This window comes from Schistocerca cancellata, chromosome 4, assembly GCF_023864275.1.
Source record: "Schistocerca cancellata isolate TAMUIC-IGC-003103 chromosome 4, iqSchCanc2.1, whole genome shotgun sequence".
NCBI classification, from domain to species: Eukaryota; Metazoa; Arthropoda; class Insecta; order Orthoptera; family Acrididae; genus Schistocerca; species Schistocerca cancellata.
The window spans coordinates 195,551,040-195,695,218 of NC_064629.1; positions in this window are offsets into that span (position 1 = coordinate 195,551,040).

A 144,179-nucleotide genomic window follows, 5' to 3' on the forward strand; every position below is an offset into this window, starting at 1 on the left:
CTGGTATCTATTGTCCTGTCTGTTTCGTCTGTCATTCTCAAAATTACCGCTATAACGTCCGTTCCGATCACTATCCCTTTTCTCTGAAAATCTATCATAATTACTGTTACTGAAAAAATTACAGGTAGTCCCGTCGTCATTGTCGTACTCGAGTTCTTGTAGCAAAGTCTTAAAAGTCTCAATGTCGTCTTTACATCTTCCGGCTAAAGCAATTTGTCTTATGGATTGTGGCAGCTTGGTTAAACAAATGCGAATTAATTCAGTCGGGCTATAAGGATTGGAAAGGAACTGATTCTTTCGAATCATGTCTTCAAAATATTCCGCTGGCGTGCGGAATTCAGACTGTTCGAAATTACGCTGCATGATAAGACTGTGTTTGACTCTGTCTTGCGTGTTTTCGGACCAATATGCCGATAGAAATGCATGATAAAAATCATTCAGATTATTACAATCTCTAATGAGTGCGCGCATCCGCGTCGCCGGTTCGTTTTCTAAATATCCACACATAAATTCCAGTTTGTGACTTAGTGGCCAATTTGGTGGGAGTGCGTACATAAATTGATCTAACCATGCACATGGATGTATGTCATTCTTAGAATTGCGGAAGATCTTAAATTTCCGAACAGTCAGAAAGTGTTTATAGTCAAAGTTTTCGCCTCGTGGCGACAAAGACCTACCGCGTCTGTCCCAGTCCCAATGTCGATTATTGTCAAGTTCGCGCGCCTGGCGCTCTCTTGTTGCATCCCGTAAATGAAAGAAATTATTTTCTTCAAACCCCTCTGGTATCTGTGATTCTAAATTTCTTTTGCCGTCTTTTCCTACGATTTCGCCTTCAATTTGTTTGACTTGCTTTTTTAATGCCTCAAATTCCCTTTTCACGCGTTCATTAAATTTTCCCTGATTTTCAACATGTTTATTTATGCTCTGGTACTCTTCGGTTTCTGAAAATGGCAATGGAGCTGTGTCATCTGAATCTCTGTCCCCATTTAAACTAAGATTTGTCAATTTATCTGAAATCTCCTCCACTCTTTCCGATAAGTCACCAATTTGTTCTTTCTGTTTATTTACGTCTTCCGTAAGTGTCACGACTCGCGTTTCAGTATTAACGCATTTAATAGTTAACTGTTCATACTGTTGTGTTAGGTTATTTAATCTGTCATTTGGTACGGATTCCTCGATTCTCGCAAATATTTCTTCCTTATCTTTTGCACGTTGTAAATTTAACTCTGAAAATTTCTGTACTATCACGCGATCTCTTACTTCCTGTTCTCTATCCTGTTCCTTTTGTCTAATCTCTACTGCAATTAATCTATTATTGTGAGCATTCAAAATCGGTTGTATTTCTTCTCTAATTTCTTTCTTTAATTCATCTTTCATATTTTTGAAACATGTCCCTATTCGTGAGTCTAACCGTGTTTCCATTGTTTCCATCTCTGTTTCTAAACGTGTTGCCACTGTTTTTAATTCAGATCCTAACCGTGTTTCCATTGTTTCCATCTCTGTTTTAATTGTTCCTATTTGTGTTCCCATATCTGTTTTTAGTTCAGATCGTAAAGTTCCCATCTCTGTTTTAAATTCAGATCGTATCTGTGATCCCACTGTTTTTAATTCAGATCCCAAATTTAATATTACACCCATCAACTGCTCCATACTAAATGGTTCAAAATTCTTTTCGCCCCTAACATTTCCCGCAAAACTAACTTCCTTCTGCATAGCCATAAAGCTATCTGTGTTCGATACTATTTCAGAATCTTCTATCGTTAATCTCGTATTCTGTGAATTTTCTGATTGAGAAAAATTTTGAAATGGTTCCGGACTATTTTCCCGACTTATTACATTGTTTTCCACTTCATTATTCATCACACTGTTCTCCTGTGTTGGCGAGTTCGCCATGTTAACAATTTCGTCATTCTCACTATTCATCATTTTTGCCTTTTTCATTGATCGCGTAATCATTTACAAAACATACAAAACTCGTCACTGTACGAAAATTACACACAATGCCTCCTTATGTCCAACAATACCATTCACTCGAAATGTTTCCCTCAAACACGATTGACGAACAATTGAAATAATTGCACAAAAGCGTCAAACGCGTATACAAGACAACAAATCAAATTTTAAAAAAAGAAAATACCATTAGAAGAATGACAATTACCAAATCTACACATGCAAAATAGACTACAATTACTAAACTACAAATTACTACAACAATGCTATGGTCTACTATTTTTACAATCAGGAGATTTCCAAGGGACGATCCGAAGCAGCGGTCGCCACGTGCATGGGGGCTTAGTTAAATAAAAATGCAATAATGCAAATATTTTTAGTAGCTGTATGTCCGATTACGCAAGTCTCGTAAACGGCTGGCCCTGACTAGTTTTTGTACGCAATCTGACTGCATGTAACAACCACAAAGAATGAAATGAACATTTCAGTTAATACAATTAATTAATTAAGTCCGCAGCAACTATAAAACCTACGAAACAACAAGCTCAAGTGTAGCTGTTCTGTATGTGGTAGTATGACTCAACGCAGATCTGGCACGGTTCTTCTTCAACAAGACAAGAATTTTTAAATATCATTTATACTGACGTGATAAAAGAAAATTAGAAATACTATAATTGTGCAAGAAACCCAGAATTAGACTCTAATACAAGAACACACGCCAGATGCTTTGTTGACTGAACCTGTAATGAAGCATTATTCAGGACACACAAATAACAAGAAAATAAAGAACAGTAGTTAGTTACCTTAATTTATATTGACGAAAAGCACTCAGATCATTACAATATCTCCATTGGAACAACATCTGCTATCTCTCCCATCAAATAACTGCATAAACATGGAACAACACTCTCGACTACCGCATCTCACTCTGACTTCACGACAAGCAGTGTCCACCACAACTTCTCGGTAAGCACTGCCTGCCGCTACGTCTCAATAAGCACTGACAGTGGAGGCGGCGGAACAATACTCTCTAGCGCGGTGGCTCAGTGTAGCCACCTTTCAACCACCCGTATGACAACCATTGGCAGAGTAGTAATAATTACAGGGAAAGATCACCTGTCCGCGGTAATGACTATCACAGAGACAATCAGAGAAACAGACAATATGGGAACCAAAATAATTATTACCAAGGGAGACAGAATAACTTTAGACGCAACGGTCCAGCGTGCAGTTACGACTCAGGGAGAAATTCTCCACCACGTGACCGACAAGAAAGAAACTATGGAATCTATCGACATGACGACAGACGATATGATCGTAACGACAGACCTGAACTGCATCAGAACTGGCGGGATTTAAACAGGGCAGGGCCCTCTCGTCACGGTGAATTTGTAGAAGTTAGGTCTCCAAATCCCAATAACGACGCACCAACAAAGAGACAATAGGCAATGACTCATACCACTGGCAGCCACAAAACATACTTATGAAACTGACGATGCAGCTGCCATAGCTAGTAATTACGTAAAAATGGAAGACATTAGGGACATCTTACTCCAGGAACACGACGTAAAACATAACAACATTGCATATCCTGTGATTCACATTACTATAAATGACGTAAAATTTACGGCAGTACTTGACTCTGGCAGTCCCATTTCAGTAATTAGTGAAACAGCTTTTAGCAAATGCAACAAATCGAACGATTGCCCCACACTTCCATTACGTAAGATTAAATTACAAGGTGCAATCTTTGGAAAAAGTGTAGATGTACGCCAACAAACCAATTTAGAATTCTTTTGCCAAAGCCACAGCTTCTCTATGAACTTTCTTATTGTTCCATTATTGTCGACGGAAATTATGCTTGGAGTAGACTTTTTGAATGAATAAAAAGCAATCTTAAGCTTTCATGATGCTGAAATAAGTTTAGAGAAAGAAGGTAAGTCAATAGCTTTGAAATTTGAAGACTGGCTCTCAAACCATGATGAGGAAATTAATCGGCTTTACCTTCTGTTAGACACCAGTTCAGAATTTTCTACGGAACTAGACACTAACAATCACTCTGCAAGTACTGACAGGGATGATACCGACGGCATATTTGAAACTAATGAGTTAATTCAGAATAAAATTCAAACAATTGAGAATTGTAATGACACTGATAGGCAGGACCTTTTTGAGATTTTACAAGCACATTCCACAGTTTTTACTCACAAAACAGGAACAATCAAGGGATTTCAATACCAAGTTCGTGTTCGTGAGCATACTAAATTTTGTGTTAGACCATACGTAATTCCAGCACATTATAGACACCGTGATAGAACAGAAATACAATCTATGCTTGACGAGGGCATTATTGAGCCTACAGTAAGCTCATACAACAATCCGTTACATGTTGCTGAGAAGAAAAATGGATCGATCAGGCTTGTCTTAGATTCGAGACAAATCAATACTATCATTATTCCTGAAACAGACAGGCCGCAAACGTTAGAAGAACTTCTTCAAAATTTTAATGATGTAAAAGTGTTGTCTTCCATTGATCTCAGATCCAGCTTTTATCAGATCGAACTTCATCCAGAATGTAGAAAATACACAGCTTTTCTTTGTTTCGGCGTTTTTTATCAGTTTCGGAAACTTCCTTTTGGTTTGAACATTTATTCGCGGGCTAAATTCTATATTACCTGAGTTCTTAAAACGTCACATCACCTTATATGTGGACGATATTCTGATAGCAGAAGCCTCATGGGAACAACACAATCGCATCCTCAACAGTTTGTTACGTATTTTTGCAGAATCTGGAATTACAGTTAACTTATAAAAGTCTGAATTCGGTAGGTCAAATGTGAAGTTTTTGGGGCATATTATTTCTTCTGAAGGCATTCAGCCGGATCCTGAAAAGTTAGAAGCAATCAGAGCCATTCCAGTTCCATCCACAAAAAAACAAGTCCGCAGTTTTCTAGGTCTCGTAAATTTTTACCGTCGTTTTCTGAATATGCAAATTCTTGTTACACCAAAACTTTGTTCTCTCACTGGAAAAAATACTATTTGGAACTGGGACGAACAAGCACAGTTGGAATTCAATTCTTTGAAAGAATCGCTACTTAATGCGCCAATACTAGCTCATCCAGATCTGTCACAAGATTTCTGCCTTAGCACGGATTCTTCTAAAGTCGGTCTTGGTGCCCATTTATTTCAAGAAGCCACAGAAAATGACACTACTGTTCAGAAAACTATTGCTTTTGCTCGCCGAGTGCTAACAAAATCTGAAAAAAATTATTCCGTTACTGAATTAGAAGCTTTAGCTATCGTTTGGGCATTTAATAAATTCCGTTTCTTTCTTTCTGGCAAGCACGTAAAAGTATACAGTGATCATCGTGCATTACAATTTCTTATGTCTTCAAAATTAAACCATGACAGGTTAAAACGTTGGGCATTGTTTCTGCAAGAATTCCGCTTCACAATAGTCTACATTCCCGGCAAGGAGAACATTGTTGCGGACGCGCTGTCACGCGCACCGGCTGGGCTTGAGAAAAGTAACACAGAAGGCAACCTCGAGAAAAATTTCAGTATTCTTTACATTCAGAAAGTCGCCTTTGAAAACTTCATCACCATATCTTTAAAGGACATTGCTCATGAACAAGATAAAGATCCGATTTGGAAAGACATCAAAAGTAAATGGCATGAAAAGCTGCACACTCAGATTCGGCATTATTATCTGGTTAGAAACAACATACTGTTCAAACGCTGCACAGTTGATGACAAGCTATGGGTACTCTGTATTCCTGACGATTTTGTTAATAAGCTCATTTGGTACATTCATTTCAGCTACGTACATTTTGGCCCACGAAAATGTTATCATATTCTTCGAACGACTTGTTATTTTAACCATATGGAAAAGCGAATTCGAAGAGTCTTGTCTATTTGTAAACTTTGTCAAAAGGCGAAACCATCTACTATCTCCCATCGTGCTCCGCTGTTTCCTATTATGCCTTCTAAATTAAAAGAATTTGCTGCTGTTGATCTCTTGGGACCGCTTGTCAGAACATCTAATGGATTTGCGTACGTTCTAGTCGCTGTTGAACTTACTTCAAAATTTGTTTCTTTCACTCCGTTACGTAAAGCCACTGGACGGTCTGTATCCAACGCCTTTGTTAAAAATTTCTTACGTGAAGTTGGCCATGTTGCTAAAATCATTTCAGATAACGGACCGCAATTCAGATCTGCTGTTTGGTCACGTAACGACTATAAGGCTCACATACTTAGAACATTTACCAGTACTGCTAATGAGATTGTAATGCAACATTTTGGTTTACTTGAAAATACATTCTGGATTTAAAGTATTTTCTGTGAGATACCAGATGACACAGTGGTTAGTTTATGTCACAGCTACACGATTTTATCACGACGCAATGAGTGACAATTTACAATGTTGCTTTTGCAGTGTTTCTGTTTTATATCTGCACAGTTTTTTTTAATTCTTCTGTAAAGTGAGACATGTTTAGGGTGGTGACTTCTGTGCTATGGCTACAAGGAGACAGCCTTTTTCGTAGGACAACAATACTTTACAGCACAATACTTTCCTCATCACGGTAATAAGCGTAATAACTAAGATATCTATACGCAAAGCATTTCACTTTTGTTTATCATGAGGTAAGTACATTGGCTTCTGCAGAACTTAGTTTTCGGAGGACGATAACTACGACACTTCCACAGAGATTATCTTACAGCAAGAAGCACATTTAGCGCTACAGGACACGTATTTGAGTGATTAATTTTGTACTTAAATCATTTATTTTTAATGATATTTGAAGTACAATGATACAAAGGTTTTCCGTAATACATTTAATTCCATTCTTGTAATCTGTAACACCTGAGGGTATAATTACATTGATCCTCAGGGGGGTACACGCTTACAATGTGTACCATGCGTGTGGCAAGCACAAGGAGCCCTAGCTAATGTGGTATTTACTTATACAACTTTACACATCGGTACCATATTTCTCCAACACAGAATTACACAGCTCCCTGATTATTTAACAGAGAAACAAACATTTTTTTACTACATCAGTGGCACATGTTTACGCAATTATACAGTTGGGTAACTTCACACTTACGAAATTGTATTTTGTCTGTACTTTGTGAACTCTCCATATTTTTTCAGACCCATTGTGATATTATGAGAGCTTTGAATGATATATTTGGTATGGGATCACGATTATTAAAGTACGTCTGAGGCAGATGACACTTTTGACATGAGCAGAGAATTTTTTTAGGTTTTGAAACTATTGGAGGAAGCTACGACGATTTTGAGATTTGACTGAGGTGTTATGATTTTATTATTACGATGACGATGTGTATTATGCTGCTGAGGTATGTTTATGATTAATAGGCTGATGCTATATGAGTTATTTAATTATGCTACGTATCTCTTATGATGAAATATTTAAGAAGTGTCGACGAATATGTATATGTATAATGAGGTAAGGAATAATTAGTGGTTAGGGACTCTGGTTTGTGAATAAGGATGTTGGAAACCAAGAATCGTACTTTAAGAGTTATGAAATGTATGTAAATGCGTGAATGTATTACAATGCCGACGAAAATTTTTTGGACACCGTTATATTGATAAGATGTTTCTACACATTTGCAACGCAAATTCTCGACCCATGAAATTTTGTATATGAGACTGTCACTGTAGTGGAAACTGCTGTCGTAAATATTTCCATAAGGAAGTTAAGTGACCACCTGCACGTAATGCGTCGTGGGCACCCAGCTGTGTCAGACGCCGGGAGAACAAGTCATTAGTGAGTGACTCGTCGGAGGCACAGGTAGAAAAAAAGAAAGGGGAGGCCATTGTCCTCGCTATTGACATTTCCTTGTTGAAAGCATACTGTGGAGCTCATAATTTATGATATTTACTAAAATGCCTAATGAAATGATTAGAAACATTTTACATCTATTGTCTTTGTAGTTGAGAGATTGCTCATTTTGTTTAATATCTGGTTTCCAGCTGTGTTGCAGCATTAGTTTTATAAAATAAACTTAGATGCATTTGCTAATGTGAACACTTTCTGTCAACAGATCTACTAATAATTATTTTATGATCCACATTCTTCGAAAAAGGAGCTCTTGGAAGGGAAAGAACAATAAGAAGGGACTGATAACAATAACTGCATATATAATTTTCTTTTCAAGTACTTGGTAATTTTTTGTAGAATTAGTTTTTGTGGTGCACCACTTTAATTACATAGACATTAAGATGTGAATATACATTTCCCTTATCTGCATTGTTGTTTTAACTATAATATTTTTTTATGCTTGAGCTATGTCATGTTTAGATATAAGTTATTTCTGCTGCTGTTTGCCAGGCATAGTGCTACTAAATTTCACATTGTTTTACTCTGATAAGCTAGTTTTACTACTGATTTATTTTTCTTGTTGCTGCACATTGGCTCATATTAGTTGTAATGTTGCATTGCTTGGTAATTTAGATTTACTGTAGCTTGCTTTGCAGTTTTCCATTTTTTTTGTCATTGCTGTTTGTGTTAATTGTTTTGTGCTACTGCATTGCCTCGTCCCTTAGTTTAGCATCTGAGCTCAGTAGATTTAAATTAGCTTAAGAGGGGGTAGACTATATAAGAAACTAACTATGAAGAATTGGAAGAAATGCATTGAGAAGCTATAAGAAAATGGTGTGGCCAAAAAAAGAATTTTGAAAGAGGATATGAACAAAAAAGTAGAGTTTAGGGATAACAGGTTTAGGTAGGATTTTCTTGGAAATAAATGTTGAGGTAAGATAATGGTAAATAAATAATGAGGTAAGAAATGTGTAAACAGAATACAGAAAGCATGCTTGGATAGAATTTTTTGGCTGGAGCAAATGTCGAAATAAGACGAAAGATCTATGGAATGAAGTTTTGGGTTGGACTGCAGTACCAAATGTTACACTGAAAACGAACCCTGTCCTTTCCTTTTGTGTTATTCCACTATGTGTTTGTGTACTCTTGTGTATTTGTTTTCTTCCTGTCTCTGTGTAGTTTCATAGGATTTTTTTCTCTAATAATACTAGGTTACATTCACTATGATGAGGAATACTGTTATCCTCATATATAATTGGCATTAATAATATGTTATTTACCTTGTAAATATGCTTAGACCTTATTTATTCTGTTTTGTTTTAATGCTCATGTGTAAAGTTGATGTTTCGAAAGTTAATTTAATCTTTTATGTATGTACTCATGTCATAATTCCTGTAACACTGATGTATATGTTTATTTCTATTGTTTTGTATAGCCTGTATTACTACAAATGTTATCTGTATTATTACGTTTTTAATTATGTATTTTGCACCTTTGTCATTGTATTCTTATGTTATAAAATTGTAATTGACAGCAGTTCATCAAATTAAGTAACTTGTAAGTTCCATTTCACTGCACACATTTCTGTTGATCATAGTAATGCACAATATGTGAGAAGTTGGGACTGTTAGTATTTGCACGTGTGTTAATAATTCAGCAAGGGACTGGATAACAGCATTGCTGGTTCTAAGGACAATTCCAAAAACTTTGTGAGTGCACAAGGGGTGGTTATGGACTTGCTATATTCTCCGCAAGACACTTCGATGGTGATTGTGCACCTGCACAGTCGCAACAGATGGCTGCTGGCCATCTCTACACGGACTACAGTGGGTCTGCATCTTTGATGACCCACCAATACCATTATTTCTACAAGGACTACAGTGGGTCTACACCTTTGCTGACTCACCAGTACCATTATCTCTACCAGGACTACAGTGGGTCTGCATCTTTGATGACCCACCAATACCATTATTTCTACCAGGACTACAGCGGGTCTACTCTGTGATGACCTACCTACGAATATTCTTCAAAACGTCGAATGACTCTGCTGTGGGTTTGCTCTGTTGTGGCCCATTACCTGTCAGCAAGTCAAGAGTCAGCACTGTCTTTCCGTTGGAAGGACAACACTACTTCTTCAAGACTGCATGGAAATCCACTACTTCTGTGTGCAATTTCTTTTACTAATGAGACTTTGTGAAAAAAAAACTGTAATTACTATTACGATGAATGATCAGGGCTGTCTTTATGGACTGTGAGAAAATTTTAGCTATTGACCAACATTGTATTAATACGTGTGTGCATTTGATTTCTTTGTTATTGTAATTGTGAAAAAAATTTTAACAAATATGTATTGGCCAGTGCCCAAAACAATTTGAAATTTTTTTTGTGGGGAGCATGGGGGCTATGTAAGTAGGCTGTTTAGGTTTTCTTAGCGCTCTGTATGAAAATCACTGGCTGTGCTGTGCGCAGTCTGTGGCTGGTTGGCATTGTTGTAATACTCGCCATTGTAGCGTTGGGCAGCTGGATGTTAACAGTGCGTAGCGTTGCGCAGTTGGAGTTGAGCCGCCAGCAGTGGTGGATGTGGGGAGAGAAATGGCGGAGTTTTGAAATTTGTAAAAATGGATGTCATGAACTACTGTATATATTATGACTTTTGATGAATATTAAGGTAAATACATTGTCTGTTCTCTACTAAAATCTTTCATTTGCTAACTATGCCTACTAGTAGTTAGTGCCTTCAGTAGTTTGAATCTTTTATTTAGCTGGTAGTAGTGGCACTCGCTGTATTGCAGTAGTTCGAGTAAGCAAGATTTTTGTGAGGTAAGTGATTTGTGAAAGGTATAGGTTAATGTTAGTCAGGGCCATTCTTTTGTAGGGATTTTTGAAAGTCAGATTGCATTGCGCTAAAATATTGTGTGTCAGTTTAAGCAGAGTCTTGTATAAATTATTCAAAGGGGACGTTTCAGGGTACACAAACACATAGCGGGATAACACAAAAAGAATGGACAGGGTTCGTCTTCAGTGTAACATTTGGTACTGCAGTCCAACCCAAAACTTCATTCCCCAGATCTTTCATCTTATTTCAACCTTTGCTTCCACCAAAAAAAAATACCATCCAAGCATGCTTTCTGTATTTTTCTCGTATAACCTCTCAGTGCATTTCTTCAAATTCATCGCAACTCATTCTCTTATATGCTACCCCCTCTTAAGCTAACTTAAATCTACTGAGCTCAGATGCTAAACTAAGGGACTAGTCAATGCAGCAGCACAAAATAATTAACACAAACATCAATGACAAAAAATTCAAATTGACAAAGTAAGCAACAATATTACAACTAATATGCAATGAGCAACAAACAAGAAAAATAAATCAGTAATAAGCTGGCTTAGCAGAGTAACACAAAGCCAAATTCAGTAACACTATGCCTGGCAAACAGCAGTAACTTATACCTAAACATGACATAGCTCAAGCAGAAAAAATAGTACACTAAAGACAACAATGCAGATAAGGGAAACGTCTATTCACATCTTAATGTCTATGTAATTAAAGTGGTGCACCGCAACTTATTCTACGAAACATATTACCAAGTAGTTGAAAAGAAAATTATGTATGCAAGTCCTGTGAAGGGAAATGTCTTTTTGTGCTCCTTCGTTTTTTTTATTAAGTTATTGTTTACTGGATCTGTAGGCATAAAATATCTATATTAGTACATTCACAAAATTTTATTTTAACCAATGCTGCAGTGCAGCTAGAAACTAGATATAAAAGAAAATGAGCAAATATGTACAAAGGACGGCATGAAACATCATTCATTAGCCATATGGCATTTCATAAGGCAGTAAAAATTCTCTCAATTCTCGAGAAAGACGCTTGTCATAATCAAGTGTGCAGATGTAAGAATGTTTCCAAGTAATGAGCGTGTCGTATTTGCGGTGCTTTCTACAACGGAATGTCAATAGCGAGGATAATGGCCTCCCCTTTTTTTTCTACCTGTGCCTCTGGAATGGCACACCCTAATGGCTCTTTCTCCAGGCGTCTGACACAGCTGGGTGCCCACGACGCATTACGTGCAAGTGGTCCGTTAACTTTCTTACGGAAATATTTACAACAGCAGTTTCCGCTACAGTGACAGTCTCATATAAAAATATTTCACAGGTCAAGAATTTGCATTACAAAGCTGTAGAAACAAAATCCTGTTGATATAACAGTGTCCAAAAATTTTCGTCGGCATTGTAATACATTCACTCATTTACATACATTTCATAACTCTTAAAGTACGATTCTTGGTTTCCAACAACCTTTTTCACAAACCAGAGTCCCTGAACACTACTCATTGTTCCTTACCTTATTCGTTGACACTTCTTCAGTATTTCATCATAACATACGTAGCATAATCAAATAACTCATATAGCATCAGCTTATTGATCATAAACATACCGCAACAGTATAATACACAAAGTCATCGTAATAATAAAATCATAACACCTCAGTCAACTCTCAAAATCGTCGTAGCTTCCTCCAATAATTTCAAAACCTAAAAAAATTCTCTGCTCATGTCAAAAGTGTCATCTGCCTCAAACGTACTATAAAAATCATACTGTGCTGTAACGTATTGTTGTACTACGAAAAAGATTGTCTCATTGTAGCTATACCACAAAAGTTACTACTAAAACATGTTTTACTTTCCAGAATAATACAGAAAAACTGTGCAGATATGAAACAGAAACACCGCAAAAGCAACATTGTAAATTATCACTCATTAGTAGCATCGTGATAAAGTCGTGTAGCTGTCACATAAACTAACCACTGTGTCATCTGGTATCTCACTGAAAGTACTTTAAATCCAGAATGTATTTTCAAGTAAACCAAAATGTTGCATTAAAATCTCATTAGCAGTACTGGTAAATGTTCTAAGTATGTGAGCCTTATAGTAGTTACGTAATCGTGCAACTAACAAGCAAGAATGCACACACACAATAACACTGTGTCGTCTGTTCACAATAACAATGCATTCGTAATTTCTGTTTAAATAAGTTCTCTTGGTTCTTGACTGGATATTTAACTTCAAACATTGTTCCATGGTGACAGTTTCTAAGTGTGACAATGCATACTAGAAATGTAAAGTGAAAAGTTATATGGCAAAGACAAAGTTAAAAGGCAGATTATCTTCCAATAAATGGTTTTACATGTAAAATGTGGTGTAACCCTTTGCTCTTCGCAGTATGCAGAGTTCCAACTTTAACGCAATTATCATGTGGTATACGTCGGTAAAGAATACTGGAATTTTTCTCAAGGTTAGCGTCTATGTTATTTTTCTCTGAGCCAGCTGGCACACGTGGCTGCCTGCGGTGCGGGTCATTGTCTGTTTCTTAGTTGGCGCGCGTCGTTACTGGGATTAGGAGACCTAGCTTCTACAAATTCACGTTGTCGAAAGTGCCCTGCTCTATTTGAATCCCGCCAGTTCTGATAAAATTCAGGTCTGTCGCTATGATTATATCGTCTGTCGTCATTCGGTAGATACTACAGTTTCTTTCTTGTCGGTTAAGTGGTGGAGAATTTCTCCCTGAATTATCACTGCACGGTGGACCGTTGCGTCTGAAGTTATTCTGTCTCCTGTGATAATAATAGTTCTGGTTGCCAAATTGTCTGTTTCTATGATTGTCTCCGTCATATTCATTACTACGGAAATGCGATCTTTCTCTGTAACTATTACTCTGCCAGTGGTTGTCGTATGGGTGGTGTCTGTTTTGTTCACGATTTGTATTGTGAGAATAGCCTTGTCGTGTCCAGTTATTATTTCTTTCATCGCGGAATTGCGACGGATGTGACCTGTAGTAATCGTTTTCCTGTTTTCGCATCCCGCGGCTGTCTGTGTCAATTTCTAATTCTTGTAAGAGTCCCTGAAAAGCTTCCATGGCGTCTTTGCAACGTCCTGCCAAAATAATATGTCGTAAATGTTCAGGCAGCTTGATTAAGCAAATGTGGATGAGTTCTGAGGGGCTGTATGGGTTTGAAAGGTACTGATTCTTGTGTAACATGTCTTCAAAATATTTCACAAGACTGGAAAATTCAGATTGTTCGGAATGTTTCATCATTATGATGCTATGTTTTACTCGGTCTTGTGTAGCTTGAGACCAATATGCTGAGAGGAAGGCATGGTAAAATTCTCCTTCACTGTGGCAATCGTGAATGACCGATCGCATTCTTACAGCTGGTTCATTCTCTAAATAGCCACACATAAATTCTAATCTGTGCTCTAATGGCCAGTTGGGAGGTAAACAATGAGAGAATTGATGGAGCCACACTTGTGGATGAATGTCGTTGGCAGAATTCTTAAATATTTTGAATTTACGTGTAGTAATGAACAGCTTATAGTCGAAATCATCATGTCGCTGAGTCGCACATCGGTCATTGTTATGTCGTTTCGGCGGTTCCATTTCAAAATTGGATGCACCTTGCCAATTTCTTTCATAATTTCAGAAGTGCCCTGTGTTATTATTTTGTGGCTGTTCCGTATTTCTATGTCCCTCTTCCCGTATTGGAAGGCGAGTGTCCTCTGAAATATGTAATTCTTGTACTACCGGCGTCAACTGATCTTGTACTTCCCGGATTTCTCTTTTGTACTGTGTATTGATTTGATTTTGATTTTGTTTGAATTTTTTAATTTGTTCATACTCTTCTGTGTCAGTAAAGACTACCGGTTTTGTGTCATTCAGATTATCATCTACCTTCGTAGATAAATTACTTAGCTGATCCGAAAGTTCAACTACTTTCTCTGATAATGAACTAATTTCCTCTATGTGTCTTTCTGAACCAATTTTCAGAATATCTACTGTGTCCTTTAAGTTTTCTTGAGTTTTTGCAAGTTTCGTAACCGAATCGGTAGATGCAACTGAGTCAATTTTAGCCCACAAGGTCTCATGATTTTCATGAACAATGGTTTGCAGTTCTTTTATGGCTGCTTCGTGATTCTGTAATGCATTTTCATGCCGCGAAAAAATAGGTTGAAAATGCTCACAAATTTGTGTTTTTACGTCATTACAGACTTTTTGACATTTCGATTCAATGTTATGTAACTCAGTAGTTAAATCTTCACGTGTTTGTTCAAGTGTGGTGTCTAACTTTTGAGGCTTTTGCTGTGTTTGTCTCTGATTTTGTTCCATTGTGTTTAACTTTTGAAGATTTTGTTCCATTGTGTCTATCTTTTGAAGATTTTGTCCCATTTGTTGCATTAATTGTAATAACAATGCCTTAGTGTCTGGAATCTGTTGATCTACGCTTTTCGGCAGTGCATTTGCACCGGCAACATTCACATTTTGACAAGCAGAAAATGTGTCTTGACTTATTTGAGAAAACGGTGAGGACGCAAAACCTGAATCTACAGTATTTGCAAAATTGTGTTCTGTCATTCCCGATTCCTGAGGCGAGCTGTTGCCGAGCGATCGACCGATAATGCTTCCCTGTTCACTAATTGTTTCACTGCCTTCGCCATTGTTTGCCGCCCGCTCCATTTCCCTATGCACAGTTACCAAATTACTATGTTGAACATTAGTTAATTCATTATATGGTGGCGCTAACACACTACTTTCGTCTTCACTGTCATTTCTCAGTTTACTTTGGAGCCTAGTATTACGTTCTTCACACGCCATTATTGTCACAATATTTCACACAACACAGAAAAACGCAATTTGAAGAGCAAAAATAGGGGAATACATTAACATAGCACTGAAAATAATATCTAGTTAATTGCAAGCGCAGCTGCGAAATACTCGGTGCAAATCTACATGCATGCCACAACCGTTTTACTGTACAACAATGAAAGACTGCAACTACAAAGGAGATTCTCAATACAATTACACACTAGCAATAAACAAAATCTACACTAATTACACAAACTACAAGAAAAAATCAGAAGATTCCAGTGAGGTATCCTCAGCTAAGGGTCGACATATGAAACGTCCCCTTAGAAAAATTTATACAAGGCTGTGCTTAAACTGACACAATATTTTTAGCGCAACGGAATCTGACTTTAAAAAAATACCTACAAAAGAATGGCCCTGACTAACATTAACCTGTACCTTTCACAAATCACTTACCTAACAAAATCTTCGTTACTCGAACTACTGCAATACAGCGAGCGCCACTACTGTCAGCTAAATAAAAGATTCAAACTACTGAAGGCACTAACTACTGATAGCCATAGTTAGCAAATGAAAGATTTTGATAGAGAACAAACAATGTATTTGCCTTAATATCATCAAAAGTCATAATATATGTAATTTCAAAACTCCGCCATCTCTCTCCTCACATCCACCACTGCTGGCGGCTCACCTCTAACTGCCCAACGCTACGCGCTGTTCACATCCAGCTGCCGCTGCCCAACGCTACGCGCTGTTCACATCCAGCTGCCGCTGCCCAACGCTATAAAGGCAGACAACAATGCAAACTAGCCAAAGACTGCACACATCACAGCCAGTGATTTTCATACAGAGCGCTACGTGGCGTTACCAATAAGAAAACCTAAACAGCCTACTTACACATATTTGCTTTTTTCCCATATTTGCGTTTTCCCATATTTGCGTTTTCACCCTATTTGCATTTTTCCCATATTTGCGTTTTTCCCATATTTGCGTTTTTCGCATATCTGCGTTTTTCCCATATGTGTGATTTTGCCATATGTGCGTTTTTCCCATATGTGCGTTTTTCCCATATGTGCGTTTTTCCCATATCTGCGTTTTTCGCATATCTGCGTTTTTCCCATATGTGCGTTGTGCCCATATGTGCGTTGTGCCCATATGTGCGTCTTTCCCATATGTGCGCCTTTCCCATATCTGCGTTTTTGCCACATCTGCGTTTTTCCCATATCTGCGTTTTTCCCGTATCTGCGTTTTTCCCGTATCTGCGTTTTTCCCGTATCTACGTTTTTCCCGTATCTGCGTTTTCCGCATATTAGCGTTTTTCCCATATGTGCTTTTTTCCCATATGTGCGTTTTTCCCATATGTGCGTTTTTCCCGTATCTGCGTTTTTGCTGTATTTGGGTTTTGCCATTTTGGGGTTTTGCCATTTTTGAGTATTTGCCATATTTGCGTTTTTTTCGTATTTGCGTTTTTCCAATATTTGCTTTTTTCTCATAATTGCTTTTTTTCCATATTTGCGTTTTCCCATATTTGCGTTTATCCTATATTTGAGTTTTTTCCATATTTGCGTTTTACCAATATTTGCCTTTATTGCATATCTGTTTTTTGAAAATCTGCGTTTTTCCCATATGTGCGTTTTTCCCATATTTGCGTATTTCCAATATCTGCGTACTTCCCATATCAGCGTTCTTCCAATACATGCGTTTTTCCCATACCTGCGTTTTTCCAATATCTGAGTTTTTCCCATACGTGCGTTTTTCCAATATCTGCGTCTTTCCCATATCTGCCTTTTTCCCATATCTGCGTTTTTCCAATATCTGTGTTTTCCCCATATCTGCGTTTTTCTTAGATTTGTGTTTTTCCCATATCTGCGTTTTTTCCCATATTTGCATTTTTCCCATATTTGCGTTTTTCCCATATTTGCGTTTTTCCCATATTTGCGTTTTTCCCATATGTGAGTTTTTCCCATCTTTGCGTTTTTACCATAGTTGCGTTTCTCCCATATTTGCGTTGTTCCCGTATTTCGGTCCCACATTTGCTTTTTTTATCGCATTTGCGATTTTCCCGCATTTGCATTATTCCTGCATTTGCGTTTTTCCCGCATTTTCGGTTTTCCCGCATTTGCGTTTTTCCCACATTTGCGTTTTCCCACATTTGCGTTTTTCCCACATTTGCGTTTTTCCCACATTTGCGTTTTCCCGACATTCGCGTTTTTCGCACATTTGCGTTTTTCCCATATTTGCGTTTTTCGCATATCTGCGTTTTTCCCATAAGTGCGTTTTTCCCATAAGTGCGTTTTTCCCATATGTGCGTTTTTCCCATATCGGCGTTTTTCCCATATCTGCGTTTTTCCCATACGTGCGATTTTCCCATATGTGCGTTTTTCCCATATGTGCGTTTTTCCCTTATGTGCGTTTTTCCCATATGTGCGTTTTTCCCATATGTACGATTTTCCCATATGTGCGTTTTTCCCATATGTGCGTTGTTCCCATATTTGCGTTTTTCCCATACCTGCTTTTTCCCATATCTGCCTTTTTCCCATAACTGCGTTTTTCCCATACCTGCGTTTTTCCCATACCTGCGTTTTTCCCATACCTGCGTTTTTCCCATATTTGCCTTTTACCCATATTTTTTATTTTTCCCATATTTTTTGTTTTTCCCATATTTGCGTTTTTCCCATATTTGCTTTTTTCCCATATTTGCCTATTTGCCATATTTGCGTTTTCCCCATATTTACGTTTTTCCTATATTTGCATTATTCCCATGTCTGCGTTTTTCCCATATCTGCATTCTTCTCATATCTCTATTTTTCCCATATCTCCGTTTTCCCCATATCTCCGTTTTTACCATACCTGCGTTATTCCCATACCTACGTTTTTCCCATATTTGCTTTTTTCCAATATGTAAGTTTTTCCCATATTTGCGTTTTTCCCATATTTGCGTTTTTCCCATATTTGCGTTTTTCCCATATTTGCGTATTTCCCATAATTGCGTTTTCCGCATATCCTCATTTTTCCCATGTGTTCATTTTTGCCATCTCTGTGTTTCACCCATATTTGCGTTTCACCCATATTTGCGTTTTTCACATATTTGCGTTTTTCCTACTATTTACTTTTTTCCCCTGTTTGCCTTTTTCCCATAATTGCGTTTTTCCCATATTTGCGTTTTTCCCATATGTGCGTTTTTCCCATATGTGCGTTTTTCCTATATGTGCGTTTTTCCCATATCTGTGTTTTCCCCATATCTGCGTTTTTCTTAGATTTGTGTTTTTCCCATATCTGCGTTTTTTCCATATTTGCGTTTTTCCCATATTTGCGCTTTTCCCATATTTGCGTTTTTCCCATATTTGCGTTTTTCACGTATCTGCGTTTTTCCCATATTTGCGTTTTTCCCATATGTGCGTTTTTCCCATATGTGCGTTTTTCCCATATGTGCGTTTTTCCCATATCTGCGTTTTCCCCATATCTACGTTTTTCTTATATTTGCGTTTTTCCCATATCTGCCTTTTTCCCATATTTGCGTTTTTGCCATATTTGCGTTTTTGCCATATTTGCGTTTTTGCCATATTTGCGTTTGTCCCATATTTGCGTTTGTTCCATTTTTGCGTTTGTCCCATTTTTGCGTTTGTCCCATTTTTGTATTTTTCCCATAATTCGTGCACCTTTGGTGCTTCAGATTATGTCCTACCAACCGATTATTTCCTTTTGTCAAGTTGTGCCAAAAGTTTACCTTCTCCCACATTTGCGTCTTTCCCACATTTGCATCTTTCCTACATTTGCGGTTTTCCCACATTTGCGTCTCTCCCACATTTGCGTCTTTCCCACATTTGCGTCTTTCCCATATTTGCGTTTTCCGCATATCCTCGTTTTCCCATATGTGCATTTTTGCCATATTTGCGTCTCACCCATATTTGCGTTTTTCACGTATTTGCGTTTTTCCCATATTTGCGTTTTTCCCATATTTGCGTTTTTCCCATATTTGTGTTTTTCCCATATTTGCGTTTTTCCAATATTAGCGTTATATTTGCGTTTTTCCCATATTTGCGTTTTTCCCATATGTGAGTTTTTCCCATCTTTGCGTTTTTCCCATAGTTGCGTTTTTCCCATATTTGCTTTTTTCCCGTATTTCGGTTCCATATTTGCTTTTTTTATCGCATTTGCGATTTTCCCGCATTTGCATTATTCCTGCATTTGCGTTTTTCCCGCATTTTCGGTTTTCCCGCATTAGCGTTTTTCCCGCATTTGCGTTTTCCCACATTTGCGTTTTTCCCACAGTTGCGTTTTCCCGACATTCGCGTTTTTCGCACATTTGCGTTATTCCCATATTTGCGTTTTTCGCATATCTGCGTTTTTCCCATAAGTGCGTTTTTCCCATAAGTGCGTTTTTCCCATATGTGCGTTTTTCCCATATCTGCGTTTTTCCCATATCTGCGTTTTTCCCATACGTGCGTTTTTCCCATATGTGCGTTTTTCCCATATGTGCGTTTTTCCCTTATGTGCGTTTTTCCCATATGTGCGTTTTTCCCATATGTATGATTTTCCCATATGTGCGTTTTTCCCATATGTGCGTTGTTCCCATATTTGCGTTTTTCCCATACCTGCTTTTTCCCATATCTGCCTTTTTCCCATAACTGCGTTTTTCCCATACCTGCGTTTTTCCCATACCTGCGTTTTTCCCATACCTGCGTTTTTCCCATACCTGCGTTTTTCCCATATTTGCTTTTTTCCCATATGTAAGTTTTTCCCATATTTGCGTTTTTCCCATATTTGCGTTTTTCCCATATTTGCGTATTTCCCATAATTGCGTTTTCCGCATATCCTCATTTTTCCCATGTGTTCATTTTTGCCATCTCTGTGTTTCACCCATATTTGCGTTTCACCCATATTTGCGTTTTTCACATATTTGCGTTTTTCCTACTATTTACTTTTTTCCCCTGTTTGCCTTTTTCCCATAATTGCGTTTTTCCCATATTTGCGTTTTTCCCATATGTGCGTTTTTCCCATATGTGCGTTTTTCCTATATGTGCGTTTTTCCCATATCTGTGTTTTCCCCATATCTGCGTTTTTCTTAGATTTGTGTTTTTCCCATATCTGCGTTTTTTCCATATTTGCGTTTTTCCCATATTTGCGTTTTTCCCATATTTGCGATTTTTTCGCGTATCTGCGTTTTTCCCATATTTGCGTTTTTCCCATATGTGCGTTTTTCCCATATGTGCGTTTTTCCCATATGTGCGTTTTTCCCATATCTGCGTTTTCCCCATATCTACGTTTTTCTTATATTTGCGTTTTTCCCATATCTGCGTTTTTCCATATTTGCGTTTTTGACATATTTGCGTTTTTGCCATATTTGCGTTTGTCCCATATTTGCGTTTGTCCCATTTTTGCGTTTGTTCCATTTTTGCGTTTGTCCCATTTTTGTGTTTTCCCATAATTCGTGCACCTTTGGTGCTTCAGATTATGTCCTACCAACCGATTATTTCCTTTTGTCAATTTGTGCCAAAAGTTTACCTTCTCCCACATTTGCCTCCTTCCCACATTTGCATCTTTCCTACATTTGCGGTTTTCCCACATTTGCGTCTTTCCCACATTTGCGTCTTTCTCACATTTGCGTCTTTCCCATATTTGCGTTTTCCGCATATCCTCGTTTTCCCATATGTGCGTTTTTCCCATTTGTGCATTTTTGCCATATTTGCGTTTCACCCATATTTGCGTTTTTCACGTATTTGCGTTTTTCCCATATTTGCGTTTTTCCCATATTTGCGTTTTTCCCATATTTGTGTTTTTCCCATATTTGCATTTTTCCCATATTTGCGTTTTTCCCATATTTGCGTTTTCCGCATATCCTCATTTTTCCCATGTGTTCATTTTTGCCATCTTTGCGTTTCACCCAGATTTGCGTTTCACCCATATTTGCGTTTTTCCCATATTTGCGTTTTTCCTACTATTTACTTTTTTCCCCTGTTTGCTTTTATCCCATAATTGCGTTTTTCCCATATTTGCGTTGTTCCCATATTTGCGTTGTTCCCATAGCTGCGTTTTGCCCGTAGTTGCATTTTTCCATTTTTGCATTTTTCCCATATTTGCGTTTTTCGCGTATCTGCGTTTTTCCCATATTTGCATTTTTACCATATGTGCGTTTTTCCCATATGTGCGTTTTTCCCAAATGTGCGTTTTTCCTATATGTGCTTTTTTCCTATATGTGCGTTTTTCCCATATCTGCGTTTTCCCCATATCTGCGTTTTTCTTATATTTGCGTTTTTCCCATATCTGCATTTTCCCTTATTTGCGTTTTTCACGTATTTGCGTTTTTCCCATATTTGCGTTTTTCACGTATCTGCGTTTTTCCCATATGTGCGTTTTTTCCATATGTGCATTTTTCCCATATGTGCGTTTTTCCCATATGTGCGTTTTTCCCATATCTGCGTTTTCCCCGTATCTGCGTTTCTCTTATATTTGCGTTTTTCCCATATCTGCGTTTTCCCATATTTGCGTTTTTCCCATATTTTCGTTTTTCCCATATTTGCGTTTTTCCCATATTTGCGTTTTCCCATATTTGCGTTTTTCCCATATTTGCGTTTTTGCCATATTTGCGTTTTTGCCGTATTGTGTTTTTGCCATATTTGCGTTTTGTAGTGTTGCTCTTGGGGGACGAAAATAAAAAGAATTGTTACTTTTTTCTTTAATGTCGAAAAAGTGAATATTTTGGTGGGCCACTTGGCAACAGAATCAGGGATTGACTACACTATTATAATAACATACGTTGAGCAATAAATACCTGAATAAGAGCAGCATATTGATATATATTTGAGATCGTTCAGAAGAAACATTATAATGTCTGTGCATTTTTTATAGTTGCGATGTAGTCATACCCGGATCAACACTAAGGGACCAGAAGATTTATGGACTTTAAAAGAAATGCAACACTACACAATTAAAAAAAAAATTGGCTCAGAATAATAGGAAAACGATAATGTTCCTTCTGCCTCATGCTGCGTTGGGCCCAACAGCGTGATCGTAAATTCTGGTGATGAACTAACACAAATTAATTATCAATTGATTGAATGAGGAGATGGAAATAATCAAGGTTAATTTACTAAAATAAGCACACTTACATGTAATACACTTTTTTTTAATGATACGTAACTTTTCATATTAAATTACAATAGATGACTATTGTGGTTAAATACTTTATACATAACAGTCAAAATGTCCTCTTGATGCTGTCTGCTCGTAATCAGTTACCAGAAACTACATGCTTTCTGATTGAAAAAAAATAACATTTAGCATTTTCACTCAATATTTTCACATAGAACATAAAATACAGTTGCGGAACGCAGCAAGTCCGCGTCCGCCTCTCATGGAATACAAACAGTAAAAGGTGAGGCGCCAAAAGCCTCATTTGTCTTGAAACAACAGAATTCTTTTTTATACCATTAATCGATACATGTACATAGAGATTTACAGGCACCGCGCAAGAACGGCAAATATAAAGAGTAATAGATTCTGTCGCTGCTATGCGAAGGTTCATTTCTTTTACTTTACAATTGTTCGATAACTTTAGGCCATCAGGCGTTTACTATTGAGCGTATATTAATGTTTGTGAGGCGAAAATTACTAATATTACACCGCCACCCATGAGGAGGGAAGGAATACCGAAGGTATTACTTTCATCCTCATGCCCAATGGAATATTTGTAATTTTCGGGTGTAACATACAGGTTATTAAAAGTTTCATTTCACATTCATTCCATAATAAAAGAATTAACGTTTCAATTTGTAATTACTGACGGTGGATCATTGTGAATTTGTTCTGTTATTCTATCAGTGTTGGCATGGATTCAGTCTTTCTTGATGATTCTTAAAATTAAGGCTATAAGCACACATATTTACAAAATTTATAAGGAAATAGAGTCACACTTCATTTTTCATCATTGCAAAAGTAATTTGACTATCACAACTGGTACACAACTTTCTGTTTTGACTGTATTCATTATATTGTCATCGTCTTGTCGATTGATTGCCTTGTCCGTTGTCGCACTTAATTATACATTTATTTTCGTCGCACATGCACTATTTATGATAGACTTGGATTGTAGAGCGGCCACTGGTGATGGCTTCGACAAGGAAGTCCGTATCTTTCACTTTCAGGGCTCGAGTGTGGCTCTCCGAATTATTTCACATATGAAACAGATAAAATATCGTATATTAGAATAGCTTACAAAACTAATCTTATATACATGTGGGATGGGATATAGGAGGATGGGATCCTTTGACGTATTTTCGTGTGCTTATTTTCATTCGTATCGTGACCTCTCGTTAAAGTTTACATTTCAACAGTGTTCAGAGGTGACCTTGTGACTTGTCTATTTGCACAATCAGTCATTATAATAATTACGCTAACTTCTCTATCTTAGAGTCTCTCAGAAGGTTTATGATACATACAAAAATGTTTTCAGTACCGGGTGTGAATGTTTTTGCTACAGAATGTAGCGCATAGCAACTACTGTTGGCGGTCGAACGTTCACATTATTTCGTCACATGGTGGCTGTCCGCCTCCACTGTTGCGAGCAATCTTGAAATTCAGTCTGTGCGCGCGCACGTGACCGAAGCTTTCTTGCAGAGCGTTGATTTCGCGCTTGAGGTGCCGTGCGTCGCTTTTGTTCGGCGGATCGTGGCTTTGTGCTTTTTAGATTGCTGGAGGGAGCTTCTGCCACCAAAACTGCCTCACATCACTTCCTGTCCACTATCCAATTACGGATTCACAGGTAAGTGGTAGCTACCGCTTCAACTGCATGTGTGGAATGACACTGATTATTACACACTGCACACATCAATGAATTTTTCACACATATGGTGCAGTAGAATACTGCCACTGAAAATCGTCGAACTGTAAAACTTCACTTTTACTGTGGTGAGCGTCTGCGTGAACGGGGTATTAAAAGAAATTCTCGCTTCATAACATCCCACGGTGTTTACAAGTTGATTTACATACTAATATTTACAAGAGTTCATTTAAATCGAGAAATAATCTAATTTACCACTTTGAATCAGAACAATTGTTTCTTAATTAGTCTTTTTTTTTTTATTTATGCCTGCGGTCACAGGTAGGCTATTATAAGACCTTTTTCTTTGACCAAATTCATTCCAATCTCCTTTACAAATTAATTTCATTCATAGTAATCTTTATCACGCTTGCTTATTCATTTTGTAGGCCCAATAAATTTTTTTAGTGCTCATCTTATTTAGTGACTTGTGGGGGGAGCTTCATTTATGTCAAAGTTTTTCTCGTATGTGCTTGTCTTTAAAGAAAGTTCCAGGACAGGTTTGAAAATAGCAATTCCGCCTCGGGATTTCGTGTGGAAATACAAACAGCCGAAAAAGAAAAATGGGCAAAGCGGACCTACTCGCGGATCGTCGACTGAATTTAAATTACTCCTCTACCGGGTCGAAAATTTAATTTACATTGCGCATTACAAAAGCAATTTGCGCGTCGCGAACCTACTCATTTTTATATGTAGTGCCTCACTTCCTAAGCACACGTGCATCTTTACAAGTTGATCCTGAGGAGTGGATAGGGTCAAGGATCTTAAAGGATTTGCACTTAGGAAAGGGATTCAATAATCACATAGAAAACAATAAATATTGCAGTGCGCACTTAAAATAAAATCTATCACTTCAAGCATTTATATCAAATATGTATCTTGCAGCAGCTTGCTTACTACTCTTTGCTGATTTCTTAGACTAAGCCAAGATTATGCATTACGCAATTGGGTATTAATTATCATTTGTATATATATAAGCCTCTCACTAGAGTGTTGTTATTTGCTGCTGTCGCGACCTGTGAAGCTTGGGCGAGATTCTTATTCTATTTGCTGCTAGCTTGTGAATTTGCAGTATCGCTAATGCTCAATAGTACCGTGAAGTTGGCATAATAAATCATGTTACTCATATGTTCTTTTACTCAGCTTGTTTATAGTCTGAACTCATCTTACTTTGCGTTATATAATAAACTTCCTTTTTATTCCATCACGCTTTTACTTAAGGTTAACGTCAGGCCTTTTTTAGAACAATTGCACTGCGTTATCAATCTGTTCATGCTTAATCCTAGGTATCTGTTTACTTCAAAGAGATGTTATTTCATCGCTGGCACAGCACTGTGCTGGAAGTTACAAGTTAAATTAACCGACTGTTTTGCGCTAACAGGTGGTGCCTTATTTACGTCACATTTGAAAACAGGGAATAACCTCATGGAATCGAATCTCTTCACATAACTTTCCTCTTTTGTCTGGACGTTTAAGTATTTCCTTTTAAAACAGGTCATTAATTTGTCCTCGATTAAATTTCACTTACTAATAATGAGCACATATAATCATCATTTTCATATTACTATTTAGCGAGAGAAGTGCATTATTCGCTCCTTCCTGCTCATTCTCAAATTACTGTTTAGCGAGAGAAATGCATTATTCGCTCCTTCCTCTTTCCTCATTGTGGTACCTCGGGGCTAATTAATACCTCTCGAGTACATCATTTTTCTTGCATACTAACTTATAACTAAAACTGAAAATCGCCTCGAGGACATGTCCTCCTGTTTACATAAAGATTATTAATGTAAATACTTGTCTACAACTTATTCTGTATTTTATTTTCCAGACGCGTTGTTTTAATACATAAGGTTTCCTTTTAGCACCGGTTAACGTCCATAGTCAGTTCAGTTCCGTTCTTGTTACTCATTGGTTAATCCTGATCTCCAATACCTTAGAATTTTCTTACAGCTTAAATTAACTTAATTCCTGGCGTTATAAAATTTTCTTAAATCATGATGGTGGAACAATCCTTAGATTTTATTCGTGGCAGGGTCAGATAACAAATAGCTACCAATGTGTGGTTTCCTCATTATCACAAAGGGACCTTCATAAATGTGTTGCCACTTACGATTCTTCTTTAACAACAGGGATGGTTTAAAGTGAGTCCTGACTAATACCTTTTCTCCTTCTTTGAAATCTATAACTCTGTTTACCTTCTTATCAAATGCCTTTTTTCGGAGGTTAGCATACGTTGTCAATGATATGAGAGCTTGCCTGATTTTTGCGTCTAGGTCCAATTCGTTGTCTTGTAACTTTGGAAGGGGGTCTATCCATTCATTCCTTTCTTTTGATCTTGACATTAACTCATGTGGCGTGAATCCGGTCGACAGATGAGGAAGGTGGTTTACAATCTGTTCGAAAGGTGTTACGAAGTCTACCCACTTAGATTGCTTATTCGGAATGTACGTCCTTATAAATCTGTTAAATTCTTTGAAGATTCTTTCTGTCGGATTCGATTGCGGTCGAAACAGGGATATCAAAATTTGTTTGATTCCATGGCGAGCAAGAAATGCACGCCACGGGCGTGCATTATCAGACAAGGTTGATTCTGGAACCCCGAATCGTGGGAAATAATCACTTTCAATGCGACGAATTATTGGATTTGTACAAGAAGATTTCACTGCGTACAGTCTAATGTGCTTAGAAAAATTGTCCAGGATTGCTACTAGGTATTTAGCGCCTCCCCTACCGGTGGGTAGTGGACCTGCCAAATCAGTACTAAGAAGCTGGTTTGGCCTTTCAGCAATTATTGGATTTAGTGGGATTGAAGTGGAAATGTTTAAGGATTTTGCCTTTTGACAGATGACACAGTTTCTCAATAATTTATGGATTCTCTAGTGTAGATTCGGAACATAACAGTAAGTCGAGATTTTACTTTTACATTTTTCTGGTCCGTAGTGACCCCATGAAATGTGAGTGTACCACAGAAGATGTTCAATGAAATTTCGAGGGATGTAAACACACCACCTCTCAGATGACTCAGACGTCTTATGAAATAGCACTTGGTTATGAACTTTATAAAACTTGGACAACTTGTGGGCTGGATTTTCGTGAAGAATTTGTCTAACTTTTTTCCATTTTGGATCTGTATTTTGAAGAATCTGAATCTGCCTACATAACTGAAGAAAATACTTTCTGTGAATTGGATCTTTCATTAACAAAACTTTATAATTAGACATTTGTTCCACCATTTCGCTGGTTTCTGGTAAGCCCTCAGGTGAGCGAGAAAGTGCGTCTGCTATAACATTATCTTTACCTTTTATACACTCCTGCAAATGGAAAAAAGAACACATTGACACCGGTGTGTCAGACCCACCATACTTGCTCCGGACACTGCGAGAGGGCTGTACAAGCAATGATCACACGCACGGCATAGCGGACACACCAGGAATCGCGGTGCTGGCCGTCGAATGGCACTAGCTGCGCAGCATTTGTGCACCGCCGCCGTCAGTGTCAGCCAGTTTGCCGTGGCATACGGAGCTCCATCGCAGTCTTTAACACTGGTAGCATGCCGCGACAGCGTGGACGTGAACCGTATGTGCAGTTGACGGACTTTGAGCGAGGGCTTATAGTGGGCATGCCGGAGGCCGGGTGGACGTACCGCCGAATTGCTCAACACGTGGGGCGTGAGGTCTCCACAGTACATCGATGTTGCCGCCAGTGGTCGGCGGAAGGTGCACGTGCCCGTCGACCTGGGACCGGACCGCAGCGACGCACGGATGCACGCCAAGACCGTAGGATCCTACGCAGTGCCGTAGGGGACCGCACCGCCACTTCCCAGCAAATTAGGGACACTGTTGCTCCTGGGGTATCGGCGAGGACCATTCGCAACCGTCTCCATGAAGCTGGGCTACGGTCCCGCACACCGTTAGGCCGTCTTCCGCTCACGCCCCAACATCGTGCAGCCCGCCTCCAGTGGTGTCGCGACAGGCGTGAATGGAGGGACGAATGGAGACGTGTCGTCTTCAGCGATGAGAGTCGCTTCTGCCTTGGTGCCAATGATGGTCGTATGCGTGTTTGGCGCCGTGCAGGTGAGCGCCACAATCAGGACTGCATACGACCGAGGCACACAGGGCCAACACCCGGCATCATGGTGTGGGGAGCGATCTCCTACACTGGCCGTACACCACTGGTGATCGTCGAGGGGACACTGAATAGTGCACGGTACATCCAAACCGTCATCGAACCCATCGTTCTACCATTCCTAGACCGGCAAGGGAACTTGCTGTTCCAACAGGACAATGCACGTCCGCATGTATCCCGTGCCACCCAACGTGCTCTAGAAGGTGTAAGTCAACTACCCTGGCCAGCAAGATCTCCGGATCTGTCCCCCATTGAGCATGTTTGGGACTGGATGAAGCGTCGTCTCACGCGGTCTGCACGTCCAGCACGAACGCTGGTCCAACTGAGGCGCCAGGTGGAAATGGCATGGCAAGCCGTTCCACAGGACTACATCCAGCATCTCTACGATCGTCTCCATGGGAGAATAGCAGCCTGTATTGCTGCGAAAGGTGGATATACACTGTACTAGTGCCGACATTGTGCATGCTCTGTTGCCTGTGTCTATGTGCCTGTGGTTCTGTCAGTGTGATCATGTGATGTATCTGACCCCAGGAATGTGTCAATAAAGTTTCCCCTTCCTGGGACAATGAATTCACGGTGTTCTTATTTCAATTTCCAGGAGTGTATGTACAATGTCAAAGTCATATTCCTGCAGGAATAAGCACCATCGAGTAAGACGGGGATGTTGCAACTTGCATGAAAGGAGGAATGATAAGGCTTGATGGTCTGAATAGACTTTAATTTTTCTTCCATAGATATAATAGTTAAATCGCCTAAAAGCCCATATTACGGCAAGTGCCTCCAACTCCGTAACCGAATAAGATTTCTCACACTCTAATAACACTCGACTCGCAAAGCTAATCACTTGGATTTGCTCGTGTCCATTTACTAATTGAATCTGGAAAAGACAAGCGCCGATACCCACAAAGGAAGCGTCTGCAGTAATACAAAATTCCTTATCCATCTGAGGTTGATGGAGAATGTTACTGTTAATCAGACTGTCTTTAATTTTCTTAAATCCGTCTTGGCATTCCGGCGTCCAATTCTAATGTGAATTCTTTTTTAAAAGGTTATGAAGAGCGGGATTGTTCAATACCTGATTGGGAACAAAACGTCTGAAAAATGACGTAAGACCGATAAATCCTCTCAGTTGCCTTTTTGTAACAGGGGCTGGAAAGTTTTATATAGCAGACAATTTTTCCGGGTCAGGTTTAATTCCTTCAGGGGTGTCCCAAAAATTTAATTTCACTTTTTCCAAACTTGGATGTCTTAAGATTTGCTGTAACACCATACTCTCTGAATCGTTGAAATATCTTTCGCAGAAGGGCCACATGATCTTCCCAATTTTTCGATGCTACAAGAACGTCATCCACATAGATTGTTACCTCATCTAAAAGTTCAGGACCTAGTACATAGTGAAGGGCAGAAATAAAAATTCCGGAACTCACATTTAGTCCAAACGGTACAACTTTGAAATGGTAAGATCTACCTGCAAATATAAACGCAGTGTACTTCCTAGACTCCTGCGCAAGTTTTACTTGCCAGTAACTGCTTTTCAAATCAAGGGTGCTCAAATACTTAACTCCATGAAACTTCTGCAGATGCTCTTCAAGAGTCTCTGGTCTCGTTCTTATGCGTACTATAATTTTATTGATTAATCTTGCATCTAGGACTAGCCTTACGCTACCATCTCATTTTAGTACAGACAATAAAGGACTCGAATAAGGTGAATGAGATCCTTCTATCACATTCCAGCGTAACATTTTCCTGATATCGCACTTGACAGCTTCTCGTCTCGCATATGGAATGGAATAGCTTGTTCTACAGTAGGTTGAATGGGGCAGGACATGCATTCGATATTCGAAGCCTTTTATTAGTCCAGGTTTCGTAGAAAATACTTGAACGTTATCTGTTAACAAATTGTAAAGCTCATTCTTCTGTTGTTTGGATAATTCAGTGGACTCACTAGCTTTACCGTATAATTCATTCTGACCGGGAATTAGGTCTTGATACTCATCGTCATTAACACTTTCAGGATCTGTCACGTCTTCTGTCTGACTGTACTGTTGTCTTTTAGTCCATGGCCGTACTGCTATTTGACGCACCACAAAGTTTATCTTCACCTTACTTCTTAACAAATTTACAGTTACTTGTTGCTGGCTCGCTACTAGAGTACAGATTCCACACTCTATGTCAATTTTAGTTTTCGTCTGCCTCAAGAATTCCATACTCAGGATACATGGCACTGATAGGTTTTTAACAATAAGAAAAATGCACGTTACTGAAGTAGACTCTATCTGGATTTGAAGCTGAGTCTGAAGATTTACACGTTGTGTTAGTGGACCAATTGCTCCCGATACGGTGCAACCTTGAATTGGAAGTGATAAAACTTTGCATACAGAGGATATTTGCTTAAATAAACATAAAGATAAGACATTTATATTAGCTCCTGTATCTACAATGGCTGTTACTGGAATGTTGGCAATTGATACTCTTATGGAAGCTTGAACTTGTTCGTCCCATACGTCATCATTGTCTTTCCTCTCAGTGTCTGCTACTAGATCATCCCGTAAGTTTGTCTCTTTGTCATACCTAATTGCTTTAATTTCGTGTGGACTAAGGGACAGGGTGCCCCCATTCAAACCTGCAGCATCCTCTAGGAGGCTCAAAGGTGCTGCTTTTAATTTTCCGCTCGACGCTTACTTTCCTGCTGATTTATATTTCTTAAAGTTTCTTCCGTCTGGAACTGGTGTTGGTTTTGTGGTACGAACTCGGTTGGAAATGGATCTTGTTGTCCTGGCGTATTCGCTTGCGCATAATAAATTTGCGTATTATGCGGGCGTTTAGGCTTCACACTTCCCAAAGGTCCGTTCGCTTGTTGCTTGAAGTGTATATTTTGTGGCTGAAAGGTATTTTGCTGTGGGTTGTGTTGATTGCAACCGTTACTGAAAGGTGTACGTAGGTCTCCACCTTCATTATGCCATTTATTTCCTTTCCACTGGCGATTTGAATCGTAAGACTGATCGTTTTGATAATTACCGTTGCTCGGTTGCGTGTTTCCATATTGCTGGGGCTGTGTGTTATAATGTGCATTTTCGTACTGAGGTGGTGACGAATTATATATTGGATTTATCTCTGGCCGTTATTGTACTTATTTTTGTATTTGCTGTTGGAGTACGTAGTGTGTTTATTTTTGAAACCGTTGTGGGGTTGGTACTGGCTGTCGCTGTGACGCGCTTTCGCTCGGCCACCATTGTTGCCTGCGTATTCTGTATTGTGCTGGCCGCCTGCACTGAAGTGGGTGTTGCCAACATCAACTCTAGCGTTCTCGTAAATCAGATCTAACGAGTCTAACACAGATAGGAAAGTGTCCGTATCGTCCTCAGACACGTTTACTAACTTTTCTCTGATCGCAATCGGTAGCTTAGTTTTTAGAATCATAATAACGTCTTTGGCGGTGATCGGCGAATCCCAGAACTTGATTTTCGCTAAATACTTTTCAAATGTCTTCTCAAACTACCGCGCTTACTGTTAAACACTTAGGCGTTGTAAACCTCTTTTCTCAGGCGCTGCTGCACACTTGAACTCCAGAATTTAGCTAAAAACATCTGTTCAAACTCTTTGTAACTTTTACAAGAGTCGACCATTTCGGTTCCCCATAAGGCAGCATCGCCTACGATAAATCCACTAACGAACTGAATTCGCTGGCGGTCACTCCAGCTATTCGGGAAAATTCCCGAAATATTTCGGAGGAACACTATAGGACGAATTTCTCTTTTCTGTGGGTGAAAGGTCGGAAAAACACCATGTTTGATCACGCTTTCCTCCTGCATCAAACTGACAAAAGTGGGTGGGCTGGTACTCTGGTTAAATTGTGCTTCTATAGAACTATGAATTTGAGCGTTATCAAATGGTGAACGGTAATGTACCTGCTGTTGTTCCTTATATCGTGGTGAATTATTCCACTCTCCTGACACGGAAGGTGGGGAATTTTCAACTTGACATTTTAGTGTACGAACTTCATCAACTATCTGTTGACGCCATTCAGGTAAATCTTGAGCTAACGTTCGTCTTATCTGGCCTAATTCTGACGTGACCGTGTTTCCTGTTTTTCCAGGGGCTGCCAATATTTCAAAGGTCACGTTTTTGACAGTTTCCCTGAGTTCGTTCTTGACCTTGTTTTCTATGAATCCGTCTTTGTTTTTAATCCACTCTTGGTAGTGATCAGACAATGCTTCAGCATGTGCCTTAACAGTATTCTTTATTTGATCCTCTACATTAAGAGTCTCAATCTGTTTGGAAAGATCATCAACAACATTCTCGAACGTGTCTACTGCGGTTTTAACTCCTTTGACCTCATCAGAGATTGCAGTATAATCTTCTTTTAAGGTCGCAGCTTGTTTTTGATATTCCATCACTTTTGAATTTATCTCTCCCTTGGCTGCTTCGATTTTCTTATCCAACCGTTTTGAAATATCCTCTATTTTTGACTCTACTTGTGTGTCAATGTCTAGCCTCATGGTCGTGATCTGACTACTGATTTGGCTTTGGACATTACCCAACAGGGTATTTAAATCAGCTGTTATGTCTGCCTTTAGTTCGGCCTTTACCGAATTTAACCGTGTATTTAGGTCATTTATCTCCGTTTGCAGATCTGTTTTTACTGAATTTATTTCTGCTTTTACTGAGTTGCACAGATTTGTAAGGACCTGATTTTTATTATGCCGTCTTTCGGCCTTCTCTTTTTCTTCGCGGGCCTTTTCATCTAATCTTTCCTGTTTTTGGCTTTCCAACTTGCTTCGATCATTGCGGCCAAGTAATTTTTTTCAAAAGCGGGAATAGTTTGCACACTAGGACCAGCTTCTAAAACTTCGGTCGAGGCTGCTTCTGCCTCCGCTCGTGTACCTATAGCGCGTGATCGTAATAGATAGTGAGGTCCATTCGCATCACCGCTGTCGTCTGATTTTGTTTGTATCCGCTGTTTACCGTCAGCGATGTTCATGAATTAATTGTCAAACGTCAAAAATGCTACAGATATTGTTTATCACTGCCGTCAGTCGTTTGTCTGTGACGTAGTGCTATGGCTTACTGGGACCTAAGATGAAATTTTAACTCTGGGTAACAGCTGACGTTCATGTACACCAAGAAGACAAGATGGTTCCTACTAATTACAAACAAATGAAATATCACACGTTTTACCAGTTTTGAGGGTAGTTATTCGCCATTTCGTAATTTTTTTATGCACTGACAACAATGGTACACTTTCACTGAATTTGGCTGCATAAGAATGGACTATGGACAAATTGAAATAAAGCTGTTTCAAGGCAAGGAAAGACAGGTTTACGTTCTGATCAACTCGAAAGCTTGGCTACTGGGTATAAAAATTTGACTTACTATGGCTGTCTTGATGGTGATACGGCTGGATACTCACGGTTTCTGGTAATTTCATCAATCGTTCTTCTGAATTAATTAAAAGGTTTTCCCACTTCTCTTTCTCAGTTGAATTCCATCCACATGAAAAAGTGAAACAATTATTAGAACAAGCACTGCAAAATTTTTAAACACATACATGAAATGATTTTTTGATCGAGTCCATGTTCGGGCGTCAAGTGTAGTGTTGCTCTTGGGGGACGAAAATAAAAAGAATTGTTACTTTTTTTTAATGTCGAAAAAGTGAATATTTTGGTGGGCCACTTTGCAACAGAATCAGGGATTGACTACACTATTATAATAACATATGTTGAGCATTAAATACCTGAATAAGAGCAGCATATTGATATATATTTGCGATCGTTCAGAAGAAACATTATAATTTCTGTGCATTTTTTATAGTCGCGATGTAGTCATACCCGGATCAACACTAAGGGACCAGAAGATTTATGGACTTTAAAAGAAATGCAACACTACAAAATTGAAAAAAAATTGGCTCAGAAATAATAGGAAAACGATAATGTTCCTTCTGCCTCATGCTGCGTTGGGCCCATCAGCGTGATCGTAAATTCTGGTGATGAACTAACACAAATTAATTATCAATTGATTGAATGAGGAGATGGAAATAATCAAGGTTAATTTACTAAAATAAGCACACTTACATGTAACACACTTCTTTTTTTAATGCTACGTACGTTTTCATATTAAATTACAATAGATGACTATTGTGGTTAAATACTTTATACATAACAGTCAAAACGTCCTCTTGATGCTGTCTGCTCGTAATCAGTTACCAGAAACTATTTGCTTTTTGATTGAAAAAAAAATAACATTTAGCATTTTCACTCAATAATTTCACATAGAACATAAAATACAGTTGCGGAACACAGCAAGTCCGCGTCCGCCTCTCATGGAATACAAACAGTAAAAGGTGAGGCACCAAAAGCCTCATTTGTCTTGAAACAACAGAATTCTTTTTTATACCATTAATCGATACATGTACATAGAGATTTACAGGCACTGTGCAAGAACGGCAAAGATAAAGAATAATAGATTCTGTCGCCGCTATGCGAAGGTTCATTTCTTTTACTTTACAATTGCTCGATAACTTTAGGCCATCAGGCGTTTACTATTGAGCGTATATTAATTTTTGTGAGGCAAAAATTACTAATATTACAGTTTTTTGCAATATTTGCGTTTTTGCCATAATTGCGTTCTTGCGTTAATTGCGTTCTTGTGATAATTGCGTTCTTGCCATAATTGGGTTTTTGCCATAATTGCGTTCTTGCCATAATTGGGTTCTTGCCATAATTAGGTTCTTGCCATATTTGCGTTTTTGCCATAATTGCGTTTTTGCCATTTTTGCGTTTTTGCCATTTTTGCATTTTTGCTATATTTGCGTTTTTGCCATATTTGCGTTTTTGCCATATATTTCTGTGAACCTTTGACGATTCAGACTATGTCCTACCAACTGATTCTTTCCTCTTGTCCAGTTGTGCCACAAGTTTATCTTCTCCCATATATGCGTTTTTCCCATATTTGCGTTTTTCCCATATTTGCGTTTTTCCCATATTTGTTTTTTCTCATATTTGCCGTTTTCCCATATTTGCCTTTTTCCCATATTTGCGTTATTCCCATATTTGCATTATTCCCATATTTGCGTTTTTACCATATTTGCGTTTTTCTATTATTTGCGTTTTTACCATGAGGTATCGGTATTTTGCGAGGTATCAGTATTTTGCGAGGTAATGGTATTTTGCGAGGTATCGGATTTTGCGAGGTATCGGTATCGGTATTTTGCGAGGTATCGGTATCGGTATTTTGCGAGGTATTGGTGTCGGTATTTTGCCGAGGTATCGGTATTTTGCGACGTATCGGTATTTTGCGAGGTATCGGTATTTTGCGAGGTACCGGTATTTTGCGAGGTACCAGTATTTTGCGAGGTACCGGTATTTTGCGAGGTACCAGTTGAAACGTCCCCTTTGAAAAATTATACACGACTGTGCTTAAACTGACACACAATATTTTTAGGGCAACGCAATCTGACTTTCAGAAATCCCTACAAAAGAATGGCCCTGACTAACATTAACCTATACCTTTCACAAATCACTTACCTCACAAAAATCTTCGTTACTCAAGCTACAGCAATACAGCGAGCGCCACTACTGCCAGCTAAATAACAGATTCAAACTACTGAAGGCACTAACTACTGATAGGGATAGTTAGCAAATGAAAGATTTTAATAGAGAACAAACAATGTATTTACCTTAATAGTGTTGACAAATCATAATATACATAGCAGTTCATGACATCCAGTATTAGAAATTTCAAAACTCCGCCATTTCTCTCCCCACATCCACCACTGCTGGCGGCTCACCTCCAACTGCACAACGTTACGCGCTGTTAACATCCAGCTGCCGCTGCCCAACACTGCAATGGCAGACAACAATGCTATCTAGCCACAGACTGCCCACAGCACAGCTAGTGATTTTCATACTGAGAGCGCTACGTGGCGGCGGCGTTACCAATATAAGAACCTAAACAGCCTACTTACATAAAGAAAACATAGACAGCCTACTTACATAGCCCACATGCTCCCCACAAAAAAATTTACAAATTGTTTTGGGCACTGGGCAATACATATTTGTTAAAATTTTTCATAATCGTAATTACAATAACAATGAAATCAAATGCACACACTTATTGATACAATGTTGGTCAAAAGCTAAAATTTTCTCACAGTCCATAAAGAAAGTCCTGATCATTCATCACAGTAAAACTGCCGTTTCGTTTATCAAAGTCTGAGCAGTAAAAGACAATGCACACGGAAATAGTGGATGTCCATGCAGTCTTGAAGAAGTAGTGTTGTCCTTCCAAAGGAAAGACAGTGCTGACTCTTAACATGCTGACAGGTAATGGGCCACAACAGAGCAAACCCACAGCAGAGTCATTCGACGTTTTGAAGAATATTGGTAAGTAGGTCATCACAGAGCAGACCCACTGCAGTCCTGGTAGAGATTACGGTATTGGTGGACCACCAGAGGAGCAGACCCACTGCAGTCCTTGTAGAAATAATGGTATTGGTGGGCCATCAAAGATGCAGACCCACTGTAGTCCATGTAGAGACGGCCACCAGCCATCTGTTGCAACTGTGCAGGTGCACATTCACCATCGAAGAGTCTTGCGGATAATATAGCAAGTCCATAACCACCACTTGTGCACTCACAAAGTTTTTGGAATTGTCCTTAGAACCAGCAATGCTGTTATCCAGTCCCTTGCTGAATTATTAACACATGTGCAAACACTATCAGTCCCTACTTCTCACATATTGTCCATATACTATGACCAACAGAAACGTGTGCAGTGAAATGTAACTTACAAGTTAATAATATGATGAACTGGTGTCAATTACAATTTTATAACATAAGAATACAATTACAAAGCTACAAAATACATCATTAAAGAACATAACAATACAGATAACATTTGTAGTACAGGCTTTATAATAGAATAGAAAGAAACATATACATCAGTGTTACAGGAATCATGACATGAGTACATACATAAAAGATCAGAATAACTTTTGAAAAATCAACTTTACACATGAGAATTAAAGCACAACAGAATAAATAATGTCTAAACATCTTTACAAGGTAAATAACATATTATTAATGCCAATTATATTTGAGGAGAACAGTATTCCTCATCATGGTGAATGTAGCTCAGTACTACATAAATCTTAGTAGCAAACACATAAAGACAGGAAAAACACAAATACACAAGAGTACACAAACACATAGCAGAATAACACAGGAGGAAAGGACAGGGTTTGTTCTCAGTGTAACATTTGGTACTGCAGTCCAACCCAAAACTTCATTCCATAGATCTTTCGTCTTATTTCAACCTTTGCTTCCACCAAAAAATCCTACCCAGCCATGCTTTCTGTATTTATATGTTTACATATTTCTTACCTCATTATTTATTTACCATTATCTTACCTCAACATTTATTTCCAAGAAAATCCTACCTAAACCTGTTGTCCCTAAACCCTACTTTTTTTGTTCATATCCTCTTTCAAAATTCTTTTTTTGGCCACACCATTTTCTTATAGCTTCTCAATGCATTTCTTCCAATTCATCATAGTTAGTTTCTTATATAGTCTACCCGCTCTTAAGCTAACTTAAATGTACTGAGCTCAGATGCTAAACTAAGGGACGAGGCAATGCAGCAGCACAAAATAATTAACACAAACATCAATGATAAAAACTTCAAATTGGCATAGCAATTGCAATATTACAACTAATATAAGGCACTGTGCAGCAAACAAGAAAAATAAATCAGTAGTAAACTGGCGTAGAAGAGTAACTCAAACTCAAATTCAGTAACATTATGCCTGGCAAACACCAGCAGAAATAACTTATATCTAAACATGACATAGCTCAAGCAGAAAAAATATTACAGTAAAAATGGCCATGTTTAATACCTATGTCACATCTTAACACTAGAGTGATGCATCACAATTTATTCTACAAAAGAAATTACCAAGTACTTGAAAAGAAAATTCTGCATGCAATTCCTGTGAAGGGAGATGTGTTTTTGTGCTGCTTCGTTTTTTTTAAGTACATCGAAGTTATTCTTTACTGGGTCTGTAGGCATAAAATATTTATATTAGTACATCTATAAAATTTTATTTTAACCATTGCTGCAGTGCAGCTTGAAACTAGATATTAAACAAAATGAGTAAATAAATACATAAAGTAAGCCATATGGCATTCCTCTCAACTAGAAAGACAGTAGTCATAATCAGGTGTACAGACATAAAAATATTTCTCGTCATTTCATTCGGCATTGCAGTAAATATCATAAATTAAGAGCTCCACAGTGTTATCATGTTTTCAAGTTTGAGGGTGTCGTATTTATGATGCTTTCTACAAAGGAATGTTAACAGCGAGGATAATGGCCTCCCTTTTTTTTTCTACCTGTGCCTCTGGAAAGGCACACCCTAATGGCTTTTTCTCCAGGCGTCTGACACAGCTGGTTGCCCATGACGCATTACGTGCAGATGGTCACTTAACTTTCTTACGGAAATATTTACGACAGCAGTTTCCGCTACAGTGACAGTCTCATATACAAATATTTCACAGGTCAAGAATTTGCGTTACAAATCTGTAGAAACAAAATCCTATAAATATAACAGTGTCCAAAAAATTTTCGCCGGCATTGTGATACATTCACACATTTACACACATTTCACAACTCTTAAAGTACGATTCTTGGTTTCCAACACCTTTTTCACAAACCAGAGTCCCTAAACACTACTCAATATTCCTTACCTTATTCGTCGACACTTCTTCAATATTTCATCATAACAGATACGTAGCTTAATTAAATAACTCATATAGCATCAGATTATTGATCATAAACATACCGCAACCGCATAATACACATAGTCATCGTAATAATAAAATCATAACACCTCAGTCAACTCTCACAATCGTCGTAGCTTCCTCCAATAATTAAAAAAAATTCTCTGCTCATGTCAAAAGTGTCATCTGCCTCAAACGTACTTTAAAAATCGTGATCCCATACCAAATATATCATTCAAAACTCTCATAATATCACAATGGGTCCAAAAAAATATGAACAGTTCACAAAGTAGAGACAAAATACAATTTCGTAAGTGTGAAGTTACCCAACTGTGTAATTGCGTAAACATATGTCACTGATGTAGTAAAAAAAATGTTTGTGTCTCTGTTAAATAATCAGGTGGCTGTGTAATTCTGTGTTGGAGAAATATGGTACCGATGTGTAAAGTTGTATAAGCAAATACCATATTAGCTAGGGCTCCTTGTACTTGCCAAACACATGGTACACAAAGTAAGCGTGTACCCCCCTGAGGATTAATGTAATTATACCCTCAGGTGTTACAGATTACAGCAATGGAATGAATTGTATTACGGAAAACCTTTGTATCATTGTACTTCAAATATCTTTAAAAATAATTGTTTTAAGTATAAAATTAATCACTCAAATACGTGTACTGTAGCGCTAAACTCTGTGTCTTGTTGTAAGATAATCTCTGTGGAAGTGTCGTAGTTATCGTCCTCCGAAAGCGAAGTTCTGCAGCAGTCAATGTACTTACCTCATGATACACAAAAGTGAAATGCTTTGCGTATAGATATCTTAGTTATTACGTTTATTGTTGTGATGAAGAACGTACTGTGCTGTAACATATTGCTGTGCTACGAAAGAGGCTGTCTCATTGTAGCTATACCACAAAAGTTACTACTAAAACATGTTTTACTTTCCAGAATAATACAGAAAAACTGTGTAGATATGAAACAGAAACACCGCAAACAGATTCTAAGTCTGACAAAGCATACTAGTAATGTAAAGTGAAAAGTTATATGGCAAAGACAAAGTTAAAAGGCAGATTATCTTTCAATAAACGGTTTTACATATGAAATGTGGTGTAAACCTTCACTCTTCCTAGTACGCAGAGTTTCAACTTTAACGCAATTATCATGTGGTATACGTCGGTAAAGAATACTGGAATTTTTCTCAAGGTTAGCGTCTATGTTATTTTTCTCTGAGCCAACCGGCGCACGCGGCAGCCTGCGGTGCGAGTCATTGTCTGCTATCTCTTTGTTGGCGCGCGTCGTTATTGGGATTAGGAGACCTAATTTCCAGAAATTCACGTTGCCCAGAGGGCCCTGCTCTGTTTGAAGCTCGGCAGTTCTGATGAAATTCAGGTCTGTCGTTATGTCGGTAGTTGACATAGTTTCTTGTTTGTCGGTCATGTGGTGGAGAATTTCTCCCGGAATCGTAACTGCGTGCTGAACTGTTGCGTCTGAAGTTATTCTGTCTCCCTTGAAAATAAATGTTTTTGTTCCCATATTGTCTGTTTCTATGGTAATCTCTGTCATATTCATTACTACGGAAATGCGATCTTTCCCTGTAATTATTACTACTCTGCCAACGGTTGTCATACGGGTGGTGTCTGTTTTGGTCATGATTTACGTTGTAAGAATAGAATTGTCGTGTCCAGTTATTGTTTCTGTCGTCACGGAATTGTGACAGATGTGACCTGTAGTGATTGTTTTCCTGTTTTCGCATCCCGCGACTGTCTGTGTCAATTTCTAATTCTTGTAAGAGTCGCTGAAAACCTTCAATGTCGTCTTTGCAACGTCCTGCCAAAATAATATTTCTTAAATGTTCAGGCAATTTCATTAAGCAAATGCGGATGAGTTCTGAAGGGCTGTATGGGTTTGAAAGATATTGATTCTTATGCAACATGTCTTCAAAATATTTGACAAGACTGGAAAATTCAGATTGTTCGAAATGTTTCATCATTATGATGCCATGTTTTACTCGGTCTTGTGTGGCTTGAGACCAATATGCTGAGAGGAAGGCATGATAAAAATCTCCTTCACTGTGACAATCGTGAATGACCGATCGCATTCTTACAGCTGGTTCATTCTCCAAGTAGCCACACATAAATTCTAATCTGTGCTCTAATGACCAGTTGGGAGGAAAACAATGAGAGAATTGATGGAGCCACGCTTGTGGATGAATGTCGTTGGCAGAATTCTTAAACGTTTTGAATTTACATGTAGTAATGAACAGCTTATAGTCAAAATCACCGTGTCAGCGAGTAGCATATCGGTCATTGTTACGTCGTGTCGGCGGTTCCATCTCAAAATTCGGTGTACCTTGCCAATTTCTTTCATAATTTCCGAAATGCCCGGTGTTATTATTTTGTGGCTTTTCCGTATTTCTAAGTTCCTCTTCCCGTGTTGGAGCGCGAGTGTCCTCTGAAATATGAAATTTTTGTATTACTTGTGCCAACTGATCTTGTACTTCCCGGATTTCTCTTTTGTATTGTGTATTAATTTGATTCTGATTTTGTTTGAATTTCTTAATTTGTTCATACTCTTCTGTGTCAGTGATGGCTACAGGTCTTGTGTCATTCAGATCATCATCTAACTTTGCAGATAAGTTAGTGAACTGATCCGAAAATTCGGCTACTTTCTCTGATAGTGTACTTATTTCCTCAGTGTGTTTTTCTGAACCAAGTTTCAGAGTGTCCATTTGTGTTGAAATCGTATCTACTGTGTCCTTTAAGTTTTCTTGAGTTTTTGCAAGTTGCGTAACCGAATCGGTAGATGCAACTGAGTCAATTTTAGCTTGCAAGGTGTCGTGATTTTCATGAACAATAGTTTGCAGTTCTTTTATGGCTGCTTCTTGAACCTATAATGCATTTTCATGCCACAAAAAAATAGGTTGGAAATGCTCACAAATTTGTGTTTTTACGTCATTACAGACCTTTTGACATTTCGATTCGATTTTATGGAACTCAGTAGTTAAATCTTCACGTGTTTGTTCAAGCGTATGTTCCACTGAGTCTAACTTTTGAAGCTTTTGTTCCATTGTGTCTAACTTTTGAAGCGATTGCTGTGTTTGTCTCTGATTTTGTTCTATTGTGTCTAACTGTTGCTGTGTTTGTCTCTGATTTTGTTCCATTGTGTCTAACTTTTGAAGATTTTGTTCCATTGTGTCTAACTTTTGAAGATTTTGTCCCATTTGTCTCTGATTTTGTTCCATTTGTTGCATTAATTGCAATAATAATGTATTAGTGTCTAGAATCTGTTTCTCTATGCTTTTTGGCAGTGCATTTTCACCGGCAACATTCACATTTTGACAAGCAGAAAATGTGTCTTGACTCATTTGAGAAAACGGTGAGGACCCAAACCTAAGTCTACAGTATTTGCAGTATTGTGTTCTGTCATTTCGGATTCCTGAGGCGAGCTGTTGCCAACCAATCGATCGATAATGCTTCCCTGTTCACTACCTGAACAAACAATGTATTTACCTTAATAATAATAATATATATATATATATATATATATATATATATATATATATATATATATACACACACTCCTGGAAATTGAAATAGGAACACCGTGAATTCATTGTCCCAGGAAGGGGAAACTTTATTGTCACATTCCTGGGGTCAGATACATCACATGATCACACTGACAGAACCACAGGCACATAGACACAGGCAACAGAGCATGCACAATGTCGGTACTAGTACAGTGTATATCCACCTTTCGCAGCAATGCAGGCTGCTATTCTCCCATGGAGACGATCGTAGAGATGCTGGATGTAGTCCTGTGGAACGGCTTGCCATGCCATTTCCACCTGGCGCCTCAGTTGGACCAGCGTTCGTGCTGGACGTGCAGACTGCGTGAGACGACACTTCATCCAGTCCCAAACATGCTCAATGGGGGACAGATCCGGAGATCTTGCTGGCCAGGGTAGTTGACTTACACCTTCTAGAGCACGTTGGGTGGTACGGGATACATGCGGACGTGCATTGTCCTGTTGGAACAGCAAGTTCCCTTGCCGGTCTAGGAATGGTAGAACGATGGGTTTGATGACGGTTTGGATGAACCGTGCACTATTCAGTGTCCCCTCGACGATCACCAGTGGTGTACGGCCAGTGTAGGAGATCGCTCCCCACACCATGATGCCGGGTGTTGGCCCTGTGTGCCTCGGTCGTATGCAGTCCTGATTGTGGCGCTCACCTGCACGGCGCCAAACACGCATACGACCATCATTGGCACCAAGGCAGAAGCGACTCTCATCGCTGAAGACGACACGTCTCCATTCGTCCCTCCATTCACGCCTGTCGCGACACCACTGGAGGCGGGCTGCACGATGTTGGGGCGTGAGCGGAAGACGGCCTAACGGTGTGCGGGACCGTAGCCCAGCTTCATGGAGACGGTTGCGAATGGTCCTCGCCGATACCCCAGGAGCAACAGTGTCCCTAATTTGCTGGGAAGTGGCGGTGCGGTCCCCTACGGCACTGCGTAGGATCCTACGGTCTTGGCGTGCATCCGTGCGTCGCTGCGGTCCGGTCCCAGGTCGACGGGCACGTGCACCTTCCGCCGACCACTGGCGACAACATCGATGTACTGTGGAGACCTCACGCCCCACGTGTTGAGCAATTCGGCGGTACGTCCACCCGGCCTCCGGCATGCCCACTATAAGCCCTCGCTCAAAGTCCGTCAGCTGCACATACGGTTCACGTCCACGCTGTCGCGGCATGCTACCAGTGTTAAAGACTGCGATGGAGCTCCGTATGCCACGGCAAACTGGCTGACACTGAAGGCGGCGCTGCACAAATACTGCGCAGCTAGCGCCATTCGACGGCCAACACCGCGGTTCCTGGTGTGTCCACTGTGCCGTGCGTGTGATGATTGCTTGTACAGCCCTCTCGCAGTGTCCGGAGCAAGTATGGTGGGTCTGACACACCGGTGTCAATGTGTTCTTTTTTCCATTTCCAGGAGTGCATATATATATATGTTCATGACATCCATTCTGTACTCAAAAGTCCGCCATCTCATTTCCCACATCCACCACTGCTGGCGGCTCACCTCCAATTGCACAACTCTACACACTGTTAACATCCAGCTGCCGCTGTCCAACACTACAATGGCAGACAACAATGCTAACTAGCCACAGACTGCACACAGCACAGCCAGTGATTATCATACAGAGCGCTTCGTGGCGGCGGCGTTACCAATATAAGAACCTATACAGCCTACTTACATGAAGAAAACATAAACAGCCTACTTACACGGTATTTTGCGAGGTACCGGTATTTTGCGAGGTATCGGTATTTTGCGAGGTACCGGTATCTTGCGAGGTACCGGCATTTTGCGAGGTACCGTTTGTTTGCGAGGTATTGGTATTTTGCGAGGTACCGGTATTTTGCGAGGTACCGGTATTTTGCGAGGTACCGGTATTTTGCGATGTATCGGTATTTGGCGAGGTATTGGTATTTGGCGAGGTATCGGTTCTTTTCGAGGTATCGGTTCTTTTCGAGGTATCGGTTCTTTTCGAGGTATCGATTCTTTTCGCGGTATCGGTTCTTTTCGTGGTATCGGTTCTTTTCGCGGTGTCGGTTCTTTTCGAAGTGTCGGTTCTTTTCGAGGTGTCGGTTCTTTTCGAGGTGTCGGTTCTTTTCGAGGTGTCGGTTCTTTTCGAGGTGTCGGTTCTTTTCGAGGTGTCGGTACTTTTCGAGGTGTCGGTACTTTTCTAGGTGTCGGTACTTTTCGAGGTACCGGTACTTTTCGAGGTACCGGTACTTTTCGAGGTACCGGTACTTTTCGGGATGTCGGCATATTTTATTGTTGACTCCTGGTGCTGCTATAGGTAGGTGACAGCTAGTAGCGTCACGGTAAGCGTCACACACCGTAGATAAGATGTTGCGAGTTCCATTTCATTTGCTGCTACATTTTTTGCAACGCAATCGTACTGTCTGCTGAAGTTACCAATTTAATGGATCTTTGAACATAATTACCTTCACTTGTCAACACAAAATAGCCACATGTGGAAAAAGGGCTAACTTCTACGACGCTTTGTTCTTTTCAGGTTTAATAGACAGCCAGGCAGCAGATGCATCTCGAAGCTTTTGTATTATGTAGGGGGAGAGCGCATCGTGCCAAAATAGTCAGAAAACTATTTCCTACATTTGCTGTCGTCTGGTAGTGGCATTTTATTCTTCTTCAAACCTTGTTTGACAGCTTTAACTCAGAATAAGTTTTATACATGCATGTATTCAATAAACTGCATGTGCAATGTCAGACTGTTATAGATCACATCAGAGAATTCGCATATATCGTTGATGATTAATTTCTCTATCATGTTTAGTATTGTTTTTACAACTCTAAAAGAAACCTTAGGAAAACTGTGCACTGTATTAAAAGAAATGAAATACTCGTGATAACCTTACAACCAAAATCTGTTTTGTTAAAACTGAGTATCTGTACACAAGCGTGCCTCTATCAGCGCGAATTAGTAAAATACTACTCACTTAGATTTCGGTTGGGTCTGTGTTTGATTGGTATGCTGTGTCATACTCAACAGGTATCCAAATGTTTCATTTTATAACTAAAGTTATGTATACCTAGAGACCCAAATTTTGCTTGTCAGTAGCGAAACGAGGCGTTACCTGTTGTGCAGCATTCTAAGTTTTCATCATTGCACTATGAGCTGAAAGTATTTTCTTCTGATTTCCTTATCGATGTTTGATCTGACTGCTTGTGAAACGTCCCCTTAGAACAAATTATACAAGACTATGCTTAAACTGACACACAATATTTTTAACGCAACGCAATCTGACTATCAAAGATCCCTGCAAAAGAATGGCCCTGAGTAACATTAAACTATACCTTTCACAAATAACTTACCTCACAAAAATCTTCATTACTCGAACTACTGCAATACAGCGAGCGCCACTATTGCCAGCTAAATAAAAGATTCAAACTACGGAAGGCACTAACTACTGATAGGGATAATTTGCAAATGAAAGATATTAATAGAGAACAAACAATGTATTTACCTTAATAGTCATAATATATATAGCAGTTCATGACAGATTACAAAACTCCGCCATCTCTCTCCCCACATCCACCACTGCTGGCGGCTCACCTCCAACTGCGCAACGCTACGCGCTGTTCACATCCAGCTGCCGCTGCCCAACACTACAATGGCAGACAACAATGCAAACTAGCCACAGACTGCACACAGCACAGCCAGTGGTTTTCGTACAGAGCGCTACGTAACGTTGCCAATAAGAAAACATAAACAGCCTACTTACATAAAGAAAACATAAACAGCCTACTTACACTTGTAGCTCTTTCACAGAAGGGATAAAAACGTTACATTCAGCGAGATTGGAACCGCGAACCAGAACTGACGCTTTTTCAGAGGTCAGCACGTCACCACAGAGCTAGCAAAGAGGTATGTCTGGTTTCGTTGTGACCGATGGCCACTTCCGAAGATTACTACGATCCCCTTAATATTACCTGCCTGACATTCAATTCTCCCCCCAAAAGTTCCAGAAATAGAGAAATAATTATTCCAAACTACTCTTAAGTATTTCACATGCATACCATTGTCTCCACTCTTTTGTCTTTACGGGGCACACACAAGACAGGCCTTACCAACACAAGATCCAGCGCCCGAGTGATGAAACATGGCCGTTCTTCAGGTCATCTCGCACCTACGCCGAGGTGGCGGTGAGACGTCCCCTTAGAACATTTTTACACGACTGTGCTTAAACTGACACACAGTATTTTTTTAGCGCAACGAAATCTGACATTCAGAAATCCCTACAAAGGAATGGCCCTGACTAACATTAACCTATACGTTTCACAAATCACTTACCTCACCAAAAATCTTCGTTACTCGAACTACTGCAATACAGCGAGCGCCACTACTGCCAGCTAAATAAAAGATTCAAACTACGGAAGTCACTAACTACTGATAGGGATAGTTAGCAAATGAAAGATTTTAATAGAGAACAAACACTGTATTTACCTTAATAATCATAATATGTATAGCAGTTCAATTTCAAAACTCCGCCATCTCTCTCCCCACATCCACCACTGCTGGCGGCTCACCTCCAACTGCGCAACGCTACGTGCTGTTCACATCCAGCTGCCGCTGCCCAACACTACAATGGCAGACAACAATGCAAACTAGCCACAGACTGCACACAGCACTGCCAGTGATTTTCATATAGAGCGCTACGTAACGTTGCCAATAAGAAAACATAAGCAGCCTACTTACATAGCCCCCATGCTCACCACAAAAAATTTTACAAATTTTTTTGGGCAGTGGCCAATACAGATTTGAAAAAATTTTTCATAATTACAATAACAAAGACATCAAATGCACACACTTATCGATACAATGTTGGTCAAAAGCTAAAAAAGCTAAAAAAAATAGTAATTACAGTTTTTCTTTTCACAAAGTCTCATTAGTAAAAGAAATTGCACACAGAAGTAGTGGATTTCCATGCAGTCTTGAAGAAGTAGTGTTGTCCTTCCAACGGAAAGACAGTGCTGACTCTTGACATGCTGACAGGTAATGGGCCACAACAGAGCAAACGCACAGCAGAGTCATTCGACGTTTTGAAGAATATTGGTAAGTAGGTCATCACAGAGCAGACCCACTGCAGTCCTGGTAGAGATTACGGTATTGGTGGGCCACCAGAGGTGCAGACCCACTGCAGTCCTTGTAGAAATAATGGTATTGGTGGGCCATCAAAGATGCAGACCCACTGTAGTCCATGTAGAGACGGCCAGCAGCTATCTGTTGCGACTGTGCAGGTGCACATTCACCATCGAAGAGTCTTGCGGATAATATAGCAAGTCCATAACCACCACTTGTGCACTCACAAAGTTTTTGGAATTGTCCTTAGAACCAGCAATGCTGTTATCCAGTCCCTTGCTGAATTATTAACATATGTGCAAACACTAACAGTCCCAACTTCTCACATATTGTCCATATACTATGACCAACAGAAACGTGTGCAGTGAAATGGAACTTACAAGTTAATAATATGATGAACTGGTGTCAATTACAATTTTATAACATAAGAATACAATTACAAAGCTACAAAATACATCATTAAAGAACATAACAATACATATAACATTTGTAGTACAGGCTTTACAAAAGAATAGAAAAAACATATACATCAGTGTTACGGGAATTATGACGTGAGTACATACATAAAAGATCAGAATAACTTTCGAAACATCAACTTCACACATGAGCATTAAAACAAAACAGAATAAATAATGTCTAAGCATATTTACAAGGTAAATAATATATTATTAATGCCAACTATATTTGAGGATAACAGTATTCCTCATCATAGTGAATGTAGCTTAGTATTAGAAGAAGAAAAAATTATATGAAACTACACAGAGACAGGAAGAAAACAAATACACAAGGGTACACAAACACATAGTGGGATAACACAAAACGAAAGGACTGGGTTCGTTTTCAGTGTAACATTTGGTACTGCAGTCCAACCCAAAACTTCATTCCATAGATCTTTCGTCTTTTTTCGATATTTGCTCCAGCCAAAAAAATCCTATCCAAGCCTGCTTTCTGTATTTTTCTCGTATAACCTCTCAGTGCATTTCTTCAAATTCATCGCAACTCATTCTCTTATAGGCTACCCCCTCTTAAGCTAACTTTAATCTACTGAGCTCAGATGCTAAACTAAGGGACGAGGCAATGCAGCAGCACAGAACAATTAACACAAACATCAATGACAAAAAAATTCAAATTGGCAAAGCAATTGCAATATTACAACTAATATAAGGCACTGTGCAGCAAACAAGAAAACTAAATCCGTAGTAAAACTGGCTTAACAGCGTAATACAAAGTCAAATTCTGTAACATTATGCCTGGCAAACAGCAGCACCAAATAACAAAACTTATATCTAAACATGACATAGCTCAAGCAGAAAAAAATATTACACTAAAATGGCCATGTCTAATACCTATGTCACATCCTAACACTAGAGTGATGCATCACGAGAAATTACACTAGCAGATAAGTTACCAAATCGTAAATAAATTATTTATGCAATTCCTGTGAAGGGAAATGTCTATTTATGTGCCCTCGTTTTCTTGGAAGTAGATCATAAATTTCTTATTGACTGGATCTGTAGGCATAAAATAACTATATTAGTACATATATTAAATTTTATTTTAACCAATGCTGCAGTGCAGCTAGAAACTAGATATTATAGAAAATGAGCAAATATGTACAAAGGACGGCATGAAACATCATTCATTAGCCATATGGCATTTCATAACACAGTAAAAATTCCCTCAATTCTAGAGAAAGATGCTTGTCATAATCTGGTGTGCAGATGTAAGCGTGTCGTATTTGTGGTGCTTTCTACAAAGGAATGTCAAAAGCGAGGATAATGGCCTCCCTTTTTTTTTCTTTTCTACCAGTGCCTCTGAAAAGGCACGCACTCTAATGGCCTGTTCCCCAGGCGTCTGACACAGCTGGGTGCCCACGACGCACGTGCAGGTGGTCACTTAACTTTCTTATGGAAATATTTACGACAGCAGTTTCCGCTACAGTGACAGTCTCATATACAAAATTTCACGGGTCGAGAATTTGCGTTGAAAATGTGCACTAACAAAATCTTATGAATATAACAGTGTCCAAAAAATTTTCGCCGGCATTATGATACATTCACGCATTTACATACATTTCATAACTCTTAAAGTACGATTCTTGGTTTCCAACAACCTTTTTCACAAACCAGAGTCCCTAACTTCTATTCATTATTCATATACATATAAACACGTAATCACATTCCTCATATATGGTAGCACCATCTTATTGACATAAACATAACTCAACAGCATAATACACATCGTCGTCATAATAATAGCATCATAACACCTCAGTCAAATCTGAAAATCGTCGTAGCTTTCTACAATAATTAAAAAAAATTCTCTGCTCATGTCAAAAGTGTCATCTGCCTCAAACGTACTTTAAAAATTGTGATCCCATACCAAATATATCATTCAAAGCTCTCATAATATCACAATGTGTCCGAAAAAATATGAAAAGTTCACAAAGTACAGACAAAATACAATTTCGTAAGTGTGAAGTTATCCAGCTGTGTAATTGCGTAAACATGTGTCACTGATGTAGTAAAAAGAAATGTTTGTCTCTCTCAGTTAAATGTTAAGATAGCTGTGTAATTCTGTTTTAGAGGAATATGGTACCGATGTGTAAAGTTGTATAAGCAAATACCATATTAGCTAGGGCTCCTTGTGCTTGCCAAACACATGGTACATAAAGTAAGCGGGTACCCCCCTGAGGATTAATGTAATTATACCCTCAGGTGTTACAGATTACAACAATGGAATGAAATGTATAACGGAAAACCTTTGTAGCATTGTACTTCAAATATCTTTAAAAATAAATGATATAAGTACAAAATTAATCACTCAAATACGTGTCCTGTAGCGCTAAATGTGCGTCTTGCTGTAAGATAATCTCTGTGGAAGTGTCGTAGTTATCTCCCTCCAAAAGCTAAGTTCTGCAGAAGCCAATGTACTTACCTCATGATAAACAAAAGTGAAATGCTTTGCGTAGAGATATCTTAGTTATTACGCTTATTGCCGTGATGATGAAAGTACTGTGCTGTAACGTATTGTTGTGCTATAAAAAGGTTGTCTCATTGTAGCTATACCACAAAAGTTACTACTAAAACATGTTTTACTTTCCAGAATAATACAGAAAAACTGTGCAGATATGAAACAGAAACACCCTAAAAGCAACATTGTAAATTATCACTCATTAGTAGCATCGTGATAAAGTCGTGTAGCTGTCACATAAACTAACCACTGTGTCATCTGGTATCTCACTGAAAGTACTTTAAATCCAGAATGTATTTTCAAGTAAACCAAAATGTTGCATTAAAATCTCATTAGCAGTACTGGTAAATGTTCTAAGTATGTGAGCCTTATAGTCGTTACGTAATCGTGCAACTAACAAGCAAGAACGTACACACACAATAACACTGTGACGTCTGTTGACAATAACAATGCATTCGTAATTTCTGTTTGAATAAGTTCTCTTGGTTCTTGACTGGATATTTAACATTAATCATTGTTGCATGGTAACAGTTTCTAAAGCATACTAGTAACGTGACGTGAAACGTTTTATGGCAAAGACAAAGTTAAAAGGCAGATTATCTTTCAATAAACGGTTTTACATGTGAAATGTGGTGTAAACCTTTACTCTTCCTAGTACGCAGAGTTTCAACTTTAACGCAATTAACATGTGGTATACGTCGGTAAAGAATACTGGAATTTTTCTCAAGGTTAGCGTCTATGTTATTTTTCTCTGAGCCAGCCGGCGCACGCGGCAGCCTGCGGTGCGAGTCATTGTCTGTTCCTTTGTTGGCGCGCGTCGTTACTGGGATTAGGAGACCTAACTTCTTCAAATTCTCTGTGACGAGAATCCCGCCAGTTCTGATGCAGTTCAGGTCTGTCGTTACGATCATATCGTCTGTCGTCATGTCGGTAGATTCCATAGTTTCTTTCCTGTAGGTCACATGGTGGAGAATTTCTCCCTGAATCGTAACTGCGCGCTGGACCGTTGCGTCTGAAGTTATTCCGTCTCTCGTGATAATAATTGTTCTGGTTGCCAAATTGTCTGTTTCTATGAGTGTTGGTTGGTTGGTGTTTGGGTAAGAAGACCAGACAGCGTGGTCATCGGTCTCATTGGATTAGGGAAGGATTGGGAAGGAAGTCGGCCGTGCCCTTTCAGAGGAACCATCTCGGCATTTGCCTGGAGTGATTTAGGGAAATCACGGAAAACCTAAATCAGGATGGCTGGACGCGGGATTGAACCGGCGTCCTCGTGAATGCGAGTCTAGTGTCTAACCACTGCGCCAGCCCGCTCGGTTTCTATGAGTGTCTCTGTCATATTCATTACTACGGAAATGCGATCTCTCTCTGTAACTATTACTCTACCAGTGGTTGTCATATGGGTGGTGTCTCTTTTGGTCACGATTTACGTTGTAAGAATAGAATTGTCGTCTCCAGTTATTGTTTCTGTCGTCACGGAATTGTGACGGATGTGACCTGTAGTGATTGTTTTCCTGTTTTCGCATCCCGCGACTGTCTGTGTCAGTTTCTAATTCTTGTAAGAGTCCCTGAAAAGCTTCAATGTCGTCTTTGCAACGCCCTGCCAAAATAATATTTCGTAAATGTTCAGGTAATTTGATTAAGCAAATGCGTATGAGTTCTGAGGGGCTGTATGGGTTTGACAGGTACTGAATCTTCTGCAATATGTCTTCAAAATATTTCACAAGGCTGGAAAATTCAGATTGTTCGAAATGTTTCATCATTATGATGCCATGTTTTACTCGGTCTTGTGTGGCTTGAGACCAATATGCTGAGAGGAACGCATGGTAAAATTCTCCTTCACTGTGGCAATCGTGAATGACCGATCGCATTCATACAGCTGGTTCATTCTCCAAGTAGCCACACATAAATTCTAATCTGTGTTCTAGTGACCAGTTGGGAGGAAAACAATGAGAGAATTGATGGAGCCACGCTTGTGGATGAATGTCGTTGCGAGAATTCTTAAACGTTTTGAATTTACGTGTAGTAATGAACAGCTTATAGTCAAAATCAACATGTCGGCGAGTCGCATGTCGGTCATTGTTACGTCGTGTCGGCGGTTCGATCTCAAAATTCGGTGCACATTGCCAATTTCTTTCATAACTTCCGAAATGCCCTGTGTTATTATTTTGTGGCTGTTCCGAATTTCTATGTCCCTCTTCCCGTATTGGGGCGCGAGTGTCCTCTGAAATACGTAATTCTTGTATTACCTGTGTCAGTTGATCTTGTACTTCCCGGATTTCTCTTTGGTGTTGCGTATTAATTTGATTCTGATTTTGTTTGAATTTCCTAATTTGTTCGCACTCTTCTGTGTCATTAAAGACTACTGGTTTTGTGTCATTCAGATTATCATCTACCTTCGTAGATATATTATTTAGCTGATCCGAAAGTTCAACTACTTTCTCTGATAATGAACTAATTTCCTCCATGTGTCTTTCTGAACCAATTTTCAGAGTATCTACTGTGTCCTTTAAGTTTTCTTGAGATTTTGAAAGTTGTGTAACCGAATCGGTAGATGCAACTGAGTCAATTTTAGCTTGCAAGGTCTCATGATTTTCATGAACAATAGTTTGCAGTTCTTTTATGGCTGCTTCGTGATTCTGTAATGCATTTTCATGCCGCGAAAAAATAGGTTGAAAATGCTCACAAATTTGTGTTTTTACGTCATTACAGACTTTTTGACATTTCGATTCAATGTTATGTAACTCAGTAGTTAAATCTTCACGTGTTTGTTCAAGCGTATGTTCCACTGAGTCTAACTTTTGAAGCTTTTGTTCCATTGTGTCTAACTGTTGCTGTGTTTGGCTCTGGTGTTGTTCCATTGTGTCTAACTGTTGCTGTGTTTGTCTCTGGTTTTGTTCCATTGTGTCTAACTTCTGAAGCTTTTGCTGTGTTTGTCTCTGATTTTGTTCCATTGTGTCTAACTTTTGAAGATTTTGTCCCATTTGTTGCATTAATTGTAATAACAATGCATTAGTGTCTGGAATCTGTTCCTCTACGCTTTTCGGCAGTGCATTCGAATCGTTTGAGAAAACGGTCAGAACTCAAAACCTGAGTCTACAGTATTTGCAATATTGTGTTCTGTCATCTCCAATTCCTGAGGCGAGCTGTTGCCGACCGATCGATCGATAATGCTTCCCTGTTTACTACCTGTTTCACTGTCTACACCATTATTTGACGCTCGCTCCATTTCCCTATGCACTGTTACCAAATTACTACTTTGAATATTAGTTAATTCATTGCATGGCGGCGTTAACGCACTGCTTTCGTCTTCACTGTCATTTCTCAGTTTACTTTGGGGCCTAGTGCTACGTTTTTCACACGCCATTATTGTCACAATATTTCACACGACAACACAGAAAAACACAATTTGAAGTGCAAAAATAGGGGAACACATTAACATAGCACTGAAAATAATATCTAGTTATTTGCAAGCGTACTTAGTGCAAATCTACATGTATGCCACCACTGTTTTACTGTACAACAATGAAAGGCTGCAACTACAAAGGAGATTCTATCTACAATTACGCGCTAGCTATAAACAATAGCTACAGTAATTACACAAACTACAAGAAAAAAATCAGAAGATTCCAGTGAGGTATCCTAGGCTAAGGGTCGACATATGAAACGTCCCCTTAGAACATTTTTACACGACTGTGCTTAAACTGACACACAATATTTTTTAGCGCAACGCAATCTGACTTTCAGAAATCCCTACAAAGGAATGGCCCTGACTAACATTAACCTATACGTTTCACAAATCACTTACCTCACCAAAAATCTTCGTTACTCGAACTACTGCAATACAGCGAGCGCCACTACTGCCAGCTAAATAAAAGATTCAAACTACGGAAGTCACTAACTACTGATAGGCATAGTTAGCAAATGAAAGATTTTAATAGAGAACAAACACTGTATTTACCTTAATAATCATAATATGTATAGCAGTTCAATTTCAAACCTCCGCCATCTCTCTCCCCACATCCACCACTGCTGGCGGCTCACCTCCAACTGCGCAATGCTACGTGCTGTTCACATCCAGCTGCCGCTGCCCAACACTACAATGGCAGACAACAATGCAAACTAGCCACAGACTGCACACAGCACTGCCAGTGATTTTCATATAGAGCGCTACGTAACGTTGCCAATAAGAAAACATAAACAGCCTACTTACAGGGGAACACCATGCTACTGTATTGGTCAGCAACATTTCAGGCGCCCAAAGCTCAGGTAAATTTCATCTCTTTGGTTCCACCAAAGGTGACCAAAGGACCGTCTCAAAGATGATCATATATTGCACATTCATTATCTGTGGTTAGCAGACGACCATACATTCAGCCGGTCGGGGTGGCGGAGCGATTCTAGGCGCTACAGTCTGGAGCCGCGCGACCGCTACGGTCGCAGGTTCGAATCCTGCCTCGGGAATGGATGTGTGTGATGTCCTTAGGTTAGTTAGGTTGAAGTAGTTGTAAGTTCTAGGGGACTGATGACCTTAGAAGTTAAGTCCCATAGTGCTCAGAGCCATTTGAACCATACATTCATTCATTTCTCAGATCTCACGAAAGTGGAAGTAGGGATTTATTTTGTGGGAGTGCACTTGTGATCCATTAAGTAAATAAACTGTCCTTCTTTCTTACACTGGCATCCGGCTTCGGTGTGTTAAGTGAAATTGAGTTATTATTACAAAAAATTTGTTGTTCTGACAAGAATAACGAAGAATGTTGTGAAACGTCACCTTAGAACAATTATACATGACTGTGCTTAAACTGACACACAATATTTTTTAGCGCAACGCAATCTGACTTTCAGAAATCCCTACAAAGGAATGGCCCTGACTAATATTAACCTGTACCTTTCACAAATCACTTACCTCACCAAAAATCTTCGTTACTCGAACTACTGCAATACAGCAAGCGCCACTACTGCCAGCTAAATAAAAGATTCAAACTACGGAAGGCATTAACTACTGATAGGTATAGTTAGCAAATGAAAGATTTTAATAGAGAACAAACACTGTATTTACCTTAATAGTCATAATATATATATATAATTTCAAAACTCCGCCATTTCTCTCCCCACATCCACCACTGCTGGCGGCTCACCTCCAACTGCGCAACGCTACGCGCTGTTCACATCCAGCTGCCGCTGCCCAACACTACAATGGCAGACAACAATGCAAACTAGCCACAGACTGCACACAGCACAGCCAGTGATTCTCATACCGAGCGCTACGTAACGTTGCCGATAAGAAAACATAAACAGCCTAATTACATAGCCCCCATGCTCCCCACAAAAAATTTTACAAATTGTCTTGGGCAGTGGCCAATAATGATTTGATAAAAGTTTTTCATAATTACAATAACAAAGATATCAAATGCACACACTTATTTATACAATGTTGGTCAAAAGCTAAAATTTTCTCACAGTCCATAAAGACAGTCCAGATTGTTCATCACAGTAAAATTTCAGTGTTTTCTTTTTTTCAAAGTCTGAGCAGTAAAAGACAATGCACACGGAAGTAGTGGATTTCCATGCAGTCCTGAAGAAGTAGTGTTGTCCTTCCAACTGAAAGACAGTGCTGACTCTTGACATACTGACAGGTAATGGGCCACAACAGAGCAAACCCACAGCAGAGTCATTCGACGTTATGAAGAAGATTGGTAGGTAGGTCATCACAGAGCAGACCCACTGTAGTCCTGGCAGAGATGGTTCCGGAAAAATATGAGCATTTCACAAAGTACAGATAAAATACAATTTCATAAGTGTGAAGTTATCCAACTGCGTAATTACGTAAACATCTGTCACTGATGTAGTAAAAAAAAAAGTTTCTTTCTCTGTTAAATGATCACATAGCTGTGTAATTCTGTGTTAGAGGAATATGGTACCGATGTGTAAAGTTGTATAAGCAAATACCATATTAGCTAGGGCTCCTTGTGCTTGCCAAACACATGATACACAAAGTAGTCGTGTACTCCCCTGAGGATTAATGTAATTATACCCTCAGGTGTTACAGATTACAACAATGGAATGAAATGTTACGGAAAACCTTTGTATCACTGTACTTCACATATCTTTAAAAGTAAATGATTTAAGTACAAAATTAATCACTCAAATACGTGTCCTGTAGCGCTAAATGTGCGTCTTGCTGTAAGATAATATCTGTGGAAGTGTCGTAGTTATTGTCCTCCGAAAGCTAAGTTCTGCAGAAGTCAATGTACCCACCTCATGATAAACAAAAGTGAAATGCTTTGGGTATAGATATCTTAGTTATTACGCTTATTGCCGTGATGATGAAAGTACTGTGCTGTAACATATTGTTGTGCTACGGAAAAGGCTGCCTCCTTGTAGCTATACCACAAAAGTTACTACTAAAACATGTTTTACTTTACAGAAGAATTCAGAAAAACTGTGAAGATATAAAACAGATACACCGCAAAAGCAACATTGTAAATTGTCACTCATTAGTAACGTCGTGATATAATCGTGTAGCTGTCACATAAACTAACCACTGTGTCATCTGGTATCTCTCAGAAAGTACTTTAATTCAGAATGTAGTTTCAGTGCAACTAACAAGCAAGAATGCACCCACACAATAACACTGTGTCGTCTTTTCACAATAACAATGTATTCGTAATTTCTGTTTAAATAAGTTCTCTTGGTTCTTGACTGGATATTTATCTTCAAACATTGTTGCATGGTAACAGTTTCTAAGTCTGAGAATGCATACTAGAAATGTGAAGTGAAACGTTTTATGGCAAAGACAAAGTTAAAAAGTAGATTATCTTTCAATAAACGGTTTTACATGTGGAATGTGGTGTAAACCTTTACTCTTCCTAGTACGCAGAGTTTCAACTTCAACGCAATTATCATATGGTATATGTCGGATTCTGTAAGGTCCATTGTAAACTAGAAAGAATTTGTGACTCAAGTGTTTCTTCTTATGTGATAATGAATGAGCTTTAATGAGAACTTTCTGACCAATGTATAATTTATTTGCATTTGCTTTACCGTGTAGATTTGTCCTTTTGTTTGCTGCAGATTTTATATTTGCAATAGCCAAATCAATTATGTCCTTGTGTCGAAGTTTACGTGTATTCGGGAAAGGTACAAGCTCTCTGATTCTGTTCGGTGGTTCTTCATTCTTCAGTACAAGAGAAGAGTAGGTGGTAAAGCAATGGAATCATGAGGCATTTCATTCAGCACATTTTGAAATATGTGTAAATATCTGTCCCAAAGCTGATGCTTTCTGTGACAATAAAGTCTGCAAAGCTTATTGATTTCTTTCATAATCCTTTCAGACGGGTTACAATGTGGTGAGTACAATGAAATAAAAACAGGTTTGATTTTATGATTCCGAAGCATGCATGACCAAACAGCAGATCTGAATTGCGGTCCATTATCTGCAATGACTTTAGCAACGTGGCCAACTTCACGTAAAAACTTTTTAACAAAGGCGTTGGATACAGACCGTCCAGTGGCTTTACGTATCGGAGTGAAAGAAACAAATTTTGAAGTAAGTTCAACAGCGACTAGAACGTACGAAAATCCATTCGATGTTCTGACAAGGGGTCCCAAGAGATCAACAGCAGCAAATTCTTTTAATTTAGAATAAATAATAGGAAACAACGGAGCACGGTGTGAGATAGTAGATGGTTTCGCCTTTTGACAAAGTTTACAAATAGACAAGACTCTTCGAATTCGCTTTTCCATATTGTTAAAATAACAAGTAGTTCGAAGAATATGATAACATTTTCGTGGGCCAAAATGTGCGTAGCTGAAATGAATGTATCAAATGAGCTTATTAACAAAATCGTCTGGAATACAAAGTACCCATAGCTTGTCATCAACAGTGCAGCGTTTGAAGAGTATGTTGTTTCTAACCAGGTAATAATGCCGAATCTGAGTGTGTGTCTTTTCATGACATTTACTTTTGATGTCTTTCCAAATCGGATCTTTATCTTGGTCATGAGCAATGTAAAGAATACTGAAATTTTTCTCGAGGTTGCCTTCTGTGTTACTTTTCTCAAGCCCAGCTGGTGCGCGTGACAGCGCGTCCGCAACAATGTTCTCCTTGCCGGGAATGTAGACTATTGTGAAGCGGAATTCTTGCAGAAACAATGCCCAACGTTTTAACCTGTCATGATTTAATTTTGAAGACATAAGAAATTGTAATGCACGATGATCACTGTATACTTTTACGTGCTTGCCAGAAAGAAAGAAACGGAATTTGTTAAATGCCCAAACGATAGCTAAAGCTTCTAATTCAGTAACGGAATAATTTTTGTCAGATTTTGTTAGCACTCGGCTAGCAAAAGCAATGGTTTTCTGAATGGTAGTGTCATTTTCTATGGCTTCTTGAAATAAATGGGCACCAAGACCGACTTTAGAAGAATCCGTGCTAAGGCAGAAATCTTGTGACAGATCTGGATGAGCTAGTATTGGCGCATTAAGTAGCGATTCTTTCAAAGAATTGAATTACAACTGTGCTTGTTCGTCCCAGTTCCAAATAGTATTTTTTTCCAGTGAGAGAACAAAGTTTTGGTGTAACAAGAATTTGCATATTCAGAAAACGACGGTAAAAATTTACGAGACCTAGAAAACTGCGGACTTGTTTTTTTGTGGATGGAACTGGAATGGCTCTGATTGCTTCTAACTTTTCAGGATCCGGCTGAATGCCTTCAGAAGAAATAATATGTCCCAAAAACTTCACCTTTGACCTACCGAATTCAGACTTTTCCAAGTTAACTGTAATTCCAGATTCTGCAAAAATTCGTAACAAACTGTTGAGGATGCGATTGTGTTGTTCCCATGAGGCTTCTGCTATTAGAATATCGTCCACATATAAGGTGATGTGACGTTTTAAGAACTCAGGTAATATGGAATTTAACCCACGAATGAATGCTGCCGAAGAAACGTTCAAACCAAAAGGAAGTTTCCGAAACTGATAACAAACAATATTTTTTAGCGCAACGCAATCTGACTTTCAGAAATCCCTACAAAGGAATGGCCCTGACTAATATTAACCTGTACCTTTCACAAATCACTTACCTCACCAAAAATCTTCGTTACTCGAACTACTGCAATACAGCAAGCGCCACTACTGCCAGCTAAATAAAAGATTCAAACTACGGAAGGCATTAACTACTGATAGGTATAGTTAGTAAATGAAAGATTTTAATAGAGAACAAACACTGTATTTACCTTAATAGTCATAATATATATATAATTTCAAAACTCCGCCATTTCTCTCCCCACATCCACCACTGCTGGCGGCTCACCTCCAACTGTGCAACGCTACGCGTTGTTCACATCCAGCTGCCGCTGCCCAACACTACAATGGCAGACAACAATGCAAACTAGCCACAGACTGCACACAGCACAGCCAGTGATTTTCATACCTAGCGCTACGTAACGTTGTCGATAAGAAAACATAAACAGCCTACTTACAGTTGTACCTATTTTCAATGTCGGGCGGTATTGTACCCTTTCAGGCTAATCAATTTAGTCTTATCTGAAAGGATAAAATAAAATGTTGTTGTTGTGGTCTTCAGTCCTAAGACAGGTTTGATGCAGCTCTCCATGCTACTCTATCCTGTGCAAGCTTATTCATCTCCCAGTACCTACTGCAACCTACATCCTTCTGAATATGTTCAGTGTATTCATCTCTTGGTCCCCCTCTACGATTTTTACCCTCCACCCTGCCCTCCAGTACCAAATTGATGATCCCTTGATGCCTCAGAACATGTCCTACCAACCGATCCCTTCTTCTACTCGAGTTGTACCACAAACTCCTCTTCTCCCCAATTCTATTCAAGACCTCCTCGTTAGTTATATGGTCTACCCATCTAATCTTCAGCATTCTTCTGTAGCACCACATTTCTAAAGCTTCTATTCTCTTCTTGTACACAGTATTTATCGTCCATGGTTCACTTCCATACATGGCAACACTCCATACAAATACTTTCAGAAACGACTTCCTGACACTTAAATCTATACTCGATGTTAACAAATTTCTCTTCTTCAGAAACGCTTTACTTGCCATTGCCAGTCTACATTTTATATCCTCTCTACTTCGACCATCATCAGTTATTTTGCTCCCCAAAGAGTAAAACTCCTTTACTACTTTAAGTATCTCATTTGTTAATCTAATTCCCTCAGCATCACCCGACTTAACTCGACTGCATTCCATTATCATCGTTTTGCTTTTGTCGATGTTCATCTTATATCCTCCTTTCAAGACACTGTCCATTCCGTTCAACTGCTCTTCCAAGTCCTTTGCTGTCCCTGACAGAATCACAATGTCATCGGCGGACCTGAAAGTTTTTATTTCTTCTTCATGGATTTTAATACCTACTCTGAATTTTTCTTTTGTTTCCTTTACTTCTTGCTCAATATACATATTGAATAACATCGGGGACAGGCTACAACCCTGTCTCACTCCCTTCCCAATCACTGCCTCCATTTCATGTCCCTCGACTCTTCTAACTACCATCTCGTTTCTGTACAAATTGTAAATAGCCTTTCGCTATTTGAAAGAGAGTATTCCAGTCAACATTGTCAAAAGCTTTCTCTAAGTCTACAAATGCTAGAAAGGTAGGTTAGCCTTCCTTAATCTTTCTTCTGAGATTAGTCGTAGGGATAGTATTGCCTCACGTATTCCAATATTTCTTCAGATCCAAACTGATCTTCGCCGAGGTCAGCTTCTACCAGTTTTTCCATTTGTCTGTAGAGACTTCGCGTTAGTATTTTGCAGCCGTGACTTAAACTGATAGTTCGGTAATTTTCACATCTGACAGCACCTGCTTTCTTTGGGATTGGAATTATTATATTCTTCTTGAAGTCTGCGGGTATTTTGCCTGTCTCATACATCTCGCTCACCATATGGTAGAGTTTTACCAGGAATTGGTCTCCCAAGGCTGTCAGTAGTTCTAATGGAATGTTGTCAACTCCAGGGGCCTTGTTTCAACTCAGGTCTTTCAGTGCTCTGTCAAACTCTTCACGCAGTATCATATCTCCTATTTCATCTCCATCTACATCCTCTTCCATTTCCATAATATTGTCCTGAAGTACATCGCCCTTGTACAGACCCTCTATACACTCCTTCCACCTTTCTGCTTTCCCTTCTTTGATTAGAACTGGGTTTCCATCTGAGCTCTTGATATTCATACAAGTGGTTGTCTTTTCTCCAAAGGTCTCTTTAATTTTCCTGTAGGCAGTATCTATCTTACCCCTAGTGAGATAAGCCTCTACATCCTTACGTCTGTCCTCTAGCCATGCCTGCTTAGCCATTTTGTATTTCCTGTCTTTCGCATTTTTGAGACGTTTGTATTCCTTATGCCCTGCTTCATTTACTGCATTTTTGTATTTTCTCTTTTCATCAATTAAATTCAATATTTCTTCTGTTACCCAAGGATTTCTACTAACGCTCGTCTTATTATCTACTTGATCCTCTGCTGCCTTCACTACTTCATCCCTCAAAGCTACCCATTCGTCTTCTAGTATATTTCTTTCTCCCATTCCTGTCAATTGACCCCATGTGCTCTCCCTGAACTTCTGTACAAACCCTGGTTTAGTCAGTTTATCCAGGTCCCATCTCATCAAATTCCTACCTTTTGCAGTTTCTTCAGTTTTAATCTACAGTTCATAACCAATAGATTGTGGTCAGAGTCCACATCTGCCCCTTGAAATGTCTTACAATTTAAAACGTGCTTCCTAAATCTCTGTGTTACAATTATATAATCTATCTGATACCTTCTAGTTTATCCAGGCTTCTTCCATAAATACAACCCACTTTCATGATTCTAAAGTACAATTATCAACTTAATTCAACATCAGCATACATTATTTATTTTTAAAGCTTATGAATAAGAATAAGTGATAATTACTAATTGCTATATGACTTAATTTGAGACATTAAATTTCAAAATATATGTGTCCTGTTTAATTCCACAGGTATATCTTGATTCTCTTCAAACTGGGGATGACCTCTTCGCTGTGGCTGTATTTACAGGAAGCTATGGACACAGTCCTCAGATGCATGCTTACAGGTAATACTGTTTAATACAGTTATTAAACACCTCCCTGTTCACCACCAGCATCTCACCAAATGAACACACTGCTAGACAGTTCCTGCATAAACATCCATCTGCATGAGTTGTGAAATGCAACTCCAACCTATCCCACTACATCACCATTGTTTGCTGAAAAGTATTCTTCTTCTTATGCTCCTTCATTATCGGTGCTTTCGAAACCTCATGTAGGAAGCAAGGACACAGTCATCGGCTGCATACTTACGGGTAAAATAGTTATTAAAGTCATTTTTATTCAGCACAAACGTCCCATCTATTGAACAATCACACACACTACTGCTTCCACTGAGACTGAGCTTTTGCAAGCGCCATCTGGTGATTGTATCATGAACTAGATCACAACAGATCTCATTACACACCAACAGCTCAACATGCACTGAATGTTTACTGCCAATTTGTGGGATGCGGAATGGTGGGTAGTGGAAAGTGAGGGTGGTTGTAAGACAGTTTTGTGCATCCTCTGGTGGTAGTATTGGTGACGAGGGCAGTCCATCTTAAAACTTACAAGCAAACATACACACGCATGATCAGAAAAAGTGCGGGCAAAGGATGGTGGGAGGGGGGGGGGGGGATGGAGGACTGTGGAGGACAATCCACCAGTAGAATAACACTCCATGAACACATTTCCTACCAAACTAAATAACTTACACCCCTCCTCTGTTGCAGCTCAGACTAAGGTCTTCGCCGGCCGGTGTGGCCGTGCGGTTAAAGGCGCATCAGTCTGGAACCGCGTGACCGCTACGGTCGCAGGTTCGAATCCTGCCTCGGGCATAGATGTGTGTGACGTCCTTCGGTTAGTTAAGTTTAATTAGTTCTAAGTTCTAGGCGACCTAGGTCTGATGACCTCAGAAGTTAAGTCGCATAGTGCTCAGAGCCATTTGAATCATTTGAACTAAGGTCTTCACCGCCAATTTACAGGTGTGGGAGGGGTGGAGGGTGGTGGCTGGCGTCATAGAAGTGGAGGGAGGAGCGTAGTGTTATGATTCTCGTCGTCAGTTATGATGACAGGTGGCCAATGCTAAACAAAAACATATATTGCAGGTTTGGCAGTGAAGTCGGTAAGGTTGCAATAATGTTGAAATGTGTGTTAAATTTTATGGGACTTAACTGCTAAGGTCATCAGTTCCTAAGCTTACACACTACCTACCCTAAATTATCCTAAGGACAAACACACACACACCCATGTCCGAGGGAAGATTCGAACCTCCGCCGGGACCAGCCGCACAGTCCATGACTGCAGTGCCTAGACCGCTCGGCTAAACCCGCGGGGCGCTGGCTGCATAGTGTGTATCTGCAACGACTGAAATCATTAGTAGTCGTCTGTAAAAAATAATATATATTGCACTTAACTTGTGTTACATGCTTCTTCATATGCTGCATACATATAACAACAAACGTATCTAAAGAGGCATTACTTATGTCCTACTTGACTAAGCCCATTGTTAGAGGTTGATTCCTATCAGCTGAAGGCTATGCTACATTTCTAGTTGACGTCCCGAGCGAGAGTGGACGAGAGCTCGCTAGATCCTTGTCACAAGCCGCGGAGTGGTGATAGCTGCGCTAGTCGCGACTCGCGGGTTCAGCGATATCTATTACCGACCGCGTCGATATCTGTAACCCCTGACAAGTGTCGTATCGAACGTTGATACCACACGTAGGGAGTTAGTTTAGTGGAGGTAGCCCAATTGACCTATCTTCCACAAAAATAGTTCCCACCATTTCCACGGGATAGACAGGTGTGTGACATCATAGGGAGTGGAGGAAACACAGTGCCACTTTGAATAAATTATTTGTGCCAGAAATTGTTTCGTCTCACTACTTACATCCTCTGCCAAGTCAGAGTGCGGCTTGTCTGTGGAGCACCACAGTCAACTCTACTAGCTGCAAACATGATACTTTCTCTCAGCCAGTGTTATAGTCAGATAGGACCATATTAGTCATACGAATATGGTACATATGGCCGTATTTAGGGTGTGTGACGCACCTAGGCACTTATTTATTTACCCTGCCCCCTCTCCCTAAAGTTCAGCATTCCTATTCATTTACAGACTATCAACAATTACGTGGAATTGTTAACTTCAGTTCTAAATTTACTGAAGTCTTAAGTAATATATAACACAAAGCATATGTACACGTTAAGAATTTAAAAATAAGAAAATAACTACTACAGTTCAATAGCCCATTTTACTGAAAAATTACCGTAGGAACATCAAACTTGGACACAACTTGTGGTAAAAATACAAAGAAAACCATTATAGATTAATATCCCATATCAAAATTATTTCACTTAAATGGGAAATTTAATCGGTCCAAAATACATGAGACTATACCATTTAATTGACCTTTTCCAAAATGTAGCGAACTTAAATGACTTCCCTCCCGCTTTTGTATTTGCGAATTTATTTATCACTTTCTGAAAATCTGGACTGTCATGCCTGATTCTATGGTAGTATTCCAAGATTTATGAGTCGTTCTTGATTTTATGTTGTATTTTGTCCATAGCAAGTTCTTAAACCGTTCTAGAATGGGACAGGACCTTTCAGATGAACAATTTGTTGCTGGTGTACAGCTGTAATTCTTGAGTGCTCGGTACACATTTGGACAGATATCACCAATTTTTATTTATTTATCTTTTTGAAACCACCATTCTACAGAGAAATGGAAGAGATGATATCTTGTGACCATCTTCTTTCTTCATAGACAATATACACTCCTGGAAATTGAAATAAGAACACCGTGAATTCATTCTCCCAGGAAGAGGAAACTTTATTGACACATTCCTGGGGTCAGATACATCACATGATCACACTGACAGAACCACAGGCACATAGACACAGGCAACAGAGCATGCACAATGTCGGCACTAGTACAGTGTATATCCACCTTTCGCAGCAATGCAGGCTGCTATTCTCCCATGGAGTCGATCGTAGAGATGCTGGATGTAGTCCTGTAGAACGGCTTGCCATGCCATTTCCACCTGGCGCCTCAGTTGGACCAGCGTTCGTGCTGGACGTGCAGACCGCGTGAGACGACGCTTCATCCAGTCCCGAACATGCTCAATGGGGGACAGATCCGGAGATCTTGCTGGCCAGGGTAGTTGACTTACACCTTCTAGAGCACGTTGGGTGGCACGGGATACATGCGGACGTGCATTGTCCTGTTGGAACAGCAAGTTCCCTTGCCGGTCTAGGAATGGTAGAACGATGGGTTCGATGACGGTTTGGATGTACCGTGCACTATTCAGTGTCCCCTCGACGATCACCAGTGGTGTACGGCCAGTGTAGGAGATCGCTCCCCACACCATGATGCCGGGTGTTGGCCCTGTGTGCCTCGGTCGTATGCAGTCCTGATTGTGGCGCTCACCTACACGGCGCCAAACACGCATACGACCATCATTGGCACCAAGGCAGAAGCGACTCTCATCGCTGAAGACGACACGTCTCCAATCGTCCCTCCATTCACGCCTGTCGCGACACCACTGGAGGCGGGCTGCACGATGTTGGGGCGTGAGCGGAAGACGGCCTAACGGTGTGCGGGACCGTAGCCCAGCTTCATGGAGACGGTTGCGAATGGTCCTCGCCGATACCCCATGAGCAACAGTGTACCTAATTTGCTGGGAAGTGGCGGTGCGGTCCCCTACGGCACTGCGTAGGATCCTACGGTCTTGGCGAGCATCCGTGCGTCGCTGCGGTCCGGTCCCAGGTCGACGGGCACGTGCACCTTCCGCCGACCACTGGCGACAACATCGATGTACTGTGGAGACCTCACGCCCCACGTGTTGAGCAATTCGGCGGTACGTCCACCCGGCCTCCCGCATGCCCACTATACGCCCTCGCTCAAAGTCCGTCAACTGCACATACGGTTCACGTCCACGCTGTCGCGGCATGCTACCAGTGTTAAAGACTGCGATGGAGCTCCGTATGCCACGGCAAACTGGCTGACACTGACGGCGGCGGTGCACAAATGCTGCGCAGCTAGTGCCATTCGACGGCCAACACCGCGGTTCCTGGTGTGTCCGCTGTGCCGTGCGTGTGATCATTGCTTGTACAGCCCTCTCGCAGTGTCCGGAGCAAGTATGGTGGGTCTGACACACCGGTGTCAATGTGTTCTTTTTTCCATTTCCAGGAGTGTACATTTTAAAATGTATACATTCCTCACCAATTTTGTTCTCTATATGAGAACTATAGATGGTTCTAAGTTCCTCTGCAGCATCATAAATCTGAACAGCTTGTAGTTCGCAATATTTGGAGAATTGAAACTCGTAAGTTATATTCTTTCTCGATATTTACTTTCTTCTTTAACTCATTCTGAAGAGTTTGTACACTCTTATAACATGACATTTTCATTCTTCTCCAGATTTCAAAACAATCTGATCGTGTTTGTTCTTCAGGAAATTGGTGTTCACCTTGTGAGTCAGATGATTCATCATAGAATTTTTTGCATTTAACTTGACGTTTGCTTTCTTGATTCTCACCAGCTGAAGGAGATGGAACTAATTCCGAATACCTGATATCCTTAAGTTTCTTTTCAGCTGAATTCTCATGAATTAATAAATATGTCTAAAGCTCACTTAAACACATTCAGCTAGATTCAGCGAGTGATCCGAACATGGAATGAAAAAAATTAAACAATTTCGGTTCTTGAGTCTTGCTTAAAGCTTGAATATGCACCAGACATGACTGCGTTATCATATGATTGAGAGCTACAATTGTCAAATTTCGGTCCATGTACTTCTGAAGAGTTAAAACTTCCTCAGAAAGCTTCTCTCCAGTGTGACCTACATTTTTTATAAAATACAGCAATCTTTCAACTGAGAGCACACATTCATTTACGTATGTAATTATTACACTTAAGTAGTCTTTATGGGATATATCTGGTGTAAGACTGATAAATATTTGGAAGAAATAACTTCATAACATATTTTTTGGGTTACTGACCTCCCAATAAGACGTATTAAATCTTCATAAGTCGCTGGTGACAAGTATGAAGTAAATCCTTTTCCAGGGTTAACAAAACCTTGCTTTATGGTCAGCCAAATAGAACCATACTTCGCAATTAATTCCTGGCACATCATGAAATTTCCGTTTTTCATAGAACCAAACACCTTTTTGTCTCCGCCAAATGCTAAACCTTAATATACTATCTTCTTAACTAAAGAAACAACTCATTTCATGCTCATACTGAATGGACAACCATTTGCCAATAACTATTCATCTTGTTTCCTCGGTTTTTCAATTTCTTCAAGCAGTCTTTGTCAGCTGTAAGATTTCCATGTTCAGCTATGCGTATTCTAGCATGGCTCCAATCACTGAAACCAGATGTTGCCAATAGCGATTCACCACCAAATAATTTACAACATGCACCGAACAACGATACTTGTCTTGGAAAATATACAGAATATTCACGGTTGATAATTTCCTCATTCATCAAAATCCTCTGAAAAAAGTTTTTGTTGCAGGGTCGCTGAATATAAAAAAATGAGTATTTTTGTTTTGATTAACACCATTTTAAACAAATAATCTGGTCATTGTTTTCCTAGTAAAGTGGGTCAATACTGAAAATCGGAAAAGTCTCTGCTTTAGAGTGAGTAGATTCTTGCATTCCTTCCAGAACTCCGAAAGTTAGAGCCTCTGCATTCTGTTTGCCCTTTAGGACTCCAATTTCGCATGCAGTTAAAGAACTACACTTTTCATTGTTACTGTCTTGAACTGCAACTTCACCTGAATTTTCATAGCCTCGCGGTTCACATTCATTTTTATCACTGAAATGAGTCCAGTCGCGGATTTTATGTAAATGTTCACCATCCCTCTGTCTTTTTCTTCATCTTTCTTTCGATACGCAGCACCACTTAATCTAGATCGTCTGTGCATACAGCTATCGTGAACTGAAGAAACAAATCTGCGATGCAGAGTTTTGAAAACTGAACATACAGTAGACTCCCGACTATCCGGTCTAATGCGGCGGAAGCTCAAGCTGGACAACAAAAAACCGGAATGGCCGGAGTTTTATGAAATGTCTCTTTAGACTCCTGCAGTACCATTAAAAACTCCATGTTTATCTCAAAACCCAATTTTATTTATCTTTACTGACTTCCATAATCATTACATTTTTTCGTTCATCACCCATTCAGGCTCTTTAATTGAAACAAAAATGAGCCCAAAAAACAACAATTTAACAACGCACGCACTTTGGCTGTCTGAAGAAACAAAAAACACAGGTTGAGCAGGAAAGTTGCTCTCTACGTGTGTTCATTATTGTTTGTGAGCTCTTCTAAGTTTTGTTTTTGGAGAGCGGCTCCCGAAATTTATTCAGTGACGTAATTGTGACCACAAATGTGTTAGAAGCATAAGAGGTGAATAAAACATTTTGAAAGACCAGACAGCATTGTAGACGGCCCCTGCTTGCTAAATCTTTGGAAAAGTACGGTATGCCCAAAAAATTAATCTTCATATTATTACGGTGAAATATTATTGCGATATTAAATAAGTAGCACGTATAGTCCAGAAGGTGGATAGTCACGAGCTGGATACTAGAAAGCCAACTGTACACCGAGCGACGTGCCGCAGCAGTTAGCACTCTGGACTCGCATGCGGGAGGACGACGGTTCTATCCCGCGTCCGACCATCCTGATTTAGGTTTTCCGTGATTTCCCTAAATCGCTCCAGGCAAATGGCGCGATGCTTCATTTGAAAGCACACGGCCGATTCCCTTCCCCATCCTTCCCTAGTCCGATGAGACTGATGCCCTCGCAGTTTGGTCTCTTCCCCCAAACAATCCAACCCATTTTTCCTTCCCCATCCTTCTCTAATCCGATGGGACCGATGACCTCGCCGTTTGGTCCCCTCCCCCAAATCAACCAACCACTGTACTTTGATTATATCAAATACAACAGAAAGAACTTCACTATGACCAGTTAGTACTTAGTTTTAAGTTTAGAACCACGTGAAGCGCTCATTGTAGGCGCGTCGGCTGCTGTCCAGTAATCATGAGTAGCAGTTCTCACAATGATCAACTGTTGTCTTTATTTGCACTGCAGGAAACGAAGAATGTGGAAATACGAAATGAACACTAAACGAGAAGATGACGAGGAATTTCACAGTCTTTGCAAGAACTGTATTCTTGTGAAGAACGTTTCTTCAGTTATTTTCGAATGTCTAGGGAACAACTGGAAATGTTACACAAGCTTATTTAACCGAAAATCTCAAATATTGAAACGAGCCTATAGGTTCATAGGAAAGACCAATTTTATTGAGGCCACCTCGTTGTTTGTAATAGAATTCTCTTCATGGTACAAACCATTTACTTTCTTTTATTATTTACTGTAACTATATATTTTGAAAAATAGTAATAATCATAAAACACGGAACTGTATAAATAAAATATAAACTGGAAAATACTGTCAACACTGTGTGCAAACAAGCGTAAGCTACAGGTCAATCGTCAATCGTCAACCGTCAACCGTCTACCGTCTCTACTGAAACAAAATTCTGCATCATTATATATTTCTCTGGTGCCAGAAAAGTCACGGAAAGAATCCCCAGGTCCCAAAATTGCAATGGTAACTTCATTTTAAGATATACGATCAGCATTACTTCGTGACGCCACTGAGCTGATTGTAGCAAAGTCTGTGGTGTATAGATGTGGTGGTGTTACATCGTTTTATATAGCAAGTTCAGTCTTTCCAAATACTAGGCCAGCTGCATTTTTAAAGGAGTCAGTGCTCCAGCTGGGAATGTCTTGAACGAGGATCTAAACTCAAAAATAAGTTGCCACATGGTCGAGTTCGCGCTTCTCTCTCCTGTTACTGTCTCTGGTGTACTGATCATTTGTGACTGCAGCTACATTTTCATTTGTTTATTTTCGTTTTGCCTTCTTCAAGGAATGAACTGACATTACGGATTCAATTATGCTTCTTCCTCTCGACGCCCTTGGAAATGGTTACTCTGACTCAACATTTTATGATGTATGAGGTGGCGACTGTGTGTCAGGAATAAACTCCAAATGACCTGCCCATGCACAATTCTGATACTTCTTGGCTGAACCTGTGTCTCCCACCATGGGTTTCAGATATTTCCTGTAGGATTCTCGTAGAATTTTCCGTTTTGCTCGAACAGGCTCTGGCTCACTTGTTAGTCAAGCTACATGCAAATTATTTTATTTCATATGAGCAATTTATTACCAACAAACAGTACAGTTTATTCCAGATATTAGGCCAATCGTGATTCACAAGATACCATCGATTTTTAATTCTGTATGGGAAGGAAAGCTGTCTCCAGGTTAGTCAAATATGTGTGTCAGGAACTGTGCAACGTTTTACAACCACTCAACCAGCGGAGGAAATTTGGAAAAAAATTGAGATGGGATTGGTAGATCGGTGGCAATTTCCTAACTGTACTGGCAGCATAGATGGGAGGCGTGTTAGAATAAAGAACCGTAAAAGCAGTGGCTCAAATTAGTTGTCACAAAAACTTGTTTACAATTGTTCTGCTGGCAGCTATTGATCACCATTACAACTCCGTAGTCATAGGTGTGGGCAGCTACTGCAGACAACGTGACAGCACAAGTTTTGAAAAATCTGCATTTTCCGCGAATTTATACGAGGAAAATGTATTCTGCCTCTGAAGTCGTTGCCAGGCACAAACTTGCCCGTCCCTCATGTGCTGACAAGTGATACAGTGCTCATATTAAGAATATACCTGATGACCCCTTTCTCCAAATCAGCGGCCTTGGAAGATCCTTCAAAAGCAATGTTCAACAAACAGATATGGAGGGGCTGCCGTTTGGTGCAAAATGCCTTCAGTATACGCGCTCAAGAATGAGGCGTCTTCTAAAGCCTATAGACTTAAAATCTCTACTGCAGAAGCTGTTGTCAAAGCAGCATATTTGTAGCTTAAATTGTAGTATAATGGCACCACTAGTTTGTGCATGCACATTTTTATATCAACTTAACTGTATTATACATTACAATATTAATCTGCAACTATATCATGCAAATGCGCATTTATTTACAAACGCAGAAAACACCGGTTTGTATACACTTGGGTCAGTTTTCTTCCTTGTTGGCGCGTTTTTCATCACGTTTTTATAATCACAGTGTCGGATATCGTACAGAAATACAGGGCGTTCACAGGAAAGTGTCGAAAGCTTTTGAGAGGTGATAGTTCCCATGGAAACAAGAAAAATACCTCTAATAGACACGGGTCTGGAAACGCATATTTTCTGAGATAAATACGTGTTTATAGGAACGGCTACGTGACGCCTGGTTGCGGATAACAGCACAGTCTTGCACTGGCACTCTGTCAGTTGTGTCGGCAGGGTATTATGTTGTCTTACTCACAGTACTCTACCTACCATTACGTGGTCTGCAGTCAGTTGCGTGGATCGAGTCGTGTTGTAGGCTAGGTTAGTTCAGAAAACAGGGCATCAACACGGATCTGAATCAACGACTGGGCAGGGGTACTCGGCGATACATTAATAGGGCCATATGTCCCACAACAAAGGTCAACTGGGGCGCATTATCTGGACTTTTTCATTAATGTGTTGCCTACCTAGCTGGAGGCTGTGTCACTGCAGCAACGAATACTAATGTAGTTCATGCATGATGGCGCACCAGCACACTTTCGTCATAATGTGCGCAAAGGTCTGACACAGACCTTTCAGGACAGCTGGATTGGTCGTGAGGGTGGTCGGGGGCTGGGGGAGGGGGAAGGGGAGAAGAGGGAAAGCACACCTCGGCCTGCTCGTTCCCAGGCCTCAATCCCCTAACCTTTTGGTTATGGGGACACTTGAAGGAATTGGTCTACATCACCTCAGTCAACGACGTGCGAACAGCACACGGTCGCGTCTTCAATGCGTGCCGGCAATTAAAACAACCGGGTATACTTCAAAGAATGCAGCATTCCTTACGCCGAAGGGCAGAAGAGTCCATCATCATCAATGGACTCGACATGGAACACCTCCTGTTCACACGTGTTTATTGCAGAAAGAATGCATTTCCAGAGCCACGTTTACTTGACTTATCTCATAAAGTATGTATTTCCGGATCAATTTTTATTGGAATTGGTTTTCTTGCTTCGATAAGTACTACGACCTCTCAAAGTACTCGACAATTTCTTTTGAATACCCGGTATATATGCAACCAAATCTCATTTTTTATGTTTCTGCCGCCACAACAGCACACTTGCCCGCCGTGAACTTTATAGAAAATCACAACCTACTAGCTCCAGGCAAGGGTCATGTAGCGCGGGCGGCTCCTTTTTGGTTCAAATGGCTCTGAGCACTATGCGACTTAACTTCTGAGGTCATCAGTCGCCTAGAACTTAGAACTAATTAAGCCTAACTAACCTAAGGACATCACACACATCCGTGCTCGAGGCAGGATTCGAACGTGCGACAGGTTTGACAGACGATGCCGTAGCAGCCTTAATGCACTCATACGTGGGAGATGTTATACATGTTGACTAGTAGTAAAATAAGAGTTTAATGAAAGATACAAATTTTGCCTATAAATTATTGAATGGCTGAATTCTGATGCAATGAACACTAAAAAACTGAACGCCGTCCGAGCAGGCCTTGGAAGGCCCAACGGTACCGACCGGCCGCCGTGTCATCCTCAACCCACAGGCGTCACTGCAGATATGGAGGTACATGTGGTCAGCACACCGATATCACGGCTGTATGTCAGTTTACGAGACCGGAGCCGCTACTTCTCAATCAAGTAGATCATCAGTTTGTCTCACAAGAGCTGAGTGCACCCCTCTCACCAACAGCACTCGGCAGACCGGATGATTACCCATCCAAGTGCTAGCCCAACCTGACAGTGGTGTTACCACTGCAGCAAGGTCGTTGGCCAATGAACACTAAAATTACACTTAAATTTTTTTCCAGTGCAAAGTTTTACCGCTCCAGTATTTTGTCGCCCTGTGCAGCTGCACACGATCCACCTGTCTAAATACGGCGCCCTCAATTACTACCCGCCATGACCTGAAGTCATACCCGAAGCGCCCCTACACCATAACGTCTTAAGTAACACAGATGTTCTTCTCCAAAACATTAGAAGAAAGGTAACTATTTCCACGTCGTCACAGTATTCGCCGATGACTCTCATACGGAGTGGTGTAGAACCGCGATTCGTGGTTGAAGACATGCGACACCATTTATCAGCAGTCCTTGCTTCCCGGTAACGGTACCACACAAGAGTAATCGTTTTGTGTTGCGGTGTTAAAGACAGCCGGGATCCCATATATAGCTGCTTCCAGTCTACAAGTGATGCAGGATGACACAGAATATTGTAGGGAATGCATAACCTGATCTCGAATGGCAGACGCGGATGTGCCGGGGCTACGACGTTCTTAATGCACAATTCGGATATTCTCCCTCGTGGCGGTCTGACTTCGTCGCCTGGAATCTTGACGACGAGGATGCTTGCCCTCACGTTCCCGTGTGGTCCAACATAGGGCCACTGTCGCACCCGAATGCCCTACAAATCTGGATACTGTACTGTTCGACCAGCCAGCCAAACGGATACGCACAACGAAGCTAGTTTCAAAATCTGGCAGCTGCTGATGACGCTCTCTTACACGAGTAGGCGGCATCTTCGTGTCCTTAATAGTAATTTTGTAACCTAACCTAAAGTTCTCTGAATAATTTTGCCCGTTGTTTGAAAAGAGGTTTAAGTCCATCTAAATTTTAGGGAACAATCCCTTCACAGATTAAATTTATAAAGGTCGCAATAAATTATTTTGGGTCAGTCAGAGAAAACTACGTTCGTTAGCCACACTTGTGCCAAGAACTACGTATTTTAGTAGCACAATCATCAACGAAACAAATGTGTCTATTTTCAGACGTATTGAAAAGGGATAAATTAAACGAGCACGGAAATAGCATCAAATGATGAAATATTTATTTTGGCTAAGATTTCGCTTGATAAGAGTAGTCTTTTGTATTTAATATATGGACAAAACATTCTTGATACATTTATATAAACGAAACTATGGCCTCCCATCCGCCTTAATCTGACGAGTCCTGTGGGGTTGGGGAGATCGGTAGAGCACGTGGTCGCTGCTCAGTTTCGAAACATAATCACTCACGTGCACTAAATCCACGTGCCGAACAATATGTTGATAGCATTTTTGTGAGAAGAGTTGTATGTACCTCGTGGTGGGCATCGAGCAGGATTTTGGGTGGCTACATACCTTCGCGTGAAGCGCTTCGAATCAAATCGATTGATTCTTTGCCAAATGTATGCTCGATACAATTTTACATATAATTTAAAAGTCCACCACAGCTGGCCGAGAGTGGCCGTGCGGTTAAGGGCGCTGCAGTCTGGAACCGCAAGACCGCTACGGACGCAGGTTCGAATCCTGCCTCGGGCATGGATGTTTGTGATGTCCTTAGGTTAGTTAGGTTTAACTAGTTCTAAGTTCTAGGGGACTAATGACCTCAGCAGTTGAGTCCCATAGTGCTCAGAGCCATTTGAACCATTTTTTGAAAAGTCCACCACAAATAAAATTTTTTGTTCAAGCCCCTTATACAGTGAAACGTCCCCTTTCAACAATTCTACATGAGACTGTGCTTTAAACTGACACACAATACTTTTAGCGCAACGCAATCTGACTTTCAGAAATCCCTACAAATCGCTTACCTCACAAAAATCTTGGTTACTCGAACTACTGCAATACAGCGAGCGCCACTACTGCCAGCTAAAAAAAAGATTCAAACTACGGAAGGCACTAACTATGACAGGCATAGTTAGCAAATGAAAGATTTTGATAGAGAACAAACAATGTATTTACCTTAATAGTGTTGAAAAATCATAATATACATAGCAGTTCATAATATCCAGTATTACAAATTTCAAAACTCCGCCATCTCTCCCCCACATCCACCACTGCTGGCGGCTCACCTCCAACTGCGCAACGCTACGCGCTGTTGACGTCCAGCTGCCCAACACTACAATGGCAGACAACAATGCAAACTAGCCACAGACTGCACACAGCACAGCCAGTGATTTTCATACAGAGCGCTACATAACGTTGCCAATAAGAAAATATATACAGAGCGCTACGTAACGTTGCCAATAAGGAAATATAAACAGCCTACTTACATAGCCTCATGCTCCCCACAAAAAATTTTACAAATTGTTTTGGGCAGTGGCCAATAATGTTTTGATAAAATTTTTCATAATTACAATAACAAAGATATCCAATGCACACACTTATTTATACAATGTTGGTCAAAAGCTAAAATTTTCTCACAGTCCATAAAGACAGTCCAGATTGTTCATCACTGTGAAATTGCAGTGTTGTTCTCAAAGTCTGAGCAGTAAAAGAAAATGCACACGGAAGTAGTGGATTTCCATGCAGTCTTGAAGAAGTAGTGTTGTCCTTCCAACGGAACGACAGTGCTGACTCTTGACATGCAGACATGTAATGGGCCACAGCAGAGGAAACCCACAGCAGAGTCATTCGACGTTTTGAAGAATATTGGTTGGTAGGCCATCACAGAGCAGACCCACTGTAGTCCTGGTAGAGAGTATGGTATTGGTGGGCCACCAGAGGTGCGGACCCACTGTAGTCCTAGTAGAGATTGTGGTATTGGTGAGTCAGCAAAGGTGTAGACCCACTGTAGTCCTTGTACAAGTAATGGTATTGGTGGGTCATCAGAGGTGTAGACCCACTGTAGTCCTTATAGAGATGGCCAGCAGCCATCTGCTGCGACTGTGCAGGTGCACAATCACCTTCGAAGAGTCTTGCAGAGAAGATAGTAAGTCCATAAACCACCACTTGTACAATCACGAAGTTTTTGGAATTGTCCTTAGAAGTCTTGCAGACAATACAGCAAGTCCATAAACCACCACTTGTACACTCACGAAGTTTTTGGAATTGTCCTTAGAACCATCAATGCTGTTATCCAGTCCCTTGCTGAATTATTAACACATGTGCAAACACTAACAGTCCCTACTTCTCACATATTGTCCATATACTATGACCAACAGAAACGTGTGCAGTGAAATAGAACTTACTAGTTAATAATGTGATGAACTGGTGTGCCGGCCGAAGTGGCCGTGCGGTTAAAGGCGCTGCAGTCTGGAACCGCAAGACCGCTACGGTCGCAGGTTCGAATCCTGCCTCGGGCATGGATGTTTGTGATGTCCTTAGGTTAGTTAGGTTTAACTAGTTCTAAGTTCTAGGGGACTAATGACCTCAGCAGTTGAGTCCCATAGTGCTCAGAGCCATTTGAACCATTTTTTTGAACTGGTGTCAATTACAATATTATAACATGAGAATACAATTACTAAGGTACAAAATACATCATTAAAGAACATAACAATACAGATAACATTTGTAGTACAGGCTTTACAAAAGAATGGAAATAACATATACATCAGTGTTATAGGAATTATGACATGAGAACATACATAAAAGATCAGAATAACTTTCGAAACATCAACTTCACACATGAGCATTAAAACAGAACAGAATGAATAATGTCTAACATCTTTACAAAGAAAATAACATATTATTAGAAAAATTCCACAACATAACTCATATCAGTTAAACACATAAAGACAGGAAAAACACAATTATACAAGAGTACACAAACACATAGCAGAATAACACAAGAGAAAAGGGCAGGGTTTGTTTTCAGTGTTAACTTTTTTTACTACAGTCCAACCCAAAACTTCATTCAATAGATTTTTCGTCTTATTTCAGCATTTGTTTCCACCAAAAAATCCTATCCATGCATGCTTTCTGTATTTATATATTCACATTTTTCTTACGTCATTATTTATTTTTCATTATCTTACCTCATCATTTATTTCCAAGAAAATCCTACCTATACCTGCTTTTTGTACTTTTTTTGTATAAATTCTCAATGCATTTCTTCCAATTCATCGCAACTCATTCTCTTAAGCTAACTTAAATCTACTGAGCTCAGATGCTAAACTAAGGGATGAGGCAATGCAGCAGCACAAAACAATTACCGCAAACAGCAATGACAAAAAAATGCAAATTGGCAGCAGCAGCAGTAAATCTAAATTAACAGAGAAAATGCAACATTACAACTAATATGAGCCAATGTGCAGCAACAAGAAAAATAAATCAGTAGTAAAACTAGCTTAACAGAGTAATACAAAGTGAAATTTAGTAGCACTATGCCTGGCAAACAGCAGCAGCAAATGAAATAAATTATATCTAAACATGACATAGCTCAAGCAGAAAAAAACATTACACTAAAGACAACAGTACAGACAAGGGAAATGTATATTCACATCTTAATGTCTATGTAATTAAAGTGGTGCACCACAAGAAGTTATTCTACAAAAAATTACCAAGTAGTTGAAAAGAAAATTCTGTATGCAATTCCTGTGAAGGGAAATGTCTTTTTATGCTCTTTCGTTTTTTTGAATAGATCATAAAATTATTTACTGGATCTGTAGGCATAAAATATTTATATTAGTACATCTATTAAATTTATTTTAACCAATGCTGCAGTGCAGCTAGAAACTAGATATTAAAATAAATGAAAATATGTACAAAGTAAGGCATGAAACATCATTCATTAGCCATATGGCATTTCATAAGGTAGTAAATAATCTTTCTACTAGCAAGACAATAGACAGGAAATGTTTCTCATCATTTCATTTCAGTAAATATCATAAATTAAGAACTCTACAGTGTAATCATGTTTTCAAGTTTGAGGGTGCCGTATTTACGATGCTTTCTACAAAGGAATGTCAATAGCGAGGATAATGGCCTCCCTTTTTTTCTACCTGTGCCTCTGAGAGCGCACACACTAATGGCTTTTTCTCCAGGCGTCTGATGCAGCTGGGTGCCCACGATGCATTATGGGCAGGTGGTCACTTAACTTTCTTACGGAAATATTTACGACACCAGTTTCCGCTACAGTGACAGTCTCATATAAAATATTTCACAGGTCAAGAATTTGCGTTACAAATCTGTAGAAACAAAATGCTATTGATATAACAGTGTCCAAAAAATTTTCGTTGGCACTGTAATACATTCACGCATTTACATGCACTGCATAACTCTTAAAGTACGATTCTTGGTTTCCAACAACCTTTTTTACAAACCAGAGTCCCTAAACACTACTCATTATTCCTTACCGTATTCGTCGACACTTCTTCAATATTTCATCATAATAGATACGTAGCATAATCAAATAACTCATATAGCATCAGTCTATTAAACATAAACATACCTCAGCAGCATAATACACATCGTTGTCGTAATAATAACATCATAACACCTCAGTCAAATCTCAGAATCGTCGTAGCTTCCTCCAATAATTTCAAAACCTAAAGAAAATTCTCTGCTCATTTCAATAGTGTCGTCTACCTTAAACGTACTTTAAAAATCATGATCCCTTACCAAATACATCATTCAAAGCTCTCATAGTATCACAATGGTTCCGAAAAAATATGAACAGTTCACAAAGTACAGACAAAATACAATTTCATAAGTGTGAAGTTATCCAACTGTGTAATTGTGTAAACATGTGTCACTGACATAGTAAAACATGTTTGTGTCTCTCAGTTAAATGATCAGATAGCCGTGTAATTTAAGTGTTAAAGAAATATGGTACCGATGTGTAAAGTTGTATAAGCAAATACCATATTAGCTAGGGCTCCTTGTGCTTGCCAAACACATAGTACACAAAGTAAGCGTGTACCCCCGTGAGGATTAATGTAATTATACCCTCCGGTGTTACAGATTACAGCAATGGAATGAAATGTATAACGGAAAACCTTTGTAGCATTGTACTTCGAATATCTTTAAAAATAAATGTTTTAAGTACAAAATTAATCACTCAAATACGTGTCCTGTAGCGCTAAATGTGCGTCTTGCTGTAAGATAATCTCTGTGGAAGTGTCGTAGTTATTGTCCTCCGAAAGCTAAGTTCTGCAGAAGTCAATGTACTTACCTCACGATAAACAAAAGTGAAATGCTTTGCATATAGATACCTTAGTTATTACGCTTACTGTTCTGATGAAGAAATTACTGTGCTGTAACGTATTGATGTGCTACGAAAAAGGTTGTCTCATTGTAGCTATACCACAAAAGTTACTACTAAAACATGTTTTACTTTCCAGAATAATACAGAAAAACTGTGCAGATATGAAACAGAAACACCGCAAAAGCAAAATTGTAAATTATCACTCATTAGTAGCATCGTGATAAAGTCGTGTAGCTGTCACATAAACTAACCACTGTGTCATCTGGTATCTCACTGAAAGTACTTTAAATCCAGAATGTATTTTCAAGTAAACCAAAATGTTGCATTAAAATCTCATTAGCAGTACTGGTAAATGTTCTAAGTATGTGAGCCTTATAGTCGTTACGTAATTGTGCAACTAACAAGCAAGAATGTACACACACAATAACACTGTGTCGTCTGTTCGCAATAACAATGCATTCGTAATTTCTGTTTAAAGATGTTCTCTTGGTTCTTGACTGGATATTTAACTTCAAACATTGTTGCATGTTAACAGATTCTAAGTCTGACAATGCATACTAGAAATGTGAAGTGAAAAATTTTATGGCAAAGACTAAATTATAAAGCAGATTATCTTTCAATAGACGGTTTTACATGTGAAATGTGGTGTAAACCTTTACTCTTCCTAGTACGCAGTGTTTAAACTTCGACACAATTATCATGTGCTATACGTCGGTAGAGGATACTGGAATTTTTCTCAATGTTAGCGTCCATGTTATTTTTCTCTGAGCCAGCTGGCGCACGAGGCTGCCTGCGGTGCGAGTCGATGTCTGTTTCTTTGTTGGCGCGCGTCGTTATTGGGATTTTGAGGTCTAACTTCTACAAATTCACTTTGCCCAGAGGGCCCAGCCCTGTTTAAATCCCGCCAGTTCTGATGAAATTCAGGTCTGTCGTTATGATTATATCGTGTGTCGTCATGTCGGTAGTTCCTGTAGTTTCTTTCTTGTCGGTCATGTGGTGGAGAAATTCTCCCTGAATTATCACTGCACGGTGGACCGTTGCGTCTGAAGTTATTCTGTCTCCCGTGATATTAATTATTTTGGTTCCCATATTGTCTGTTTCTCTGATTGTCTCTGTGATAGTCATTACCACGGAGAGGTGATCTTTCCCTGTAATTATTAATACTCTGCCAACGGTTGTCATGCGGGTGGTGTCTGTTTTGGTCACGATTTACGTAATAAGAGTAGCCTTGTCGTGCAGTATTTCTGTCATCGCGGAATTGTGACAGATGTGACCTGTAATTGTTGTGCTCCTGTTTTCGCGTTCCGCGATTGTCAGTGTCAATTTCCAGTTCTTGTAACAGTCCCTGAAAAGCTTCAATGTCGTCTTTGCAACGTCCTGCTAAAATAATATGTCGTAAATGTTCAGGCAGTTTGATTAAGCAAATGCGGATGAGTTCTGAGGGGCTGTATGGGTTTGAAAGATACTGATTCTTATGCAACATGTCTTCAAAATATTTCATAAGACTGGAAAATTCAGATTGTTCGAAACGTTTCATCATTATGATGCTATGTTTTACTCGGTCTTGTGTAGCTTGAGACCAATACGCTGAGAGGAAGGCATGATAAAATTCTCCTACACTGTGACAATCGTGAATGACCGATCGCATTCATACAGCTGGTTCATTCTCCAAGTAGCCACACATAAATTCTAACCTGTGCTCCAATGACCAGTTGGGAGGAAAACAATGAGAGAATTGATGGAGCCATGCTTGTGGATGAATGTCGTTGCCAGAATTCTTAAACGTTTTGAATTTACGTGTAGTAATGAACAGCTTATAGTCGAAATCATCGTGTCGGCGAGTCGCACATCGCTCATTCTTACTTCGTTTCGGCGGTTCCATCTCAAAATCCAATGCGCCTTGCCAATTTCTTTCATAATTTCCGAAGTGTCCTGTGTTATTATTTTGTGGTTGTTCCGTATTTCTATGTCCCTCTTCCCGTACTGGAGCGCGAGTGTCTTCTGAAATATGTAATTCTTGTATTACCTGCGTCAACTGATCTTGTACTTCCCGGATTTCTCTTTTGTACTGTGTATTGATTTGATTTTGATTTTGTTTGAATTTTCTAATTTGTTCATACTCTTCTGTGTCAGTGAAGGCTACGGGTCTTGTGTCATTCAGATCATCATCTACCTTTGTAGATAAGTTAGTGACCTGATCCGAAAGTTCGGCTACTTTCTCCGATAGTGAACACATTTCCTCAGTGTGTTTTTCTGAACCAAGTTTCAGAGTGTCCATTTGTGTCGAAATCGAATCTACTGTGTCCTTTAAGTTTTCCTGAGTTTTTGCAAGTTGCGTAACCAAATCGGTAGATGCAACTGAGTCATTTTAGCCCACAAGGTCTCATGATTTTCATGAACAATGGTTTGCAGTTCTTTTATGGCTGCTTCGTGATTCTGTAATGCATTTTCATGCCACGAAAAAATAGGTTGAAAATGCTCACAAATTTGTGTTTTTACGTCATTACAGGCTTTTTGACATTTCGATTCAATGTTATGTAACTCAGTAGTTAAATTTTCACGTGTCTGTTCAAGTGTGGTGTCTAACTTCCGAAGATTTTGTTCCATTGTGTCTAACTTTTGAAGCTTTTGCTGTGTTTATCTCTGATTTTGTTCCATGGTGTCTAACTTTTGAAGATTCTATTCCATAGTGTCTAACTTTTGAAGATTCTGTTCCATAGTGTCTAACTTTTGAAGATTTTGTCCCATTTGTTGCATTAATTGTAATAACAATGCATTAGTGTCTGGAATATGTTCCTCTACGCTTTTCGGCAGTGCATTTGCACCAGCAACATTCACATTTTGACAAGCAGAAAATATGTCTTGACTTATTTGAGAAAACGGTGAGGACGCAAAACCTGAATCTACAGTATTTGCAAAATTGTGTCCTATCATTTCGGATTCCTGAGGCGAGCTGTTGCCGAGCGATCGATCGATAATGCTTCCCTGTTCACTAATTGTTTAACTGCCTACGCCATTGTTTGCCGCCCGCTCCATTTCCCTATGCACAATTACCAAATTACTATGTTGAACATCAGTTAATTCATTACATGGTGGCGCTAACACACTACTTTCGTCTTCACTGTCATTTCTCAGTATACTTTGGAGCCTAGTATTTCGTTTTTCACACGCCATTATTATCACAATATTTCACACGACAACACAGAAAAACACAATTTGAAGAGCAAAAATAGGGGAACACATTAACATAGCACTGAAAATAATATCTAGTTAATTACAAGCGCAGCTGCGAAATACTTGGTGCAAATCTACATGCATGCCACAACTGTTTTACTGTACAACAATGAAAGACTGCAACTACAAAGGAGATTCTCTCTACAATTACACACTACCAATAAACAAAATCTACACTAATTACACAAACTACAAGAAAAAATCAGAAGATTCCAGTGAGGTATCCTCGGCTAAGGGTCGACATATGAAACATCCCCTTTGAACAATTATACAAGACTGTGCTTAAACTGACACACAATATTTCTAGCGCAACGCAATCTGACTTTCAAAAATCCCTGCAAAAGAATGGCCCTGACTAACATTAACCCATGCGTTTCACAAATCGCTTACCTCACAAAAATCTTGGTTACTCGAACTACTGCAATGCAGCGAGCGCCACTACTGCCAGCAAAATAAAAGATTCAAACTACGGAAGGCACTAACTACTGATAGGCATAGTTAGCAAATGAAAGATTTTGATAGAGAACAAACAATGTATTTACCTTAGTAGTGTTGAAAAATCATAATATACATAGCAGTTCATAATACCCAGTATTACACATTTCAAAACTCCGCCATCTCTCTCCCCACATCCACCACTGCTGGCGGCTCACCTCCAACTGCGCAACGCTACGCGCTGTTCACGTCCAGCTGCCCAACACTACAATGGCAGACAACAATGCAAACTAGCCACAGACTGCACACAGCACAGCCAGTGATTTTCATACAGAGTGCTACGTAACGTTGCCAATAAGAAAATATATACAGAGCGCTACGTAACGTTGCCAATAAGAAAATATAAACAGCCCACTTACAACAGGATGATTCACGAAGATAAGCAAATATTTTAATACGTTATTCTACAAGCAAACCTAAAGAAAAAGTTGATATAAATATAGGTCCGCAAATGTTTAGTTACTGCTTTTCGGCTAATAAAAGATTTTGCCCCAAATTTAGCAAATTCGCTAATATGAAGCCATCGCAAAACTGTAAGAGGTTAAAGTAAACCACGATTTCCATTTATTTTATTGTTACTGGTCTGGTGAATCTAATAAAACATGTCCCACACATGTATCTTCAGTAGTTTTCCAGAACATTCAGAGAAGCAAAGATTATTATACACTATGTGATCAAAAGTATACGGACACCTGGCTGAAAATGACTTAAAATTTCGTGCAACCCTTCATCGGTAATGATGGAATTCAGTATGGTGTTGGCCAATTCTTAGCCTTGATGACAACTTTCACTCTCGCAGGTATACGTTCAGTCAGGTGCTGGAAGGTTTTTTGGGGAATGGCAGCCCATTCTTCACGGAGTGCTGCACTGAGAAAAGGTATCGACGTCGGTTGGTGAGGCCTGGTACGAAGTCGGCGTTCCAAAACGTCCAAAAGTTGATCTATAGGATTCAGCTCAGGACTCTGTGCAGACCAGTCCATTAGAGGGATGTTATTGTTGTGTAACCACTCCGCCACAGGCCGTACATTATGAACAGGTGCTCGATCGTGTTGAAAGATGCAATCGCCATCCCCAAATTGCTCTTAAACAGTGGGAAGCAAGAATGTGCTTAAAACTTCAAAGTAGGTTTGTGGTGTGATAGTGGCACGCAAAACTACAATGTGTGGAAGCCTCCTCCATGAAAAACACGACCACACCATAACACCACCGCCTCCGAATTTTACTGTTGGCACTACACGCACTGGTAGATGACGTTCAATCGTTCATCGTTTACACTCCTTACACCAAGGAGGCGGCGTTTGGCATTTACCGGCGTGATGTGAGGCTTATGAGCAGCCGCTCGACCATTAAATCCAAGGTTTCTCACCTCTTGCCTAACTGTCATAGTACTTGCAGTGGATCCTGATGCAGTTTGGAGTTCATGTGTGATGGTCTGGATAGATTCTGCATATTACACATTACAACCCTCTTCAACTGTCGGCGGTCTCTGTCAATCATCAGACTATGTCTGCCTGCACTGGTTTGTGCTGTACGTGTCCCCTGACGTTTCCACTTCACTATAACATTAGAAACAGTGAACCTAGGGATGTTTAGGAGTGTGTAAATCTCGCGTACAGACGTATGACATAATTGACACACAATTACCTGACCACGTTCGTAGTCCTAGAGTTCCGCAGAGCGCCCCATTCTGCTCTCTCACGATGTCTAATGACTATTGAGGTCGCTGATATGGAGTAACTGGCAGTAGGTGGAACCACAATGCACCTAATATGAAAAACGTATGTTTTGGGGGGTTTCCGAATACTTCTGATCACATACTGTACAAGTAAATTGGTTTACTTTCCGTGAAGATGGCTCAAATCTCTCTGAACACTACGGGACTTAACATCTGAGGTCATCAGTCCTCTAGAACTGAGAACCACTTAAACCTAACTAACCTAAGGACAGCACACACATCGATGCCCGAGGAAGGATTCGAACCTGCGACCGTAGCGGTGGCGCGGTTCCACAATCAAGCGCCTAGAACCGCTCGAACACACCGGCTGGCTTTCCATGAAGAATGTAGAAACGTTTATGTCATTGTTGGCAACCGTTAGCGAGTTGTTTCAATCGTTTCCTAACCTTGAAACGAATTAGTTTTCGGTATTGTTCAATGAAAGAACATAACAACAGTGTATTTAAGGGAAACCACATAGTAACCGTTGTAGTTTGCAGATTATTTATGAACATGTGAGGCCTTTCAAATTTACAACAGAGGAATAGACCGACATGGTGTTTATTTATGTCAAATGTGGTGGTAATGCTACGGTTGCAGTTAACGAATATCGCGTACGTTATCCAACTCGGAGGGTTAAGAATGCAATAGACGAAATTAAGGTCAACCCTGTGAAACTGAAACAAACAACAAAATCCTTTCATACACGTGCAGCTAAATTCATTGAACTCGGTGGAGACATTTTTGAACATTTATTGTGAATGTACTGTGAAATTGTATTTACACTGTACAGCTATCTTAACACTGGGCTTTGTTGTTTTTTTTCAGTTTAACATGAAATCACGTGTGCTATGGTATCAATAAAAGCAGATTATCTGCCACATTCATACAGTTTCAGTTAACTTTATTACCATCATTTCTCAAAATTAAATTCTCTGCAACTTCTATTGAAAACTTTGTGCAATTGTCTGGGAGCTAAAAAACAAATTGGGGCAGGAAGTTAATAAATTAAAAATTTTATGAAATTACTTCTTCGCTTCTCTGGATGTTGTCCGCAGCTCGTGGTCTCGTGGTAGCGTTCTCGCTTCTCGAGCATAGGGTTCTGGGTTCGTTTCCTGGCGGGTCAGGGATTTTCACCTGCCTCGAGATGACTTGGTGTTGTTGTGTCGTCTCCATCATCATCTTTCATTCCCACTACTGTCGGAGGAAGGCAATGGCAAACCACCTCCACTGGGTCCATGCCTAGTACGGCGGTGCGGGTCTCCCGCATCGACCCCTACGCTCTGTTACGGAATATGGGACTTCATCCTCATAATCTCTGGATGTTATGGAAAACTATTGTAGATACACGTCTATGACATGTTTTATTATATTCACCAGATCAATAACAGCACAATAAATGGAAACCGCGCTTTACTTTAACCTGGTACAGTTTTGCGCTGGCTTCATATTAACGAAGTTGCTAAATTTCAGGCAAAATCTGTTATTAGCCGCAACTCGTAAATAAGCATTTGCGGACCTACGTTTATATGAACTTTTTTCTTTAGTTTTACTTTTAGAAAAACGTATTAAAATATTTGTATATCTTCGTGAATCACTCTGTATATCCTAGCAACCCTGGTAACAATCCTAAACATGAAGAAAAAAGATGCACTCTGGTGGCCGTTCTGTCACAGAAAATTGCGACTCCATTTAATTGCACTAGGTCTGTTCAGAAAATTGCGGAACGTTGCCCACAAATTTTTCTACGCTTACGTTTAACTAATTGTGTACGGTATCCTTCGAAATACTCTTCCCCACAATTGATACTCCGCTCCCAACGCCGTTCCACTTCCGTAAGCAGTCTTGGTACGCCTTTTGCTGGATCGCGCGAAGTGCCGTCTGCAGTTTTTTTTTTTTTTATTTTTAAATCTCGTCCGTCGTTATAAACCTTCGTCCATTCAAAGGCTTTTTCAACTTTGGAAATGAAACACTGTGTGAAGGGGACAGGTCTCTGATTTGTGCGATCGAAAAGCTCTTCACAGGTCTTTCCGGCCTTTACTCGTGAGTCGTGGGTCGAACTTGGCGGCGACACGATGCATTACAAGATGCTGTGTCAGGATTTCAAGACATGATCCAACTGAAATTTTATATTCTTATGCAGTCTCTCGGACAGCCATTCTTCGACTAGCACGCACAATTTCGTTGAAATTCCCGACATGAGCGTCGAAGGACATCCTGAATGAGGGTCATCTTTAACTTCCCTTCGGCCATTTTTAAACCGTGTGATCCATTCGTAACAACGCGTACGGCTTAAGCACTCATCACTGTAGGTATCCTGCATCATTAGGTGTGTCTCTGTAAAGGTTTTCCTGACTTGCACGTAAAATTTAATGCAGACGCGTTGCTCCTCTAAGTCTGTCATCTCGAAATTCGCAAACTGTGCGACACAACGTTCTACCTAATACAGCACTGAACAATAAGTAAGAGTCACACAACAATCAAACTTCCAGCAGTTACAAATTAAACACAGGCGTGCGCAGGGGTGCCAACCGCATTTTGCTCCAACTCACCATTGCCACTAAATTAAGAATGTTGTGGAATTTTTTGAAGAGACCTCGTATACCTACTAACGGTGTATACGTTGAGATAGTTACAATGACATCCGACAACGTCTTCCGGGTGGGATAACTTTTTTGTAAGATAGTGTATATTCTAACTGTAAATTCCCGGATATGGGTTCCCTGACAAAATTTTATCTACAAGTCCCCTTTACAACCCCCGTAACCGTATATAATTTTCTAGATCCTCGGATGTTTCATACTGCTTATGTACGCATCGAGATCAACACCCACATAAACAGCATAAAATAATGAGTAGACAAATACAATTACACCTGCAATCGCGTTCTGTCACTTGACAACTCATCTTTTGTTTCCAACGAAAGCGCTGTTACACTATAGTATCTGACTAGGCACAAGCGTGTTGATCACAAAACATATTATCTCGCAGTAAGACTCGGAAACAGAAAAGTGAAACTAGAACATTATCAAAACAACATGTTATTAATTGCCATTAGATAGTACACAGTTCTTCGATTGGCTAATCTGTAGCGTAATAATTTTCTGGTATTATGTGATGTATGTGCAGATATTTATGTGTCACATGACTATCACCACTGTATCGAACTACACACCATTCGAAACTACACTCACCACTGTATCGAACTACACACCATTCGAAACTACACTCATCTAGACTAACAGTAATTAATATTTTTCACTTCTATTGATATTTAAACATATAAACCTCCTAGAACCTTCTCTGAGGTTTAAGTTACCTCTGCTCGTTTGCTCTGATACGTTTTGTGGCCTTGTCACTGTCTGACAACTGTTTTCCAAGATAACACGTGAGGAAAGCGAATTTTGTCCCCGAATTACATTCACATCTGTGTTATCTTGTCCATGATACTAAGATCTTGTCAACTACAGAACCCAAATGCTTCAATGTTTCTCTAGGAAACAGCGCTGACGCACTCACATTAATATTTCCTTAGTTGCCGACCGTCAGATCAAATGTGGGACTACTCAGCAGCTAGTGTCTATACGAAAGGTGTTTAACTCACTGTATTTCCATATGCGAAAGTATGATGTCGTGTGACATTGTCGGCTTGGATATCCTACAGGATGGGTTCAGCTGCCTGGCGGAGAGGATGTCCTTCCTGTGGGGTTTTGCCCACTCGTCGCTGATAGGGTGCCTATGGGATGCAGCGTTCTCGGAATGCTATACAACAATTCAAACAAATAACATTAGTAGTTTTAATTCTATAAAGGAATTGACAATACTTAATTTTGGAGTCCCAAACGATGGGCGACAGGCAATATAATTTAGAGTCATAGATATGCGGACTGTTCAGGCAAGTTGACACACGTCACTGATAACTAACGTCCGCGATCGGTGCCGATCTGAGCGGCCGAGGCTACAAGTAGCGGCGTTTATATTCCCATCTTCCAGATGTCGCTCTTGGCGCGGCGCGATTCAATTCCGCTCACCGTTGGCCGACGCTTCCTTACCGCCTTCTCTGCTGTTGCATTCCTCATCTTCGTTCCGGCGCTTGTGATTACACCAGAACACTTTCCCCTTCTGCATTGGTCCCTTTCCTTGAGGATACGTGGCCGTTGTGCTGTATGTGTAATTGTAGGATGGAGACGAGTGATGATGTGAGAAGCAGAGGCTGAACCCCGTGCTGGCAAATAGCCTTTTGCTCTCAAATAGCCCCCAAGGCGGCCACAAAGCTTTACGTCCCCTTCCAGCGGATGATCACCATCAACAATGTCATATGTCCTCACTTCATGAGATGCTGGAAAGAGCTTTGGAGTTTAATCGAGGACAGGTGATCAGGAACTTCACGCCACCACCTCTTCTCCCCTTGCCTGTCAAGTACTGCAGAGAAAGTTTCATCCACCACCAGGAGACGAACAGGCTTATCTCCGAGTCGAGCGCCACTGCAACAGCGTGCAGTAGTGGCTTTTTTAAGGAGATTCGAAACGAGAAAAGAATGACAGGAAGAAAAATAAGACCAACTGAGAAAGTCAATACGACGATGAAAATGACTTGGCAAAGTATTAGAAATTAAAAAAATGACATTTAAAAATATTAACTAAATAAAAATAATAATCAAAGTCTATTGATTAGATTTAGAAAGATGTCCATAGATCCTTCTAAACATTCTTCAAAAAAATATAAAAAAGGCCTGTAGATGTCTTTATTCAGAAGACGCTGCAGCAATAAACATATGAGCATCCGCAAACGTGGAAAAAACTGAAAGTTAACTAAGAGGTGTGAGGCCGTATACGAAGAGGAAAGAGCGGAGGGGGTACCATGGTAAGACCTGCAGGTGTCGTCCTGCTTGGCAGATGGGGCGTGGGGGCAGAAGAATCGGGGGCCAACATATGAGGCCTGGCCACTGTATCCCCGGGACCACCACCGGGCGGAAGCCACGGAAGGAGGCCGGAAGCCAAGAAGATCACAGTAGTATTGAAGAAATGTCCGGCTGGCACTGGTTTAGTGCATAAGAGAAAGGGTCGCATGCCCATGCGCCCACCCTGCTCTGAAGTGCTATATACACTGTGATTTTTTCCACGGTGCAGAAAATCTAGGGATAGATCGATGAGAGAATACGGAACAAAAAAGTTCTAATGAACTTAGGTCCGGAAATGTATGGCTTCCGTGCTAAAGACCTTCGTTCCATCATACATTGTTAAAGAGACTGAAGTCTAATACGCGCTGTACCATGCAGCCACAGTTTCATTATGCATGGTTCCCTCCTGGAGGGTGGCACTGTTCCTCACAATCTATGTAATCAAAAGTATCCGGACACCTGACTGAAAATGACTTACAAATTCGTGGAGCCCTCCGTCGGTAATGCTGCAATTGAATATGGTGTTGGCCTACTTACACTTAGCCTTGTGACAGCTTCCACTCTCGCAGGCATACGTTCAATCAGGTGCTGGAAGGTTTCGTGGGGAATGGCAGCCCATTCTTCACGGAGTGCTGCACTGAGGAAAGCTATCGATGTCGGTCGGTGAGGCCTGCCACGAAGTCGGCGTTCCAAAACATCCCAAAGGTATTCTATAGGATTTACATCAGGACTCGGTGAAGGCCTGTCCATTACAGAGATGTTATTGTCGTGTAACCACTCCGCCACATGCCGTACATTATGAACAGGTGTTTGATCATGTTGAAAGATGCAGTCGCCATCCCCGAATTGCTCTTCAACAGTGGGAAGCAAGAAGGTGCTTAAAACATCAATGTAAGCCTGTGCTGTGATAGTGACACCCAAAACAAGTGGTTCAAGCCTCCACCACGAAAAACACGACCACACCGTAACACCACCGTCTCCGAATTTTACTGTTGGCACTACACACACTAGCAGATGACTTTCGCCGGGTATTCGCCATACCCACACACTGACATCGGATCGCCACATTGTGTACCGTGATTCGTCACTAAACACAACGTTTTTCCACCGTTCAGTCGTCCAATGTTTACGCTCCTTACACCAAGCGAGGCGTCGTTTGGCATTTACTGGCGTGATGTGTGGCTTATGAGCAGCTGCTCTACCATGATATCTAAGTTTTCTCGCCTGCTGCGTAATTGTGATAGAACTTGCAGTGGATCCTGATGCGGTTTGGAATTCCTGTGTGAAGGTCTGATAGATGTCTGCATATTACACATTACGACCCTCTTCAGCTGTCGGCGGTCTCTGTCACTCAACAGACAAGGTCAGGCTGTACTCTTTTGTGCTGTAAGTGTCCCCTGACGTTTCCACTTCACTATCACATGGGAAACGTTGGACCTAGAGGTATTTAGGAGTGTGGATATCTCGCGAACAGACGTATGACACAAGTGACACCCAATTACCTGTCCACGTTCGAAGTCCTTGAGTTCCGTGGAGTACCCCAATCTGGTCTCCCACGACATCTAATGACTACTGAGGTCGCTGAAACGGAGTACCTGCAAGTAGATGGCAGTACAATGTACCTAATGGGAAAAACGGAAGTTAGATGTCCGGATACTTATGTTCACATAGTGTACGCCATGCCCTAGCGCTCTTTCATTGCATGGTACCTGATAATGTTGTGTCCGATTTACTTCTCTTGCTGACTCACCTTGTAGTGGATGTGATACAGCTTTGTATACAATGGTTCCGCATTCGAACCGAGAACTTGCAGAGATGGTATTTACTTGCGGACTGGCAAATGGCAATGGGCGGCGAGCAGCGAGATTGTATCAGAAGACTTACCCCGCTGTCAACAACCACAGCATTCAATATTTGCAAGAGTGTTTCGCCGTTTGTCTGAGACAGGTTCGTTTCAGGAAGCAGGTAACCATGAAGAACGTACCCGAAATATTCTAACACAAACTTGGAGGAAAATGTGATTAACACCAAGGAATGCGACTGCCGAGTCAGTGCCAGGCAGTTGCCCCGCCAGTACAGGGTAAGCCAGACGACAGGGTGGAACATTCTCGATGACAGTTGTTACTACATTTTCGCTTACAGCGGGTTCAGGGCTTACTAGTGACAGACTTACCACATCTGAAGCAGTTTTGTCACTGGTTTCATCGCCAGCAAAGATGATTTCGGGATTTGTCATCCATCCTATTCACAGAGGCCACATTTACGCGAAGTGGTATCTTCGACTTTCGTAACAGGCATTTGTGGCATTGTATGCAAAACCTCCATGGTATGGTGACAGCGAATTATCAGCATACGTGCAGCCGGAACGTGTGTGCCGGGATAATTGGCGACAGTATTTTGGGCTCAGTCATCCTTCTAGGTCACCTAACAGGCTGGAACTATGGGCGTTTCTTGCTTGTGACTTTGCCTCCCCTGCTGGAAGAAGTGCCATTGATGATTTGAAGGGTTATGTGGGTGCTACATAATGGCTCTCCAGCCCACTTCGTCATTAACGTCTGGACGCATCCCAGTCTTGTCTTCCCTGGTCGATGGATCGGATGAGGGGTTCCAGTCACATGGCCTCCTCTTTCACCGTCTCTCAACCCGTGCGATTTCTGGTTACGGAACCATCTCAAAAGTATCGCGTATGCAGAGCCCATTGCCGATGTGGAGACACTGGAGCAACGTATTCATGCTGCCTTTGAAACTGTTCGGATGCAGTCTGGACGATGTGAACGTGTGAGACAGAACTTGCTTCGGCATCCACACGTATGCCTTGAGGAACACGGAAACCATTTTCAACACATACTGTAACTGTAGCTGCGTGGTACAGCGCCTGTTAGACCACACTCACTGTAATAATGTGTGATTAAATAAACGGTCTCTAGCATGGAAACCATGCATTTCCGCCGGCCGGAGTGGCCGAGCGGTTCTGGGCGCTACAGTCTGGAACCGTGCGACGGCTACGGTCGCAGGTTCGAATCCTGCCTCGGGCATGGATGTGTGTAATGTCCTTAGGTTAGTTAGGTTCAAGTAGTTCTAAGTTCTAGGGGACTGATGACCTCAGAAGTTAAGTCCCATAGTGCTCAGAGCCATTTGCACCAAGCATTTCCGGACGTAAGTTCATTAGATTTTTCTCGCTTCGTATCCTCTCATCGATCAATCCCTGGAGTTTGTACACTGTGAAAAAAATGACCCTGTAGAAACGTAGCACAGGGAGTCTCAGGCGTCAGCCAGGGGGGGGGGGGGGGGCTGGTGCAGACCGCGCGTGGCACCATCCAGCTGAGCGGGGGGACGTAAAGATTGTGCGGAGGTTGTAAGGTGTCAGGCAAATCCAACACCTCCCATGAAAACACTGACATGATAAGCAAATTCAGTGGTATGTCACATAGCTCCGAATAAATCGTGACATTAAATTAACCAAAGTAATAAGAGTAACGAGTGAGCAAATGGAATACCACAGACTAACACAAGAATGCCTAAATGCATGTCATACCTTCCCACAGTGAGACAGACGCAGTTCCGAGGGGAGAAACGAGAACAGAAGCCGAGAGCAGAACTGTATTAAGCTGGAAGGCCCTACGATAAGGAACGGACACCCACGTTGCCAGTTAACTGCTAGGACCACCCCGCAGCCCATGTTAAAAGCTAGAGCCCTCCAGAAGAACAGTATAGATCGTACGATAACACAAAAAGGGGCACCCCATCCGCAAGTTTCAGCGTGAGACTTTTTCGCGTCTCTGTTACGTTGCAAACTTTAAAAACGTTGCCCCACCACTGTGTGAAACAGGATGCGCGCGTGTGTGCGTGTGTGTGTGTGTGTGTGTGTGTGTGCGTGCGTGCGTGCGTGTGTGTGTGTGTGTGTGTGTGTGTGTGTGTGTAGAGGTGGGAGAGGGGAGGATCACGGCGATGGGGGGAGGTGAAGCTGGCTGAGAGGCGGAAGGAGGGATATAGAATCATGTTCAAAATTAAGTGTCCAATCAAAATGTCAAATGGATTCCTGTTGAAGAATATACAAGGGAGGAATAAGAGAGTCGTGGATAATTCCTAAAGGATGGGCAGTGAAGGCGCTAGTACGAAAGTATTATTAGTGGACATTATGGGGTCTATCCACCCTTCACCTTTGTCGTGAAAAGACAGTTGTCAGCAGCGAGTTTCATTCTAACACACTCTTTAGTCACAAGTCACAGAACATTTACAACAAAAGAGTTTACAACAAGTCATGTTTGCAAAAGTGAACGTTGCAAATTAGAGATATAAATGTGCTGAACACCTCAATTTCCAGCATTCCACCCACCCTCGTCAACCTTCAGGGTGGGATGACCAGCTGAACCAGACGTACTGTCTTCTGTCCTTTCCGCTATACACAGCTTTCTATTTTCCCTTTCCTCCACATGTCTTGGGCGTCCGTCCTCTTGAACCAACGCCATATCTTCCGGACGGAAGGCAACAGATTTAGCAATGTACTTCTAACTTCGTGGAATCACCTAAGCTCCTTTGGTCAGATTGTGGGTGACAGTAGGTTCTGGTCCAGTGGGTACGTTTAACAAGCCGTCACCAACGAGAAATTGTGCTGGCGTCACAGGTTCTGTATCATCACCTGGAGAGATTGGCTTCGAGTTCACTGCGGCTTCAGTGATGGCCAGAGTGGTCAGAGTTTTTCTGCAGTTAATCTTGATCGTCGCTGCACCCTCCGTAAGCTTCGCTTGACTGGGCCCTTCATCCTCTCCCGCCATCTTCCCCAACAACACGCTTGTGATGCAATGAATTTCCAAGTAATTTGTTCTTGGCGAAGAAGCGATGGGTCTCTCAGGCGGCTAGTGAGTTTCATAGATCTAACAATTCTTTGTTGATAGAGTCTTTGCGTTGTTGATGTAGATAGTGTGCGGCAGTGGATGTCTACAAGCAAATCTCTGTGAAACCATCAAAAATGTGTCGATGTTCATATTAGAGCAAAGTTCTAAAAGTATTGCACATGTTGCTGCGTTAGCGAAGAGAGTTGTGCAGGCCGTTTCCATGGTCATGCATATCATGATGTGGAGAGGCCCTGAAAAGTCTATACCAGCCACAGTAAAGAGCTTAGATGGTCTCATTCGATCTGCAGGTGGAGGTGCTTCAATTTTTTGTCCTCTTGGATTCTTCATGATCTTGCATGGTAAGCACATATACAGGACCCCTTTAATAGTGTGAGAACCTTTAAGTATCAAAAAATCCACTCCAAAGGTTTGATAACACAATTCTGACACCAAGATGATGATCAACGTGTTAAATGTGAGGTGTCCCGTGAAGTGATGTAACCACAATGAGTACCGGATGTCGTTGTTCCCAGACGGATGAGTCCATCTTCAATGAACAGATGAAAGCGTCAAATTTTAGATTCTTGCGGGGTCGGTTCACCGTTCTGGATTGCGTGAAATTCCCGCGTGAAACGCTTCAGTCTGGAGCCGAGGTCGGTCGGTCGAGGGTGACGCCAAGGTACTTAAGTGTGGGGGTGAGGGCGATAGAACGGCCATAGATGGTGAGATAGAGATCAAGGAGGCAGAAGGAAGGAAGTGGTGGTTTTGCCTACAAAGATCGCCTGGGTTTTGTAGGGATTGACCTTGAGCAACCACTGGTTGCACCAAGCGGTGAACTGGTAAAGATGGGATTGGAGAAGGTGTTGGGAGCGCTGCAGGGTGGGGGCAAGGGCAAGGAAGGCGATGTCATCGGCAAACTGGAGAAGGTGGACGGGGGGTTACGGCGGAATGTCCGCCGTATACAAAAGGTACAGAAGGGGTAAGAGGACGGAGCCTTGGGGCACACCGGTGGAGGGAAAAAAGGTGTAGGAATCCGTGTTATGGATGGTGACGTAGGAAGGACGGTGGGAGAGAAAGGAGCCGATCAGACGGACGTAGTTAATGGGAAGGGCAAAGGTTTGGAGCTTGAAGAGGAGACCGGAATGCCATACGCGGTCATAAGCACGTTAGAGGTCCAGGGAGAGGAAGATTGCAGAGCGACGGGAATTATGCTGTTCGGAAAGGAAAGGAGATGAGTAAGGTGAAGGTGAAGGTCGTCGGAAGAGGAGGACGGCCGAAACCCACACTGGGTAATAGGAAGGAGTCGGTGTTGGCGGAGATGCTGGTGGATGCGTTGGGAGATGATAGATTCAAGGACCTTGCTGAAGACCGAGGTAAGGCTGATGGGACGGTAGGAGGAGATGGCGGTTTGCCAGGTTTAAGGAACATCAGGATATGGGAGATTTTCCACAGGTCAGGGTAGTAACCGGTGGACAGGACTACATTGTAGAGCCTGGCCAGGGTGGAGAGGAAAGAGGCAGGAGCTTCACAAAGATGACGGTACGTGATACGATCGTGACCAGGAGCAGTGTTGCGTTTTGTGCGGAGTGTAGCAATGAGATCCTGTGTAGTGATAGGGGCATTGAGTTCCGTGTGTGCAATGTTATCCAAGTACTGGAAACCAGGTGCGAGGGGAGGGACAGAGGTGTCAGTTCGATCGCGGACATCCGGGAAGAGAGAGTAATCGAACTGGGGATCATCGGGGATGGAAAAGACATCAGAGAGGTAGGAGGCAAAGTGATTGGCCTTACTAAGGGTGTCAGGGAATAGGTGATCATCATGGAGAAGAGGATATTAGGGGGAGGGTTTAGTTCCGGTAAGGCGACGGAAGGCTGACCAGAACTTGGACGAGTTTATAGGTAGGGTAGCATTTAAATGGGTGCATGTCTGTCGCCAGTCCTGGCGTTTCTTAGCTGCAAGCAAATTACGAATGTGTCGCTGGAGTTGTCGGTGGCGTCGTAGTGTGTCCAGGTCATGCGTGTGGAGAAAGGCATGGTAGACACGACGGGATTCACGGAAGAGGAGGACGGCCTGTGGGGGCAAGGTAGGACGGTGGGGGAGGATGGCGACAGTGGGGACGTGGGCCTGCACGGCCTCAGACAAGGTCTGCTGGAGAAAGGAGGCGGCATGGGTTACATCATCAGGGTGGTGGTAGGTTAAGGGGTGGCTATCGACCTGGGTGGAGTGGGTATCCCGGTAGGCATTCCAGTTGGGATGGGAATAGTCATGGACGTACTTTGGGGGAGGGTCATTACGAGGGTCAGGGCCGGGGCGACGACCGTCTGAAACAGTGAGGAGGACAGAGAGATGGTCGCCACCAATAGGCTCCAGTACATCCACTGTTATGCGGCCAAGGAGGTTAGGGGAGGAAAGGATAACATTGGGAGTGGAGTTGGGTTCAAATGGCTCTGAGCACTATGGGACTCAACTGCTGTGGTCATAAGTCCCCTAGAACTTAGAACTACTTAAACCTAACTAACCTAAGGACATCACACACGTCCATGCCCGAGGCAGAATTCGAACCTGCGACCGTAGCGGTCGTGCGGTTCCAGACTATAGCACCTTTAACCGCTCGGCCACTCAGTGGAGTTGGATTCGGGATGTGTGTGCTGGGGAATGGGGATGAGGTTGCCTTGAAGGGAGGAGAGGAACCGATGCCACCGCCCTAACTGGTCGGCAGAACGACTATGAATGTTGAGGTCTGCAGTGATCACATAGGAGGAGAAGGTACGGTCAATGTGGGAGAGGAAGTCGAAGGGAAGAAAGGCGTTAGGGCGGACATAGATGGTGGCACAGGTGACGGTAAGGCTGGGGAAGAAGAGACTAAGGCTCAGGTGTTTGGTGGGGTCGGGAAGAAGAGGTTGGAGCCGAACTGAGATCTGGCGGTGGTGGCCAATGGCAACTCCGCCATGCATAATCAGGAGGAGATTATCAGAGCGGTGAAGGAGGTAGGGCGAAGTGTGGACGGTATGGTGGGGTTGGAGGAAGGTTCCATTGAGGAGGAAAGCATCCACGTGGTGGGTGGCAAGGGTGTGCAGGAAGAGGTTCTTGTTGGCAGGAAGGGAGCGGATGTTGTTGAAAAGGATACAGTGCTGTCACGCCATGACAGGGATTTAGACAATGGTGTCAAGACGGGAGAAGGTGAAATGGGCCTGGTTGTTGGAGTAGGTGGCGTACATTTTTAAGTGAAAAACGGAACGGGTGGTGAGGGATATCTGTTGGAGGGTGTGGAGGCGCTGGAATAGGTGAACATTTTGGAGGATAATGGTGAATAAATCTGATGATGTCCTCAGTGGTAGGGGGTGGGCGAAGGGAATTGCCTGGAGGGGTGGGGGCGTCCAGAGGGCGGACAGGAATGATGAGTTCAGGAGTGATAGGAGGGGGTCGGGCCTTACATTTCTGGGAATAAGTAGGATGAGGGAGGTTACAGGTATTACAGGACGGGGGGACTGGAGATTGGGGCACTACCGTAAGAAGTGGGCTTGCCTACAGTGCTGGCAGGTGGGGGCCTCATGGCACTCAGATGTCGGGTGTGCATTATACTGCAAGCACCTCTGGCAGCGGAGGGATTGAGGGGGAGGGAATGGGAAGGGTCAACTTGGTAGTGATGGTGAAAGAGAAGGGCACCCTCCTTTAGGAGACAGTCTATGGAGGGAGCGTGTTCGGAAAAGACCCACATAAGGCGGGTCGAGCCGGCTGAGTTATGGATGCGGCGAACCGTACGCATCTCCAGATTAGGATGTGCCTTGAGCTTCGCCAACACCTCCTCCTCCATGATCACCGCACTAAGTCGAGTGATCACGGCGGTGAGGGTCGGCAGGCGACGTGGGGGTTGGGGTTGGTGGGAGGGAGGTGGGGAAGGAGCAGAGGAGAAGGAGGCATTAGAGCCAAAGCAGGTGACAGGGATGCGGGAAAGGAGATCTGTGTGGAGGGTAGGGCTGGGGCACGAGATGAGGACCAGATCACGGTGAGGAGTGAGGAGGGAGATGGGGCACCAGGAAAATTCTGACAAAGGAAGAGGGTGAGGTTCCGGTCCTCAAGAAGGGAGGGATCAGGACGGGAGAGGAGGTAGTGGTAGGAGGAGGGGGTGGAGGAGGAGGGGGGCAGGGACAGGCGGGGAGACATCCATGACATTATGGGCTGGGGAAGGGGGACGAGGCGGAGCCATTTTGGGAGGAGAGGAGGCAGGGGTGCCACTGGGGTGCTTGACGGCGGTGGAGGTGGTGTGGGGGATGGGAGCGACTGGAATGTGGCGAGAAGTGGCAAGTCCCGGTGCTGGAGTCGGTGCCGGAGATGGTGAGGGCGATGACGATGGCGAAGGCGACGGTGATGACGATGATGATGAAGGCCAAAGGGAGAGTTGAGCATGGGCCATGCCCCTCCAGGCGACAACTCTGGCGGGGGCTGCAGAAACGGAAGGAGCAGAGGGAGGGAGTGGAGGGAAGGGATCAGAGTAGGTGCAGGAGGGAGGAGCTGAGGATGGGGCGACAAATAGTGAGGGAGATGGGAGAGTGAGGAGTGGTGGGATGGACTGAGGGGAGGGGGGTGATGGGGCACACCACGTGATAGTGGTGGCGGCGGCGGAGGGGGATGTGTATATGACGATGGCAGTGGTTGTGGCAGTAGTCGTGGTGGTGGGGGTCGACATTACGATAAGGGGTAAAACACAGGACAGGACAAAGAAGCAAACGACGGATGGGCAAGGCGACTAGACACAGAGTAAAGGGACGGAGAACGATAATGGAGACTGGGGCCAAAGCTCCACTCTGCTGCTGCTGGACGCTGGTGGGACCGCTGCTGGACGCTGGTGGGACCGCTGCTGGACGCTGGCTGGAACCGCGCTGGCTGCTGGCTGCTGGGTGGCTGGCACCTGCAATATGCCTAACGCTTCAATTAGAACCGAAAGGCCAATCGAAGGGCGGTATCCTTCCGGATTACCGCCGGAGATGGGAAGTCGCTAAGTGCTCTCTTCCTTAAATACTAGATCAGAAACATTACGCGTATTTACGTGCCGTCAGTCAAGCTGCCTTAATAAAAACCCACGGTTGTTAACTGTATTGCTTGTCTTACTGGGTTAAACTGTTAACATAAAAGTAGACGTCTCAATGAGCAGACTGTGACACTGTTTAATGCGCGAAATACCTTCCCATGGTTGGCTTGCGAGCTGTGGAAAAAGCACTAGAATTCACCGGTACAGAGTATCCCAGCAAGTGGATAAAGCGACATCTATGCGTAGAAACATGCACTACATGAACGCTGACGGCTGCGGCGTGCACGCTGTGACCCGGAAGTTGCACATGTGCAGGAGCACTGCACGCGTGCAGAATTTCTGGCCGGCCCTGCTGTAAACAGTTTCTGGTTTCCGCATCGCTGAGCGCCGCCTGGCGGGGTAAGGCGTTGCTATCCTCTCACATTGCCCGGGTGCGACACTGCGTACAGGGATGCATCAGGTGCGCGCGCCTTGTGGACGCGCATATCTGACCATCTGGACAGCTGCTTTCTGCCCGTTCCTCGTAGCGGACGGTCGTGGAATCGGATCCTGCTCCGTCACACGGCGCCCACGCATCGCTAGCCGGCTTTGTTCTGCCGCGACATCATCCTCATCGCAGCCTGAAGATGGAGGCAGTGAGTGTTGAACTGTTATTGTTCTAGGCCACCGCGAGTCTGCTGAGCCGGAAAACGGAATAAGACGACCCGAGAATATCTGTTTTAAGTTTAGCTTTATTTGCAGCTTAACAGTGTCGCGAGATGTTGCCTGGCTATTCTACTTTCATTGAAGTTGCATTTGCCAACAGTATCTCACAAATGGAGAGAGAGGGAAGAGTTACTGTCTATACACCTCTGTACGAGCCCTAATTTCTTTTATCTTGTCTTCGTGGTCCTTACGGGAAATGTACGTAGGTGGCAGTAGAATTGTGCTGTAGTCATTCACAAATGCTGCAACTCTAAATTTTCTCAATATTGTTTCACGAAAAGAATGTCGTCTTACATGCAGAGATTCCCATTTGAGTTAACGAAATATCTCTCTAATGGTCGCGTGTCGATCGAACCTACTGGCCCTCCTGCAGGTCCGGGGTAAGAATAGGCCCAAGGTATTCCTGCCTGTCGTAAGAGGCGACTAAAAGGAGTTTCAACCATTTCGGCCTTCCATGTGATGGTCCCCCTTGGGGTTTGACCTCCTTTTTTTTCAAAATTCTACAGAAGTACGAGCCTTTTGGGGAAGGACGCCTTATGTGGTGTATCACTGGTCCTCAGTGCACTAAGACCTTGGCACTCAGCATTGTAACGGCGTTGTAACCACACCCACTATTCCTCAAATTGGGCCTAAACGCATGATGGGTTGCACAAGTTACGCCCATAGTGCGTTCCCATCTGCACCTACGATCATGATAGATTTTCCATGGCACCCGAAATCCAGCACGGTAGCCAGCCCGTTGTGGTGGGGTCGTCATGTACCCTCTAGGTTGTAGCCCCCTGACAACACAGGGATCGTACTGCCGATACTTGAGCTGCACCCTCCCCACGTCGGCCGAGGAGTAGATGCCTGTCTCCTTGGGGCATCAGGACTCCCGGCAATGGTCATCCTGCCAGGTGGCCCTTGCTGAGGCTGGGTGGCGCCCGTGGGGAGAGCCCCTGGTCGGAGTGGGTGGTATCGGGGCGGACGTTTCGCAGATGAAACGTCGACATGTATCAGGTCGATCTGCGGCCAAGTCTTTTAAAAAGAAAGGTACTGTCTCTGGTTCTGGTTCTCCTGCCCTTTCCCCCTTGGCCACTCCCTGGGAGGAAGGACAGGCCCGCCGGCTTGGGGCGAAGTACTTCCCCCACTATTTAGTCTGTTCTCGGACCGATGGGGGGACGTTTGCCACCTCCAAGCCCATGTTCTTTGTCCAGCACATCGAGGACATCTTCGGGGAAATCGAGGCTCTCAGTAAAATGCGTTCGGGGTCCGTTCTTATAAAGACCGCCTCCGCCACACAGTCGGCGGCGCTCCAGACGTGCGACCGACTAGGGGACATCCCAGTGTCCATTGTCCCGCATCTGGCACTGAATAGGACGCAGGGGGTTATTTTTCATTGGGACCTCCTGCTGAAATCTGATGAGGAGCTCAGGGCCAACCTGGAGCGCCGTGGCGTGCATTTCGTCCGGCGAGTTCAGCGCGGAACCAAAGACCATCGCATCAACACCGGAGCCTTTATCCTCGCCTTCGAGGGGGACGTTCTCCCGGAGAAGGTAAAGGTGATGTGCTACTGGTGCGACGTGCGACCTTACGTCCCGCCTCCTATGCACTGCTTTTGGTGTTTGCGCTTTGGGCACAAGTCGTCACGGTGTGAGGCTGAGCCCCTTCATGGCGACTGTGGACGTCCTCTTCATGAGGAACATACATGCAGCCCACCACCTCGGTGCGTCAATTGTCCTGGCATCCACTCGCCTAGATCTGTAGACTGCCCCGCGTATCAGAAGGAGAAGAAGATTCAAGAATTAAAAACTTTGGATCGTCTCTCTTATTCTGAGGCCAGGAAGAAGTATGACCATCTCCATCCCGTGACGTTGACAACTTTGTATGCCTCAGTCGTATCCACTCCTTCCACAGTATCCTCACCCCTATCCTGTCCCCCCTCCACCTCCTCACCCCATCCGGCGTTTATGCCTCCGCCTCCCAAATCCCTCCCTTCCAAATCCTCCTCCCTCACGGCCCCTGCCTCCTCTGCCCCAGGGGCCACCCTTCCTCCTCCTCCCCCTCTGCCACCTGAGAAGCGGTCTTCTTCTCAGGCGTCCATCGGGGAAACGTTCCAGACCCCAGCTTCAGAGGTCCGGCGTTGCAAAACGGACCCCGCGCGTGAGGACCTTCTTCGGGTCCAGCCCACCATCCCCATGCCTCATTGGACTTCCAAGAAGGCCTCCAAGAAGAAGTCTTTATCCCCCTCTGCACCCCGGCGCGTTTCGTCTGACGCTCCATCCATGAGTCGCTGCTCCCGGCCATCCCCCGTTTCGTCGGGACGCTCTGCTGCCAGGCGCTCAGCTGGCCTCTCGTCGGCGAATGATGCTGCCCCTCCTACGCAACCCGGGAAAGCGGCCACAGCTGGCGACGACTCGATGGAACAGGATCCGCCTCCCGCCGGTTGTAGCGTTGTTCCCTCGAAACCTGGCCCTCCGCGGCTGTCGAGGTGACCTGCTTTTCACTCGTTTCGTTCCCCCTTTTTCCTGACTAGCGATGGCTTTGTTACATTGGAACATAAGAGGTATTCGATCTAATCGGGAGGAATTACAACTGCTCCTCCGCCTGCACTGTCCGCTCGTCCTTGGTCTCCAGGAAACCAAGTTGCGCCCAATTGACCGTATTGCTTTTACCCACTATACCTCGGAGCGGTCTGACCTCACCCCTCTGGACGGTATTCCAGCTCATGGTGGGGTCATGTTGCTCGTTCAGGACGATGTCTATTACCATCCCATCCCATCCCATTGACCACCCCACTCCAAGCAATAGTTGTCCGTATTACTCTTTCTGCCTTTACCTTTTCTGTTTGTACCATCTACACTCCATCATCATCCGCAGTTAGTCAGGCTGACATGATGCACCTGATTGTTCAGCTTCCTCCGCCGTTTTTATTGTTTGGGGACTTCAATGCCCATCATCCCCTTTGGGGCTCTCCTGCATCCTGTCAGAGAGGCTCCCTCTTGGCGGATGTCTTCAACCATCTCAATCTTGTCTGCCTCAATACCGGCGCCCCGACTTTCCTCTCGGACTCTACTCATACCTACTCCCACTTCGACCTCTCGATCTGTTCTACCACTCTTGCCCATCGGTTCGAGTGGTATGTCCTTTCTGACACCTATTCGAGCGACCACTTCCCCTGTATCATTCGTCTCCTGCACCACACCCCATCCCCACGTCCTTAGAGCTGGAACATACCGAAAGCTGACTGGGGAGTTTACTCCTCCCTGGCGATCTTTACGGACCACGATTTTCTCAGTTGTGACAGTCAGGTCGAATACCTCACGGCTGTTATCAATGCTGCCGAACGTTCCATTCCTCGTGCTGCCTCTTCTTCACGTCGCGTTTCCGTCCCTTGGTGGAATGAGGCTTGTTGAGACGCTATCCGTGCTCGACGACGTGCTTTACGCACCTTTCGCCGCCATCCTACGTTGGCGAATTGTATTGGATACAAACGACTCCGAGCGCAATGCCATAGAGTCATCAAAGACAGCAAAAAAGCTTGTTGGGCCTATTTCACCAGCTCCTTTAACAGTTTTCCTCCCTCTTCTGTCGTCTGGGGTGGCCTGCGCCGGCTGTCGGGCATTAAGGCCCACTCCTCGGTACCTGGCCTGACTTCAGGTCATGAGGTCCTTGTTGATCCTGTGGATGTCTCCAACGCCTTCGGCCGCTTTTTCGCGGAGGTTTCAAGCTCCGCCCATTACCACCCTGCCTTCCTTCCCAGGAAAGAGGCAGAAGAGGCTCGGCGACCTTCCTTCCGCTCGCTGAATCTGGAAAATTATAATGCCCTCTTTACTATGCGGGAACTCGAACGTGCACTTGCCCTATCCCGGACCTCTGCTCCGGGGCCAGATGCCATTCACGTTCAGATGCTGGCACACCTTTCTCCGGCAGGCAAAAGCTTTCTTCTTCGTACCTACAATCGCGTCTTGACCGAAGGTCAAGTCCCGATGCGTTGGAGTGACGCCGTCGTTGTTCCTATATCCAAACCCGGGAAGGATAGACACCTTCCTTCTAGTTACCGCCCCATTTCTCTTACAAGCTGTGTCTGTAAGGTGATGGAGCGCATGGTTAACGCTCGGTTAGTTTGGATTCTTGAATCTCGACGGCTACTTACCAATGTTCTATGCGGCTTTCGTCACCGCCGCTCAGCTGTTGACCACCTTGTGATGTTGTTGACATTCATCATGGACAACTTTTTGCGAAACGCCAAACGGTAGCCGTGTTCTTCGATTTGGAGAAGGCTTATGATACCTGTTGGAGAGGAGGTATCCTCCACACTATGCACAGGTGGGGTATACGCGGTCGCCTGCCCCTTTTTATTGATTCCTTTTTAACAGATCGAAAGTTTAGGGTACGTGTGGGTTCCGTGTTGTCCGACGTCTTCCTCCAGGAGAACGGAGTGCCTCAGGGGTCCATCTTGAGGGTAGCCCTTTTTGCCATAGCGATCAATCCAATTATGGATTGCATTCCACCTAATGTCTCAGGCTCTCTTTTTGTCGATGACTTCGCGATCTACTGCAGTGCCCAGAGAACATGCCTCCTGGAGCGCTGCCTTCAGCGTTGTCTAGACAGCCTATACTCATGGAGTGTGGTAAATGGCTTCCGGTTCTCTGAAGAGAAGACGGTTTGCATCAACTTTTGGCGATATAAAGCGTTCCTTCCGCCATCCTTACATCTCGGTCCCATTGTTCTCCCATTCGTGGAAACAACTAAGTTTCTAGGGCTCACACTGGACAGGAAACTTTGTTGGTCTCCGCACGTCTCTTATTTGGCTGCCCGTTGTACATGTTCCCTTAATGTCCTCAGAGTTCTTAGTGGTTCATCTTGGGGAGCGGATCGCACTGTCCTGCTTAGCTGGTATCGGTCCATAGTCCGATCAAAGCTGGATTATGGGAGCCTCGTCTACTCGTCTGCTCGGCCATCCCTCTTACGCCATCTCAATTCCATCCACCATTGGGGGTTACGTCATGCGACCGGAGCATTCTACACTAGTCCCGTCGAGAGTCTTTATGCTGAAGCTGCCGAATTACCATTGACCTACCGGCGCAACGTACTGCTTTGTCGGTATGCCTGCCGGCTGTTGTCAATGCCCGACCACCCCTCTTATCAGTCCTTCTTCGCTGATTCTCTCGACCGTCAGTATGGGTTGTATGTGTCTGCCCTGCCGCCCCCTGGAGTCTGCTTTCGTCGCCTGCTTCGACAATTGGATTTAGCTCTCCCTACCACCTTTAGAGAGGGTGAGATCCCGACACCACCTTGGCACCAGGCTCCGGTTCATATTTATCTCGACCTCAGCTCGCTCCCGAAGGAGGGTACTCTGGCTGCAGTGTATTGCTCATGATTTGTCGAACTTCGTGCGCGACTTGCCAGTCACACCTTTATTTACACTGATGGCTCCACAACTGACGATGGTGTTGGCTATGCCTTTGTCGTCGGGGCCGTCAACTTTCAATACCGGCTCCTCAACCAGTGTTCCAGCTTTACGGCCGAGCTTTTTGGTCTCCATCAGGCCGTTCAGCATGCCCGCCGCCACCGCCATTCATCGTATGTACTCTGCTCTGATTCACTCAGTGCTCTTCAGAGCCTTGGAGCTCAATATCCGGTCCATCCCTTGGTGCAACGGATCCAGCAGTCCCTCCATTCGGGTGCTGATGATGGCTCTCCTGTCAGCTTTCTGTGGGTTCCCGGCCATGTAGGAGTGCCTGGGAATGAGGCTGCTGATGCTGCAGCCAAGGCTGAAGTCCTCCTGCCTCGGCCAGCCTCCCATTGTGTCCCGTCAACTGACGTTAGTGGGGTTGTTTGTAAGAGGCTTGTGTCCTTGTGGTGGGATATTTGGTCATCACTTCAAGGAAACAAGCTCCGGGCAGTAAAACCGTTCCCAACTGCTTGGACAACCTCCTCCCGACCATCTCGGCGAGAAGAGGTCCTTCTGACCAGGTTGCCGATTGGGCATTGCCGGATTAGCCACCGCTACCTGCTCTCCGGTGACCCAGCCCTGCAGTGCCCTTGTGGTCATGCATTAACAGTGCGCCATGTTTTATTGTCGTGTCCCCGTTTTAGTCAATCTCGTGTTGTCCTGTCTCTGCCATCTACTTTACAGGATATTTTAGCTGATGACGCTCGAGCAGCTGCTCGTGTACTTCGTCTCATTACTTTGACTGGCTTGTCCAAAGACATCTAACTCTTTCACTTATTTTATCTGCATCTTTGTAAGAACTTTCTGGTGTCCCCCCTCCCTTGAGTTTTACTAGATTCTATGTGCTCTAACAATTGTGACTGGGCGCTAATGACCTCAGTAGTTGAGCGCCCTTAAACACCAAACAAAAAAAAAACAAAAAAAAACTAACCTACTGGTAACCAGTCTGTAGCACGACACTGGACTGTTTCGAGGTATTCCTTTAATCCGACGTGGCGGGGATCACAAACATTCTCTCAAAAAATGGTTCAAATGGCTCTGAGCACTATGGGACTCAACTGCTGAGGTCATTAGTCCCCTAGAACTTAGAACTAGTTAAACCTAACTAACCTAAGGACATCACAAACATCCACGCCCGAGGCAGGATTCGAACCTGCGACCGTAGCGGTCTTGAGGTTCCAGACTGCAGCGCCTTTAACCGCACGGCCACTTCGGCCGGCAAACATTCTCTCAAAATTCCGAAGATGACCATTCGCCCTCCCTACTACCGACCTTACGCTTTGCGACGTTGCGCCTGTATATTTAATCGATGTTACTGTACCAAGCAGGAAGTCACTAACACCGTATTTGATAAGTAGTGCAGTGTTCTGCCAAATCATCCACATCAACTTCCAGTTCTCTACATTCAGAGCACACACCAAATATATGTTGTGTCTAAGTCATTATGTATCCCTCTGTACTTGCCGGTACAGGTATACGACAGAATCATCAGCAAAAGTCGCAGATTGTTGCCCACCGTATCCGTCAGGTCATTTGTGTAAAGCTGAGTTTCGCACGACCTATGCTTTCTAAACCGTTGCTGATTTGAGGACGGAAGCTTTTGTCTCAAGAAACTTTATTATGTTTTAACTTAGAACATGCCTAATAATTCTGCAGTGGACAGATGTTAGGGATATTGGTCTGTAATTTTGCTGATCCGTTCGTTTACCATTTTTATATCCGAAAGTCACCTGTGGTCTTACTCCGTCGCTTGGAACTTTGCGCTGGATTTGAGATTGGCGAAAAATGCAAGCTAAGTAAGGGTCCAATGACGAAGATGGTTCAAATGGCTCTGAGCACTATGGGACTTAACTTCTGAAGTCATCACTCCCTTGGAACTGAGTACTACTTAAACCTAAGTAACCTAAGGACAACACACACACCCATGCCCGTGGCAGGATTCGAACCTGCGACCGTAGTAGTCGCGCGGTTCCAGACTGTAGCGCGTAGAACCGCTTGGCCACCTCGGCCGGTTGTGTGGATTGCCGAAGTAGCTGCTCAAGACAATTTTCGGAAAATGTGCTCAGAACCACTTCACAAAACTGCCTGTTCATACCACCTGCAATGAATCTACAGAGGTCCCAGGCTATATTCTGTAAGTTAAAGTCGCATTTCCGCGCTGTTGAGTGCAGACTTCCTTTGAAAGATTCTACTGCTGTTACGGATATCGCGTGGCCGGTAAAAACATACGATGATTATCCTGAGTTCACCTGCGCCGGTTACACACATCCAGATAAATTTCGCAGTAAGACCTCTATAGGCACAATACTTTTGTCCGCTGCCGTGAACAGTCCCTCCCCTCTGGTGTCTAACCTGTCTTTTCGATATACGTTCCATGCCTCGCCAAATATTCCACTGCTTTCTATTTTAGGTTTCATCCAGCTTTCGGTTCCGAGTGTAATTTGAACGCAACAACTTTTAGGTACTTTGTTACGAATGCTCCGATAAAACGTGCCTTTAAAATTTTGATAGTCGAAGTGTCAGTATTTTGTACGCGGTCTGATTTAGCCCTACGCGGTCGGCGAACGAGCATTCATCAGAAGACCTCAAACTATCGCATAGCATTTTTCCTTAAAGAAAAAAAGAAATGTACGCGCCGCACGTACTTTGCTATCCGAGCCGATTAGCTGCTTGCTCTATATAGTGCAGTACAACACTGACTTGTCATGGCGTGTCCTAAAACTCTCCACCCCATAACGCAAGTCCATAAATCTTCAGCAAATATTTTCACAGAATCGACAGAGCCTCTGGTTCAGACGCTCCACTCGGCTCCATAGTAAAGGACTCGATCAATTCTAGGTAGATTATGAACTCTGTTTGAACCCCGTGAGCGAAGCCAGCAGTCTTCATCACTTCCGCCAGCCTCACCCATGATCGGGGGATGCCCTCAGAACCCATGCTACAGGCATCACTGATGTCGACATGAGCCTCAGATTAACGATGACTGCAACCTGTACCCTCGATATTTAATTTTTACCATTGATTTGTTGACTTGTTAAATTGTAGTGTGGCACTATGCTATTTCGGTTATTAGTTTACTGTTTTTGTGAAATTAGGGGAAAATTTTTAGAATATAGGTAGAGACAATGAAACGTCCCCCTTACGAGAATTGTATACGAGACTGTGCTTAAACTGACACACAATATTTTTAGCGCAACGCAATCTGACTATCAAAGATCCCTGCAAAAGAATGGCCCTGAGTAACATTAAACTATACTTTTCAGAAATCACTTACCTCACAAAAATCTTCATTACTCGAACTACTGCAATACAGCGAGCGCCACTACTGCCAGCTAAATAAAAGTCAAACTACGGAAGGCACTAACTACTGATAGGGATAGTTAGTAAATTAAAGATATTAATAGAGAACAAACAATGTATTTACCTTAATAGTCATAATATATATAGCAGTTCATGACAAATTAGAAAACTCCGCCATCTCTCTCCCCACAGCTAAATAAAAGTCAAACTACGGAAGGCACTAACTACTGATAGGGATAGTTAGTAAATTAAAGATATTAATAGAGAACAAACAATGTATTTACCTTAATAGTCATAATATATATAGCAGTTCATGACAAATTACAAAACTCCGCCATCTCTCTCCCCACATCTACCACTGCCGGCGGCTCACCTCCAACTGCGCAACGCTACGCGCTGTTCACATCCAGCTGCCGCTGCCCAACACTACAATGGCAGACAACAATGCAAACTAGCCACAGACTGCACACAGCACAGCCAGTGATTTTCATACAGAGCGCTACGTAACGTTGCCAATAAGAACACATAAACAGCCTACTTACATAGCCCCCATGCTCACCACAAAAAATTTTACAAATTTTTTTGGGCAGTGGCCAATACAGATTTGAAAAATTTTTTCATAATTACAATAACAAAGAAATCAAATGCACACACTTATTAATACAATGTTGGTCAAAAGCTAAAATTTTCTCACAGTCCATAAAGATAGTCCTGATCATTCATCATAATAGGAATTACAGTTTTTTTTCACAAAGTCTCATTAGTGAAAGAAATTGCACACAGAAGTAGTGGATTTCCATGCAGTCTTGAAGAAGTAGTGTTGTCCTTCGAACGGAAAGACAGTGCTGACTCTTGACATGCTGACAGGTAATGGGCCACAACAGAGCAAACCCACAGCAGAGTCATTCGACGTTTTGAAGTATATTGGTAGGTAGGTCATCACAGAGTAGACCCACTGTAGTTCTGGTAGAGATTACGGTATTGGTGGGCTACCAGAGGTGCAGACCCAGTGCAGTCCTTGTAGAAATATTGGTATTGATGAATCATCAAAGGTTCAGACCCACTGCAGTCCTCGTAGAAATAATGGTATTGGTGAGTCAGCAAAGGTGTAGACCCACTGTACTCCTTGTAGAGATTGTCAGCAGCCATCTGTTGTGACTGTGCAGGTGCACAATCACCATCGAAGAGTCTTGCGGATAATAGAGCAAGTCCATAACCACCACTTGTACACTCACGAAGTTTTTGGAATTGTCCTTAGAACCAGCAATGCTGTTATCCAGTCCCTTGCTGAATTAGTAACACACGTGCAATCACTAACAGTCCCAACTTCTCACATATTGTGCATTACTATGAGCAACAGAAATGTGTGCAGTGAAATGAATGCTTACAAGTTACTTAATTCGATGAACTGGTGTCAATTACAATATTATAACATGAGAATACAATTACAAAGGTACAAAACACATCATTAAAAACATAACAATACAGATAACATTTCTAGTACAAGCTTTACAAAAGAATCGAAATAACATATACATCAGTGTTATAGGAATTATAACATAAGTTCATACATAAAAGATCAGAATAATTATGAAAACATCAACTTCACACATGAGCATTAAAACAAAACAGAATAAATAATGTCTAAGCATATTTACAAGGTAAATAACATATTATTAATGCAAATTATGTTTGAGGAGAACAGTATTCCTCATCATAGTGAATAAAGCTTAGTATTAGAGAAATTCTACAACATAAATCTTATTAGCTAAACATATAAAGACAGGAAGAACATAGATACACAAGGGTACACAAACATATAGAGGGATGACACAAAAGGAAAGGACAGGTTTTATTTTACTGCAGTATTTTGCATGGAGATCTCCCTTCGTTCATCATTATTCCCAAAAGTCCTATCTAAGCCTGCTTTCTGTATTCTGTTCACATCCTCTGTCAAAAATAGTTTTTCTCCACTGTACAGTATCCTTTTTTTTTTTTTTTTTTTTGCCCAAACCATTTTCATATAGCTTCTCAATACATTTCTTCCAAGTCATCATAGTTAGTTTCTTATATAGTCTACCCCTCTTAAGCTAAATTAAATCTACTGAGCTCAGATGCTAAACTAAGGGATGAGGCAATGCAGCAGCTCATAACAAATTAACACAAACAGCAATGAAAAAATTGAAATTGGCAAAGCAAGCAACAATATTACAACTAATATGCAATGAGCAGCAAACACTAAAAAAAAATCAGTAATAAACTGGCTTAGCAGAGTAACACAAAGTCAAATTCAGTAACACTATGCCTGGCAAACAGCAGTAACTTATACCTAAACATGACATAGCTCAAGCAGAAAAAATATTACACTAAAGACAACAATGCAGATAAGGGAAATGTATATTTACATCTTAATGTCTATGTAATTAAAGTGGTGCACCACAAAAACTAATTCTACAAAAAATTACCAAGTACTTGAAGAGAAAATTATATATGCAGTTATTGTTATCAGTCCCTTCTTATTGTTCTTTCCATTCCAAGAGCTCCTTTTTCGAAGAATGTGGATCATAAAATAATTATTTAATAGATCTGTTGACAGAAAGTGTTCACATTAGCAAATGCGTCTAAGTTTATTTTATAAAACTAATGCTGCAACACAGCTGGAAACCAGATATTCAAGAAAATGAGCAATCTCTCAACTCTCGTAGAAAGACGCTTGTCATAATCAGGTGTGCAGATGTAAGTATCTTTCCAAGTAATGAGGGTGTCGCATTTGCAATGTTTTCTCTAAAGGAATGTCAAAAGCGAGGTTAATGTCTCTTTTTTTTTTCTCCACCTTTGCCTCTGAAAGGCACTAATGGCTTTTTTCCAGGCGTCTGTCGCGCAGCTGGGTGCCCACGACGCATTACGTGCAGGTGGTCACTTAACGTCCTTACGGAAATATTTACGACAGCAGTTTCCGCTACAGTGACAGTCTCATATAAAAATATTTCACAGGTCAAGAATTTGCGTTACAAATCTGTAGAAACAAAATGCTATTGATATAACAGTGTCCAAAAAATTTTCGTCGGCATTGTGCTACATTCACGCATTTACATACATTTCATAACTCTTAAAGTACGTTTCTTGGTTTCCAACATCCTTTTCATAAATCAGAGTCCCTAACCACTATTCATTACTCCTTACCTTACTACACATATACATATTCGTCGACACTTTTTTAATATTTCATCTTAATAAGTATGTAGCATAATCAAATTCCTCATATAACATCGGCTTATTGATCATAAAAATACCTCAACAGCATAATACACATCGTCGTCGTAAAAATAACATCATAACACCTCAGTCAAATCTCAAAAACGTCGTAGCTTTCTGCAATAATTTCAAAACCTAAAGAAAATTCTCTGCTCATTTCAGTAGTGTCATCTACCTCAAACGTACTTTAAAAATCGTGATCCCATACCAAATACATCATTCGAAGCTCTCATAGTATTACAATGGGTCCGAAAAAATATGAACAGGTCACACAGTACAGACAAAATACAATTTCGTAAGTGTGAAGTTATCCAACGGTGTAATTGCGTAAACATGTGTCACTGATGTAAAAAAAAGTTTATCTCTCAGTTAAATGATCAGATAGCTGTGTAATTATGTGTTAGAGGAATATGGTACCGATGTGTAAAGTTGTATAAGCAAATACCATATTAGCTAGGGCTCCTTGTGCTTGCCAAACACATGGTACACAAAGTAAGCGTGTAGCCCCCTGAGGATTATTGTAATTATACCCTCAGGTGTTACAGATTACAGCAATGGAATGAAATGTATCACAGAAAACTTTCTTTGTATTCAAAAATCTTTAAAAATAAATGTTTTAAGTATAAAATTAATCACTCAAATACGTGTCCTGTAGCGCTAAATGTGCGTCTTGCTGTAAGATAATCTCTGTGGAAGTGTCGTAGTTATCGTCCTCCAAAAGCTAAGTCCTGCAGAAGTCAATGTACTGACCTCATGATAAACAAAAGTGAAATGCTTTGCGTATAGATATCTTACTTATTACGCTTATTGCCGTGTTGAAGAAAGTACTGTGCTGTAACGTATTGTTGTGCTACAGAAAAGGCTGTCTCATTGTAGCTGTACCACAAAAGTTACTACTAAAACATGTTTTACTTTCCAGAAGAATTCAGAAAAACCGTGCAGATATAAAACAGATACTCCGCAAAAGCAACAATGTAAATTGTGTCACACATTAGTAACGTCGTGATATAATCGTGTAGCTGTCACATTAACTAACCACTGTGTCATCTGATATCTCCCAGAAAGTACTTTAATTCAGAATGTATTTTCAAGTAAACCAAAATGTTGCATTAAAATCTCATTAGCAGTACTGGTAAATGTTCTAAGTATGTGAGCCTTATAGTTGTTACGTAATCGTGCAACTAACAAGCAAGAATGTACACACACAATGACACTGTGTCGTCTGTTCGCAATAACAATGCATTCGTAATTTCTGTTTGAATAAGTTCTCTTGGTTCTTGACTGGATATTTAACTTTAAACATTGTTGCATGGTAACAGTTTCTAAAGCATACTAGTAACTTGAAGTGAAACGTTTTATGGCAAAGACAAAGTTAAAAGGCAGATTATCTTTCAATAAACGGTTTTACATGTGAAATGTGGTGTAAACCTTTACTCTTCTCAGTATGCAGAGTTTCAACTTGAATGCAATTATCATGCGGTATTCGTCCGTAAAGAATACTGGAATTTTGCTCAAGGTTAGCGTCAATGTTATTTTCCCTGAGCCAGCGAGCGCAGGTGGCTGCATGCGGTGCGAGTTATTATCTGTCTCTTTGTCGGCGCGCATCGTTGCTGGGATTAGGAGACCTAACTTCTACAAATTCACATTGTCGAGAGGGCTCTGCTCTGTTTAAATCCCACCAGTTCTGATGCAGTTCAGGTCTGTCGTTACGATCATATCGTCTGTCGTCATGTCGGTAGATCCCACAGTTTCTTTCTTGTCGGTCACGTCGTGGAGAATTTCTCCCTAAATTGTAACTGCCCGCTGAACTGTTGCGTCTGAAATTATTCTGTCTCCATTGACAATAATAGTTCTGGTTACCATGTTGTCTGTTTCTATGATTGTCTCTATCATATTCATTACTACGGAAATGCGATCTTTCTCTGTAACTATTACTCTGCCAGTGGTTGTCATATGGGTGGTGTCTGTTTTGGTCACGATTTGTGTTGTGAGAATAGCCTTGTCGTGTCCAGTTATTATTTCTGTCGTCACGGAATTGTGACGGATGTGACCTGTAGTGATTGTTTCCCTGTTTTTGCATCCCGCGACTGTCTGTGTCAATTTCTAATTCTTGTAAGAGTCCCTGAAAAGCTTCAATGTCGTCTTTGCAACGTCCTGCCAAAATAATATACCGTAAATGTTCAGGTAATTTGATTAAGCAAATGCGTATGAGTTCTGAGGGGCTGTATGGGTTTGACAGGTACTGATTCTTGTGCAACATGTCTTCAAAATATTTGACAAGACTGGAAAATTCAGATTGTTCAAAGTGTTTCATCATCATGATGCTATGTTTTACTCGGTCTTGTGTAGCTTGTGACCAATATGCTGAGAGGAACGCATGGTAAAATTCTCCTTCACTGTGACAATCGTGAATGACCGATCGCATTCTTACATCTGGTTCATTCTCCAAGTAGCCACACATAAATTCTAACCTGTGCTCCAACGACCAGTTGGGAGGAAAACAATGAGAGAATTGATGGAGCCACGCTTGTGGATGAATGTCGTTGGCAGAATTCTTAAGCGTTTTGAATTTACGTGTAGTAATGAACAGCTTATAGTCAAAATCATCGTGTCGGCGAGTAGCATGTCGGTCATTGTTACGTCGTGTCGGCGGTTCGATCTCAAAATTCGGTGCACATTGCCAATTTCTTTCATAACTTCCGAAATGCCCTGTGTTATTATTTTGTGGCTGTCCCTCTTCCCGTATTGGGGCGCGAGTGTCCTCTGAAATACGTAATTCTTGTATTACCTGTGTCAGCTGATCTTGTACTTCCCGGATTTCTCTTTGGTGTTGCGTATTAATTTAATTCTGATTTTGTTTGAATTTCCTAATTTGTTCGCACTCTTCTGTGTCATTAAAGACTACTGGTTTTGTGTCATTCAGATTATCATCTACCTTCATAGATAAATTACTTAGCTGATCCGAAAGTTCAACTACTTTCTCTGATAATGAACTAATTTCCTCGATGTGTCTTTCTGAGCCAATTTTCAGGGTATCTACTGTGTCCTTTAATTTTTCCTGAGTTTTTGCAAGTTTAGTAACCGAATCGGTAGATGCAACTGAGTCAATTTTAGCTTGCAAGGTCTCATGATTTTCATGAACAATAGTTTGTAGTTCTTTTATGGCTTCTTCGTGATTCTGTAATGCATTTTCATGACGTGAAAAAATAGGTTGGAAATGCTCAAAAATTTGTGTTTTTACGTCATTACAGACTTTTTGACATTTCGATTCGATGTTATGTAACTCAGTGGTTAAATCTTCACGTGTTTGTTCAAGTGTGGTGTCTAACTTTTGAAGATTTTGTTCCATTGTGTCTAACTTTTGAAGATTTTGTTCCATTGTGTCTAACTTTTACTGTGTTTGTGTCTGATTTTGTTCCATTGTGTCTAACTTTTGAAGCCTTTGTCCCATTTGTCTCTGATTTTGTTCCATTTGTTGCATTAATTGCAATAATAATGTATTAGTGTCTGGAATCTGTTTCTCTATGCTTTTTGGCAGTGCATTTTCACCGGCAACATTCACTTTTTGACAAGCAGAAAATGTGTCTTGACTCATTTGAGAAAACGGTGAGGACGCAAAACCTGAATCTACAGTATTTGCAAAATTGTGTCCTATCATTTCGGATTCCTGAGGCGAGCTGTTGCCGAGCGATCAATCGATAATGCTCCCCTGTTCACTAATTGTTTCACTGCCTACGCCATTGTTTTGCCGCCCGCTCCATTTCCCTATGCACAGTTACCATATTACTATGTTGAACATTAGTTAATTCATTACATGGTGGCGCTAACACACTACTTTCGTCTTCACTGTCATTTCTCAGTTTACTTTCGAGCCTAGTATTACGTTTTTCACATGCCATTATTGTCACAATATTTCACACAACAACACAGAAAAACACAATTTGAAGAGCAAAAATAGTGGAATACATTAACATAGCACTGAAAATAATATCCAGTTAATTGCAAGCGCAGCTGCGAAATACTTGGTGCAAATCTACATGCATGCCACAACTGTTTTACTGTACAACAATGAAAGACTGCAACTACAAAGGAGATTCTCAATACAATTACACACTAGCAATAAACAAAATCTACACTAATTACACAAACTACAAGAAAAAATCAGAAAATTCCAGTGAGATACCCTTGGCTAAGGGTCGACATATGAAACGTCCCCCTTAGGAGAATTGTGTACGAGACTGTGCTTAAACTGACACACAATATTTTTAGCCCAACGCAATCTGACTATCAAAGATCCCTGCAAAAGAATGGCCCTGAGTAACATTAAACTATACCTTTCAGAAATCACTTACCTCACAGAAATCTTCATTACTCGAACTACTGCAATACAGCGAGCGCCACTACTGCTAGCTAAATAAAAGATTCAAACTACGGAATGCACTAACTACTGATAGGGATAGTTAGTAAATGAAAGATATTAATAGAGAACAAACAATGTATTTACCTTAATAGTCATAATATATATAGCATTTCATGACAAATTACAAAACTCCGACATCTCTCTCCCCACATCCACCACTGCTGGCGGCTCACCTCCAACTGCGCAACGCTACGCGCTGTTCACATCCAGCTGCCGCTGCCCAACACTACAATGGCAGACAACAATGCAAACTAGCCACAGACTGCACACAGCACAGCCAGTGATTTTCATACAGAGCGCTACGTAACGTTGCCAATAAGAAAACATAAACAGCCTACTTACAACAAGAAATGGTTATGACTAGCAGGTGTGATAGTAAATGGAGCAACACAGGTGTTACTAGGTGCCAGAGTGGCTACTATTTCTAATGTTATTTAATTAATGATTAAAATATACCTTACTCACTTTAAATACTGATCCACGAGTAAGATTTTTGTATATAATTTTAAACATTCTGTACAAATTGTCGGAATTACAATGAATTGAAATAAAGTTATGAAAACGAAGCCACTGCCACATACCGGACAGAGGCCGTAACTTGAGAGAGCAACAGTTCCTTGTGGTTAACACACTGGACTCGCATTCGGGGGGACGACGGTTTAATCACGCGTCCGGCCATCCTCATTTAGGTTTTCCGTGATTTCCCTAAATTACTTCAGGCAAATGCCGGGACGGTACCTTTGAAAGTGCACGGCCGACTTCCTTCCCCATCCTTCCCTAATCCAGTGAGACCGATGACCTCGCTGTTTGGCCTCTTCCCCAAACAACCCAACGCAACAGTGCCTTGACTTAGCAGAAAGCGTGGCCAAGTTTGCATCAGATGTCAAGGTTCTGCCTGTTCCCGCCTCTATCGTAACGCTCAGAGAGTTTCCTTGTTTGCCCTCAGTTCTGCGTGAGTAGTCGTTGTCCACGTCACATCGTGGTTTGTCTCTCGCCGTCTCGTGTTTGTTATTCCATTTTGACGCGGCGTTGTCTTGGTTCATGTTGACGTTCACAGGTCTTACTTAGGTTCTGAACCGTATGAGTTTTTAGTCAAGATTCTAGACCCGCTTCAGATTAACAGGCTTCTTTTGCAGCACGGACAACAAGTCCCTTTCATTCGTCGCGATGGCTCTAATAGTTTGGTTATTCTGGTGAACGCGGAGGTAGAATACACAGTTTCCTAAAGACCGTTCTGCTTCCGTTTGGGGATATACGGAATATATGGAGCGAACGCTGTTCCGCTCAACATCGTTTGCAATTTTATAGCAGAGTTCGATCCGTTGACATGGGTGTCAAACTGAATATTCCCTCTCATTTGCAGGTACATATAATTTACACAGGACAAGAAGATATTTGTCTCATATGTAAGAAGAGTGGATAATTCCGTACAAATTGCTCGCGTCGTGTCACGGTCTTAAAATCCAATTACGAACAACGTAAAAAGCTAACTATAACGAACATGGATTCCCAAGTGACATCCATTGAGCCTAACAGAGTTTCTGAGGGGCAAAACGAGTCATTTCGTGATGATCCTAGCGCATCGCGTACGCACTTTGCCACTGTAGCTTCCGCGCCGGCACCAACTCCACTTCAAAACAAGCGTAGACGGATGCAAGATGGTGAGGAGTCAGATGATTCCTCTTCGCTGCTCCGCTCTACTGAACAGATTCCAGTGAGGAAGCCTCTCATCTCCCTGAGTTTAGACCGGATGATAACATGTCGGTTACTGTTCAAGATTCGAAAGCGTCCCGCAATCCCTCCGACTTGACTCCCTAGACCGAGAGCGCCCCTTCGGAATCACGTGAGGATAGACATGTTCCGGAGCTGCGTACTATATCTATGGATTTGCCAGACATCCCTGAGTCTGTAAAGTATTCCTGCCATTCTTCTGCGGCCCCGTTTGGGGAAAGTACGCCACAAGCCGCTGCTGTTTAGAATCTGATCGGTCCAAGTGTGCAAGCGGGACATGTGATGGTAAAAGACGTACCATCAGTTTTCTTTTCATTTGAAACGTCCCCTTAGAACAATTTATACACGACTGTGCTTAATCTGACACACAATATGTTTTTTAGCGCAACGCAATCTGACTATCAAAGATTCCTGCAAAGGAATGGCCCTGAGTAACATTAAACTATACCTTTCACAAATAACTTACCTCACAAAAATCTTCATTACTGGAACTACTGCAATACAGCGAGCGCCACTACTGCCAGCTAAATAAAAGATTCAAACTACTGAAGGCACTAACTACTAATAGGGATAGTTAGCAAATGAAAGATTTTAATAGAGAACAAACACTGTATTTACCTTAATATCATCAAAAGTCATAATATATGTAATTTCAAAACTCCGCCATCTCTCTCCTCACATCCACCACTGCTGGCGGCTCACCTCTAACTGCGCAACGCTACGCGCTGTTCACATCCAGCTGCCGCTGCCCAACACTACAATGGCAGACAACAATGCAAACTAGCCACATACTGCACACAGCACAGCCAGTGATTTTCATACAGAGCGCTACATGGCATTACCAATATAAAAATCTAAACAGCCTACTTACACATTGATTTCTAGGAGCCGCACCACCCACCTGTGAAAGAGTGGGATGTATCCTCTGCACCTGATCCAGAATTTCCTCACGATTCCTCCCCCACCCCAATACTCTCCTCCTCCCACATTGCCTCCTGAGGCAGTCGCCTTCCCCAACAGCCGCGTCAGTGATTTCTACCTGAGCGCGCGGCGTCGCGAAAAAGTAAAAGCAGAAAGAGGGTGGGAGAGAGGGATTCACCTCTTTACATTCAGATTCATTCGTTGACTGTGCCATGGACTGTTAGCGGTCATTTGCAAGTAACAAATTGCATAGTTTTGGTAGTAAATAGATGCGGGCCTATACCTTTCTTACTTTGAGTGTGAACAGAATTAGTTCCAAGCTTAGACTTGCGGTGTTGCGACAGTTCATTTACGATTCGCCGGCCGTTGTGGCCGAGCGGTTCTAGGCGCTTCAGTCCGGAACCGCGCAGCGGCTACGGTCGCAGGTTCGAATCCTGCATCCGGCATGGATGTGTGTGATGTCCTTAGGTTAGTTAGGTTCAAGTAGTTCTAAGTCTAGGGGACTGATGACCTCGGATGTTAAGTCCCATAGTGTTCAGAGCCATTTCAACCACTTCATTTACGATTCAAGTGAGGACGTGATATTTTTTGCAAGAAGTGTTATACGACAATTTTTCTATTCCCGGCTTCTCTAATTTCTTTAATCTGGCTCCTGAACTACCTACTGGTACAGTGATATTTGACCTACAGAAAATACCGCTGACTGATTTCGAAGTTCTTGATATTGGCCGAAGAATATGCTGCATTTCTTGTGACCTTACTTTCTTTTTGATGCCCTGATCTGTGTACAAATGACACGTCCGCCAGTGCACTGCCCTTTTATACCATGTGTACGCCATACTACCGCCATCTGTATGTGTGCATATTCCTACCCCTTGGCTTTTGTCACCTCAGTTAAAATAGAGGTTTTTCATTATGAATCGCTTAACTGTGCTGGGTTATAGATGATATGGCTACCTATAGGACAGCAGCAAAGCCAGAATGTTGTAATGAACTGCAGATGATAAATGACTGCTACAGGGACCTGGTCGCAGGCAAATGTAACTACTGCACGTAAATACGAGGACACGTCCATTACTGTTCGTTTACGCTATTGGTTGAAACAGTAACAACCATATACCGTAATACCTATAATACCTAGGAATAACCATCCAGACAGACATAAGACAGGATGACAAAATCACGGGAGTATAATTTATTCATACACGAAGAAAACACTTGTTAGATTGATTTTCGAATATTGCTCGCCAACATGGGATCATAATCAGTTTTGATTAATAGAAAATCTTAACGCATGTGACCATTTAATCGGTGCGACTTCTGTGGTAGACGCTGGTTGAAGGATGGTTTGCATTCCTCCAGTTGCGATATCAATGCACACCGGTTAGGAGTCGCAAAATGATAGCGCTGTGATAGAATCGCCGAAAATGTTACGCTACACGAAAAACTAAAAAGACGTAATCTTTCCATACGCTTAAAGTAGTTGTGCATTGTGTGTTACTAACTTGTCGGATGAAACTGCTGTAATAAGTAATATATAATCAGAGTTGCTGCAGCAAGGCCTACTTCATCATTGCTTTGGACAGCTATAAATCAGCTTTCCCTGTATTCTTGGCATTAACAAATGTTTCATTAATAAATTTCATCATTCTATATCGGTTATAGCGAACATAAGAATAAGATAAGAGGCATATAGGTATAAATTAAACATGCGTTATAATTCGATTGGATACCTCCTTTTTGTTTGTCAAATTGCTGGCTGGAGAAAGAATTAGATGATTCAGGTGTAGAGTTAAATTATAAGTTAATACTTCAGATGGATGTCATCAATTTCGAAGTTCTTCAGAGGCATTTGAATCTTAGCCTACCCAAAAATTAGAAGAAACCGTACAATTAGAGTTAAAATATAACAGTGCTTTGAAAAAAGTGTGAGTTTGTATTGTATGTTACTACACTTCCGTTCGATCCATCCGTGAGTTGAGAACTCACTGTGTTATGCAAGCTATTCAGTTATAAAGTTCACTGGAGCTTCCTAGAAGTACCCTCATGTTTCTACGCTGCAGCCGGCAGGACGGAAAACAACCACGCGCGCTGTTCCGCCATAGTTTCAATAGTATAATTCGTGAGAGCAGGGGATTAATTATTTATATCATGGCTTGTGCAGAAGGAACACTAGTGCATTCAGCGAATTAGAGGACAAAACGGTTTTCAAGCTGGATGCACTGAACGAAGTGCGCATATGAAGATAGGCGGTTCATACCACACTTAAGACATTAAAATAGTTGATGGGGAACAAATCAGAACATTTAAGTTGTCTTGCTACGACAAGTATCCTTGGCTTACATGTTGCTCTGTAACAAATAAATTGTATTTTTACGTATTTATTTTGTTTGATGGATCTGGGATTGAAAAAGAATTGACTTCAGCTTTCTTCGGAGCATGTGTAACAACAAAGTTTCACGGAAAAGCCGACAAGCACCAGATTTCAAGAAGGTACCTTCAGAATGAAGAGAGTTTTCAGTCTTGTGGTCATGAACGAACTGAATATTCAATTTCTAAGGGCCCAGATTCTAGCCGTAAAACACACTGTGACTGTGCACGAAAATATTTCGTAATTGAGAGACTTACTCGTGATGTTTGTTTCTTGGGGAACCAAGAGCTTGCGTTCAAAGGACACTTTGAAGTTGAAAGTTCCGAAGCTCGTGGTCGTGCGGTAGCGTTCTCGCTTCCCACACCCGGGTTCTCGGGTTCGATTCCCGGCGGGTCGGGGATTTTCTCTGTCTCGTGATGATTGGGTGTTGTGTGATGTCCTTGGCTTAGTTAGGTTTAAGTAGTTCTAAGTTTTAGGGGACTGATGACCGTAGGCCGGCCGCGGTGGTCTCGCGGTTCTAGGCGCGCAGTCCGGAACCGCGCGACTGCTACGGTCGCAGGTTCGAATCCTGCCTCGGGCATGGATGTGTGTGATGTCCTTAGGTTAGTTAGGTTTAAGTAGTTCTGAGTTCTAGGGGACTGATGACCACAGCTGTTAAGTTCCATAGTGCTCAGAGCCATTTTTGATGACCGTAGATGTTAATTACCATAGTGCTCAGAGCCATTTGAACCATTTTTTTGAAAGTTCCGACAACAAAGTCAATAGCAGTGTCTTGAGTTACTCGAGCTTTCGGCTATATAGGAAAAGTTTACAGGTATTCGGGATCACCTGCACAGCACTTCTGGGTTGAAGGGAACATCAAACACAGTTAGAAACGGATTAATTGAATCCGTTACCAGTGTCATTAATGACAGCATTAAAGAAGAGTTACAATCATCTGAGTTTGTTGCCGTGCAAGAAGACGAAAAGTTGTATGTATCTTGTGAGTCACAAATGAGTGTTATTCTCGGATTTTGTATGCAAGACAGCCCTATAGCAAGATTTATTGATTTTTAGACTGTTTCTGAAACAAAACGCCTCAGCATTTATCAGAAATTGTACTCAATGCACTAGGTTTCTGGCGAGTTGCTGACAAAATAGTGAGTCATGTGTGTGATGGAGCCTTAGTAATGGCGGGTAAACGTGGAGGTGTCCAAACTTTTGTTAAACATTAATGTCCGTGAACTTTAGTTTGCACTTTTGTGTTCATAAACTTAATTTAGTACTGTTATATTTTCCAGTAATATCAAAACAGTTAAATTTATCATTTAGTCTCGTAGCATACCATTCAATTTAGCAAGACCTCAGAGAAAACACAGCTCTTAGAAAATAAAGGATTTAGATTGCGTCAAACATGTACTACACGCTGGAATTTCCTTTCACGAGCTGTTCCGAGAATAAAACAACGGAAGAAAATCGCAACACCAAAAATAATTAATGTAGAGCAATGAAACTTCGAGAATACATTTGACTAGATAACATATTTAAGCGATTAACATCGTAAGACCATAGGTTAATGTAAGAGTGAGATACGCCATTGCAAATGCGAAATGCTGGTACATTAGTAACCAGTGTAGCCGACAGAATGTTGAATGCAAGTATGCAAAAAAGCATGCATTGTGATGAACAGGTGCCTGATGTCAGTCTGTGGTAGGGAGCTCATGCCTATTAAACTTGGTCGGTCGATACAGTGACAGTTCATGCTGGTTGTGGATGACACTGGAGTTGACATCCGATGATGTCCCATATGTTCTCGATTGGAGACAGATCTGGTGATCAAGCAGGAAAAGGCAACATGTCGACACTCCGTACAGGATGTTACGTTACAACAGGGGTATGTGGGCGAGAGTTATCCTCTTGGAAAACACCCCTCTGGTACATAAATACCAGCGCAACAGGTCGGATCACCAGACTGACGTACAAATTTGCAGTCAGGTTGTTGGGATAACCACGACAGTGCTCTTGCTGTCATACTAAATCACACCCCAGGCCATGACTCCAGGTGTAGGCCCAGTGAGTCCAGCACGCAGGCAGGTTGATTGCACGCCCTCGACTGGTCTCCTCCTCACGAATACACGGCCATCACTGGCAACGAGGCAAAATCGGCTTTCATCAGAAAACGCGAGACATCCACCCTGCCCTTCGCTGAGCTCTCGCTCGACGCCACTGAAGTCGCAAATGGCCGTGGTTTGGGGTCAGTAGAATGTGCTCTACAGGTGGTTAGGAGCTACCATTGAAGTAACCAATTTGCAACAGTTCGCTGTGTCACTATGCTGCCAACTGCTGCCCAGATTGCTGCTGCTGATGCAGTACAATGTGCCAGAGCCATACAGCGTACACGGTAGTCTTCCCTCTCGGCTATGCGACGTGGACGTCCGGAGCCCGGTCATCTCGCGACCGTGCATTCTCGTCACCACTGCTACAGGCAATCGTGTACAGTGGATATATTACTGCCAATCCTTCTGCAGTATATCAGAAGAAACGTCCAGCTTTTCGTAGTCCTATTACACTACCTCGTTCAAACTCAATGAGATTCTGATAATGGCGTCTTTATCGCCTTAAAGGTAAATAACGCTCACGACCGTTACAGCGTGTATTCAAAGCAAACCTAATTTTCATCCTCATAGTGGCTCTACTAGCGCCATTCTTATGCGACTGGCGCGAAATTTCAGTAACCATCTTTCAAATGTAGAACACGCCTAGCAACTTTCATTTATGTTGCTCAACTCGTTCTTGGTGTGCGATATTTTTCCATCAGTGTATTTGTTGCGAATAGAGTCAGTAGCTAAAGTAATAAATTAAAATGTCATCCATGATGTCGAAGTTTTTCACGCATCTCAGTGTTTATGACGTCATATCTCCTGAACTGTGCGTTGTACAATGATATGTTTGCATGTATATTCAGTGATATATATGAATACTGTCTGCGAAATTTGATGCAAACGGAGTTGGTAGTAAATAGGAAAGAACTTAAAATATCATTCCTGATACGGCAGTTTTACTGCATAAACAGTGAAAATGATTTAAGCGATAAACTTATTTCCTTTCATCGTTTAGTGGGAGGTGTCAGCGAGAAAGTGTCTCCTACATGTTTGAAATTATGTGTAAAATTGGCTGTAGATCACTGACTGCTCTGATTCTCACATGCTGGACGAATCTAGTCTGGCTATTTGCGCGTCATGAGCAACGCCTCTTTTTCACCCCCACCCCCACCTCTTTGAGGGGCGGGTGGCTCTCACCCCCTCAGTGATTCTTTCCAGACAGTAAAAGATGTATCAAGTTTGGTTGAAATCTATGGAATGGTTAGGAGATGTGGAATATACATACACACACACATACATACATACACTTCTATAATACGAGAGTATTCACAAAAGTAAGGTCTCCTATTTTTTTATAAGTACAGAACTCTGTTTGTGCGGCAGTTGGTCACACTGTTATGAAGAGTGCTTCAAGCGCTGTGTGTAAACATGCGCATGCCGCGCGGAGGCGCTCAGTCTTGGCTTGGAAGCCGTTGAGAATGGAGCTCCCTTTGCATGTTACCGGAGTGCAAATTGCGCGCAGTTATTCGGTTTTTGAACGCAAAGGGCACTGCACCGATTGAAATCCATCGCCAGTTGATGGAAGTGTGTGGTGAGACGTGCATCGATGTCAGACATGTTCTTAACTGGTGTAGAGATTTTGCAGCTGGTCGGACCGAAATTCACGACGAACAAAGGAGCGGGAGGCCGTCAATTTCTGAGGAGACTGTATTGAAGGTTGAGCAAAGCATGCGTGAAGATAGGCGGATCACTCTGGATGATCTCTGCACGTTGGTTCCTGACGTTTCCCGAAGCACCGCCCACAGAATTTTAACGGAAACGTTGAACTACCGGAAGGTGTACATACGATGGGTGCCACGCATGCTGACTGAGGACCATATGCGGCAACGAGTTGATGCTTCCCGCGCATTTCTTCGCCGCCTTGCAGCCGAACAGGACAACTTTCTGGACTCAGTTGTCACGGGTGACGAAACCTGGGCATACCACTTTACACCTGAGACCAAGCAACAATCACGCCAGTGGTGGCATCCTTCTCCACCAAAGCAAACCAACACAGTCTGCTGGTAAAGTCATGACAACCGTGTTTTTGGGATTGGGAAGGGGTATTGTTCGTCAACTTCATGCCCACTGGGACCACAATTTACGCTAACAGGTAATGTGAGACTCTGAAAAAAACTCAAACGGGCAATTCAAAAACAGAGAAGAGGAATGCTGAGCAAGGGTGTACACATTCTCCATGACAACGCTCGCCCACACATCGCTCGGCAAACCGTTGCTCTTCCGCAACAGTTTCAGTGGAACATAATCACCCACCCTATAGTCCTGACTTGGCGCCCAGTGACTATCACCTGTTCCCTAGGTTAAAGGAACATTTGGCCGGAAAGCGATTCAGCTCCGACGACGAGGTGAAAGAACAGGTTCATAACTTTCTGAACAGCATGGCAGCGAGCTAGTGTAACATGGGCATACAAAAACAGCCGCAGCAACTACAAAAATGCACCGACAGAAATGATTATGTAGAAAAATAGCTAAATGTTCAAGCTGTAAACTGGTTTAAACCACTGTAGAAATAAACAGGTCTACGTACTTTAAAAAAAATAGGAGACCTTACTTTTGGGATTTCCCTCGTATGTATGGATTTTCGTCATTTAACGTCAAATGAAAGAGGTGCTCCAGTCAGTTTTTCGGATTTTCATGAAGTTTCCTTTGTTCGCTCCTACATCAATTTGGAATTGATAGCGCTTAAGTTGATCTTACGCTTGTTATAATTCCTGAATAGCGCTGTATTAAAATTAAAAAAAACTGATGCATTTCTTTGATTCCATAAAACCGCTAAAAAAAGCCCAAAGACGATCGAACAAGGTTCAGGATTATCGCCAGATATCGCGTTAAACATAAAATTAAAACGAAAACTGCAGCGTGAAATAACAGATTTAGAAAAAGCTTCCATCATATATCTGAGTAATATATCTCACTTGTTACTATTATGGGGAAAAGCAGCAAAATATTTTCTTCTTTGCTCTTTTCTTGCCGTCTATTTTCGAAAAGTTTGTTTCATTGTTTTGAAGTGGTAAGAGAATGTGACAGGAAGCTGTATTAGATAGAATAAATGTTTATTAACACTATTTCTAGTTTTAGGTAGTTTACTGAAAGCAATACTTATAGTTCTGTGGTTTACGTTAGAGGGATGTGAAGCGTTAACTCTATGTCACATCTTAAAGTATAATCTGTCTTCCAATGAACAGTCGTGAAACAACTACATAAATTGAGTATAACTGTAACAGACAAAACTTTTGCTTCTAGGCACATGTCCAATGAAGAAGTAGTGAAGCTATACTCTGACACTGAAGTGTCTGTAAGCAAGACAACGTTGGTCGTTGTCGCGAGTGAAAGATTCACAATGACAGAAGTGCAGCTCAGTTTGCAAATATGAAGGAACTCTGCATGCATCTATCAACTCTGTCCTCCGAATCGCGCTTTCGAATTGCAGCTCAGGCTGACTGGGTATTACAATTCTGCCGTTGCTTTTGCGTTTAAGAGTGTAAATACGTACATGGATATCCCATACTAGATGTGCGAATTTATCTCATTATTTTGTTATTCAAATATTATTAAAAATAATGAAGTGCAAATTGTATTCCTCTGCTTTCTCGCTTTCATTTCAGAAACAAATTTGTCACATTAATTAACAATGTATTTCTGTGAACTGTCGTTTCATTCACAGACGATCTTGGGGGACAGCATACTGTTTAGAATAACAAAATCAATATTGCTCTACTTAAGCATAGATAAAATTATCCTAATAGCACCTCATGAAAATAAAACTTTAACAAAGCCAACTGGACTCCGAAGGAGGCACTTCATGTTGCATTAGTAACTTGCTCTGGGACGTGATACTGACGGCGCGGCTGCGACTTTCCGAATGTACAGCTTTCAAATATTCACGCGCACCTGTGTTTGCCAATATTCACCTCTCTGCAGCCGTACAGGAGACAACGCTTTGCGCTTGCGCGACGTGAGAGTGCAGTCGTATGGGAGACATCGCTTTGCGCATATGCGACGTGGGGGTGCTCGCCTGTCTTGTGAAGTAATTACCCTACGCGCCGCTGATCGGCGCCACCCGTACAACCGTGGTAGCAAAACGCAAAAATTTTACTTACATAGAACATGCAAACGCGCGCAGAATGGTAAACGTAAAATCGCACATACAGACATAATTCTACACTCCTGGAAATTGAAATAAGAACACCGTGAATTCATTGTCCCAGGAAGGGGAAACTTTATTGACACATTCCTAGGGTCAGATACATCACATGATCACACTGACAGAACCACAGGCACATAGACACAGGCAACAGAGCATGCACAATGTCGGCACTAGTACAGTGTATATCCACCTTTCGCAGCAATGCAGGCTGCTATTCTCCCATGGAGACGATCGTAGAGATGCTGGATGTAGTCCTGTGGAACGGCTTGCCATGCCATTTCCACCTGGCGCCTCAGTTGGACCAGCGTTCGTGCTGGACGTGCAGACCGCGTGAGACGACGCTTCATCCAGTCCCAAACATGCTCAATGGGGGACAGATCCGGAGATCTTGCTGGCCAGGGTAGTTGACTTACACCTTCTAGAGCACGTTGGGTGGCACGGGATACATGCGGACGTGCATTGTCCTGTTGGAACAGCAAGTTCCCTTGCCGGTCTAGGAATGGTAGAACGATGGGTTCGATGACGGTTTGGATGTACCGTGCACTATTCAGTGTCCCCTCGACGATCACCAGTGGTGTACGGCCAGTGTAGGAGATCGCCCCCCACACCATGATGCCGGGTGTTGGCCCTGTGTGCCTCGGTCGTATGCAGTCCTGATTGTGGCGCTCACCTGCACGGCGCCAAACACGCATACGACCATCATTGGCACCAAGGCAGAAGCGACTCTCATCGCTGAAGACGACACGTCTCCATTCGTCCCTCCATTCACGCCTGTCGCGACACCACTGGAGGCGGGCTGCACGATGTTGGGGCGTGAGCGGAAGACGGCCTAACGGTGTGCGGGACCGTAGCCCAGCTTCATGGAGACGGTTGCGAATGGTCCTCGCCGATACCCCAGGAGCAACAGTGTCCCTAATTTGCTGGGAAGTGGCGGTGCGGTCCCCTACGGCACTGCGTAGGATCCTACGGTCTTGGTGTGCATCCGTGCGTCGCTGCGGTCCGGTCCCAGGTCGACGGGCACGTGCACCTTCCGCCGACCACTGGCGACAACATCGATGTACTGTGGAGACCTCACGCCCCACGTGTTGAGCAATTCGGCGGTACGTCCACCCGGCCTCCCGCATGCCCACTATACGCCCTCGCTCAAAGTCCGTCAACTGCACATACGGTTCACGTCCACGCTGTCGCGGCATGCTACCAGTGTTAAAGACTGCGATGGAGCTCCGTATGCCACGGCAAACTGGCTGACACTGACGGCGGCGGTGCACAAATGCTGCGCAGCTAGCGCCATTCGACGGCCAACACCGCGGTTCCTGGTGCGTCTGCTGTGCCGTGCGTGTGATCATTGCTTGTACAGCCCTCTCGCAGTGTCCGGAGCAAGTATGGTGGGTCTGACACACCGGTGTCAATGTGTTCTTTTTTCCATTTCCAGGAGTGTAGTTCTGGTTGCCATTACCAAAACATAGTACTTGGCACAAGAATAGGAAAGAGGTCTTTACTCTTTCAATTCACCAAATGCTGCATCTATATACAGTTGCCTTATTCCGTACAATCCATTCGAGGGTTGGATTCCCTCACTTCTTCGTCGAAGAGTTTCACTGCCTGGGCTACTCTCAGGGTGCACCTTCGACGTGGAAGATCCCCACCCTTGCCTTGCCGTCTGCTCGCCGTCACTACTGCTCGCCGCCGCCGGTGCTCGCCGCCGCCGCCGCCGCCGCCGCCGCCGCCGCCGCCTGCCGCCGCCGCCTGCTGTCCGTCCGTCTGTTTCACCGCCGCTTGCTGTCTGTCCGTCTGTTTCGCCGCCGCCTGCTGTCCGTCCGTCTGTTCGCCGCCGTCGCCGCCGCCGCCGCCGCCGCCGCCGCCGCCGGTGCTCGCCGCCGCCGCCGTCGCCGTCCGCCCTGGTCGTCCGACCCTGGTCTTCGTCCGTCTGCGTCTTCGCCTGTTCCCCGTTTGTGTCCTTTCCTTTTCGTGCTGTGCGTTTTTTCTTCCTGTCGTCATGTCCGCCCCCACCACCACCGTCACTACTACCACCACCGCCATCGTCTATACATCCCCTTCCGCCGCCTCCACCACTATAACTTGGTGTGCCGAGTCCCCCCCCCCTCCTTTCATCCCACCTCTCCTCACTCTCCCTTCTCCCTCTATCTTTGTCGCCCCCTCTCCCGCTTCTTCCTCTCGCTCGTCTCGTTCTGAGCCTTTCCCCCCACTCCCCCAGCCTGTCACTGCAGCTCCGGCTGGGGTGGTGGCCAGTCGGGCCACTGTCCACGCCCCGCTCTCCCCGTCACCTTCGCCATCACCGCCGCCACTGCCACCGTCATCTTCATCGTCGCCGTCGCCTTCGCCTTCACCGTCCCCATCTCCGGCGCCGACTCCTGCCCCGGGACCTGCCACTCCCCGCCACATTCCAGTTGTTCCCGTCCCCCACACCTCCACCGCCGCCGTCAAGCGCCCCAGTGGCACTCCTGTCTCGTCTGCTCCGAAAAAGGCTCCGCCTCGTCCCACTTCCCCCACCCCTGATGCCATGGATGTCTCCCTGCCCGTCCCTGCCCCCTCCTCTTCCTCCTCTACACCCTCCTCCTACCGCTACCTCCTCTCCCGTCCAGATCCCTCCCTCCTTGAAGCCCGGAGCCTCACCCTCTTCCTTCGCCAGCATTGTCCTGGTGCCCCCATCTCCCTCCTCACTCCTCGCCGTGATTCGGTACTCATCTCCTCCCCCAGCCCTACCCTCCACACGGACCTCCTTTCCCGCATCCCTATCACCCGCTTTGGCCCTCATGCCTCTCTCACCCCTGCTCCATCGCCACCTCCCTCCCGCCAACCCCAACCTCCGCGTCGCCCGCCGACCCTCACCGCCGTGATCACTCGGCTCAGTCCAGTGATCACGGAGGAGGAGGTGTTGGCGGAGCTTCAAGCCCATCCCCATCTGGTGGTGCGTGCGGTTCGCCAGATCCACAACGCTGCTGGCCCCACCCGCCTTATGCGCGTTTTCTCTGAGCACGCCCCCTCCATAGACCGTCTCCTGAAGGAGGGTGCCCTCCTTTTTAACCAGCGTTATAAAGTTGACCCCTCCCGTTCCCCTCCTCAATCCCTCCGCTGCCAAAGGTGCTTGCGATATAATGCGCACCCAACATCAGAGTGCTGCGAGGCCCCCACCTGCCCGCACTGTAGGCAAGCCCACTTTTTACGGCAGTGCCCCAATCTCCAGTCCCCCCCCTTCTGTAATACCTGTAACCTCCCTCATCCCACCTACTCCCAGAAGTGTAAGGCCCGACCCCCTCCTACCACTCCTGAACTCACCATTCCTGTCCGCCCTCTGGACGCCCCCACCCCTCCCGGCAACTCCCTTCGCCCACCCCCTACCGCTGAGGACATCATCCGATTCCTCACCATTGTCCTGCAGAATGTACATCCTTTTCAGCGCCCACACACCCTCCAACAGATCTCCCTCGCCACCCGATCCGTATTCCACCTCAAAATGTACGCCACCTACTCCAACAACCAGGCCCATTTCACCTTCTCCCGTCTTGACACCCTCGTTTAAATCCCTGTCATGGCGCGACAGCAACATATCCTTTTCAACAACATACGCTCCCTTCCTTCCAACAAAAACCTCTTCCTGCACACCCTTGCCACCCACCGCGTGGATGCCTTCCTCCTCAATGAAACCTTCCTGCAACCCCACCACACAGTCCACACTTCGCCCTACCTCCTCCACCGCTCCGATAATCCCCTCCCGATTGCGCGTGGCGGAGTTGCCATTGGGCACCACCGCCAGATCCCCGTTCGGCTCCAACCTCTCCTTCCCGACCCCACCGAACACCTGATCCTTAGTGTCTTCTTCCCCGGCCTTACCATTACCTGCGCCACCATTTATGTTCGCCCCAACGCTCCTCTTCCCTTCGACTTCCTCTCCCACATTGACCGTACCTTCTCCTCCTACGTGATCGCCGCCGACCTCAACATCCATAGTCGTTCCGCCGCCCAGTTACGGCGGTGGCATCGGTTCCTCTCCTCCCTTCAAGGCGACCTCATTCCCATCCCCCAGCACACCCGTCCCGAATCCAACTCCACTCCTGATGTTATCCTATCCTCCCCCAACCTCCTTGGCCGCATAATGGTGGATGTCCTGGAGCCTATTGGTAGCGACCATCTCCATGTCCTCCTCACCATTTCAGACGGTCGTCGCCCTCTCCCCGACCCTCGTACTGATCCTCCCCCTAAGTATGTCCACGACTATTCCCGAGCCGACTGGAATGCCTACCGGGATACCCTTTCCACCCAGGTCGATAGCCACCCTCTCACCTACCACCACCCTGACGATGTCACCCATGCCGCCTCCTTTCTCCAGCAGACCTTGTCTGAGGCTGTGGAGGCCCACGTCCCAACTGTCGCCATCCACCCCCACCGTCCTACCTTACCCCCACAGGCCGTTCTCCTCCTCCGTGAATCCCGTCGTCTCTACCGTGCCTTCCTCCGCACGCGTGACCCGGACACACTACGACGCCACCGGCAACTCCAGCGACACATTCGTAATTTGCTCGCGGCTAAGAAACGCCGGGACTGGCGACAGACATGCACCCGTTTAAATGCTACCCTACCAATCAACTCGTCCAAGTTCTGGTCAGCCTTCCGTCGCCTTACCGGAACTAAACCCTCCCCCTACTATCCTCTTCTCCACAATGATCACCCCTTCCCTGACGCCCTTAGTAAGGCCAACCACTTTGCCTCCTACCTGTCCGATGTGTTTTCCATCCCCGATGATCCCCAGTTCGATTACTCCCTCTTCCCAGATATCCGCGATCGAACTGACACCTCTGTCCCTCCCCTCGCTCCTGGTTTCCAGTACTTGGACAACATTACACACACGGAACTCAATGCCCCTATCACTACACAGGATCTCATTGATACACTCCGCACAAAACGCAACACCGCTCCTGGTCACGATCGTGCCACCTACCGTCACCTTCGTGAAGCTCCTGTCTCTTTCCTCTCAACCCTGGCCAGGCTCTACAATGTAGTCCTGTCCACCGGTTACTACCCCGACCTGTGGAAAACCTCCCGTATCCTCATGTTCCTTAAACCTGGCAAACCGCCATCCGCCGTCTCCTCCTACCGTCCCATCAGCCTTACCTCGGTCTTCAGCAAGGTCCTGGGATCTATCCTCACCTGCCGCATCCACCAGCATCTCCGCCAGCACCGCCTCCTTCCCGTTACCCAGTGTGGCTTTCGGCCGTCCTTCTCTTCAGACGATCTTCTCCTTCACCTCACTCATCTCCTTTCCGAACAGCTTAATTCCCGTCACTCCGCAATCTTCCTCTCCCTTGACCTCGAACGCGCTTATGACCGCGTCTGGCATTCCGGTCTCCTCTTCAAGCTCCAAACCTTTTTCCTTCCCATTAACTACGTCCGTCTGATCGGTTCCTTTCTCTCCCACCGTCCTTCCTATGTCACCATCCATAACACAGATTCCTACACCTTTTTCCCCTCCGCCGGTGTGCCCCAAGGCTCCGTCCTCTCCCCCCTTCTGTACCTTTTGTACACGGCGGACATGCCGCCGCCATCACCCCCCGTCCGCCTTCTACAGTTTGCCGATGACACCGCCTTCCTTGCCCTTGCCCCCACCCTGCAACGCTCCCAACGCCTTCTCCAATCCCATCTTGACCGCTTCACTGCTTGGTGCAACCAGTGGTTGCTTAAGGTCAATCCCTCCAAAACCCAGGCGATCATTGTAGGCAAAACCACCCGCTCCTTCCGCCTCCTTGATTTCTATCTCACCGTCTATGGCCGTCCTATCGCCCTCACTCCCACCCTTAAGTACCTTGGCGTCACCCTCGACCGTCGCCTCTCCTGGACTCCCCATCTCCGGACAATCCAAGCCAAGGCTCGTTCCCGACTCCGTCTCCTCAAGCTCCTTTCCGGCTGTACGTGGGGTCTGGACCCCTCCACAATCCTCCACACCTATAAATCCCTCATCCGCCCTATCCTTTGTTACGCCCATCCAGCCTGGATCTCCGCCCCCCCTACCTTTTACAAATCCCTCCAAATCCTTGAACGCCATGCTCTCCGCCTTGCCTATCGCATCCGTCTCCCCTCCCCCATGCGGATCCTGTATGATCTCATCCCCTTTCCCAACCTCCTCCTTTTCCTTGAAAGGATGCGGATCCTGTACACCTCCCATAAACTTGATCCTCCTCACCCGCTTGTGTCCCCGATCCTCTCCCACCCCCGCCCGCTTCCGCGCCTGTATTCCCACATCCCGCCCGGTCTCCATCTCTCCACCCTCCTTACCCTCTCCCAAGGTGGCTTCCGCCAGCTTCCCCTCCCTGATGATGTCCTCGTCCCCTCCATCTACCCTTCCTATCAACTTTGACCCTGACCCACCCCCCCCTTCCGGTGTTCTTTCCTTTCGGCACCCTCCCTCCCTTCTCTTCTCTTCCCTTCCTTTTCCTTTTCCCTTTTCCCCGGTCCCCTCCCTCCACCCCTCTTCCCTCGGGTTTCCCCTCCCCCTTCCTCCCTCCTCCCCTGCCCATGGCATCTCTGCTCTCCCCTCTCGCTCTCCCACTCACCTTCCTCCTCCTCCCCTCTTGGCAGGTCCCCGGACTCGCACACGCGTAGTGACCATTCGCGCGCCGGAGATCATCGCCATCAGTGTCTCGTGTGTGCCGTCATGTTTAGTGTTCAGTGTTCCCGTCATACTCCATCGTTCACCTGTGCAATCGCCATCTTCAGTGTTAGTGTGTCGTGACAACAGTTTATAGTGTGGATTATCGTCGAGTGTGAACGGCTCCGTGTTTGTTTTTATGTGTCTCCTGTTTTATTACCCACCGTTATGTCACATCTGTGTATTCTTTCTGTTCTTTCTTTATCTCCTCTACGGCTGAAGAACAGCGTACCATGCTGCTGACAGCCTGCCTGTTTGTACGGGTTTGAAAATAACAATAAAGAAAAAAAACCGAACGATGAACTTCAAAATAACGAAGTAATCAAGTTTATGAAACATTCTTACTCAAGAGCCAAAGAAACTGGTACACCTGCCTAATATCGTGTAGGGTCCCCGCGAGTACGCAGAAGTGCCGCAACACGACGTGGCATGGACTCGACTAATGTCGTAAGTAGTGCTGGAGGGAACTGACACCATCCATCCTGCAGAACTGTCCATAAATCCTTAAAAGTATAAGGGCGTGGAGATCTCTTCTGAACAGCACGTTGTAACCCATCCCAGATATGCTTAATAACGTTCATGTTTGGGGGGTTTGGTATCCAACACTTCTGGAATTGCCTAAGTCCGTCGGATCGCACAATGCACAGTGAACATGAATAGATGCGGATGATCTGACAGTATGCTCACGTACGTGTCACCTATCAGAGTCGTATCTATAGGTATCAGGGGTGCCATATCACTCCAACTGCACGCGCCCCACACCATTACAGAACCTGCACCAGCTTGAACAGTCCCCCGCTGAGATGCAGGGTCCATGGATTCATGAGGTTGTCTCCATACCTGTACACGTCCGTCCGCTCGATACAATTTTAAACTGGACGAGTTGAATGTTTCGCATGCTGACACTTGATGGCCCAGCATTGAAATCTGCAGAAATTTGCGGAAGGATTGCACTTCTGTCACGGTGAACGATTCTCTTCTGTCGTCGTTGGTCCCGTTCTTGCAGGATCTTTTTCAGACCGCAGCGATGTCGAAGATTTAATGTTTTACCAGATTCTCGACATTCAATGTACGCTCGTGAAATGGTCGTATGGGAAAATAACCACTTCATCGCTACCTCGGAGATGACGTATCCCATCGCTCGTGCGCCTACTTTAACACCACGTTCAAACTCACTGACATCTTCATAACCTTCCATTGAAGCAGTAGTAAGCGCTCTAACAACTGCGCCAGACATTTACCCTATATAGGCGTTGTCGACCGCAGCGCCATATTCTGCCTGTTTACTTTTCTTTGTATTTGAATACGCATTCCTACACCAATTTTTGGCGCTTCGGTGTGCATTCCCTATCACTACAGCTTCTTCTGAAAGGAGTATGAGAACCCTTAAAAGAATTAAAAATTTTGTTCACAATTCAATGACAAATGTTAGGTAAAGTCCTCTCTGCACAATCGCCGTATGAAAAAACTGGTTAAACAGCTTACAAGTGATCAATAAATTAAAGATAACGTCATAAATAACTTTTCTACCAAGAAGAATCGACGAATGGATCTCCTGTATAAAAGATGTAAGTTAAGTTTCCGACAATTAAGCGACTAGCCTCGCCACTGGATGTTATTAAAACTGTACAAAAAAGATAAAGATTTGTTTTCTGTGCGTAAATTTAAATGTAAAAGTTAATAATGTTTTTGTACATGGATATTGCCTTTGTTATTTGCTACCCTGCCAAAGTATATCCTAAAATGTCCCCTGTTTATTATGATTTATACGTCTCTTTTTTATGGTGACGTTGCAAGGTAGTGGAATGACTGTTCGTAGAGTCAACTGTAGTTGTTTTGAGTCGTCTCTGCAAAACACGATGTCAGGGTAAAAATAACATTTCTTCTGCATGTGAAGGAGAAGGACAATGTGGAACAGCAAGAGGATTCTAGGCAATGTATTGTTACAGGTGCACGAGCAAGAGTTATTTGATCATTGCTCAGGACAATTATTAATCTGGCTCCACTTATATCCTCGCCATAAAAACTACAGCCTTCGAAACATACAACCTACATCAAATTTTGTCCTTCTGATTCTCAAATGTAATTTTACTACTGCCATCAGAAATTCTCTTTCTATAACTGACAGGCTGGCACGGATCTAGGAGGGGGGGGGGGGGCAGGGGCGGGGGGGGGGGGGGGGGGACAATCTGCCCCGTGTGGCAATTTTACGGGGCGCCAGATTCATACTCTCGAAGAAAATAACCTTGTTTCACAGAGCGCCAAGCATTCAGCGCACGTTGTTCTATAGATTATTCATACGATTTTGAATCGCATCGCTATTGGTTTTGAACGTTTCTGGACACATTCTAAGTTGATTTCTGAACGAATCGTAAGTTCATCTTTGAATGCGTGCATAGTGTACATGTTGTCTCTGCGAGAGGAATCCCCGTCGCATCTAGAAATAAAATAGTTTCCTGCAGACAAAAGGGGACTGGGCTATACGAGCTGAGCCGAATGAACTCGAATGGGTGAATGCCAGTCGACGTTTGTTTTTGTGGTTGATTGGGTGTGCGAATGGTGTTATTATAATTGTTAGCGAAATCCATAGATTCAAACTACTAGAATGGAAATAAATGACTAATAGGAATAACAGGTAAGAAAGATTGTGTATTATCTTCCTCGTGTATCCAAGAAAATGAAATGTTGACAGAAAATTTTTGGCTGAGCCCTACACTACTGAAGGCCAGTCGTGCAGTCCTCGGTTAGCACCCGCTTAAGCTCCACTCTCGGAACACGTAATAACGCCCAACCGCACAATAAACGCGGGATAACTGAACCGGTGGTTCTAGCAGGACTACTGAAGTTAACTGGAGAATAAGTTTTAACAGTGGCAGGAATAGTTACAGAATTAGTGATGACAAGATTGTTTGTTAGAACGTGGAAGCAGAAGTAAGGAGGACATCACACAAATTATATGGAAGTATATGACGATTCCACATTTATATAAAAATTTACTACTACTTCTACTTTTCGATCCCATTCTTGAGAAAGTAGAGCATATGAATGAAATATGAAACTATTTCCTAACATAAAACTTTTTGCTTGTAGTAGGCCTGATGAGCATCTGATATTGGTACTTATTGAATTATTTTCTGTCTTGTTATTTATGTAAATGAAGCAGATGAAAATACTATTTGTCCCAAAACAGTCTGGATTATTTGGCACGTGCTACAATTGCTGCCATATTAGAAAGGTGTATTTCGATTTATCTAGCAGGCAGTGACAAAACAGACGTAACCAAATCGAGAAATCACGCCAGTCTTGGGTACTATTCGTATTACCAGCTTTTTCAGTATTAGACACCGACATTTTGATTTTTGATGTAGCGAAACGTTTCACGAACTTTAATGAGGTAGTAGATCCTTTCGCAGAAAGGAAAACATGTCGTGTGAAGTTGTAGCAAGATGAGAGAGAAAAAAATGCTAGGACCTAAGGATTGAAGAAGTGTGTTCTATCTTGTTTGTCTCTTGTCTATACTGGTTTTATGTTTCCTATATTTAATTTTATATGACACAAAGAGAAAGCTGCAAGCTAATAGGCAATAAAGAGTGCAAATTTTATGAAGAATTATTATTCTCCGGGTCACAAATAATCCCACCCAGTATTAATTGTGAGGTTTTTTTAAGGGGGTTAGGATGTCGAACCGGCCGACAGGGAGCAGGACATCTTAATTTCCACCGTCCTCAATGTAGGTTTGAGGCTTCCATGACAAAATATACACGTTTGTATTCCACAGAGAGAAATACAGTGTCGTGCGATAGAAGAATACTGTTGAAGAGTCTTGGAACTGCACTTTGGCACACTTAAGACCAAAGAACATGTCTTATATTTCCTCGAACATAAAAGTTTTACATATCAAACTCTTCAGAAAAATGTGCGCTGTCAAATGAACATATTTCTGAAAAATCTAATTTTTTAAATTTTTGACGTCCTATCTCAAACGCTCGAGGGAAAGGGGATGGGGGTCGGCACTATCAAGTTTTTAACCTGGTCGGAAATATCGTACATCCAAGGCTGCTGGCCGTTAGGGTATGGTGGCCGCGATAATGTAGAGGTTGACGTCATTGACACTGTCGCAAAAGGCCAATAATGTTTGCGGCATTTGAAGCCCCACATGTTGTCTACCATTCAACCACAATGTTGGCTGCTAATGGCAACAGCGGCAGGACTGGAGGTATTCAATGATGAGCACAACATGAGGCTACGAATCGTAGTTGAACTGCTTGATCGATGAGTAACTGGTTCAAATGGCTCTGAGCACTATGGGACTTAACATCTATGGTCATCAGTCCCCTAGAACTTAGAACTACTTAAACCTAACTAACCTAAGGACAGCACACAACACCCAGCCATCACGAGGCAGAGAAAATCCCTGACCCCGCCGGGAATCGAACCCGGGAACCCGGGCGTGGGAAGCGCGAACGCTACCGCACGACCACGAGATGCGGGCGATGAGTAACTCACAACAGTGTTGCAGCGCTAGTGGCGTTGCTACAAAGCAGACCAATGGAAACGGTAAGCAAAGCAAACATCATGGTACATCTACAAAAACAGTTGTGGAAGTTGACGTTCCGCCAGAAAGGTTAAAAAATGGTTGAAATGGCTTTGAGTACTATGGGACTTAACAGCTGAGGTCATCAGTCCCCTAGAACTTAGAACTACTTAAACCTAACTAACCTAAGGACATCACACACATCCATGCCGTTGGCAGGATTCGAACCTGCGACCGTAGCGGTCGCGCGGCTCCAGACTGAAGCGCCTAGAACCGCTCGGCCACTCCGGCCGGTCCGCCAGAAAGGAACCCAAGGAATTTCGCAAGTGAGAAAGGATGTACATGAGGAGCACAATGCTGACGATACATGCTTACTTACTGAAAGAGATATTGAAACAGGTGTAGGTCATCATCCTTGAAAGACAGGGAGCCACAAATCCCGTCTCCGGTGACACGTGGTTAAGGACAACCGATGTCCAAGGAGCGGGTACTAAACATAATTACGTACATAGATCATCATCCGCACCATAGTAAAAAAAATGAATAGATTTCGAATAATTCCGCAGCAATATGACCATACAGGCATAAGAAAAACTACGGATATTCAACGGAGGACAAGGCGCACTTGTTACAAAAACTGGTGTTAGCGCTCTTCAAGGATGCTCGACACAATATACAGAATGTGCATCATTGTGGTCCACTTCATTATGTGCATGTAATTGCGCACGGCAAAGATTACTGATTTCAAGGGAACCAGTGGATGACAGTATAACTTCAAACAGTGCTACAGAATTGGAAACGTAGGATAAAGAAATTTCGAAGAAAACGTCAACGTGACGATGCACAGTGTAAGTAGGCTGTTTAGGTTTTTATGTTGGTAACGCCACGTAGCGCTCTATATGCAAATCACTAGTGTTGGGCAGTTGGCTGTTAACAGCGCGTACCGTTGCGCAGTTGGAGGTGAGCCGCCAGCAGTGGTGGATGTGGGAAGAGAGAGGGCGCAGTTTTGAGAGCGGATTATCTGGACGTGTGTCCAACAGGGCGAATACCGAGCCTAATGTTTCGCGACGGCGAACGTGAAGTGTGGCACACTTCGACGGCTTGAAGGTAAGCCCGGCCCACGTTGCCACGTCACCCACAACACTGAGGAGTGTCTGCATCGCCTCTCAATCCCGCGCTAGAAGCACGATATCATCCGCATACGCCAGTGCACTCACAGTGACGCCGCAAAGCGGAATAGCACACTCATTTCTGAGCGCAGTTGTGGCGCGAAGTACCGGCTCCAGCGCGAGATTAAAGACGATGGACGACAGTGTAAGGCCCTGCTTGACCCCCGCCTGAATCTCTATCTCCTCCGTTAGCCCATCATATGTACGGACGCGGGTGGAGCAACCACTGTACATGTCGACAATTAGCTGATGCAATTGCTCTGGTAGTCCCATCCTGCTCAGTACTCAGAGGAGGTGAGCGTGAGGCACTGAGCCGAAAGCATTCGCCAGATCAAGCCAAGCAAAGCATGCTTGGCCTCCCCTGCGCCTTGCATCATCAATTGTCGTCTGCACAACGAAGTTGTGCTCATAGCAGCCTTCGGAAGTGCGGAAACCCTTCTGTTCTGGGGAGAGCAGGCTCAGACGCTCTGCCCAGAGGGTTGTGCGATCCGCAACGATTGCAGCAAAGAGCTTAGAGATAGTGGAGCTCAATGCTAAAGGCCGCCAGTTCGTCACGTCCGAGACGTCCCCTTTCTTGTGGATGAGGACGGTAGTGGATACTTTCCACTGCACTGGAGTCTTCCGCTCATTCCAACAGCGCGAGAAGATCTTAGCTAGCACATGGCAGCCAGGATCCTCACGTCGCAAGTCCGAGTAGGTGACTCCGTCTGCCCCAGGAGCAGTAGTGCTCGCCTTCTGGAGCCGCTGTTGCACTTCTGTGGCGGTGATCGGCGGATGGACCTACTCGCCGACATCAGGAGGCGTGGTGGCGGCAAAGTCCGGGACAGCGGCTGGTGCATCTGAAACAGAAAATCAGTCTTAGTGTAGGTTTTTCTAAAGTGCTCAGCGAGCACGTTGCCATCGATTTGGCAGTACGGCGACGTCTCGCCAAGGACGCGCTGCATCGCCTTGCGCCGGTCCGCGCGGTACAGTTTCTGAATTTAAGACTGCACCGACGCTCGGCGGCCGCCGCACGCCGTGCGCCACGTCCACCGCGCTGCCTACCGTGGTCCCGTGCATGGGCAGGGGGACGGGGATTGGCAGCAGCGCCGGCGCGGCCCTGGCCGCGGTGTGCTGCTGCTGGTTGCCCGTCCTGTAGACTTCCGGCAGCCTGGCGTTGCGGCTTCGTCTCGGCGATCTCGGAGATGAAGTCCTCGACGATCCCGGCGAATGCGTCCCATGGCTGGTCTTGGACGCTCTCCGGGGCCTCCAGCCAGCGCCGCTGCCTCTCCGTTAGCCGAGCGTCGGCCAGAGGAGGAGAGGGCGGATCTGCCTCTGTCGAGCACTGTTGGGAGGGTACAGGAGGGTCTGTCGGGTTCGGTGGTGGACGGGCGTTCTGCGTCGGAAGGTCGGGACTGGGACGGGGTCGGTTAGTACGATGTCGCCATCTCCTCTTGTTGCTGCCAGGTCTCGGAGATACAACTGCAGTCCCTCCGTTCACGTCGCGCCGCTCCGTCGTCTGCGTCGGTGGTGGTGGTGCCGTGCAGCCATCTGGCGTCGGTCGCTCAGTGCTACTTTCGGTCGCCGCATTGCTGACAGGTGGCGCAGCGGTAGCCGGTGCAGCTCGCGCCGGCCCCGCGACCTCAGGTGTAGCGACTGTATATATTAATATACAGTCGCGACACTCTCGCTCCCTACGGTCCCCACCAACAACAGGCCCATCAGCCTCCTAAATACTATGGCGAACGTCCTTGAATCTGTGATCCTTCACCGACTTTCTCAACCTCTTGCGGCAGCTGGGACGATCCGTCCTGAACAGTTTGGATTCACTTCGCACCTCTCTGCCTAACTTCAGGTCCTACGGATCACTGAACACATCAGCAAAGGCTTCAACACTGCCAAGTCGACAGCTGCCGTTTTTCTGGACTTGCAAAACGCCTACGACAAGATCTGGCAAGACAACCTCGTACACAAGATGCTGACACAGACCCCTATACCGCAGGCACTCCACAAGGATCGGTGCTATCTCCCATTCTTTTTAATATCTATGTAAATGATATGCCGGTCATCCCCGAGTGCCACCTTGCACAATATGCTGACGACACAGCACAATACACCACTGGCCGCATTACTGACGCCGTCGTCGCCCGCCTCCAGCGACAGGTGGACGCCACCATTACCTGGTGCCGGACAATCAAAACAGAAACAGGTACTGGCAGAAGTAAAGCTGTGAGTACCGGGCGTGAGTCGTGCTTCGGTAGCTCAGTTGGTAGAGCACTTGCCCGCGAAAGGCAAAGGTCCCGAGTTCGAGTCTCGGTCGGGCACACAGTTTTAATCTGCCAGGAAGTTTCATATCAGCGCACACTCCGCTGCAGAGTGAAAATCTCATTCTGGAAACACCCCCCAGGCTGTGGCTAAGCCATGTCTCCGCAATATCCTTTCTTTCAGGAGTGCTAGTTCCGCATGGTTCGCAGGAGAGCTTCTGTAAAGTTTGGAAGGTAGGAGACGAGGTACTGGCAGAAGTAAAGCTGTGAGTACCGGGCGTGAGTCGTGCTTCGGTAGCTCAGTTGGTAGAGCACTTGCCCGCGAAAGGCAAAGGTCCCGAGTTCGAGTCTCGGTCGGGCACACAGTTTTAATCTGCCAGGAAGTTTCATATCAGCGCACACTCCGCTGCAGAGTGAAAATCTCATTCTGGAAACACCCCCCAGGCTGTGGCTAAGCCATGTCTCCGCAATATCCTTTCTTTCAGGAGTGCTAGTTCTGCATGGTTCGCAGGAGAGCTTCTGTAAAGTTTGGAAGGTAGGAGACGAGGTACTGGCAGAAGTAAAGCTGTGAGTACCGGGCGTGAGTCGTGCTTCGGTAGCTCAGTTGGTAGAGCACTTGCCCGCGAAAGGCAAAGGTCCCGAGTTCGAGTCTCGGTCGGGCACACAGTTTTAATCTGCCAGGAAGTTTCATATCAGCGCACACTCCGCTGCAGAGTGAAAATCTCATTCTGGAAACACCCCCCAGGCTGTGGCTAAGCCATGTCTCCGCAATATCCTTTCTTTCAGGAGTGCTAGTTCTGCATGGTTCGCAGGAGAGCTTCTGTAAAGTTTGGAAGGTAGGAGACGAGGTACTGGCAGAAGTAAAGCTGTGAGTACCGGGCGTGAGTCGTGCTTCGGTAGCTCAGTTGGTAGAGCACTTGCCCGCGAAAGGCAAAGGTCCCGAGTTCGAGTCTCGGTCGGGCACACAGTTTTAATCTGCCAGGAAGTTTCATATCAGCGCACACTCCGCTGCAGAGTGAAAATCTCATTCTGG